Source organism: Lytechinus variegatus, chromosome 7, assembly GCF_018143015.1.
Source record: "Lytechinus variegatus isolate NC3 chromosome 7, Lvar_3.0, whole genome shotgun sequence".
Classification (NCBI taxonomy): domain Eukaryota; kingdom Metazoa; phylum Echinodermata; class Echinoidea; order Temnopleuroida; family Toxopneustidae; genus Lytechinus; species Lytechinus variegatus.
The window spans coordinates 40,949,684-41,093,862 of record NC_054746.1 but is presented as its reverse complement, the minus strand read 5'-3'; the positions used below and the strand labels follow the sequence as shown (position 1 = coordinate 41,093,862).

General features: G+C 35.7%; 4 protein-coding genes across 4 annotated transcripts in view; 2 read left to right on the top strand and 2 right to left on the bottom strand.

Moving 5' to 3' along the window:
• LOC121419447 (lactoylglutathione lyase-like) overlaps positions 1-5,519 on the top strand; it is a 5,979-nt gene extending 460 nt beyond the window's left edge. The window contains exons 2-5 of the mRNA XM_041613926.1: positions 543-683; positions 1,246-1,316; positions 2,627-2,716; positions 5,431-5,519. Coding sequence (XP_041469860.1) covers positions 543-683; positions 1,246-1,316; positions 2,627-2,716; positions 5,431-5,519 — 391 coding nt within the window. The remainder of the gene's footprint in view (positions 1-542; positions 684-1,245; positions 1,317-2,626; positions 2,717-5,430) is intronic.
• Positions 5,520-25,845: 20,326 nt separating this feature from the next.
• LOC121419313 (lactoylglutathione lyase-like) lies at positions 25,846-36,976 on the top strand. Its single transcript, XM_041613719.1, has 6 exons — positions 25,846-27,421; positions 30,184-30,266; positions 30,746-30,886; positions 34,097-34,167; positions 34,732-34,821; positions 36,218-36,976. The coding sequence occupies exons 1-6, from the start codon at positions 27,347-27,349 to the stop codon at positions 36,334-36,336; spliced, it is 579 nt and encodes a 192-aa protein (XP_041469653.1). The 5' UTR covers positions 25,846-27,346; the 3' UTR covers positions 36,337-36,976.
• Positions 36,977-39,204: 2,228 nt separating this feature from the next.
• On the bottom strand, positions 39,205-46,829 carry LOC121419312. The gene is made up of 9 exons (XM_041613717.1): positions 46,415-46,829; positions 45,523-45,640; positions 44,424-44,524; positions 43,063-43,164; positions 42,632-42,671; positions 41,948-42,042; positions 41,221-41,411; positions 40,593-40,770; positions 39,205-40,305 (listed from the first exon to the last, which is right to left on the bottom strand). Exons 1-9 carry the CDS (start codon positions 46,526-46,528, stop codon positions 40,138-40,140), a joined length of 1,107 nt encoding a protein of 368 aa, XP_041469651.1. The 5' UTR covers positions 46,529-46,829; the 3' UTR covers positions 39,205-40,137.
• An 8,042-nt stretch (positions 46,830-54,871) lies between these two features.
• On the bottom strand, positions 54,872-118,360 carry LOC121419311 (neuronal acetylcholine receptor subunit alpha-10-like). Its single transcript, XM_041613716.1, has 9 exons — positions 117,974-118,360; positions 109,833-109,981; positions 105,831-105,875; positions 78,966-79,075; positions 72,414-72,594; positions 70,482-70,644; positions 68,887-69,084; positions 56,285-56,492; positions 54,872-55,779 (listed from the first exon to the last, which is right to left on the bottom strand). Exons 1-9 carry the CDS (start codon positions 118,047-118,049, stop codon positions 55,350-55,352), a joined length of 1,560 nt encoding a protein of 519 aa, XP_041469650.1. The 5' UTR covers positions 118,050-118,360; the 3' UTR covers positions 54,872-55,349.
• Between the last annotated feature and the right edge of the window lie 25,819 nt (positions 118,361-144,179).

Below are 144,179 nucleotides of genomic sequence, written 5' to 3'. Positions count from 1 at the left end.
TGACTTGGTTCGAACTTGGCAGCAGTGTTTCCACACTTCCCAAAATCCAGGAAATTTTGACTTTATCCATGAAAAGGTTCGGGAAATGAAAATAATTCCAGGAAATCCGAAAAAAATTCAATTAAACAACAATTAAATGTGGCAACTTTTGATATTCATATTATATTTAAAGAATTATTTACCTTGATTTGTAGCTCAAAATTTTCCGCTCATCCTCTATGCTCAAATTTTGTAATTTTGTTTCTATTTTAAAAGAGGGTGTGAACAATAATGTGCTAAATTCCTTGATTTGGGACACATGGACTAAATTTAGATCACCTGATTTTTTTTAAATCATACTTACAAATTCCAGGAAATGTCTAAAATTTCGGGAAATTTTGGATTCAGTTTCAGGAAATTTATTTTGGATATGTGGAAACATTGCTTGACAGTCTGCTCTATGTGACTCTTTAGAGTCGAACAAAGTGGGCAAAGAATTAATGTTTTGAAATACTTTTCATGAAATCAGTTGCTTTTTCTTGTTTCTTCGTTTATTTTCTCAGGTTGTTGACAAGGCTTGACTTCCCTTCAATGTCATTTACCCTCTTTTTTATGGGCTTTGCTGATGAAGCTGATATCCCTAAAGATGAGAAAGAAAGGATTAAATGGACATTCATGCAACCAGGAACCATAGAACTTACTTAGTAAGAACTTGCATTGTCATCTCTATTGGTGCTGTAAATATCTTTGAATAGATGAGAGAGATGATTCACATTCATTTGGCAGTGGGACAGTAATATCATTCATGTTGGCTATCTAAAGTTGAATGTTAATCCCTCTACAGTAAATAGGTAAATTTTGATTATATGCTAAAAGTGAAAAACTCATTTCAATGCAAAGAACTTGAGTATTTGGTGCATCGCACTTCATATATTATTACAACCAATTCAACTCATATTCTGCAATTATTTTATTCATTTTAAATACTGATGGTGTAACTTCAACTACCCACACCCTAGCACACAGTCTAAATTTGAAATACAAGTAGATTGCAAATTAAAATTGTTAGAAAAAGTTTAGATGTCCCCCAAAAGTGACAGGTAGCAAGGTCTCGTTGTGGCTACGTGCAGTTGAGATTTGATCTAGTTTATTTTTATCATGTTTGTAATATGATAAAGGAAACTTTTTAAATGATTGATTATTTACAATGTGTCATTTTGGTGTATCTACCTATCTCATATGTTTAGGGTTTTTTACTCCTTTTAGTAACTATGGAACAGACTCTGATGATAGTTTTGAAGGGTACCATAATGGTAACAAGGAACCTAAAGGATTTGGTAAGTATTCTGTTTCATTTATTAAGTGATAAAGAATGAAAACTATTATTATGGTGTTTATTAACTGAACTAAACTGAAACTCGTTTATTAAGGAAGCTTGGAAAACACAGTTTGTAGGTAGCAACCACAAGATCTTAATATGCCACATTAATTTGCATTGAAAAAAGGGTAAATTGTCTTTTTAAGATTTGAAAATATGACAAATTCTTGCTCAGTGTGAATGAGTAGAAATTAAATAATTAATCCACAGACACAATGCATATTGTTGTTTTCCAAAGCCTGTATTGCTAATAAAAGAAAATTTATTATTATGACTGTATATTGATATAATACGTACAATTGCATGAAACATGTCCGTTGCACAATAACATTTTTGAAATTTGCCTATAAGCATTTCACTCATTGAATAGTCCTACATTTTGTCATGTAGTCGAAACGTGCAAGTATGATCAAAGCTGGAGAATTCCCCTAACATCTTTCATTTGCCATTTTGCAAAGAAATTTCTATCTTACATAGAGTTAATAGTCAATAACTAGACTGGTTCTTTGTCTACTATCTACATGTTTCATTCCTTGTAATAACTTCAAGTAGTTGCTCATTGATAACAGTTATCTGAAGGGATTACTTAAACACGTTCTTATGTAGAAATTGATGTGCTTTTATGAGGCTTATACCCCTTTCATAAACCCAATTATGCGGCTAATAGCAGCATAATTTGGTCGTAAAATTGGAGGACCAGACACCAGAGTTATCCGCATTATTTTGATGCTGCTATTATCCGCATAATAGCAGCATCGGGACAAGATTTTGAGTTTATGAACGCATTTCAAAATAATGCAGATAATTGCCATGGTGCGGTCACAAGGTCACCCTTTTCCAACACAACCGCATCGGAGGGGGCGTGTCCAGTTGTCATGATGATTATCCGCCTTTTTCAGGACGGGCGCTCGTAAAAATAATGCGGCTTATTTTCGTAGTTTGTGAACGCAACTTTTATTGAATTATCTGCATTACTCTTAGGCGGCTAATTGGAGGATGGGTTTATGAAAAGGGTATTGAATTTGATGTTGCATATGTTCACCCTCTATTCATTGAGATACAATGCTCAAGTACAGTGGCTGATCGTGACCCGGAGGAGACAAAGCAATGGAGGGGCACTGTATTGTTTATAAACAATGCTGTGCCCCTCTTTTGTTGAGGAAGGGGGGGGGGACTCTAAGATGAAATAGGGAAAGTGTGACTGGTGAACATTTATACTGTCTTTCTGAGAATAAAGACATAAATTAATTTCATGTTGCTTTATGACAGGTCATATTGGATTGTCTGTACCTGATGTATATGCTGCCTGTGAAAGATTTGAGAAGCTAGGTGTGAAGTTTATCAAGAAGCCTGATGGTGGTGAGTGTGTTTTTGAAATCGGTAGTATACAGTATTCTACAGTGTGTCATTTGTTATAAGCTACCAAAATCGTAGATCTGACAAGTTGAGAGTGATTTGTAAAAGGAAATTATTCAAAAGAACCTGTTTAGTAGTATCTTGGGGTGGTATTCTGAAAATTGTCTTAACTTTTCATGTAACTTTTCTTGTAAGTCAGCAAGATAACAGCGCACTATAATTCTCTTAAATTGATATTCTGAAAATTTTCTTATTTCTGTAAGGACGTCCCCTATTTCATCTCTGACACGCCTAATATTCTAACATCAACCAATCATTAAGCTTGTTATAAACTTAGGTCAAACAATAGAAGCGATTCTTCTGAAAAACTATGAAGCGCAATGTCGACATGAGGCGTAATCAAGGCGTAATTTCCTTGTGCGTCCCCAACGCTTATACTTGTGCGCTTCTGTGTTAAAAATACTCGCGGCTCTTTTCAAGATATATTTTCTCTGAAAAGATTCATCGTCTCGAACACCAATTTTTAATTGCTGAAAAGTCTACTAATCCGTCGTCATAATGACTTTGGAATGTCTCCTTTTGTAAAACATGATGTTTTGCGGGATGCAGCAAGAAATAATTGTTGCAGACGGACAAATATTGCATGCAACAATAAGTTACAATAGCCCCTTCCTCTTGTAAATTTTATTGTATTTTCCAAGGAAGTTAAGAGAATGCAAAGATAAGAGAATTTTCAGAATACCTTGTAACTCGATATTTTATCTTGCGCACAGACATAATATGCGCCGAATAAACATTTACGCATCATTATGTCTCTGACATCGTACGCGCTCAGTGAAAGTTACAAGAAAAGTTAAGACAATTGTCGGAATAAAGATTTTATTGTAACTCTAAAGATCAGAGTTGCTAATTTTCCGGATTTTTCCGGAATTCCGGATTTTTTCCTTTGCTGAAAAATATTCCGGGAAAAAAAATCGATTGTCAAAGTGAAATCCGTAAAAATTTCCCCTCCAAATCTTGTCACGGAGTTCGCTACGGAGAGCGCAATTTCAATTTTGGATGGCCAATTTGCGCAGACGGAAAATTATTAGCGTTTTGCGCAGCATGAAGTTTAGCTGGTACGGTACGCGCGAGCAATACATTGTAGCAGTTGCAAACGCCGCTGTATACCCTGCAGGGATACGGGTGTCAGCGCTATCCCAGTCGGGCGATCGCCCGGTAGAACCGCTCGAAGCACGGCCCGGTGTGGCTGCAATTGCCTGCTGCTGCGTGAGTGATAGGTTGTCTGCCGCGGGATTTCAGCTGAAAACCTATTTGCTACCATGAAATATGTGTTCTCTGGTGCGTATTCATCAATTCATATGTGTGAACTATCCATCATTTTGATAGAAATTGTGATATATGGATTTTCAATAGTATAGGATTGTCTTGTTGATGAGTACAGTGAGTGAAAAAGGGCACCCCAGCTGCTACATACACCCGTCCCGAGTCGCACCCATTGGCCGCAGCATATTAACCCGCAGCAGGTTAACCCGTACCGTAATGAGTAGGCCCTACGGGTTACATGATTTTTTTTTTGAGCACCTTTCTTGCCTATGATATGAAGTTTATTATGTCATTAATTATTTGTTATGTACTACTGTAGATTAATGATTTCAGCCCTCTAAAGAATAAGAAAACGTTCCAGCTTCAGGGGGCTTCGCCCTTGACCCCGCCAGGGGCCCTGGGCGGGCCCCTGGACCCCGGCCTGGGTTTTCAGGATTTTTTTGAGCTATCAGTTAGCATCTCTGAAAGATACAAGAATATTTATATTTTATCTCAATATTCAGAATACGGCCCCAAGTCTACAAGTATATGGTCCAGATTGTCCTATACCATACATTGGCTAAACCTAATACATGTAGTCTTATATCATTTTGGTCTAATTGCCCTTTGGTCCAACTGTCACTTGATTTGATACTCATGTGGTATACAGTGTAAATATCATTTTGACTAATGCACAGAATGATGGTCACTTCGTCTACTAATTATTTTGCAGTCTTTTAATGAAAATTTGGTTTATAAACAGTTCATATTATGTAAGCTTTGAAGGTTTGCATGGTAGTAAGACTGAATGGAGAGTTTTGTGGTAACACCATGTATGTTAATCCTGACAAATACTGTTGGTTTATCTTTCTGATAGTAGCTCTGAAAAGAACTGTTATTTTCGATGTTTGCTCTTGGACAGAGTGATAAACCAACAGTCCTCTCCAGGACTAACCTACATTCAGTTCATATTATCATAGACTAAGTGGATATGAGACAAAATGGTTGTAGCCTAACTTGGAATCATACAAAGTAGTAAATGGTCTAAGTGGCAATTAGATGAAAATAAATGGGCAACAGATAATGGGTAGACTAGGATTAATCAGAGCAATATTGGATTAGATCAAACAGAAAGGAGTGGATGTATAAGATGCTCCATGGAATGTTGACCTTACCCTATTAATTAGTGTGATTTTTCATTGGGTAAAATGGAAAAAGCTCATAAGAGGATTACAGTGAGGAAGAAAACATCCAGAATCTGTTTATTGTAGAATATTTTTATGTTGGTATGGACATATCACCAATGCAGATAGGTTACATGTATATCAATTTTGATTGTTTCTCAGACAAATATATCTTTTTCCCTCTCTCTTCTTTCTCTTCTCTTTCCTCTTCTCTGTTATCTTTCACAGGTTCTATGAAAGGACTAGCTTTTATTCAAGATCCTGACGGATACTGGATTGAGATACTTAGTGCTAATAGGATGGCTGGACGAGATTGATTGAAACTATTGGAACAGGATAGACACAGCTTTCTCTATTATCTAATATTTGTGTAATGATCACTGAAATACCCTTCATTCAATCATAAAGGGCCCACGGGTAGAACAGTTTCTAAATGAAGTGACTAACATGGGTAAATAAAACAGTATTATTGTTTATTGAAGGTATAATTTTGATTTTATTTATCTAATCCATGAAATTTCACAGATGTCGTATCATGGTAGGTATGCCTTGACCTATTTGATCCAGGAAGTAAACAGCTCCCATATCCCACCACGGTTATACTGAATTGCTTGATATATCTTGTGATAAAGCAATATCAAAGGATAAACAGCTGATTTCTACCTTTTATTTTGTGGATTTCCTCTTGAAAATGACTAAAAAAACAACAAGGAAATGCAAGGTAGTTCCCACATTTTTAATAGTGCAATGCATGGCTACAGTATAGCTTTAAAACAACTTAAAACTGCAATTTTCAAATAGATTTAGTTCCCTGAGGTAGGAATTACTGATCTCATTCAACAATGAATTATGAATATTTTGATTAATTATTTAAAGTTATGCTTGTTGAAAAAAAAAATGTACATGTATATTCTTTCAAATTCAGCACTGCTGATATATTTACTCATGTAATGCTGATGAGACTGCCAGAACTGTTCTACTTGTGCGGAGGCAGATTTTTTTTACATACTTTCTTATCAAGATTACAATGACACAATAGTGTAAAAATATGTTTCCTCACAATCCAAGTTGTACTATCAAGAGATCTCCACACTTTCTAAAATTGAACAAAACGGATTATGCACTGTGGTTAATTTCCCTTAATATAGCTAAAAAGTTATTGTTATGCAACCAATTCTCCACAAGGCATTAATAGAATATTAGCATTGCTGTATGCAGGATTTTTTCAAAATTGACAAACATATGTTCAATGTGAAGAACAAAGGGGACACAAGGCAATCGAGTTGAAAATGGGGAATTATACTTTTTGGGGAATTTGATATTAAAATCAAATGATCTGTTACATACTTTTCATTGATTTAATGAAAATTTGTAATTAAAAAAATAGTTACAGCAATGATGATCTCGTCCAAAATTTTTAAACAATAAAAATAGGTAACTTGACACTTTATTTTGTATGTTTCAGATTAAGGTATATATTGCTTCCAATGCCTTATAAGTACACATAATTTAGTTTTCTTTCTTTTTGTTTGTCTCCTTCAGTATTAAATAGACACAGATATTTTAATTATATTAATTATATTTCAGTAAATGTAATCTCCATTCTCAGGTTAAACAGGATAATTTTTCTGGTTGAATATGCCATAAATATCTGTTCCATATATTATATCACTTTTTGTGTAAAAATGATCTGATGTATACATATATTTGTACTAATAAATCATCTACTATGATTTTAAAAAGTCATTTGTTTTTTTTTCCATGGCTATTTGCAATTTATAGTATTTTGAAATAAAAGAAAATTTTGGATAAAAAATGACTGATTTATACTAAGAAATGGATATGATATGGGGTGAACTCATAATTAAATTCTTATAAAGAGAGATAGGGAGATAGTGAAGAAAGATGGAGAGAGGAGGGGGGGGGGGAGATGAAGAAAGGAACAGGTGTGGGTGCATGAAATGCATACAGTATGAAGCAATTTTTTTGTGTTTATTTTTGTGTCACTTGCAAAGCAAAGTCAGACTTAAGTGCGTATAAAAAAAGGGGGACAGATATGAAAAGTTTAAATTTTTGTTTCAAATTGTTATATCTATATTTTGGTTTTAATGGGTGCTGTGAAGTGTTATCTTTCAAATGCAATTAAAAAATAGTTTTGATCATGCTTGAGTGAACACGGAATGTTTTTGTATGGGTTAAAAAGAAGGCTTGCGCCAAAATGGCATAAAATGATAAATATGATCGGACTTCTTGCTAATCAGCAAACTTCCTCTTAACCTTTTTCATTATCTTGGCCAGTAAAAACATTTTTCTTCAACCAAAGTATTGCAGAGTGTACATGTATTTATTTCAAATCCTTTCATTGTGTGCTACAAAGACTATGGTGCCTTTGAACAGTGGCGTACAGATGGGCGGGGTTCGGGGTGCTCCTCCCAATAAAAAAAATCATGACCTAGAAAAAAGTGGAAATGAAATAAAAGGAAAGATAGAAAGTGAAATATGATTTATTTTCTGACTATGTCAAGATCCATCACAAAATTGGATATTTTAATTAAAAAAGTGGAAAATTTTGCTTGCTCGCTCACAACTTTTAAATACATAATATATGATCTGCCATATTTAGCTCCTTCAAAATTGACCTAATACACCACTGCCATTGAAATACATTAATATTTTCCTGTTTGTCCTGTCAAGCACATAATTTGGTCAAGGAATCAAACCCTTTAAAATTATAAAAGGTATACCATAACATAATTCGTTCACATGATATAAGGATTTGAACAATTACAAGTTCTCCCAATTAATAATGCAAATCTTCTTGCTCAGGTTGACAAAAAGTATTCTTTTCTTACTCATAAAGGAAAATTCAAAGATAAGAGAAGTGTAAATGAAATTTGACAGCATAATTCAAAATAAAAAAAACGTTCCATGTTCACTCAAGCATGAACAAAATTTTGGAGGTAATTATAAGATTGCTCTCATACCTTTTAAAGTTTATAGATATAGTTTATAAAATGTGGATGTAGGGGTAACCAGGTTTCACTGACAAGTCTTGGGTCACATGATCAAGGTCAAATGTCATTTATTTTCAATGAACGTAATAATGTATCATATGAATGGTGTTTTTGTCTCGCCCACCAGAGGTGAAGGCGAGACTTTGGGATCCAAATGTCGTCCGTCCGTCACCTGTAATGACACATAACTCCACAACCTTAAGTCGCTTTTCAACCAAACTTGGATGGTAGATGAATTTTGGGGACCTGCATGTTATGCTGCAGTCGGAGGTCACATGGTAAGGTCAAAGGTCATTTTCAGGTCAACTTTAAAGTTTACATGCAAGACTCTCGATCATATGACACCTAACTCCGCAACCGTAAGTCGCATTTCAACCAAACTTGGATGGTAGATGGACTTGGGGGACCTGCATGTTATGCTGCAGTCGGAGGTCACACGGTAAGTTCAAAGGTCATTATCAGGTCAATGTTAAAGTTTACATGCAAGACTCTTATGACACCTAAATCCGCAACCATAAGTTGTATTTCAACCAAACTTGGATGGTGGATTGGGGGACCTGCATGTTATGCTGAAGTCGGAGGTCACATGGTAATGTCAAAGGTCATTTTCAGGTCAACGTTAAAGTTTACATGCAAGACTCTCTTATGACACCTAACTCCGCAACCGTAAGTCACTTTTCAACCAAACTTGGATGTTAGATAGACTTGGGGGGACGTGCATGTTATGCTGCAGTCGGAGGTCACATGGTAAGGTCAAAGGTCATTTTGAGGTCAACGTTAAAGTTTACGTGCAGGGCTCTTATGACAAGTGTTATTCCATCCCAGTCATTTCACAATGAAGTTTCGATATAATTTTCTTGCGTGTGCTCGCGAATCACGATATTTCTGGTTATTTTCATAAGTGGTCGAGACACAAAATTGCTTTTGCCTTGTTTGTGAATATTTATTTTATAGGAGTTTTTAAAGTCGGCACTGCTGCTATATTAAATCGTGCGATGCAAGTGAGACTGCAAGAGGCGCTCCACTTGTTGAATGCCCCGGTTATACATGATATAAGTGATAATGTTACAGCATTGTAAGATTGTACATTGTTTACCAATCCAGTTTAGAAACCAATTTAAGATCTTGTTACTTGTAATCAATGTTTCTATTGATTAGCTCCTTCATACTTCAATGAATTAGTCAGCCAAACACCATCTTGTATTCATACAATAAGAATGTATCAATTGTTCAAGTAATATCAAATTACTCACGATGTCCCAGTTTTATCGAACAAACTTCTCAATTTGCTTGAAACAGAAGAAACATTCAAAATGGCTCATAAAACTTGCCTTAATTCATCAAAGTGAAACTCAGTAACGCATCTTTTCCTTTTTCTTTCTATTCTATTGAGACAGTTATATTTGTGTGATATGAGTGTGCTATATGAGAAAAAAAACTATTACTACTATTATTACTTTCATTACCATTATTATTTACAGCAGTAGTAGAAGAAGTAGTAGAAGTAGTAGTAGTAGTAGTAGTAGTAGTAGTAGTAGTAGTAGTAGTAGTAGTAGTAGTAGTAGTAGTAGTAGTAGTAGTAGTAGTAGTAGTAGTAGTAGTAGTAGTAGTAGTAGTAGTAGTAGAAGTAGTAGTATTATATTATTATTGTTGTTATTATTATCATCAATATGAAAAAGATATAATGATATGTCAACGAATGAAATGTAAGAGAGCTATGGTGTGCACAGCAAAAATGTTTGCAAAAATCAATCGATGCTGCCAATCACTGTTTTCTTGTATGTCATGATAAGAAGAGTTATATACAATATTTCAAGTTCGCTAGTACTGGATTTGATTTTAAAGAAGTCATTGTTAAATTGATTTTGAACTACTAGAATGGCAAATCAACATTTTCAAGTGAAGTCAAACCATTTTTGCATTACAGAAGGAAGTATCAAGTGTTTCAACAGGAACGAGTTTGCTTCATCATCAGCTCTCCAATATAGGCTTACCAGGCGCGGATCCATGGGGGCCGTGGGGGCATTGCCCCCTCCCCCACTCAAAAAAGGGAGGGAGGAAAGGAAGAGAAAAAAAGAAAAAAAGGAAAAAAGAGAAGGAAAAGGAGAGGAAGAGGAGGAAAAGAAGAAAAAAGAGAGAGGAAGAGGGGGAGAAAAAAGAGAGAGTAAGAGGGGGAAAGGTATAGGAAAAAAATGGGAAAGAAAAGACACAAAAAAAAGAGGAAGATGGGGAGATAAAACAAAGAAGAAAATAGAGGGGAAGAAAAGAACAAAATAGAGAGGAAGGTAGGGGAGAGAAAAGTTTTTGAAAAGGAATAGGGGGAAGTAAAAGAGAGTAAAGGGGGAATTGAAAAGAAGAAAATAAAAGCAACATTTTCTGATCATCGGGAAGGGATAGGAACATTGTATTTTCCTCTGTCTCAATGCGCTTATTGGCTAGCATGCAGGCGTAGACGCCGCAAAATGATAATAATAATAATAATAGGCATTTATATAGCGCCATCTATCTAGAAATATTCTATTCCGAGGCGCACAAGAAAAGAAAGAAAGGGAAAGTTTGGATGAGTGTCAAAGTGCCAATAATACTGTTAGAAAAGATAAGATTTCAGTTTGGATTTAAAGGTCTCCAGTGATTGTATAATTCTTAAATTTAATGGCAAATTATTCCAGAGAAAAGGTGCTGAGGCAGAGAAAGCTTGTGCACCATATGCTACACGTGTCTTGGGAGTCTTAAGAAGTTGCTGGTGTGATGATCTCAGGCTTCTAGCTGGTGCATAAGGCGTGACAAGCTCTTGTAGATATTTTGGTGCCAAACCATTATACACTTTCCAAGTGAGAAGAAGTATTTTAAATTCTATACGCTTCCGGATTGGCAACCAATGTAACTTTTGGAGAATTGGTGAGATGTGTTGATATTTTGATGTACCAGTTAAAACCCTGGCAGCTGTATTCTGAGCATACTGAAGTTTATTAACATTGCGTGAGGTTATATTAAAAAGAGCATTTCCAATATCTAATCGAGATAGTACAAATGAGTGTATAAGCATAGCAGCAGACTTATGGTCAAGGACTTTCCTCATGCTGTTAACATTATGAATATTATAGTATACTGATTGACATATTTTCTTTACTTGTGCATCCATAGACATATGTTCGTCAAATACGACACCGAGATTTCGAACTGATGACAAGGCTTTAATCAAGGAGTCCCCAACCTGTATAGTCCGGTCCTTAATCAAATGACTTTGTGATTTAGAACTAATAATCAACAAGTCTGTTTTACTTTCATTTAATTTCAACTTATTGTTTAGCATCCATGACCGCATATCATCTATTGTATTTTGTAAACGAAGCCTGGCAGACAACTCACAAGCAGGGTCAGTTGGATCAAATGACACATACAACTGTGTATCATCCGCATACACATGAATGTCTATGCCATGTTTATGCGCAATTTTTGCAAGAGGACTGGAATAGATGGCAAAAAACAACGGCCCGAGAACTGAACCTTGGGGCACTCCTAAAGGAAGTTTAACAGGAGATAATTTTGTTTTTTTTCCCTGGTCTCACCTCCGGGCCTTTGAGGATACGTATGAAGAGATACGCTTCAAAATGATCCTCGGATTTGTAAATTGCAGAGCCTAGACCCTGATATTAACATGACAAAATTGAACACTATTCTTAAAACAAATATCACCATTATCATGACTTTTGCTCTAGATATCTGATTTGGATGATAATAAAAATATTGACTGGCTCTTTTTTCAGGAAACATCAAATATATTGCCCTCGTCTAAAGACTCGGGCCAATATGCTGATTCTTTTGCTGGCAATATATTTGATGTTCCCTTTAAGGCCAGTCAATGTTGTTTTTAGTTTACAGCATACCGAAATTCCATCTAAAAGTGCCAAAAATGAATCGAAAACTTTTCAAAATCGTCATTTGCTTTTCTTTGATTTATTCCAAACGAATCCGGCATATGTTAAAATGTATAGTGTACAACCATATATAATACAGACTTACGGGATACTTTAGGCTGAATGATGTGATTTGATCAGACAGATGAGTGATGTAGACTCCTCAATGACATTAACGAGCAAAGAAAAGGAGGATCACCTTAACTTTGCATTATATCACAATGTGCTTAAAAGCACAAACCTGCTATAGCAAATTGCAATTCAAAGAGTATACGTATAAGAAAACATGTTGCCTTACAATGTAAATAATGTCAAACGTCCATTAAAATGAAGCGATTTGAACAGAGTAAAATCAGACTAAACACTGAAAATTTCATCAAAATCGGATTAGTATAAAAGAAGAGGATCACCTTAACTTTGCATTAGATCACAATGTACTTACAAGCACAAACCTGCTATAGTTGTAAGCATATTGTAATTCAAAGAGTATACGTATAAGAAAACATGGTACCATACAATATAAATCATGTCAAACGTACGTTAAAATGAAGCGATTTGAACAGAATAAAATCAGACAAAACACTGAAAATGATTGCCACAATGGCAAAGTTACAATTATTGTAACTCCTAATAAAGCGGGTCCCTGAATTTGGTCTCCAAATAAAGTAAAAAATATGTCTCATTGCTGATTTACTGTGTAAGATAATCATTGTTGGAAGCTGGATAAAAATTTGACGGTTAAATATAATAAAAAGGATTGTGAGACCTGGCATCATGCATGTAACTAGTTTCACAAATTATTTCTAAAATTTGAATTTCAGTAACTTCCTTATTCGTTGATGAATTTTCAGCATTTTGTTCGTTGAATTTAACTATCTACATGTAAGCTGTTATACGATCCCTTTACAGGGGAAAAAACACTAAAGTTTTAAAAATCCCTTTCACCATAAAACATCAAACACGTCGAAATAAACACATACGTCACTAAGTTACTTTGACATAATATGGTACAATATGATACATTATCACCCTTATCAGACATCTGGGGCCCGTTGCAGAAAGAGTTGCGTTTCAACCGGTTTCAACCCAAGTAAAAAAATCAGTGTAAGTCCCAAATGCGCGCTGTTGCTTGGTTGAAAATCAAGTTGCGCATGATTTTTAGAGTTGTGATTGATTGCGACTCTTTCTGCAACGGGCCCCAGAGCTGGTAATTTCCAAACCGTATTGCCCTATTTTCTGAAGAAGAGATCGGTATATTATTTGTATTTTGTTCGGTCTCTGTGCGCGTATTGACTTTGCATGCAGAGACGACCCAAAATATATTTTCCCTGGGGCCCGGCTCATAAAGGACTTTCGAATGTTGTAACTTTGTCTTAATGGCAACAGGACTCAGCAGCCAATCATAATCAAGGTTTCCATGGTAGTTGGCCATAATGGCAAAGTTGCAAGTCCATTATGAAACGGGCACCAGTCTCGCATCCGGGCTTTTGAGGATGCGTAGGCAAACACTGGAACAGGGCACTGCCTGCATATGCGTCCCTAGGAACGCGGCCTTATAAATAAGAGCATCATGATAAGTGCAGAGCTTGATATACCAGCAAACATGACAAAGTACAACTATATCCTTGGAAAAAAATATTTCCATTTTCATGATTTTTTACTCTTCATGGCTGATTTGATGACATTAGAAATATTGGCTGGCTATTCTTTTGCCCTCGTCTAAAGGCTTGGGCCAATATGATTTTTTTGTACGCAATAATGATGTTCCCCTCAAGGCCAGTCAATATTGTACAATAAGATAATGTTCAATTCGAAAGAAAAAAAATCAGCACAAATCGATTACGTACTGGACTTTAGATCACAGTCATGTTATGATTTCTTGAATTCAATGGTAAAATCATTAAGATGGTAAAAATCATACTATAATATCTCGGAAGTAATGTTAGCAATAATTGGCAAAAAAGCAGTTATAAATTTTTACATCAAGCGTATGTACAATGGTAGTAAAAGGATTTATTTCAAAACATTATCAAGAACACGAAAATCGTATATATATATGTATCAAAGTTAGTGCATAATTAATTACCATATCGTTGTCTAAACCTAGCACTGTTTTTTATTTGATTACTGTACAAACCAGTAGAATGTTCTATGAACAGCAGGCCCAGGCGAAGTTAAACGTGATTTTACTGAACCCAAACTGACATCTCATTTTCCCCATATGCATACATAACATTTAAATTTTTGGCGGGGTGTGGGTACATAATATTCTTGCCGATTGATATATACTTTTCATCAGTCCGTGAGTAGCGCGAATCGTCTATTGGTAGAAAATACAATTCAGTCACGGCGCAACAGGGTCTACCAATGCCTCTTCCATTCGGAAATGTAATCTAAAGGTTGGTTGGTCGGTGTTGGCGCTCTTCAATCTATGTGGATTATATCCTCTAGGTCTTTCAGATTTATAAACTTAGACTAGTCTGCCCTGTCAAATATCGAAGTGCAATCATTACGATTAGTTATACCTCCCCCATTGTTGTGCATCTTTGGAATAATGAAATAAGCTTATTTTGTATACCTCGATCGGGTAGACGTTTCACATTCTTGTGTAGAGCTAGAGGGCGCTCTCCCTTTCATCAGGGGATGATGATTCTTTCAATGGCTTCCTGTACATAAAGCTAACTTCGTCATTCGTCGGGGAATATATTACACCCGTTACCTGTCCTCCTTTTATCAACATCTTGATGACTTTAATCAGCAGTTTAATGATTTTTATCAGCAGATTCAGACCAGAATATACGAGTTTAATCAAAATGATCAAATTATCCGACTGCAACAGGACTTTAAGATCCTTCACATATGTGTATGTGACATACGTATTAATGATCGTTTGTGGGGCAGCTTCCAGAAGGGATTCCCAAGTGCTTATGAATTTGGCCATGTCCGTTATCGACATTCTCCTGTATTCAAGCAATGAGGTACGATGCTCAATAGTCACCATCTCTTTTGGGTTCTTACCGCGACAGAATAAGTACCTTATCCAAAGCACCCAGCTGTGACACGCCAACACGAGCACCAATATGGGCCCGATAAAGAAAAAAATAGAAGAAACACAATCAATCAGGACCATGGCCAAGACTGCCATGGGATTGACGCCATCTGAGGGAGAGGCGGTTTGATTCGTGAGGGATGCAAGAGTGCAGCCTATCAGTGGAATGTACGACACAAGAGTTTGCAAAACGGTGATTTTACCGAAAATTCCTTCATCTGAAGTAGTCCGGTCAAAATATAACGCCGCTATCCACATTGCCTGGAATCGGAACGATAGAATCAGAACAGCTATCAGTATCCACGCAAAGTAATTCGGAATTGTGTCATCTCTGAAATATCGATCGATCAGTAGAATGTCAGTAATGATATCAACGACGATTGACCATTGCGTATAAATCCTCATGAAATCAGTTATTGCCGTTATTATTGGTGAGATGCAATTGGAACAAGACTTGCAACACGATATAAAAGGCGAACAACATTTTTTGCACGAGTTGCAACATTTCTGACAACATTTGCAACATCCTGCATTTTTCCCATCTTTACCTTCCGGAACCTTGGTAGATTCACCCTGGGCCATGGCGGTCATATACAATCATACAACGGATCCCCTTCAAAACTTGACTAAGTTTTTAGGTAATATGGAAGTCGCGTATAAGTGCACAAGATGATTATAGTGAATTCACCCTCTCCGCGGCTCTATTTCGGAATCTCTTCAGGCAAGTTTATAAGCGAAATGAAATACAGATATTGCAGGAGCACGTATTGATCACTCGTCTGGACAGCGTAGTCTTTTTACTCAGCTTTTGGTTAGACCATGCAGCTTTCCTGTAACTTGGTTTTTATACCATGTGGAACGAACTCCAGTCCGTTTCCGCGAATTTATCAACCAATCGCGAAGAGCGTGCAAACTACTGATGCAGATCAGCAAGCACGAAGGGAGTTGTCCTCACACATGCGCGATACGATCCGACGCAAGAATTAATGAGCTCTCATTTTTGTCAAACTTACAATAGATATTTCAAAGTGATTACGTAATCGTATTGAACTCGTGATTTACTCCACCATTTCCCGCCAAATTGGCCTACGCAGCATCACCGGAGGTGATGTTTTTGTCCTGTGGTTTTGGACTGGTGACCGCCCGAAAAATTGGAAAGCACTCGTCTCGACTGATCACGTCTTTCATTCGTGATTTTCGAGGGAATACGCAGAACGCTTTCGAGAACATAATAGAAAGTATATTGGAAAATGACCGAATTCATTACACCGTGAAACTAAAAAGTCTTTTGTCGAAAATTGGTGAATCAAGCCAGCAGTTTCGTCCTGCATGGATTCTGGAAAAGGACACGTTTGCAATTTTTTCATCAGCTCCAAAACGAAACTGCTGTTGCGGTTCAATAATTATTATGATAATTATTATTTACATAGACATCCCAGCAAGTGGTTTGCATTTTGAATTGTTGCTCAATCTCAGCCGGGTCTGATATTTTGATGAATTTATTCAATTGAGAAAGCTAATATGAACTTGAAAATAATGTAAGTTGTCTCTCGACTCGGTAATTATCCCAGGTGGTATAATTTGAGGGCGTTAATTAAAGTTCATATATTTATATTTTCCAGTGCATATTTTCAATCGACTAATGTCTTTTACAACCAGTACTGTGCTCATTGAATGATGGAAAGAGCATGGAGTTAATACTTCTCTCCCTCTCTCTCTCTCTCGCTTTACACACATTCTCTTTTTATCTCTCATTCTTTCTATCCTGCATGCTTATCCCTCTGTTCTATTATGCATGCCATGAAATATTTACTGAAAGTAGACTTTAGGTGTAATTAAATACTGTTATTTTAGTTTATTTCTAATGTTCCACAAATCGTTTATTCCTTTTACACTACTTTCTATTTATGTATCAAACAAGAATATTGGCAAATGCCAATGATGTTTAAATGAATTCATCCATCCATTCACTTTTTTTTCAATGCATTCACTTAAATTCTTCTATTCGCTCTGCATCGCGTTGCGAACACTCCTTATTGCCCTCAATCTCAAAATGCTGAAAAGAATCTCTCTTCAAAGAAACTGATGACAATTGTTACAATGAAATGATTACGTAATCGCTTTGAGCTGGAGGTTGCAGATCGATCGTATAAACTATACGCACAGCCGTCACGCACCAACGTACGCACTGTGAGCTTGACGTAAAACACTGAAAAGGGCCAGAGCCTGCATGGAACTTGTTACATAATGCTTTTGTCATAAAAACACTAACAAACAATAATAAAAAAATCCTGGCAACCAAAATGCCTTTAGCAGTGGCGTAACTACCCCCCCCCATTTTATGTTTGGTGTTATAATCGTGTAAAAATTGACTTGACACCAACACCAAAAGGTCAACACTTCGAGTGATTATTGTTTTATGTAGTGATATATGTTTTTTATGACCACTTACAGTGAATGCCCCATTTAAAAGTGTTAATATAAAACATTTCCAGTAGGTGCTTACGCTCGCATTAGTGCATAGGCTGATCCAAGGGGCAGAGGGGGCCAGGCTCTCTGTTGGTGGTGCAAAAAAGGGGGGGGGGGAAGAAGAGCTGAAATTTTTGTATATATTGACCCCAAACAGGGAATATATTTTAGAAAATCCTTTAAGACTCTACATATCTCAGCCTAATCAGCTAATACCATCCTTTGCTGATTTTGTTAGAATTTTATCTAAACAAATTTAGCACTTTTTGTAGACATGATAATCATGATTACCATACGCATCTCACTAATCAAATACTTCTAGCGCGAAGTGCGAGCTGAAAATTTAGAAAATTCAGACCTGAAGAGGGGCATTCTAAGGTTTGTTTGCAGGAATTCACTAAGACCGTCCGTTTTTCACTAACCAAATGATGCGAGCGCGACGCGCGAGCTGAAATTTTTTTATATTGAGATCAGAAAAGATTGACATTTTAAGGACTAATTTTAGGAATTCATGAAGAGCAGACATCTCACCAATCAACTAATGCGACCGTTAGCACGGACAGGAAATGTTTTATATTAAATAAGGCAATCACTTTAAGTAGTCATGAAAATGAAGCAAATGTCACTACATGTAATAATAATAACTAGAATTTGGCGTATAGTATGTTGATATGAAAACGGGAGGTTTTAGTACAGCAGGATTATATATCTCGTTAAACAGTCTATGCGAGCACCAGGAACAATAAAGACATACACTGTAGGCCCTGAGCAAAAATTGTTTCATAAAGCTGATACGTTTTGACAATCAGGCCTGAAAAGGGATATTTTGAAAACTATATGGCATACTTGAAAATAATAAGTACCTGATAAATCAAAATTTGCGAGCACGTAGAGCGAGCAGATAATGTTGATATTCAGACCATAAAACTGACATTTGTACAGAGCACAAACTAATGAAAGTTTGATTTCTGAGGTGAAATATGTTTTGAATATTGACTTCCAAACTTGATATTTTAAGCTCAATATTGAACAAGTTATGTAAACCACCTAACAGTGCGAGCGCAGAGCGTGAGCGAAACTTTCATAGAGGCATGAAAAATTATTTTTATTTTCCAAGTCTTCCCCTCATTTTATTTTTTTTTTATTAGTCACTCGTCTTCCTCATTTTATTTGTTTCCTCTCTTTTCCTTTTTTTTCTTTCTTTCCTTTTTTCCTATTTTTGCTCCGCCAATAGATCCCCCTGGATGAGCTTATGTTATACATGTACAAATAGTAGGGGGGGACATTTGATATTGTGTCCCCCTAATATTTTGAGTAGGGGGGACACGCCCAGCCTGGACACGCCCCCCCCCCCCTCACCCTGTCCCCCTGGGACTAAGTTTTTAGGTAATATGGAAGTCGCGTATAAGTGCACAAGATGATTATAGTGAATTCACCCTCTCCGCGGCTCTATTTCGGAATCTCTTCAGGCAAGTTTATAAGCGAAATGAAATACAGATATTGCAGGAGCACGTATTGATCACTCGTCTGGACAGCGTAGTCTTTTTACTCAGCTTTTGGTTAGACCATGCAGCTTTCCTGTAACTTGGTTTTTATACCATGTGGAACGAACTCCAGTCCGTTTCCGCGAATTTATCAACCAATCGCGAAGAGCGTGCAAACTACTGATGCAGATCAGCAAGCACGAAGGGAGTTGTCCTCACACATGCGCGATACAATCCGACGCAAGAATTAATGAGCTCTCATTTTTGTCAAACTTACAATAGATATTTCAAAGTGATTACGTAATCGTATTGAACTCGTGATTTACTCCACCATTTCCCGCCAAATTGGCCTACGCAGCATCACCGGAGGTGATGTTTTTGTCCTGTGGTTTTGGACTGGTGACCGCCCGAAAAATTGGAAAGCACTCGTCTCGACTGATCACGTCTTTCATTCGTGATTTTCGAGGGAATACGCAGAACGCTTTCGAGAACATAATAGAAAGTATATTGGAAAATGACCGAATTCATTACACCGTGAAACTAAAAAGTCTTTTGTCGAAAATTGGTGAATCAAGCCAGCAGTTTCGTCCTGCATGGATTCTGGAAAAGGACACGTTTGCAATTTTTTCATCAGCTCCAAAACGAAACTGCTGTTGCGGTTCAATAATTATTATGATAATTATTATTTACATAGACATCCCAGCAAGTGGTTTGCATTTTGAATTGTTGCTCAATCTCAGCCGGGTCTGATATTTTGATGAATTTATTCAATTGAGAAAGCTAATATGAACTTGAAAATAATGTAAGTTGTCTCTCGACTCGGTAATTATCCCAGGTGGTATAATTTGAGGGCGTTAATTAAAGTTCATATATTTATATTTTCCAGTGCATATTTTCAATCGACTAATGTCTTTTACAACCAGTACTGTGCTCATTGAATGATGGAAAGAGCATGGAGTTAATACTTCTCTCCCTCTCTCTCTCTCTCGCTTTACACACATTCTCTTTTTATCTCTCATTCTTTCTATCCTGCATGCTTATCCCTCTGTTCTATTATGCATGCCATGAAATATTTACTGAAAGTAGACTTTAGGTGTAATTAAATACTGTTATTTTAGTTTATTTCTAATGTTCCACAAATCGTTTATTCCTTTTACACTACTTTCTATTTATGTATCAAACAAGAATATTGGCAAATGCCAATGATGTTTAAATGAATTCATCCATCCATTCACTTTTTTTTCAATGCATTCACTTAAATTCTTCTATTCGCTCTGCATCGCGTTGCGAACACTCCTTATTGCCCTCAATCTCAAAATGCTGAAAAGAATCTCTCTTCAAAGAAACTGATGACAATTGTTACAATGAAATGATTACGTAATCGCTTTGAGCTGGAGGTTGCAGATCGATCGTATAAACTATACGCACAGCCGTCACGCACCAACGTACGCACTGTGAGCTTGACGTAAAACACTGAAAAGGGCCAGAGCCTGCATGGAACTTGTTACATAATGCTTTTGTCATAAAAACACTAACAAACAATAATAAAAAAATCCTGGCAACCAAAATGCCTTTAGCAGTGGCGTAACTACCCCCCCCCCCCATCGCCTGCCCCCCCAAAAAAAAAATGTAAAAAAAGAAAGAAAGAGAAACGTAGTGAGGGGTTGAGAAAAAATTATTGTATATCATTATTTTAGTAAGAAATATTTTTTCACAACTTTATGAGACATTATTTGTTTAGGGCCTTTGCGTTCATCATTCCTGATGCTCGCATTGTCTGTTGACTAATGTATATAATCATGTTGTACCAAAATATCTCGTTCTCAAGTCAATGGGTGATTCCAGTATTGGTGTTGGTGCTGAAATTAGGATTGCTTCCCCTTGCTCCAAAACTTATCCGGAGTTTGTAAAACTGATCCAGATCACATTATTGACATCTCAACAACTAGTGAGTGACTTTTCCGGACCATCTTCATTTTATGTTTGGTGTTATAATCGTGTAAAAATTGACTTGACACCAACACCAAAAGGTCAACACTTCGAGTGATTATTGTTTTATGTAGTGATATATGTTTTTTATGACCACTTACAGTGAATGCCCCATTTAAAAGTGTTAATATAAAACATTTCCAGTAGGTGCTTACGCTCGCATTAGTGCATAGGCTGATCCAAGGGGCAGAGGGGGCCAGGCTCTCTGTTGGTGGTGCAAAAAAGGGGGGGGGAAGAAGAGCTGAAATTTTTGTATATATTGACCCCAAACAGGGAATATATTTTAGAAAATCCTTTAAGACTCTACATATCTCAGCCTAATCAGCTAATACCATCCTTTGCTGATTTTGTTAGAATTTTATCTAAACAAATTTAGCACTTTTTGTAGACATGATAATCATGATTACCATACGCATCTCACTAATCAAATACTTCTAGCGCGAAGTGCGAGCTGAAAATTTAGAAAATTCAGACCTGAAGAGGGGCATTCTAAGGTTTGTTTGCAGGAATTCACTAAGACCGTCCGTTTTTCACTAACCAAATGATGCGAGCGCGACGCGCGAGCTGAAATTTTTTTATATTGAGATCAGAAAAGATTGACATTTTAAGGACTAATTTTAGGAATTCATGAAGAGCAGACATCTCACCAATCAACTAATGCGACCGTTAGCACGGACAGGAAATGTTTTATATTAAATAAGGCAATCACTTTAAGTAGTCATGAAAATGAAGCAAATGTCACTACATGTAATAATAATAACTAGAATTTGGCGTATAGTATGTTGATATGAAAACGGGAGGTTTTAGTACAGCAGGATTATATATCTCGTTAAACAGTCTATGCGAGCACCAGGAACAATAAAGACATACACTGTAGGCCCTGAGCAAAAATTGTTTCATAAAGCTGATACGTTTTGACAATCAGGCCTGAAAAGGGATATTTTGAAAACTATATGGCATACTTGAAAATAATAAGTACCTGATAAATCAAAATTTGCGAGCACGTAGAGCGAGCAGATAATGTTGATATTCAGACCATAAAACTGACATTTGTACAGAGCACAAACTAATGAAAGTTTGATTTCTGAGGTGAAATATGTTTTGAATATTGACTTCCAAACTTGATATTTTAAGCTCAATATTGAACAAGTTATGTAAACCACCTAACAGTGCGAGCGCAGAGCGTGAGCGAAACTTTCATAGAGGCATGAAAAATTATTTTTATTTTCCAAGTCTTCCCCTCATTTTATTTTTTTTTTATTAGTCACTCGTCTTCCTCATTTTATTTGTTTCCTCTCTTTTCCTTTTTTTTCTTTCTTTCCTTTTTTCCTATTTTTGCTCCGCCAATAGATCCCCCTGGATGAGCTTATGTTATACATGTACAAATAGTAGGGGGGGACATTTGATATTGTGTCCCCCTAATATTTTGAGTAGGGGGGACACGCCCAGCCTGGACACGCCCCCCCCCCCCTCACCCTGTCCCCCTGGGATTTCCGCCCATGGTTCTATCATGCATTCCATGAAATATTTACTGAAAGTAGACTTTACGTGTAATTGGATACTGTTGTTTTGGTTTATTTGCTTATGATTTCAGAAATTGTATATTTGTTTTGTACTTCTTTGTAATTTTGTTTTAAACAAGAATATTGGCAAATGCCAATGATGTAATAATAAACACATTCATTCACGTAATGGATTTTTTTTTAAATACAAAAATTCTTCAATTCGCTCTGCATCGCGTTGCGAACACTCTTATTGCCCTCAATCTCAAAATGCTGAAAAGAATCTCTCTTCAAAGAAACTGATGACAATTGTTACGATGAAATGATTACGTAATCGCTTTGAGCTGGAGGTTGCAGATCGATCGTATAAACTATACGCACAGCCGTCACGCAACAACATAGCTGTGAGCTTGACGTAAAACACTGAAAAGGGCCAGATCCTGCATGGAACTTGTTACATAACGCTTTTGTCATAAAAACACTAACAAACAATAATTAAAAAAAATCCTGGCAACCAAAATGCCTTTAGCAGTGGCGTAACTACCTCCCCATCGCCTGCCCCCCCAAAAAAATGTAAAAAAGAAAGAATGAAAGAAAGAAAGAAAGAGAAACGCAGTGAGGGGTTGAGAAGAAATTATTGTATATCATTATTTTAGTAAGAAATATTTTTTTCAGAACTTTATGAGACATTATTTGTTTAGGGCCTTTGCGTTCATCATTCCTGATGCTCGCATTGTCTGTTGACTAATGTATAAAATCATGTTGTACCAAAATATGATTTCAAAGAAACTGATGACAGTTGTTACAATGAAATGATTACATAATCGCTTTGAGCTGGAGGTTGCAGATCGATAGAGTCCGTAAAACACTGAAAAGGGTCAAAGAACCTAGGACTTGTTACACAACGCTTTTGCCATAAAACACCAACAGACAACAAAAATTCTGGCAACCAAATAATGCCTTTAGGAGTGGCGTATTAACTAGTCCCCCCCCGCCCCCATCGACTGGCCAAACAAAAAAAAATCGGAAAATGAGAAAAAACAGGGAGAAAGAAAGAGAAACGTAGCGGGGAATGAGAAGAAATTATTGTATAATATTTGATGTTATCTGGTATTAAGAAATATATTTTCATAACTTTAATTAAATAATACACAGCATTTATTATGCGCCATCAATCTAGTAAAGTATACAACTCCCAAGAATGTTCTGTAATCTGACTGGTTCTGATCGGATCACATGAAATCAGCGAATTGCACTATTGCATCCAAAACGCACTATCCTGCAATCAGGTGGTTTCAGACCGCCTCGAAGTTCGCCAGTTCCAGGTATTCTCTGATCGGGAAATTTACCCCGATCAGAAAATACCAGGTATTTTGGTAATGTGAAAGCAAACTACGCGTAATTTCCCCGAAAGAAAATACCCGCTAAATAGTGGGTACTTGGCGAAATTACGAGAACTTTCGTGGGGATTTTTCCAAGGTCGCAGGTATTTTGGCGATGTGAAAGCAAATTACGGGAACTTTTAGCCCAGCGTGTCGTTGGGCGCGGCGGCGTGGGTGGCTGCTGGGCTAGTGATTTTGAATCTCGCGCCTTGCCTGCTTATCAGACCATACTGCGCATGCTCGTAACTTCGGGAAGTTATCCCGAAGGATGTGTTTCGGGGCGGTGTGAATGCAGGAATAATTAACGGGTATTTTTTAGCCTTAGAAAGTTCTCGTAATTTAACGGGGATTCTTGTGATCGAGGCGGTTTGAAACCATCATACCAAAAGTACTATGCAAGGTCTGGAATTATCTAGAATTATCTAGAATTTAGATACAGCATTTGGGGCTACTCAGTAACATGGGGGGGGGGTGTATAAAACAACCCTAACGGTTTCAAACCGCCTCGATCACAAGAATCCCCGTTAAATTACGAGAACCTTTTTTGGCTAAAAAATACCATTAATTATTCCTGCATTCACACCGCCCAGAAACGTATCCTTCGGGATAAGTTCCTGAAGTTACGAGCATGCGCAGTATGGTCTGATAAACAGGCAAGGCGCGAGATTCAAATTCACTAGCCCAGCAGCCACCCACGCCGCCGCGCCCAACGTAACGCTGGGCTAAAAGTTCCCGTAATTCCAAAATACCTGCGACCTTGGAAAAATCCCCACGAAAGTTCTCGTAATTTCGCCAAGTACCTACTATTTAGCGGGTATTTTCTTTCGGGGAAATTACGCGTAGTTTGCTTTCACATTACCAAAATACCTGGTATTTTCTGATCGGGGTAAATTTCCCAATCAGAGAATACCTGGAACTGGCGAACTTCGAGGCAGTCTGAAACGGACCTGAGAAGCGGGGGTTCAGGGGATTTTCCCAGGGGGTACTGAAGCACCCCAAGATTTTCCCAGGGCCTAGGGGTGCTGCGTGTATTATTTTCCATAGGCAGCACCTCCTGGAATTCTGGTTGGTAATGAAAAATGACCAACATCTTTTGTTGAGAACCCTTTTTTGGCTTATCAAATTTTTGGCACCAAAACGACCTTCGTTTAGTAGTGGAACCTTGTTTTGCTTGTTGAATTTACATAGGCGGATCCAGGGGGCCCAAGGGGGCCGGGACTCCCTATTGCCGAAGCAAAAAAGGGGGCATTTAAAAAAAAAGACATATCAGAGAAAAGGAGAGGAGAAAATAAGATGAAGAAGAGTGAATAAAATGAGGTGAAGGGAAGACTTGGAAAATGAAATAAAAAACTTTCATGTCACTATAATAAGTTTTCGCTCGCGCTTCGCGTTTGCATTGCATTGATGAGATAGGCCAACATGAGATTCTTCCTCAATGGGCTCATATGGAGCTTAAAAAATCAAGTTTTGAAGTCATTATACAAAACACATTTCAACTCCGACATCGAGCTTTAATTGATTTGTGTGGTTTATAGATTGATTTTCAAAAAGTGCTGTGTAAAATGTCCGTTTTATTGTCTCAGTATCAACATTTTCATCTCGCGCTGCGCGCTTGCGTTATTGATTTGTCAGGTACCTATTCTCTTCGTGTATTCCATAAAATTCTCAAAATATCCCTTAATTGTCAGGTTTGATTGTCAAAACCTATCAGCCAACGCTGCGCGCTCGCACTTTGAGTGGTGCACTAATGTAAACCTCAATAGTTTCCTTAATAATAAAAAGCAGTTTTAAAACAAACTACTTTAAATCCTCTTTTCATTAAATCGCGATTTGCGCATTCATTAATTTGTTAAAAATATATTAACCCATGCATCCTATTCATAATTACAAAAGTGCATAAAATATCCAGTTTTCAGGAATTACTATCAATAAATTTCGAAGTGTCATTAGGCTTATTAGATTGATAAATACAAAAATAACATTTTCATGATTTCTTAATAATTAAATTGTCCTTTTTATCGGAATGGAATATCTCGCGCTTATAGGAAGAGGAATGGTAGAAAGTCGTCTTTTTACATGATAAAAAAATGTCCTTAGAATGTCCAGGTCCTAGGTCAAAATAAAAAGAAATGATAAAAATATCAGCTTGTGCTTTGCGCTCACATCGTTTATTAAGAGCGATCAATAATATCCACTTCAGTGCTTGAATTACTGCTTAAATTAACCCTTTTTCAGATAGAAATATCAAATACTTTTCAGCTCGCGCTTCGCGGTCACATTATTGATATTCATGATAAAAGATATTTAAAAAATGCCCAGATACTAGGTATAAATCTTAAACACACGCACGTATGTTTATTGACATACATAGCTTGTTCTTTATTTAAAACATGCTTAAATTATCAAATTTCAGACTAAATTTTTTAGCTCGCGTTTCGCACTCGCATTATTAATTTAGGATACCCAATTACCCATTCTTTTCATGATTTACAAAACATGAATAGAGTGACCCGTTTTTATGTCTAAAATTTTCCCCCACTCACGCTTCGCGCTCGCATTATTCAGATATATCCCTGTATCCTGCCCATGATTACAAAATTTGCTTAGAATTTTCATTTTTTAGGTTGGCATGTCAAAAGTTTTCAGCTTGCGCTTCGCACTAACATTATTTGATTATCATTGAAGATGTATTGTTTCATGGCTAACTACAAACAGTCCTCATAAGGTCACTTTCCTATCAGTTATATCCGGATTTTATTCAGGATCACAAACATTGACCAGAGTGTTCGATTTTCAGGACAAGATACATGAAATTTCCACACAAAAAATAAGTCGCGCGTCGCGCTCGCAATATTTAAATATGGCTTATGAGATTACTATGTTTTACAAGAATAAAGCAAAGAAGTGACTGTCACGAAGAAACAAACACAAAATCATCTTTGAATTGCCAATCAGGGAAAATGTGGGTGATTTTTTTTTCGCCCCTCCCCCATTGTTGGCGAATGCTGGATCTGCCCCTGCTTTCTGTCTTTATATTGGGCATATTTTTTTTTTACTCATATGCCTACCCCTTTTATGACGCAGTGACATCATGCACGGTTGAATTTATTTTGAGTTTCACATTATTTTATGAACAAAAAGGCACAATGGATAGAGCTTGAAATGACATTGGAGGTCTGAGTCAACAACAGTGTCTATGCATTGATCCATGAAATTCAACCTCGTGCAATAGAAGAATTGAGCCTTTAAAAGTGGCTCGATAGTCGATACATAAACCTGACAACCACTGTATGAACTATCCAAGGAATATAAATATCATCTAAATATATATTGGAGACATGACAGAACGAGTGAATACCTTGCCAGAAGACCAGGTCGGTCGGTATTGTGCTACGCCTGATCCAGCTACAAAGGTACATGTATATTACATATACAAATTTCGTGGAACGCAACAGCTTTATGACACTAATTGCTGTTCATGTATATAATTTCATTAACGGAAATGAAATTCTTCCTCAGGGTAATTCGCATGCTGCATTATTTTATGAAAATAGCGGATCCAACGCCAGTGTTTTGTTATCATGTCCTAACTTGTAGATATGCCATATATAGGCTTACACCCAAGGTTTTCTGATATAAGTATTTTGTGTACAAACCGTCGTCGGCGTTCACCCGAACCGTCGTATCAGTAAATTCCGTTTTACACCCTGGCGAAGGCATTTTCCGGAAAAGTAGCCAAAAAGCGACTAGTGAAGAGTCTACGTCTACGTTTGTTTACATTATCAGCTGGGCGCGCGATCCAAAGTCCGCACCGAAGTTATCCGCAGCTGAGCTTATACTTTCCAGGTTCAATACTGCAGTATCTATCTATAAATAGTCTCTCTCATTCTTTATCTAACATCTATCTATCTCAAATTCTCTATCTCTATCTATCCATCCATCTGTCTGTCTTTCTGTATTTCTCTCTCTCTACCTACCTATGTAACTACAGTATCTATCTGTTAATTTGTCGCTCTACTCTCTCATTCTTGATCTATCTGACATATAGTATCTCTCAAATTCTCTATCTCTCTATCCATCTATCTATCCATCTGTCTGTCTTTCTCTATTTCTCTCTATTTATCTATTTTTTAACTAGAGTATCTATCTATCTGTTAATTTGTTAATAATCTTCTCTGTCTCTCATTCTTTAATTATCTATTTAATATCTCTATCTATCCATCTGTCTGTCTTTCTCTTATTCTCTCTATCTATTTATTTATCTATTTTTTAACTTATCTATCTGTTAATATTCTTTGTCTCTCTCCCTCTTTATCTATCTAACATCTATCTATCTCTCATCTATCTATCTCTATCTATCCATCTGTCTGTCTTTCTCTATTTCTCTCTATCTATATATCTATCTATGTATCTATCTATCTGTTAATTTGTCTATATTCTCTGTCTCTCTCATTCTTTATCTTTCTATCTATCTAACATCTATCTATCTGTCTCTCAAATTCTCTATCTCTCTCCTTCTCTAGCATCTGTCTGTCTTTTTTCTCTCTTTCTCTTTGTCCGTCCATATTTCTATCTAACAACATCTCTCCTTCTCTCTATCTATCTATCCTTCTCTCTCTCATTCTCTCTCTCCCCCTCTATATATCGACCTCTCTGTCTCTCCCCCTCTCTCCCTCTATCCATCCATCTCTCTCTCTCTCTTTCTCTATTTCTATCTATCTATCTGTCTATCTTGTCTCTATCTATTTCAGTCTTCTATATCTATCTTTCGGCAGCTGCTATAGTGTATCAATCCATCAAACTTAAATTTGTCTTTCCATTATAAGTATCTGTTTATTTTGATTTTGTCTGTCATTCTATTCATTTAGTTAATAATTCATTTTTAGAAAAAAAAACTATCATAAACAACGCGACTGCAAAAGCATGTTCGGATTTCACTCCTGACTGCCGCTCTCTCTGTACATGAAGTGGATGCCGAGGAAATCTGTGCTCTGATCAGTAACTGTGCAAATTGCATGCGGTGGTGGACTCGCCTGTGTCGCACGCTGCATGCAACCAGCGACGTGTGTAGACTCTTCACTAGTCGCTTTTGGGCTACTTTTCCGGAAAATGCCTTCGCCAGGGTGTAAAACGGAAACGCGCGAACCGTCGTATCAGTAAATTCTGGTCAACACCAAAAAAAAAAAAATCGATTTTGAGTGTTTTTTTTTTTTTTTACAGAATATGAAAACACCAGACCTATTCTACTTAAAACTAAACTTCTAGGCAGCAATTTATTTTAGTTTCTGAGATATGAGGGGATTTGTATGGCGATGCCATACAAATTTTTAATGAAATTCGAAAATCTCATTGGAAACGTGTACTGTATCAGAGCGTTACGACGTTTTCACTGACCGCGATGTCAATGCGCGCGACAGGGAAAATCTAACCACTCAAACCGAAATTGCAAGCAATTGCCTTGGTTTTTCCAATCATGTATTTTGCTAGCAATGAATATGTTTATGTTGTAAGGCTCGTCATTTTCATAAACATGATTATCATTTAAAAAGTGATATAAATATATATATGTATATATTTCTTCAATTTTTAAGTTTATTTCTTTAATGATATTTTATGACTGAGCCACCTGTAATGAAATCATATCCATTTTTTAAATGATATTGACGAATGTTATTTCATAACATTTGTCATGTTATGGACAGTGTTTTGGCTTCTATGTTCTCCATGTCACCCTCCTCTTCTTGACATTGACATACTTGACATACCCCCTCTTTCCCTCTCCTTCTTCCCATCACTCTCATTTCTCTCTCTCCTCTTCGTCTTCTCTCTTTCCCTCTTCCCCTTTGCTTATTTCTCTCTTTCTCAAACTTCTATTTATGAGATACATCTTTTAGTTGGAGATAAGTTTTGACGCAGAATACTGTAATTATGTTTTATGCATTTGCTTTGTTATATCTGTATATTGTACTTCATGAATTTTTGTAAATTGATCCTTTCAGCTTGTGCTGCTGGTCAATTTTTATGTGCATATTTACCAATAAATAAATAATTACCACCATCGTTACCAATTAATTATCTTTGTTATTTCATATTGTTTTAATGTTGTTATTGTGGTTTGATTTGATCTTTAGTTTATAAATTCTAATATATACAATATATATTATTATACGTGTAGGGTTTTATCATGCAGCAGACTATGTTTCGCATCAAAGATCCTCGTAAATCCTTGGATTTCTACACTCGAGTGCTGGGTATGAGGTATGTAGGCTTAATGGTAAATAGGGAAAATATAAAAGAACCGTATGCTACAGTAGTACAAACACGGAGCTATAATATATATAGCTCAAAGCTCACATTTGCATGAAAATTGTGCATCATTTTAAATCAAATTCCTCTCTGATAAATGTGTTTTTAACCCCCACCCTCCCATATCATTTCTACTTTCCTTTGTTTTTTTTCTATATTGTGGTACGTGAATGTATGGGCAGCGCCAAGGTATTTAAATGGGGGGGGGGCAAGAGTGTATATTTTTTTCTAAATTTAATTAGGAGGGTAATTGAGCTATACACGACCCATACCTCTCTTTTTTTCTCTTCTGTCTTCTCTCTTTCCTTTCTTCCTCTTTCCCCTCCCCCTCTTTTTCGCTACTTGAATGATCATTGGGGGCATTGACCCCTGCCCCCATCCCCTGTGACGCAGCGTCTTTCATGTACATGTATGTATCTTTGTTTCTTCAGATTATTCACTAGATTAGATTTCCCTGATAGGAAGTTTTCTTTATTCTTCCTTGGTTACGCCGACGAGTCTGCTATCCCACAAGACGAGACAAAAAGAATTAGATGGACCTTTATGCAACCAGCCACCATAGAACTCAGATAGTAAGAGATTCCAGAGATTTTTGTATTTCCTCAGTGGTGGTGGCGGTGGTGTTGATTATATGATGATGAAAATGATTATGATAATGACTATAATTGTGATGACGAAGATGACTGATGGTGATAATGATGACTGAGATGATGGTGATGATAGTTGTGGTGATGATGATGGTGATGGTGGTGGTGGTGGTATTAGCGTTTATAGGCTGGTTTGAGCATGGGGAGGTGCATATCTTGGGGAGCTGGAACTAAAGTGGTATGGGGGTGCACATTTTGGGGCGGTGGAACTACAGTTTGGAAAATCAGCCGTCAAGAACAGAGGAAGGGGTACAAATTCAGTTTTGATTGCCAGTGTCGGAACTCCTCTGCCTCAGCGGGAGGATGCACGTGCACCCCAAGTATACACCCTTGCGATGGTGGTGGTGGTAGGCTCAGGGTGACCAGATTTCACAAAATGAAATACGGGACAATTGACAAACGAAGATCAACAAAGAAGCCCACACAAAGTGTTAGACTTGTGAAAAAAAATATAAAGAATTGGAAGGGAGAAGGTGAACGAAAGAATGAAGGAGAGAAAGAAGAGATGATCGAGAAGGAAAGAAAATAAAGGAAAACAGAAAAAATAACAGAAAGTTAGAATAAAAGAAGGATGAAAGAAATAAAAGAGATAAAAAAAAGGTTTCCGTCATTCTTTGAAATGAATATAGAAAGAAAGAAAGAAAGAAAGAAAGAAAGAAAAAAAGGAAGGGGTGAAGGATGAAAGAAATAAAAGAGATAAAAATAAGGTTTCCGTCATTCTTTGAAATGAATATAGAAAGAAAGAAAGAAAGATAGAAAAGAAAGGAAGGGGAGATGAGTAAATGTCTGAAAGACAAAATAAAGGAGAGAATTAAATGGGGAAAAGGATAAGCAAAAGAAGGAGGAAAGAAATAATGAAGGAAATAAACACGTTTCCTTCTTTCTTTGAAAGAAAGAAAAAAGAAAACTGGAAGGAAGGAAGGGAAAGATAGAAACAAAAGAAAGAAAGAAAGAAAGAAAGAATAAGGGAAAAGAATAAGAAGGGAAAAAATAAAGAAAGGAAGAAAGAGTGGAAGGAAAGAATGAAGCGAGGAGAGAACGAAAAAAAGAAAAAATAATGAAAGGAGAGAAAGAACGAAAAGAAACAGAAGACGAAGAGAGAAGGAAACCAAGGTAATTATATGGAAAGAAAAATGAAGGAAATAAAAAAGGATATTTGATAAAGAAGGAAAGTAAGAGAAAGAAGGAAAGAAATATAAATGAACAGAGAGAGAAAAGAAAATGTCTAGGAAAGAAAGATAGGAAACTAATATATAGATAAATGGTTTATTAATAAGAATCAAGACATCATCGCGGCTAAGGCCGAAGTGCGATGTATTCATAATTAATAAAGACACAAAAAATATTCAAACAATAACACAGATAATTACAAAATAAATAATACGGATAAAGTATGGTATTGGAAATAAAGATAGATGAAACAAAAAAGGGCAAGCAGAAAGGATGGGGTTTGATTGTAATCATTACTTTATTTCAAAGAAAAGCAGAATACAAATAAACAAATTGAAACAAGGAAGAGTAACAATCGAAACCAGGTCCATGAACCTATACTGGTTCAAGGCAGGTTAACAAAAAAGTAAATAAGCCAGTTCGTAGTTCCTTTCTGCGCATGATCAAAAGTTTCTACGCATGATCAGAGGAAGGTCATTTGTACTAAAGTGACATGGTGGTTTAAAATCTAATGAGATAAGCACCAACTTTGATGACTTGATTATTCATATATTCTTTTGAAACGTGGTTTTCATTCACATCCACAAAAAACAACAATGCGTCCACGAACGACTGGTATTTCACAGTTTGCCAAGTACATTGTGCAACTTGCTATGATATGCATTCAAAGTAGGAATGCAACAAATACCTTCATAAAGTGTTCATTGGTGTGCTATTCTAGTCACCTGGTCTATTCAATTTCTTCATCCTGCTATGTAGGGCAAGCTTACGTAATATCTTGCTTTGAAATCTGCCTATCATAATGAAAGAAATGAAAGGTCATTTGACCAAAATTGTCCATGAAGTAACTACGAAATGGTCTATTACAAAGGCATAACATATTGATTGCGAACAAAAAGCAATCATAGATATAAAAGAAAGAAAAAGGGAAAAGTTCAAACTTCAAGTAAACAAAAAAATCAAATCATCTAATAAAAATCATAATTTCATTTGGTGTTTTTTAAATGTATTTTTAAAATTTAAAAAATAAATGTTTTAGAAATGAATAAAATTTCAAAGTGAAACATTATTGTTAAACTTAAAACTACATCGCGGCATCGCGTGCACACCGAGACTCAAAACGAAAGCTGTAACAACTAGATCTATAAAAACTCAATAACTTGTTCCTCCGATTACATCTCCAAATCATCAATCTTAGAATCCATTGCATAATAATTATAAGAATTTCCCGCCGATTTTGTGATTATTTTGGTGGAAAAACTGTTTATCATGTGAGATTCACTTTTCACCATTGAGAATTTGCTTCGATCCTACATGTCTTGCTAGTAGCCTGCCACACACAGGCAGGATGCCAGTTCGTTTGCAATGTATTGGGTTAGCAAGAAATCACCGCAGAACTTGCAAAAGTTTACAGTAAATATCGATTTAATTGTTGTCCCTGCTTCGTCAGCTGTTGGTTATTTAATGAAAGTTCGTCACTTTTAAATGTATTAACTCCATTTTGTTCAATATTCTGAAATACGGGACAAATAGGCGTCCCGGGAAGGGTTTGTCGGGACGCCGGGACACAGGAGCAAAATACGGGACAATCCCGGGAAATACGGGACGTCTGGTCACCCTGCGTAGGCTAATGACAAAAAAGATGATTATGATTATGATACCACTAACCACATACGTCCATTTGTTTGTGCATGTTAGATGAAGTCGATTGGGAAAGGGAGAACTATTAAGAATACAACCACGTGTGTTCACGCACACATGATATACATATATATATAGCGATATTACATTCCGCACGTGGCCATGGATGAGATAAAAGAGCAAAGTGGTAATGCATTGTACTTAGTTCTATAACAGAGTTTATTTTGAAGTACAAATTTTCGACGTTAAACACACGTCTTCTTCATATATATATATATATGTATATTTATGTATGTATTTATTTATTTATATCATATTTTGTAGCATCTATGGCACTGATACAGACGAAAAGTTTACCGGTTACCATCATGGAAATACGACGCCTCTTGGATTTGGTAAATATTGTTATCATATCATTGTTGTTGATATTATTATTCTATTAATATCATTATTATTAGAATTTATACCATCATCATTATTATTATCATTATAATCATCACCATCAGAATTATTATTGATGATGTTAGTAGTAGTAGTAGTAGTAGTAGTAGAGAGAGTATAGATTCTATACTATCACTACAACTACAACTACTACTATTACTACTACTACTGCAACTACTAACATTATCAACAATATAAATAATAATGATGGTGAGAAGAAGAAGAAGAAGAAGGAGGAGGAGGAGGGAGGAAGGAGGAAGAAGAAAGGATGGAAGGACGGAAGGAAGGAAGGAAGGAAGAGAGGGAGGAGGAGGGGGAGGAAGAAATCATAAACAATTTAGAAATTTTGAATTCAATTTTAAACTTTTAACATCATGAAAAGTGCCTCCCCCTTTCTGCAGATGATACTGATTGTTTATAATGACGTCTTTTTCTTCAAAAAGTGACATTGAATTTGGACGACTTGATTGGTTATTTACAAATTGATTGACATCAATTGTTTTGTTGTCTTTGCATAGGTCACATAGGATTGTCTGTACCAGATGTTTATATTGCTTGTGAACGTTTCCAAAAATTAGGAGTAAAGTTTGTCATGAAGCCAGATGAAGGTAATTCTTGTATTCACTTTCACCTTTATTTCTTTCATAATTTTGCTTTTTTTTTCAAACTAGAGAGTGGATTCATGTTTGTACTTGTTTTTTTTACTCACGCCAGTGGCGTACCGTGGGTCACGGCATTGGGGGGGGGGCACCAGCAAAAATTTTGAGTCACTTAGTGAGCGCGCTCAATTGTCAGGAATACTGACCTAATAGAGGACATTATAATCGATTTTGTAATCATGATACGTACCTGTCTGGCTAAACAATGCGAGCGCGAAGCGCGAGCCGAAATTTTTGTATATATTGACCCCAAACAGGGAGATCTTGACGACTATATTTTAGGAATTACTTACTAGTATACATATCTCACCAGTGCCAAGCGCTGGCTGATTTTGTTAGAATTACATCTGAACACATGAAGCACGTTGTGTAGTCATTGTAATCATGATTACCATACGCATCTCACTTATCAAATATTGCGAGCGCGAAGCGCGAGCTGAAAATTTAGATAATTCAGACCTGAAGCGGGGCATTCTAAGGCTTGCTTGTAGGAATTTACTAAGACCATACGTATTTCACTAACCAAATGGTGCGAGCGCGAAGCGCGAGCTGAAAATTTTTGATATTCAGATCAGAAAAAGGGACTTTTTATGGACTGATTTTAGGAATTCACTTATCTCACCAATCCACTGATATGAACGTAATCACGGACAGGAAATGTTTTATATTAAGACCTTAACATGGGGCAATCATAAAATTTTTAAGTAGTCATTAAAAAAGAAGCATATGCCACTACATAAAACAATAATATATTTGGTGTATATTGACTTGAAACGGGAGTTTTTCGTACAACAGGTTTATACATCTCTCTAAACAGACAATGCGAGCACCAGGAACAATGAAAACATAGGCCCTGAGCAAATTATGTTTCATAAAGTTATGATAAAAAATGTTTCCTATGTAATATAACATAACATGATTATAATGTAATATACCATTATAATGAATAATAATTTCTTCTCTCCCACTACGTTCCTCTTCCTTTCTCCCTCTTTTTTTCCTTTTCCCCGTTTTTTTTTTTTTTGGGGGGGTCAGCCGATTGGGGGGGCACGTGCCCCCCATGCCCCCCCCCCCCGTAGTTACGCCACTGACTCACGCCATATTTTCTTTCGTTCTATAAACATCAAATATGGTTCCGTTCCGACTTTTACCCGGAACTGAATGTGACACCGACATTGCCCGGTCCACGAGTCATTCTGGGTCAATCCGTGTCATTCTGGAAACCGGATTATTATAGTGTGGTCGGTTGCAATTATGAGCATCTTATATTCTCACCATCTTATCTTTATATATTCTTATACTTATTTATTATTTTATTCTTTACCCCTGTATTGTTTCATGTCAGGTCCAATGAAAGGCCTGGCTTTTATCCAGGATCCAGACGGGTATTGGATAGAGTTACTATCCGCGGATAGTATGGCTAAATCCTGTGGTAAACCGGTATCAACTCATGTCTACTATTGACAACACTAAATTTGCCGCCATGGCGATAAAACAAGGCCCATAAAACTTTCCCCAAATAACTTCGTATAATATTAATTGTTATAGAGAGATCATGGAGCTAGGAAAGTGTGGGGGTGAGAAAGGGAGGGAAAGACAATCATTTAAACTAAAAATTCCCTTTTTATACACATTAGGCAATATATCTTAAGAATTGCACTGTTATAACAAAAATAATATTCTCAACATATTAAGCTGAATTCAATCTTGGAATAAATTATGATATATTTCAGTCGAAGAATTCATGCAAAAACATTCTGATAAATCAAATTTGAAGAATTGCAGCCGATGTTCATTTCGCTTTTCTATAAGTGAAAATATAGGATATTCATAAATATCATATAGGTGCTGAATGGTTCAAAATGAACGAAGCATGTCACGTGATGTAATCCAAACCATTAACGCAGCATTTATCATTATGGTTATAGGATTTACTGCGTGATCTTTCCACTGAAATATGGTTTGCCATGTATCTTAAGTAAGTTTATATAGTTTCTTTAGTTTACTCTCCATTTGCATCTAGAGTTGTATCTTAATTATTTTAAGTCTCGTAATCATTTTTGTCTTGCCTGCATAGCAGAGCGAGACTATAGGCGCCGTTTTTCTGACGGCGACGGCGGCGTCGTCAACATCGAAATCTTAAGCAAGGTTAAGTTTTAGAAATGTCATAATAATTTAGAAAGTATATAGACCTAATTCATGAAACTCTAAGCATCCTGCCATGTTTCAGGTCACATGATCAAGGTCAAAGGCCATTTAGGGTCATTGAACTGAGACCACGTTGGAGGACTCGATATCGATTTTTTTTTATGTCATCATAACTTAAAAAGTATATGGACCTAGTTCTTAACACTCAGACATGAGGGTAATAGTGTATCACTTAAGACTCTGCCAGGGTTTTAGGTCACATGATTAAGGTCAAAGGTCAGTTATGGTCAACAAACTTTGGCCATGTTGGGTTTATTTGAGAAATTTTCATCATAACCTTAAAAATTTATGGATCTAGTTCATAAAACTTGGACATAAAAGCAAACATGTATGTCAAAATATTATGTGCGATTTTCAGGTTACATGACAAAGGTCAATTAGGGTCAATGAACTTTGGCCATGTTGGGGGTATTTGAGAAAATGTCATCATAACTTTAAAATTTTATGGATCTAGTTCATGAAACTTGATCTAGCTCATGAAACATCGATATAAGTGCAATCAGATATGAATGATTGTTTTGCACATGTCTTAGGTCACATGATCATGGTCGAAGGTCTTTTCTTGGTCATTGGACCTAATATTTCATTATCATATTAGTGTTTTTTCTGTGAATGATTATTCATTAGCTGTTTTCGAAGGCAGCACTGCTGGTATATCGAATTGAAAATGCATGCAAGACTGTCAGAGGCGTTCCACTTGTTGAATTTAGCAATTTTTGTTATCACTATTTCTTCCTAGGTTAGTTGTATTCCAATGACAAGATAGATTTTTTTTCAAGATCTTACGATTGACTCTTAATACGATTCTATAAGTTTGAATAGCATTTACAAATTAATTTTATGCTACATGTACATCGCGATCAAATTGGATTCCCCGGTAAGACACCTTAGACATGGACAAAATACTACCTCTGTGTAACAAAATTCTTTTGGATAAAAGTGTGTCTTTAAGTTTCAAAAGAAATGCTCTTAATGTACTAACGTTTTACATCTTTGTAATCAATTTTACTCTGGTAAAGTAATATCGTAAATTAAAATATGACGGTGATCTGGGCAGCAGTGGGGATAACTAAATTAGAATCTTTATTTAAACTGCAAAAGAAAGCTCTAAGAATATGTAAAAATTATCTTTTTCAAGCTCACTCTCGTCCTTTTTTTTGTATCGAACACTTACGATATATATATATATATATATATATATATATATATATATATATATATATATATATACATTCCAATCACCATAATGATGTTTAATGTTTTAATGTTAATAAGAGTATTGCACCTAAAATAATTTGTCAATCCATTCCCATAATAAATGCATAAATACCATTACCCAACGGTCTCATCTCAGTCCTTACTCAATTCTTTTTAGACACAACGGTCCCCGTATTTGGAACAATTTACCTAATAATTCAATGTCATGCACTACTTTGTCATCTTTTAAGGTCTTATTGAAGAGACAGCTCGTCTCTTCCAATTCTGCTCTTAAGTTCCTATCATCAAGGAGCTTCCAGCTTCTTCATATCATGCGTGTCATGGTGTTTGTGGGTGTGTGTGTGTGTGTGTGTGCATGTTTATATTATATTGTAAACCGGTGTGTTGGCTCAGTTGGTAGAGCGTCCGTCTCACAACCGGGAGGTCAGGGGTTCAACCCCTGCTGCGTCAGACCAAAAGACGTTAAAAGATGTTAGTTGCTGCTACCCTGTTTGATGTTCAACGATTAAAGGGATAGAGCCTCGTCGATTTGGCGCTGCACAGTGGCTGCCGGGCCCACGATCAATTGGGCAAAGCAAAATTTCGGAGTATTTCATTTCATGTCTATTTCGAACAATAAATTATGGATTTAAAAAAAAAAAAAACATGTTTCACCATGTGTTTCTTTTCCCTATTTTGGGAGACTACGCCTTACAAGTTTTTTTTTAACTTTCATATCAGTATCCAATTTCATTCATTAGATTAAATCTCGATTGTTTCATGTTACTTTGTATATATATATATTATGATTTTATGATTGAAATAAATTGAATTGAACTTGAAAATCTACGTTTCGAATGCCTACTGTTATTATGTTAAAGGATTGAATGTTTAAAATCAAAGTCATAGACTCTTTGTATCTAGTACAAATTATTGTTTATAATCTTCACATTTTGAAACGCAGTTATATATCAAAATATTATTTTAGAATGATGGAGACGGGTCGATAACATCCAATATGGTAATAGTTAATCAATGTTTATCATTTTTTTGCGTGAAGGGGCTAAACTAGTGTATCACGAATAGAAGAGGGGCACAGAAAGTTATGACATATTTGTAACATTTTAAAATGAAAATTTCCTGACAGGCAAATGCAAAGTTTCTCATTCAGCAAAAAGACATAATTGAATATCCCATAAATATGACAAGTAAATATATGTGATCATAATATACATCATCATCAGTTCTTAAATTGTAAAATTGTCAGACCCCACGAATATCGTGAGTTTAATCGAAAGGTAACCTCTTTGTAACCTCACGTGGTGTTCATCTCTGGTAACTTTGACCACTGATAACCAAAATAGATGGTAAGATGAAATATATATATATATATATATATATATATATATATATATATAAACTTTTGCTATACAAGGATCTTATCGATTAATTTCTGTTCTTATATATAGGAAATCAAGTCAGTATATTTCATATTTTATGGAACATGGTTTGTTAAAAATCCATCTTTCCTCCGAATCTCAACTCAGTTTGCTGTGAAAATGTAGATTGAGTTGGCGAGTAGTATCATGTATGACGTGCATAATAGTACAAGAGGTAATGATATCGAAAACTTAAACGCAAGAATAAGGAAAATGTATTATTAGTTAGCGATACAATGGATCCCTTGTTACTATTGTTGTAAAGAGACTTTAATCAATTTCATACTTTTATTGACCTATACTTTTCTTTTTTAAGGGACCCTAACTTTGAATCTTTACAATAAGAATACAAAAATAACAAAAATGAACGTAAAAGTGGAAAAGGGGGTAGATTATTGCTGGTCGAGGAAGGAGGGATTAACTAAGCCTTCACCCAGTTGAATTTATCATCTGGCTTAAAGTTTTGAGTGTGTCTGTTATGAAAGACTAGATCCCATCTCTGCATCCATGGTCCCGTAATCGTCGTATCGAAGTCGATGTCGTCACTCTCAATCTCCAAATCAGGATTCTTGTTTCGACTGAATACCTCCTATGAAAGAAAACAATTAGCAGGAATTATGATTGATTCGCTGTGATTCATGGCTCAATCGGTAGACCTATACGCCTCAAGCAGGAGCCTTGGACCCGCACTGCACAAAATCGTAAAAAGTGTGATTTGATGCATGTTGGCCACCCCTCCCACCACACTTTCAAAATCGTTCCGCGGCCCCTGTCACGAACAGAATTCAGCCAAATTCATTTTCACTATAATGTACAATCTAATTTTCTTCTATATATATATATATATTTCTTGAAGATCTTCGTTTTAAAACCAACCTTAGCAAGATTATGACGATCTGAAGATTCATACTCGGCCCAATTCGGTTTGTAGTTCGGATCGTCTTCTTTTCTCATCAAGACACAATCCTTGATCCCATAGAAACCGTTCGGTTTATCCGGTCGTTGCCAGCGGAGATCCAGGCTCCATCGGATATTGTTTGATAGGTTTGTGAGACTGGATATTCAAAGTATTTTAAAGAATCGGTCAATGATGTCAGTTTGGTAGGATTAGAATTCCTCCCTTGTTCAGTATAAATCAAAAGTCAAATACTGTAAAATATGCCAAATCAAAATTTGATTTATAAAACCCTCATTGATTTGTATCATTAACGGGCACCCTGGTATCTAGGTAAATTGATTAATGCAGAAGATTTCTTTATGAATGTGAAATAGTATTTTCAAGATTAAGCTCTCTTTCTAATTTCATATATTGATTACATAAATGAATATGTTTGTAAACAGAATGATTTAAGCTAGGTTACATAATCATTGTAAAAAATGGCTTACAAAAATATAAGTAGGAAAAACTTTAGGTAACTAAACAACCGAATATCTTAAAAGAATATCAAAATTATAATAGGAGAAACTAAACAAGTAATACATGCAAGATCAACTTCTTACATACCTGCGATGTGGAACGCAGTTGTTCATGAATAGGACGCCCCCATACGACATATCACAGGTCACCAAATCTTTGTCCATATCTACACCCAGTGTCTCTATCATATCTTCTTCAAGTACCTCAACGTACCACGTCCCTCCCACACAGCATCTGTGTTTGGCTGTTACCCCTTTCCGATGACCTTTGCGAGCAACCTGAAATTATTTCAAAACGATACAATGTACTATTATTTCTTTCGCTGGTATGTTTTTTTTTTGGCATACTTCGAAATACACATCGAATTATTTAATAAAATGAAATGAAATAATATCACATAAAACCAAAATAAAAATAAGATTAAAAAGAAATTAAACACAGAGAAAATTTATATATACCTCCATGAATTTTTTCTTCAAAATAACCTTTTAAACTCCCTCTAAAAAATGCACTTCAGGCTTTAATATAACTGAATTTTAGTGAAAGTTTTTCCAGCCTAACATTGCTTTTCTGATAATTATGTTAAAAATTCTGACAAGTCGAGAATGCCAAATAGGCCTCCATCTCAATTAACAATCTATTTGATATTCAAGAACCATTGAAATTATCAGATCGACAGACAGACCTGATGTTCGCGCCTTGTAGATCATCACCAGCACCTCACTTGGAAGTGTATATAGAGGGACGTGCATAAACACTGTGAAGCTTTGAGCATTCACAGGCAATGATATAAAAGTGATTCTTATTATTATACCTGCATGCATCCATTCTTCGCATTAACATCTAGTAAAGGAATCCACGCAGTGACTTGGAGAACGTTCAAAGCATTGGGATCAAGGTAGGCATTATCTGAGTAAAAATAAATAAATTATAATCGTCATTATGCTAAACGGCAGTGTGATGACACTGTGTATTGTAACGAAATCCATATTAATATACCTATTTCAAAGTGAAGAAGCTATGCGTATTTACTTCGAATCATAAACCGATCGACAGAATACAAGAGAGAAATACTTAAGGAACCGAAATGAGAAGAGTCAACAATGACATAAATAACGTGGAGATGTAGACCTATTGACATTTCAGCCACACAGCAAAAATTGTGGTGTTAACCGGTGTACATAGAGGACCACACCAGTTGTTTTACACCGGTGTTAAATTGGTGGTGTTAGTTTTACACCCATAGGTGTTATTACAACACCTTTGGTTGTTACATTTACACTCTTGTGTTATGTTCAATCTCTAGGGTGTAATTTTCACACCTCAGGGTGTGGTCCTCTATTAACACCAACTGGTGTCAGTTTTAACACCACAGTTTTTACAGTGCAATAATTCTATTTTCAGACGATTATTGTCCGTTCTATTTAGAATAATAGATATGTAATTCAATCTATCGGGGTTTTATCTCTTCTGAAAAGTAGAATTAAATTGATATTACCTTGATGCCATGGGACTACTGCTTCTTCATTTTGTGGTGTCTGTTGATGAATACAAAATAGCGAATTAGCCTTTGTAACCGGAATAAGGAAAATACCATAACTTATAGTGGCGATAATTCAAGTTATATAAAACAAAAAGAGTTTCTGATAATGCTGTATGAGACATTGATAGAGATATCAAATCTTGTGAAAGATAGATGAGGACGAGATCGACAGTATTCCTTATTGCCTTCTGCGTTGTTCTTTTTTTTTCAAAGAATACCAGGCTCAGTGGTCTGTCAAAGATGTTGTGGCACTTTTCAGCTTACGCAGGTAGATTGAAAAAGGTTGAGCATTTTATGTCCAGTTGTCCACTCTTTAATACTTTCATTTCACCTCAAGCATTATTCCTTATAATAATCAATTCTGTAATATTATATTTGGCCATTACCTTGACGCGAAGATTCCAGACCGGGTGTCCCGCAATATTTGGTCCAATCAGTTGTTCCATAACATTTAGTAACCTATCATCTGACCAAAGATCTTTAAAACTCTGTCAAGATAGTAAAGCATATATAGCAAACCCATTCGGAAAAAACTTATTGTTGATTTTATCCTCAGCCCAAATTAGATAATTAAGAAATTATGGAGTAAATTCTTCCAGTGACATATACTAAAGGTGCTAATTTGAACTTTTTGCTGCATACTGTAGTGGGTCAGATTCATCAAAAGTAGCAATTGCTAGGCTTTTGCTCGAATGCATAACAATGAGCGAGCAAATGATTTTGCTGGTAAGTACAAGCAATCGCTGACGATTAAGCTATTGCTAAAAAGAGTATGCATAAAACGAACATTTTGCTTGTGCGTTTGAGCACTAGCTTGCTTGTTTTTTTTTTAAAAGCTCCGTCAGAGCAGCTTGAGCGTTTGCTTGATCAGGACTTTCACGGTTTTTAATCATGTATATGAACCTGAGACAGAACCCCAAGGTGTACTATATTTACATGTTTTCTTCCTAGTAAGTGCACAAGTGCCCGGGACAAGTGCCAAATATATAAACTTATTGAAATGAAACAAGTTAGTTTGACACCACAACTAGCATGTCTACTTGTCTAGGGAAAAGATGTAATATGCACTGCCACACCTTTGCTTTCTAGTCTTGTATTCTGTGAGTGATGTTCGCACCAGCACGTTGTCCAGCACAGCGTGACGTCGCTGTTGTTCAAACCGCTTGCAGTTGCTTTCTGAAGGCATGCAGGGAAAGGGTTAAAGCACAAGCAAATGGTTCTGCATATGAAATAAAGTAATTGCTGAGGCATGATGTTTTGCTTGGCTAGCATTTGCTTGTGCTTGAATTAAGCAATTGCTACTTTCTATGCATCTGACCCACTACCTTAATTTTTAAACACTATTATTATCATACCCTTATAATATTGTCACTCACTGACAGAATGCGAGTTACTACATGTAGAACTGAGCTTCTCATTCAATCAAAACAAAGAGTTTCTCCAATATTGACGTTGACGCAACGATATTGTGCAGTTGATGTCCCTAGTTGAGTAATAGTTGATTATAACTTAGAAATTACTTTGAAATTTTGATACAGTGATTTTGTTTTGTTTTCTTTTTGCTATAAATCCAATCCACGGGAGACAGGAAAATTTGACTTATAAACGAGCAGATGGTATTTATTGTCTTCTTGTTTCAGTTGGGTACACTATTATAGGGAAACCGGACTTATGGTGTTGTCAAGTGACCCTTCTATACGAGTGTTTGCTAAAAGCAGGTCTAATAATCATTGACTCGGTGACTAACCTGTGGAAGCCTACCAGCTTTGTGAAGTAGCACGGCGGCACCAGGAAACTCTTTCTCCACACATGTCATCCTTTGAAACAAGTCGTCATTTTCGTATTTGTCTGATATGATTTTTTTACGAAGCGGAATTGGAAGTAAAGAAGAATTATGTTATTTAAAAAAGAATTGGAAAAGGAGGAGATCAGTATAGATAGTCTTTATAATTTTCCTGTTTTTTATCGTTATTTTCACATATAAATTCATTGATATTATGAAGCCTTAATCCTTTGACGGATCCAGGAGGGGGGGGGGGTGGCGGGGGACTAGAAAACATGGAGGACTATAGTTCTTTTGGAAGGGTCACTATATCTGTCTTGTTGTATTTTTCTAATAACTTCTGTAAAACTTGAAGAGGTAAAATAAGTCAAATTAAAAATGATCATGTGCGAAGATAAACAAATTTTATTTGTTTAATTTCCTTATCATTAGCGTCAATGATACACCCACTACTTAATAGCAAGGTAAACATAATATTATTCGACTTTAGTCAGTGGTGATGGTTTTTGGCAACTGATCTCTGACTTCGAAGTAAACTGTTATGCTTGACATTATAATGAATATATAATCTGAATACAACAACGTTGTAATACAACGAACGGCTTTCATTATTTTGCTTATCCACCTCCACAACTGACCCTGTTTAATATGCGTTATATGATTGGAGCTTCTTAAGAACGAAGTCTATTGACTGTATCCGATGAGTGTTGAATACAGCCAGTCAGAAATGACTCTAAACAAATAAATTGGTGACATAAATTCTGACAATAATAGCTAAATAAATGAAGTAAAAATCAACTGGCAATAGGCTGGAAATTTTCTTCACAATCGGATAAAAAGATAGTTACTTAATTATAAATTTCATTAATAATTTATGAAAAGAAGTGAATGGACGCCAACATGAATATGTAATTGCTAAGCTGATGACGATGTATCCACACTTTCCTCATCTTTTATCGTACATGTGTGTAGAGCATGTTTCTCTTGTAACAAAATTTTTTTTCAGCAACGACAACAATAGTAATAACAATAGCGTCATTTTTTATGTATTTTCACTTGCTACCTTTGATTTTGCCCGCATCATACAGCTGGTTTATAATCCTATCTACTTCGGATTTCACCCCTTCACGAACTGGCTCAAGTTCTTCCGGTTTGAAGAAATCTGGTACTATAACATAACCCTGAGGGAAAGATAAAAACTGATGAATATAACTGATCTTTATTGAAAATGAATTATAACATAAATGACGAAAGTTGGAGACCATGCCATTGAAATCATTCAAAAGATAAAATTTACTTTTATCATGGAATATTATGAACATTACTAGAAAATACCATTGGATCTACACCTAACATGCCTTAGCGTCTATTGGCCTATCAATTTCAACATTTGTATTCTTTATAATGTGATAATACTGATTCATCAATGCGGTTAACAGACAATTTGTCATTTAATTTAATTGAATCAGACTTAGGGCACACAATATAGGCCATGGAGGCGTATACACTACCCACTCTTTGGTGAGTATTTTTACCAGTTGCAGTGTTGGTCGCTCATGTAGAGTTTTTTTGTTGGTACATTTTAAAATATACATAATTGGCACCTTGGTTGAGACTATGTAGATTAAATCTTGCCAAAGGATGCCATCGAGAAGCTGACATTCGGACCTCCAGCCTCGAAAGTCACTGAACCAACTGATAAAACACACCACTGATATAGTTGCATTTTAAGCACCATCGTGATCATAACCTATAGAGTGAAAAGAACATGATTCATCAAGAAGTTGCAACATCCACGATCCCGTCTACGAGAACATCAACGATTGCGCATCAACTCAAAATAGTTCAGCAATGCTATTCACTTAGTACCATGTCTTATAAGCTTACAAGTGATGGAAAATGTATGCCTATATTATGGTAAGGTTTTTCATGCTTAAGATTGATGAACTACAAACCTCTTCAAAATACTGATGAATCTGTGCATGATTCAGTTGACCAGGCTTCTTCTCTTCTTTCTGGGGAGGGATCTTCATGTAAACATCAGGGTTTACATCCTGGATAGGAGCCATTCTTGACTACGTCTACAAAGATGTAAGAAAGAGATGATTAATCCGGACGTCACTCGGAGGCAGATGATATAGAGTGAGGAATGAATTAAGAGTATATGCATTTACGATCCATAACGATCCATTCACATGATTGTGTAGAAAATTACATTGCGTATTATCACAAACTTATGAACTTTGGAATTGCATCCCAGGGCTGATTGACTGTTGTTGTTCATAAACAATAACACATGTATATAGAAGGCCTATAGTCCTATTGCTTTATTAGTATAGTACGGTTTATTCTGCACTCGGTCGGTCTAGTCATATGACCCAAATCTTCTAGGCTATTATGGTAAACGTAGATAATAACGAACTTTGGAATTACATCCCTGGCTTGATAGATTGTTGTTAAATCCCGGAGGGGCCACTTACATTGACGAGTGGATACCATGCGCGACCAAAAAAACACGTAAAAAGGATGTCTTTTTCACGATAGGGCACGTTACGTAAGTAACGTGATAAGGGTGTCAAAAACACAAAAATAATGAAAAAAGGGTATCTATTTCGCTAGGAATATTACGTGTTTAGGGTCTAATTTGCGGGGATGATAAAACAAAATTTAAATGTTTTATAAAGGATCATTTTTGCCCCAACACTTCGTGTTTAGAGTCCGATTTGCGCGAGGTGTAGAAGTGGGGTCGTACTAAACCAAATAAGGTAAAGCCGACGACCGAAGGAACCGTAACAATAAAACATTCCTGTACTTGTTTAGGGGTTCATTTCAGGGAATATTTGCCAAGAGTATCGTTTTGTTTCCAATACTTGTTAAGGGTAGGGTTTCACACGCCAATACTTGTTAAGGGGTTCATTTTCAGAATATGGATATTACGTGTTTAGGGTGCTTTTCGAGACCCCTTGGTCGCGCATGGTATCCACTCGTGAATGGAAGTGGCCCCCGGGTGTTAAATAGTAACAACACTGTAAGAGACCAAGGAGCTTTTCCTTGAAGAGACCTATAGCTTTATTGGTATGGTACGGTTTATTCTGCACGTAATGTCTAGTCATGTGACTGCAATGCAATGACTGCAATGACAATTCTTCGGCTATTATGTCAATCGTAATATTCGATAGACCAGCTTTTATAATCAACCCAACAAGTAACAGAGGAAAATCATTTGTTTTTTTACGGCCCTGTCCATATATACAGCCTTATTATAAAACTTTATGTAACGGTTCAACCACCCCTCCTACCCATTCCTTTTCCTACACCCCAGATCTCTGCCATTTTATACTTGACCATTCTTCACATCTTGCAATCTGGTACACGCTGCAATTTTGGATGAGGGTAGTGAACAAATTTACCTTACATTAAGATTTGTTTATAGGGAGGGGAACACACGTTTTAAAGCATAAAATTGTTCGGGGTAAAATGTTTGAATATTTGCAGAATCAGCAGGAACAGTTTCGGAACATTGCATGAAATCTTCTTCGATCCGCCCACTCTATACACCAAAAGGCTTGTTTCAGCTTGCATATTGATTCATTCTGCTGAGTTCACCTTGTTTTTCCAGAATAAAGTGTGTTAAACATGTTTTACTATACTCCCATCACAATCTGCAGCGTTAACACATTTCCATTGTTGAAGAATCCCCCAAAGCTATAATAAAGAATGAACAAATGGGTAGGCCTATATAAGGAGTACTGGCGAGGGAAACGGAAGGATGTGGGTAATGCATGTTATAAGTGTATTGATTTGACTTATTTCACTTGCTAATTGACTAATGTATACATAAGAGAGTGAAAACAGTAGGCTTGAACAAGAGAAGCCTCGATGTCTCGAAAGCTAGTTGTTGTTATGAGTCAATAATATACTAGTAATCAAATAGGGCCTACAGCTGTTTTTTGTATATTGTACGAGATTGAATACTATCAAAACACATAATAAAAAATAGTCAGTTACTATTAATCTACTCTGAATCATTTGACACATCGCACACCCAGCACACACACCCCTCTCACCCACATACACATAACCTACCATACGCTGGCCCGTTCCACCCCACCCCCCCATGAAATAAAATAAATAAACAAATCGTTCAAGCCCCCCGTCCCCCATATTCTACTTGCGTATGTACATGTATGTATTGGATAATGTAATAGGCCTATACTTGAGTTGACTTGGTACATCTTTGCTCCTGTTTGGAAGGTCAAACTTAAATTCTAAAAAGATATAGAATCATATAACATTACAGCAGCACCAGTTTTGCTTGATAAACTTCTTGACTAATAATGAGGGCGACACATCCGAAAATGAGATAAGAGATCGAAATTCATGACATGGCATAACAATAAATTTATTTGAAACTTCACCGACATGCTAATAGAAATAAAGCATTCGATATCAATAAATACAAAATAAATGGTAAACATGGTAAAAGCAGATAAATGAAATATGAAAAGGTGACATAATGGTAGAACGAAAGAAACGTGGTTTTGACAAGGAATAATACATTGCGTCCCAGGAAAAAAGGAAACTGAGATTCCGATGTTTTTTTTTTTCAAATTAATGCAAATCAACGTTTAGTGACGAGCCGTGATTGACTGTCAAGTTAAACAATTCAGGCTTAGTACCAGCCGTAAATGGAAGGGAAGCAAACTTGCGAACTCCTATAGCATTGTATTAATTCAGACGATACTCCAAAGAGTGCATGTCCATTTTTAAGGCTATTTTACGATTGTGCGGTACCAAACACTTATTTAAAGGCAAATTAATTATGATATTTCGTTTACATGATCATATAATTCAATTATTCCTCTTTAATTTAATACATGATATGATACGAACACTTTCACATTAACGAGCAAGACGAGTTTGTATTTTTTTTTGGTCAAAATCAAGTTACGCAGAAAATTTGGACGTGATTGGTTCGTGATATTACGAACTGGCTGGCTCATTAGCATTTATTTTATATTCTTTGTCTGGATTCTCTCACTGATCCCTGAAATGAGAAATGATTCGGATTCACACGTGATTCTCTGCGCAAATCGTTTTATTGTTCTAATCTGCCATGCGTGAATGATTTGCCAAATTTTTGGTTTCAAATTAGAGATGAGATTCCACTCTTGCGATGAGTATCACATTTATAATAAAAACATATTCAATTATTGTGAAATCTAACTCTGGAAACGAGTATCCTTTTTTTGTGGGACGCACTGTATAGTAACATTGAGTCGCATCAACCATGTTAACGCAACTGAAAATATCTTATGTGTAAATTATTGGTATACTGATACATAAAACCACAAATTGAGTATCTAAACAACAATTTGCATGGAATCCATGGCAAACAATATTGATCAATTCCATGAAAATAATATTTAAGTTGATTATGAGAAGAAAAGCAATTAGTACAAAAGCTCCGTGCATGATCATAAGTGTACTTTACAACATATTCATGTCATTAATGTGTGTCTGTGGCCAACCTGCATGTTACTCCTTATATTTTGGAAATATTTCCATCAGTATTTATGTTTCGACAATGATACATTATTCAACAGCCGATCAAAATTGTTTATCATAGCAACATCATGGCCTTGAATTGTTGAGATACATATCTTGACCATGTTGAGCCAAGTCAATACTATACACTTGAAATTAATACTGAACTAAAACATGAAATATGAAAATGAACACGTTTATATATGACGCAATTGAACGATTTATTTTGACAGAAGTAGACGAATACTGCCACAAACTATGTGAATATTTATTATTATCATGAAGGATCCAAATATGCATAACACATTTCTGTTATAATAATGGTAGTCTTAATCGTCTTTTTTCTGCACTCTGTTTTATTTATAAATGATAATGATACATATATTTTATTCGAATATATAACGGTTAGAGAAGAAATTCGGATTGTAAACTGAAGCGACAGACAGACTAAACAAAAATACTGCAAAGTGAAATGGTATACACCATATATATTAAGCATATTCCATGCATTATAAAACTATATACAACTTTTGTTTTTCAAATTTACAATTTATACATTTCATACAAGTTATGTCTTATTTGCAAGTCATTTATACTTTTCAATGATATTCACATTGGATTTTTTTCTTCATGCGTCTATAACAATATCACAAAAACTTCCTGATAGCGTACAAAGTACATTGGTTAATACGAGGCAATGACTTTTTATTCACCAACATGTATTTATACAATTAACCTGCTAGTTCAGACTCGGTGGTAACATAATTTTGGAAGTGAAAATTGCGAAACAAGAATTCTTCTCTACAATGTGATTTTTTTCCTACGCAATTTTCTTCGATTTTGGTCTATGGTAATTTCTCGTTCCATGTTAGCATAACATTCTCCACTCTGCATACTCCTGTTATTATTTACTAGATTTGTAATAGCAGACTCGTAGTAATCTGAGGTTTAAAATTTTGAATGATGATTTCTATGATAAAAATGTTTTATCAAACATGCCCCAGATCGATAGAGAAGCACTATTTCGTAACACATTCGTGTAACGTGTAAAAGTATTTCTCAGCAGGTTAACACCGATGTGTGTTTCATTCGGCCAGAAACGCCACTGACATCAAGGAAGGGGGGGGGGTCGTGTTGTTATCCCCTAATATCTCCATTGGTAAAAATGCATTTGCTGTGAAGATTGGTTTATTTTTATTTTGTCAGGAAAAAAACTGCGTAGGAATGAAATCGGAGTCGAACAGATTCCATATTGCTTACATGAAAACGTATAAAATATCTTCAGTGTATGTTTACAAACACTTTTCTATTAACGTCAAACAGTTGTATATTTATGTGGAGCGTGGTAGCCCATGCAGTGAATTAGTCTTATGACTTTGAAACAGAGGGTCGTTGGTTCAAATCCCAGCCATGACAAAATAAATCTTCATGCATTTACATGCAAAGAAGTTTGTCCCCATGTAGCATCATTATCGATCATTACACAATCAAACGGAAAGAATCAAATCTTATTAAGAAGTTATCAATTGATCTAGTAATCATGGCATGGAAATTCTAAACAACATGAGGCGAAATTCGTTGTATTTTGGTAAAATATTCAACATTCATGTATCTAGGTCATTGGAGTTACAAAATAAAAACAGGTTGGAACATGTTAACTGTAATATGTTCAGTCTATACATCTTTTTTTAAAACAATAAAAACCAATTATGTAAACATTCTCCTTACCCATTAATCTGCTGGAATTAAACAGTTTGGTAAATGTTAAATAATTATAGACATGTTACCATATCATTACACGAGTACAAACATGGAGTCGACAAATCACACACAACTATTTTTTATATTTCATTTCAAATAATACTTGTATTAGATTAACTATTTTGTCACACGTTTTTTTTAAAGTAAATCAAGAGAGATTGTGTAATTTTGCTTCATGTTTTAATCCGATTCGATCGGGATCAGTCTATCGCAAACCAATGGTGTTGCAGGTGGCCTGTTTGCATGCACTGGCCTTTTTGGTGCTCGTATACCAATATTGGAATTGCGAAAAATAAAAATTCAGATATTATTTTCAGAATCACAGCTATAGACCGCAGGGGCCTATATGCTAATGAGCAAATAAGCAAAATTTATCTAGCCCTCTCGTGGCTCAATTTATATCCCTGCAAAGTTTCATTAATTGTGAGACTTTCTTAAAGATATTGTTCACTTTTCTTCAAGTATAAGTGAAATGAGTAAAAGTTACGCTTTTATAGTAGTAATTATTTTTTAATAAAAAAAATTGATAATAAGTTCATTTTAGACCTGACAAGATGTCTCTAAAAAGATGTTTTGTTCTTCTGTTTTCTCTTTTAAAAATGTGCAAAACTTTTTATTTTGAGCTAAAATAATATCGATATCATCATGAAGCTCATTCTTTGTACTTTCTCTGAATGTCACTCTAGATATGTGGCACCTTTGAAATTGGGCAGAATCCAGATATTCCAATCAAGATACAAAACAAGATTTCTGAAATTTCTGAGTAACATGAGTTCTGATTGGCTGGATAATGTTTCAAAACAACATGCTCGGGTAATTCAAAGAGATTGCCACATGCTGAGTGTGACCATTGGCAGGCCACAGCGTGAAAACCGTTTGAATTTGGATGGGTGTGTAGTCTCTTTGACCGATCAGAGTGCAGTATTCTTGCTTTAAAGCTGCAAACTGTACTTGGCCTATTCATAGGGGGATTCTGACCCATTTACGACATTTCTTCTTATACAACATATTTCATATTAAAGCTTAGATCTTCAGCTTTATCATGATCTAAAAATCATTGGAGCTCAAAAAGAAATAAGGTGTAAAAATAACTTTTATTAATTGTATCGCAGCATCAAAAGTTTCGCCAACATTACAAAATTTTGAATAAATTCAAACACATTGCCTGAAAGAATTATTCTTCTTCTTTATAATGATACCAAACTATAAAATTGTATATGTTTAGAGCAGCAATGACAGAATTATTTGGCCCGCACCCAGCTCAATAAACATGCAAAACCTTTCTAGTCTCGAATATCTCTGGGATAAATGAAGCTACTTTTTGAGGACCTGCCGACTGACTGATTAATTTAACTAGCACGATTGTTGCACTCGTCTATGATTTGTGCAATATTTTGTGAACTTGATGCATTGGACCTGATACTGTATAGCACCAGCGGCGTACCTAGGATTTTCCAAAAGGGGGGCAATTTTTTAAAGGATATTTCGTCCGCGTAAAAATTTGACAAGCGAAAAAAATGGTCTTCAACCACAAATAAAAGATTTCGTACCAGAAAAAAAATTGACAAGCAAACTCCTGCTCCCCCCCCCTTATAGGTACGCCAGTGACACTCAAAGACAGTCAGAATATAAGAATTTCTTTATTAACTAGATCGATTTGTCGGGTTCAACCGATAACTTGAGATAGTAGTTGCTTTCTGCTGGTTTAAGGCCCCATTACACCTAACCGAATAGCCTGAAATATGCCTTGCGATGGCTGGCGAAAGGCATTTTTAAGCAAATCGTTTTCAATGGTAACGATCAAGGGTAAATCATATTCACCCTTTGTGTTTGGGTTCGTACCTCTTCTGAACTTACAGCTGCGATTATTCAAATTCGCGGAGAAATTTGAAAAATCGTTGGTCATCTGTTTGAAATAGCATATCTTATTTAGTCGACGGAAATCTTTCGTTTATCGTTCGTGTGTTTTTGTCGCGCATAGTCCCTCTTCGCGCTTTACAAAAGTGGACCGATCTCGAAAGAACCCGTAAAGAAGCAACACGATGACACAACGAACAAGATTGCCTGATCTATTCCCTCGTCTTCGTTTCTAATCGCACGCCATATATATCAAACCATTGCTCACTGTTCCTTCGTCTTATTGGGTTATATCAACCCTTCGGCAGCAATTTTCTCAAAGAGGTGAACTGAAAAATCGATATTCTTTGCATGTCCTATTTATCATTCGCTAACCGTTCGTTGATAAAATTTGAAAATAGTTAATGATCGCATGATTTGACGGAAATTTTCGTTGAATTCACGTGCATTTCGTTCATTTTCCCATTCGTCACCCTTCGTCCGTCTTCATTCGGTCAGGTGTGAGGGGGCTTTTATCTACCATTATCATTAGCTACATGTATTACAGACATTCATTTTTGTTGACTGATATCGTGTAGACTATACAAGAAAATTTACAGGCCCATGATTAGATATCTAAGGACAGACATGTCTTATTTTAGTCAATAATATATTTTTGAACGATATAAACAATATTTCGAATATGACAAAAACATATTTTTGTGCTATTTCTTTTTTTTTGTACTTGGCTCTTCGAATGACTATATGACGGAATAAGATCGCTACTCTCATCTGACAAAGCATTGACCTACATCATGTACATAATTACAATTAATAATGTAAAAAAAATACCTAAAAGCCTATATCACTAAACACTCCAAAAAGAGTATTGGGCTAAAGGAGACACATTCCACTTCCAAACAAAGAAAATGTTTCGCTGCGTCCTGCGCAAGTTCGTACGAACAAAAGTAATTAACCAAGAGTTTACAATAAAAATGTTCTACATAATCGCAAAACATATCGTATGAAAAAAAAATGTTCTGAGTTGTATATTCTTTTTTTTTTCACGTTGAAATAGCGTCAAAAGAAAAAAAAATCAATGACGCCTTTTGGAGGGAGTGATGGAGTGACATGCTTTGAAGGGGTTGTTTTATAACACACACACATAATAATCAGATTGTACTTTGAGAACATTTTGAGAGCAATGAAAATTTTAAAAAAAAATCAAATTTTGATGAAAAAAAAAATCTTTAAAAAATTCTCTTTAGATTTTTTAAAGCTGCAACAAAAACACCAAAGTGAATTCATTGAGGTGAGAATGACGCATCACTTCTTAATCCCTACACCTGCTTTAAGCGACATAACTAATTTAGGGGTGCCTGACACCACATATTAATCAGTTATTATACGATATGGATGATCAGATAATTTTGGCTGGAGCACAAAGAAAATATGCTATCGATGGCTATAGCCAGTCAAAGTAAAAAAGCGCCATCTACAATAATAAAACATCCAATTTCCATGAGACGCAATGAGCTCTCGCAATTGAATAGTTTGGGGGAAGTTTTTTTTTTCAAATGAAGTCTATACTCAGTCTTTCGACAAATGCATATTTCATGATCCTACATTCTGCAATCATGCAATAGACCTTCATCCTCAATCTATTGGCATGTTTTCGTCTGCTCAACTTGTATCGATCGACCCGCGTAGTCGTCATCATACCATCGTCGTCGTTATCCAACAGTTTCATTCTTCCATGGTGTTTTTAACGAGGTTCGGCATAGCGATGAAGATGATCATGACATAGAGACATTCACCGATGATGATCATTGCTACAAAGATACCCAATCCCTTGTCGAGAGCGAGGGCGAACTCCCTCCACAACATTGCATTCAGTTCCTTACTTTTACTGTCTCGTCGATGGAAGCGTGACTTCATCTGTAGCTTGTGGTCGATGAGTTGGGGTTCGTACAGCTGGCTGTTCTCGTTGTCGTGTATCTCCTCGCTACCGCTGTCGTTGCCGTGATTATGACCATGGCTCAGACCATGATTGTGACCATGGGTGTGACCGTGGTTATGATGGTTATGACCGTGTGAATGAGAGTGAGAGTTGGTCTGCCGCATGACCAGGGGTCCTTTCCCATTTGGATTGTCCAAGTTTATTGAATTGTAAGACCTGTGTATGTTAAACATGATAAATGAGAAAATAGTGGATTTTATTCAATAACACGAAAGTATCTTGATCAACTCACAATGCCATCATTGTCTGCATTGAAATCAAACAGATTTATCCATTTATAAAGTCGTATGTTCGCATATTGCAGTGCCGCGGAACAACTTTGAAAATGTTGGCTGAACATGCTTACAATGCCAAAGTGGTGGTCATAATCATATGTACACCGGGATGTACACCGTCTATGAAAAAAAGGTGGGGTCTAAATACCTCTAGCCTATTAGCTCATTCAGCGGCCCCTGCATTTTCCACGTAATTACTTTGACAGATAATATAAAAAGATGAGGAAAACAGGAAATGTTATGGTGAAAAGATTTCTTTCTAGTTAATGCAATTAGAAGAGAATCGAAGAAAATTTCTCTTCAAAAATTAACAATTTAAATATAAGGGGAAATCTGATGCGATAGGATCATTAGAGAAATTACTCCCAAATCATGTCAAATCTTACTTTGATTCCCTGGGTTGTTTTTCTGCGACTGTTACTACTTCCGGTAGACTATGTCTTCTCTTGCGCATGCGTTGTAATCGTTTTATGATGAGATATCTTAGCCACGATGGCATATGTCGTTCACCTCCGCTGTGGTAGATACGTAATACGATGACGGCACACACCACAGCTCCACATCCAAGTGCAATCATTATGAAGAAAAATGTAACTGTAAGAAAAAAATAACAAATTTTAATCATTGATTCATGTCAATTACTTTTTTACGTTTGTGTGTAATTCAACACCACGACAGGACACAAAATAACAACAATCCATTAGCCCTTTAAAAATCCATCTAAAGTCCTTTAGAATAATGTAATCATAAGAAAATAGAAAATTGTTGATATCAAGATAGAGAAAATAATAAGGAAGAGATTATTCATTGTGTATATTCATGCACTGTTAAAAAACCCTGAATTTACAGAAAAAACAAGATTTTGTAGAAAGCAATAACAGAATCCTTCTATAAATTCATAAAGCAGGAATTTTTCTCCAATATAGCAGAACAGGTCTGTTCTAAAAGAGAAAAATGGTGTTTTATTTAAGGAAATTTGTAAGGTTCCATAGATTAAATACCAATTTCCTGTAATTTTACATGATATAATGTAAGATTACGCAATCTAGTAAGCCTATACATGTGTTCTCGAGACTCTGCTGCAGGAACTTCTTTTATTTTTAATAATCATGAACCTCATTCGAAGCTATATATACATTATGATCATTGAATGCTTTGACACTTTTTTTTTAAATTGGTGCCTGCATGTAGCTACACTTTTTAAGTTCAATTAAATTCAATGGCTTGTTTGTTTGTATTTATTTCCATATAAAAAATAAAATAAATACATGATCAGATTTAACAAATAGTCAAATAATGAGGATGGCTCATTACAGCGTTATTAACAGAATACCACTGTTCTTCAATGGGGTCCTATTTGATTAATACACACTTTCAAGAACGGAAGAGCCTTTGCAAGTTAACTGATTATAAATGCTCAATATTTATCTGGTCATGAAAATTGACAAAATGTAGCAGGGGAATTGCTATCCAGGAAAACCCCCAAAATCCTTTTCTCCAATAAACAACAAGGAGCTAAACCCACTTTTGGTACTTTTCTGTAAATCATTTTTTTATATTCACCACTTTCCCTATTTTATTTTGATATATAATGATAGTACTATCACCATAGATTAATTAAATCATGTTTTCAAATTTTAGCATTCATTACAAATTTTTAAAGATTTTTAAAAACTTTATTTTTCATAGATTTAACTCCTTTTAGAACAAAACCTTTGTAAAACGTAATTTCTTTGCCAATTTAAACAAGTTTTATATTGGAAATTGAACACGTATCACATAAATATGGCTAGCATAGGACATTTCACATCTTTTCTGGTGTCTATCCATTGAAATTTTCAAAAAGAAAAAAAAGTGATATTTTGTCTTCTTTTCGAAGGACGGTGAGCTTTCGATATCTACCTCGAAAAGGAGCTAAATCCAAAAAAAATTCATAGAAATTTCAAACTTCTGTTATTTTTTTCCCAATGATGGTGTAAACCTGTATCTACAACATGTACTTTAGAAATTCAATGAATAACTTTATGTGTAATATGAAAAATATCTATTTTAGATAACCGTGTAGTGGATTTAACTCCTTTGGGAACAAAATTTGCAATCAGTTTTTCCCCCAAATCAAATGCGATACATGTATTTTAAAAAAAATCAACTTTTGATCAAAATTGGATTTAGCCCCTTTTGGGATTAAGCTCTTTCGAGATATTTTAGAACTCCTTACAATGTAGCGATATACTCTGATGGATAAACCATGATATAATCATTATGTGACGGGAATGGAGTATCAAACTCCAATCTCATTCACCGACTAGCCCATTACAGTTCGCAATTGGCGCCTTCTTGTACCGACATTCAATTAAATACCAAGCGACGTGGTTCTTAAGTTACGACATAATGTGACCGTTACTGTATTGCCGTCGACAATCCGCCTGATGCGGGTATTTTGATTTAATTAAAGACCATGCTATACATATTAAACATATTTCAAGCACTGGTGGAAGATGCAGACCCAAGCATTATCAGGGCATCCCTCTTTGCTTATCATTCCATTATCTTATACCCATGTCTCCATTCATCCTACTCCCTTCGTCATATATTGCATGTAAGTTTTTGCGCTATCTCGTCTTTACTCAAGCATATAAATATGTACTTTTATATTAGCTAGCAATTATATATGATTAATGTTATTCAAAATATTTCAGCATTTATTTTACAAATATTTTTTTGTTTAATGGTTTTATCGCTTTTCGTTACATTGACGTACTGTTTGTACAATTTAAACGCCTCTCGTTAATCGGTATTTTGGTAACCATTTATCCTTGCCATATCCACGTCATGCGAATTAGATAACATCCGATGATGCGATCGAAAATATTCTTATATAGAATCTCGTTATTATTAAAATGCTCAAACGCATTGCTTGTCCATATGGAACATTATAGCTTTAAGATGCTGCTCCATTATAGTGTCTAGGAATCATTTACACCTTCGTGTTATGACGTAACATTCTTACTCTTCACTACTCAAATCTTTGCTTCATTATTCTGAGATTCTAAGAAAATTACATAAACTTACGATCATTAAAATACAATGACGTCGCTTCTGATTATAAGAAAACGAAGTTATGGATTTGACATTGTGACGTTATCAATAGAATACTATGATTAATCAAAGAATAGTTTAAAACTTATGTAATTATCAGCACAAATCATTCTTAATTATTATAGTTTAAATAGATTCTATCTAAAGAGGTAAGAAAATATGAACTTTTATCCAAGTTTACTAAAAATATAATGCAGGCGTCACAAAAGCATTTTAGGACGCAATTAGTTGTCTCTTTGGTCGAGTTTGGGAGGTAGTTGTACACTTCTAATAAACTACTACGTTTGAAATTTGTTTATGCAACCAAAGCATACAGACATGTATATCTATATACCGACCAACATGTCTGTGGGAAAAGGAATGTTGAAGATCTTGAGTACACAAATCGTAAAGGTCTAGGCTGGTATCATGGATTGGAAACCTAGATTTGAATATTGGATTTCTATTTTTATCGTCTCTTGTTTTTTCATGAGTAACCTTGCCATTTGTAATCGGTTTTCAACTTCATTTACATTGATGGACTGATTTACCATGCATCAATAGCATCTATACACAACTACAGTTACAGCTCTGTCAATGCCTGCAGTTTTCTATCTCATAATTTAATCGTTTCTCCTTCTATGTTTTGATTGTTCAAATGAGTGTTAAAACGATAATCGTCTAAGAATGGGGTTTGCGCTTCAGATGGGTGCAAGAGCGACCGCTCATAATTATGGTTTATTAAGTAAAATATAAAAAAGGTAAGAAGGCTCGTTCTTTCTTTCTCTTAATGCTCTCTGTCTCTCTTCTCTGTCATCATTAATTCCAATTCACCTTTTTCCGATCCTATACTTGCGTAGTTCATCATACAAACACCTTCGTCCAAATTTATACATTTCAGATTCTTTATTGTTTTCTTCCTATATTAAGAATGATAACAGGATACCGATTTCTCATCTTTTTATAGAATTAGAGCGTACTCTATCCAAATATTAACTTATTTTATTGTTATTTTTTTTTTACATTCAGACACTGCCTATTTCAAAGAAATATCTCCCTCTACGTTACGTGTGCCCATATTTCTTTCGTGACCCCCTCCCATAATTCCCACTTCCCCCACAATCTCAGTCTATCATCTTCTCCTTTCGTCTCTCTTCCCGTTTTTAAAAGACACAGTCCACTGACGAGATAAAAACACTGGATGTTTTCTCTGACAATAATCCTCGGAATATTTCTTATGTCTATTGCTTGCGGCATCTCCAATATTTACAACTCTTGCCCGGCGGTCGCGTTCCATGATGCAACCCTCCATCACTGCAATTTTATTCTCCAACGCCATACCTCATCTACGTCCTTAACGTATATTTTGCATAATGTACTTGCCATGGTGCGATGTGAGGCCGTATTAGGTTGTGTCATGATAAGCAGACAAAGTTTACCCTCTTTCTACAATAAACTGAATGCAATTTTAACCCAATTTCACGGCACAGATTACATCTAATGATGGAATCTAATCGTGTTATTTGTTCAGTTTTATCATGAAAATAAGTCGGCCACGAATGCAACGCAACACGAAGGCTCGGTCGTTATGGTTCCCTCGTTAATGAAAAAGCTATTTGTTGGGCTAAACTGGTTTACCAAGCAGAAAAAAGTGCTCAAGTCATTCCACCTTAAGACTGGTACAATTTTATAGAAACCCAACAAATTATTCAGCGATTGATTCCCTAAAAGAGGTGTGCATTAAATGGATAAAAGACAGCATTTTTTAGTTCTAGTTACTAGTCGGTATATCAGTGAATTACTGTCTTGAGAAAGGAGGGACGAGGCGTGGGAGAGAGAGAGAGAAAGAGAGAGGGGGGGGGGTGGTTGAGAGGTTTCGTGGCAGGGGCTCAAATAAATGAGGTATGGAATATTTTGGATACATACTGTGAACGAGGGAGAGAGGGGGCGGGGTAAAGTGAAGAGAGAGAGAGGGAGAGAGAAATGGGTTATGGGGGAGACTGATAGTAAATCTCATATTCTTGTTAGGTATCCCATTTATCCTTTACTAAGATCTCTCCATAGCCTGGCGCAAATCATCGGAGATATCGATGGGGTAGCGCCATCAACACAAAAACCAACCAACCAACCGACTTACCACAATCTCCTTTATTCCAAGTTAAAAACTGATATTCAAATCAACATTCTGGAAGGGGAATACTTTTTTATCATCATTTACTATCTAACTAAAATATGAATTAAGGCTCCATTAAATAGCTGCCTCCTTTCATGTAACAACGCATATGCCTGTCGCCGCCATATTAAAATGCTGTAAAAATGTTCACATTTAGTGCATTTCCTTCATCATGAAAGCATCTATAGGGACATGAAGGAAGGGGGGGGGGCAGGTAGAAGGGGGGGGGGGCTTATTATCCCCATGACCTGCTTCGGATCTGCATCCAGAAAAAAAAGTGTCGAGAAGTTTCCTTATCTCTGACAAATGGTATCGTCTATGTCGCCACTTTTAGAGTTGCCTTTCCCTCCCAAATCATACCATTTATGGTATTTTTTAAATAATAGATTACGCCATTTTAGGTACATTTCCGACGTGATCAGACATGGGTGGGTAGTACTTGTGTATGATACCCCTCCCAAAAAAAATGAAATAAAATCTGTTAACAACTCAGTTTATAAAATAATCATTATCCTTATCATTTCGATAAGTTGAGAGTCGTTATGAAATTGCCGATAGCTATTGATATCATTAATTCAGGGGTCCCGGACTATTTCACTTCTAGGCTCGAAAAATTATATTTCATCGTGATTACTCGGATATTGTATGCCGAGAATATGCTCTTTTGCAATTTACTCTGTGCGAGAGATTCAATAACATACTTCCTCCATACTCACACACACACACACAATAAAACATGATATGAATGGACAAACAATCATGCAATCATAGGTTGTCGATATGTACCAAAGTAGAGAGGTCGGTTGTAACAAGAAGGATGTCATGGCATTAATGATGACATGCTGGAATGATTTTATTTTTAAGTTTAACGCTCTAAAAAACACACACACGCCAAATAATTGCAGACATGATAAAGATGTTAGCTTCGAACCTTGATCTGTGCGATGAAATGGATATTATGTTATCAGACTGATTAGGCAGTATTTAATAACTTTAATCATTAGGATCAACTTATTTCCATCCAAGATGCCTGGACAAATTGCGATGACTCTTTAGGTTAAGGGCGCGTAGAGAACTCCTGTCTGTTGGCGGCATATCATTGTTGATTATGTCTTCATTCTAACTAACTCCCTGAGGTAAATATTGTCGTGGCTGCAAGCTGACAGGACAGTTTTAGGTCTCGGAGGGTGATCACGTGGTCATAATATCATTTCTCGTAATATGATATTTCATATTTCTAAGCTCACGGCAACGTTCTATGTATATTGCCGATATCCCAAAGCGCCCCCATATATTGTCCCTCAACTTTCGAATTACTCTACAGAAAGCTACTCCAAGGAATGAAACTAATGATTCATGTTATCAAAATAATATCCAAGGGATTTCTATTATTTCGCCCTAGGTTTGACACATAATTTAAAGAGTTATATTCTTAGCACGGTCACTGACTGATAAGAAAGATTCCAACCATCATTTCTAATTTCGGCACATCGACACACGGTGTCTAACATTGATACCCGTAATTGAAGTGAAGTGAAGGGGTGCAATCAATCCTTCCTAGTAGCAAAAGAGAAAATGAAATTAAGGGATTGCCCAAGAATGTTACCGAGACATTTCTCAACACAGTTACCAAGGCGAATTCGTTGAGAAAACTGAGAAATGGGGTGGATGTATCGCGTGACTGCGCTAAACATGAATTTGCTAAACACTGTTCTTAATTGGATACTATGTCCTAGAGTGTTTTGGACGAGAGACTAGAATTTGTTTCATTCTGATTGAATATCTCCCTCTGTAAATATCGTTTAGGGGAAGATCAGAGAGGGACTGAAAGACTTACAGCTCCTCGAGCTGGATAAATAAAGCCGCCGTTCGTCAGCCAACCAGAGGCTCGAGGTTTAAACTCCAGTGACATTTTCACCGTGTTTTCAAACGCCGCCAGGGTTGGACGAATGGCAGACGTTTACGACGGATGGTGAAGGAGGATATGGGAGGGAAAGAATGACGAAGAGAGAAGGTATAGGGGGGGGATAGAGAGATGCTTGGGGTGATGGGGGAAATAAGGTAATAGAGAATGTGGGTCACAGTGATAATGAACGATTCATAAAAATCGGATTAATGAAAGAGCATAGCCCGACAATATATTGGAACAGCATGTTACAGAAACTACGCAAATGAGACAAAGGTGAGGAAATAATTATATAGATTGGAAGTTGGAAAGCATTATGACTCGGGGTAAATAGTGAAAGAAAACTTTCGTCTAGGATTGGTCTTAAAAGTATATATTTCTGAATAGTTTGATATGATTAATTTGTGGTTTGTGTATGTTTAATCTTAATACATTAATTAAGAAAGGGATTATGAAAAAGATTGGCAAAGGATTCGATGCTTAATATAATATAGTAACCCCCCAAATCCACTAAACGACAATATTTCTTTCAATTTCGAGAAAATCCATACAAATGAAGTAATTTGCAGTCACAAATCTATACATTCGAATGGCTAAATACATTCTTTTGTATGAAGATAATTTTGTGATGACTATTTGATCCATATGTCTTGTTTTCAAAACAATTTAAATTATTTCAATCTGAGAGGAATAAAAGAAAACAGAAAAAGAAACCCTCTCTCGACAATGTGATTAATGCATACAATATTGCCTCAAGTGTTCAAACAAGCCTCATGATATGAAATGAATCGGATCTACTTCTGCTAATCAATAATTGTCTTTCTACGGGGTACTCCGATATTTTTTGTCATTACGTTCCTCTGCAAGAGAGCCTGTCATTGGAGAAGACGAGAAAAATATTCCATTAAAAATCTTTGCTCTCGTGTCGAGGAATATCTAGAGGCTGAAAGAATCGCCTGGAGGGACACAGAGTCGATTCGGTTTGATTGAATTTTTGGCGGTAAATGTATTCCTAAAATCCGAATTCATCGATATTCTTCGATCACATTTTGATGCAAGATTAGACTCGCGTGTGTGTTATTCGATATCGATAAAAACGAATGATGAAACGCATAATATACGTGTCCGAGAGGAAAGCTTTATGTCGTGTTTAAAACACATACAAAACTGAACATATGTGGTCCATTCAGTCAATTTGATTGCTAGTAACTTCATTAAAGTCATTTATTTCTAAGATTATAAACTTACTCATGATAATTAATGAAATTCTTTCTTCATACGTGACTTTAACCATTGTCTCAACTATACGTTTGTGTTCACCAAGAAGCATTTGCCCCTATATCCCCCTCTCTCATTCTCTCCCTTTTCCCTGTCTCTCCCTCCACAGTAAAATATTTTTCTTTGGAAATTTTTACTTCTCCATCTCAAAATTACAATCCAGATACTCATCTTCCACTGCTCCAAAGTAGAAATACCGAAAGGATTATGAACTATTTCTTCAGCATTTTATTGATCAAATATAAACATCGACACTCAATAGCCCAATGGTATCGCCCCCGTTAAACGATGGAAGGGAAATCGCGACTTATATGTGGTATGACTATGTTGTCTTCTCTTTTTTAGTTGGGGAATATTTTATTTTAGTGAATCTCTTTCCTCGAAAACGATTACTGTTCTTTTCTTTTAAGTAAGGAAATGAAGTTGAAACACCGTTGTTTTTAACTGTAATTTAAATAAATCAATTGATTCAATAGATACACAGCTTTTTCACATATAAGTCCGTTTGTAAGGTTCATCTTGCACCTTTCCATCCTTTTTCTTCTTACATCACGAGTTTTCTTCAAATAAATTCAAGATCGAAAATTGGTATATGCAAGAATGGTGTTGGTTTACCACAAAAGGTAAGCATGTCAACGTTTGACGGATATGTCGTTTTACCGGATCTCGAGCAAGTGATTCGCGTGTATAGACGATTGAAGGTAGATAAATAAAGAGTACAGTCCAGCTGAAATATCGGATTCATTTGTTAAACCCAGTGATCTTAAAAGTGCGTCAGTATGGCCTGTTACATCCAATTTGTCTGCAGTTATTACCGTCTGATTACGTCTATTCGATACAGACCGTCTCAAAAACTATTCAACAGCAAAACCAAGAACTTCTAGAGAAAAGTGCTCTTTTGAATGGTTACAATGCATTTAGATTACATTTTTTACAATAAAAAGCCAAGAACTATCTTCTATTCAACTTATAGAATATCCTCAATAAATTATATTTACGAACATTATTTTGTAAGCATTACAATGACGTTTTTGTCAGACAAACTTACTTCTTAAATTTGAATAACAACGATGCCCGTGACTTGTATAACGAGTTTTCACACACTATAATAGCACTATTACCAGACTATAACAAAGCGAATGATGGAAATCCTTAACATTTGAAATCATTATAAACTCAACGCTTCCTATATATATCTTGATTTTATCAAAATTATTATTGATGAATTACTAGAAAGTATTTCAAATGTTTTTAATACATTTTAACGTTTTCGTTTCTTTAGACATCCTCAGCTCGACATGTTGACATTGTTAGTTATGGGGTCTAACCTCAGTATATCCTCACTCTCTTTTTTCTTGAACGGGGTGAAGTAGAAAAGTACTTTTATTCTTGGTTATATTTCACTAGTCAGTAAACAACCCATTTTCTACTCACTCGGGGACGTGCTGGTCTTTTTAATATAATGTCTTGACATTTCTTGGAATCAGAACACACACATCTACTTGTTTTCTGTTAATACTAGACTTGCCAATACGTTGAACGTCGTTTTACCAAAGCCTACTCTCGAATGTTTTAAGAGTTGTTTTAAATATGCTGGTGGCTTGGTTTGGAATAGCCTCCCATCTGATATTCAAAATGCAAATTTTCTTGAAGTTTTTAAACGTATGTATAAATGCCAATATTTTAAAGCTGTCGTTTAATGAAATGATATGTATTGTTTTCTAATTGACCGACCTTCTTTTATTTCCTTCTCCCACCTCCCCCGCCTCTTTCTCTTACCTTCCTCTCTCGTCTCTCTTCTTTCTTTTATCCTGTTCTTCGTCTAGGTCATACCACTTAAAAAATTTTTATATTGTGAGCCATTGTAGTTTACTATATACTTTTTAAAAATAATTTTTATGCATTGTATATATTCTGTGTGTGTTGTCAGGACCATGATGTAAAACAGCCTCGGCTGATCATGTTTTATCTTTATCCTGATTAAATATGTTACAATAAAATAAATAAAATAAAAAATAGATTTTTATATGACAATATTTACCAATAGAATATTAAATTATTTGAAATTCACGGCATAATACTTTTTGCTAATGAATAAAGATGCTAAATTCATGCGAAGGCATGTATAATTTAAAAATTTTGACAGTATGTATTAAACTTTCGACTAGAATTTTATCAAATTAATCAGGGAGTCCTATAAGTGTTTAAGCAAATACTATCATGCATTACATAACAAACCATGATTATAATGACGTATTTGTATATACGTCAATTTGTCGTAATATAATGCTTAAAGATAGAAGGATGGGTGATAGAAATATACATTAATATAGAGAAAGATAGGGGGAGATGAGTATAGGATGCTGAGAGAGAGAAGCAGGTCGAGGTTCAATCTTGTCTTCTTCCTATTGGCATATTCAAACCAATCTTTGTTTATTCGTTCAAGCATTTGATTGTGTACATTGATTGATCAATGGCATGCCAATAGTCATAACATATATCCTACGAATGTCAAACTAATCATATGTTGATAGCTGTAGCTAGAAATACGTAAACATAATTCCATTTCAAAGACTTAAGACCATTCTGCCTTTAACATGAGTTTCACAAAAGATTGGTTTGTAATAATTCACTCACTGCATTAGATCCATTATTGTGTCCTGCTCATTGCTTTCATATATAATAGACAAAAGCGTACAAGAGAGATCTCATGCACCGATATAATGGTGTCTATCATGGGGATTGTAAAGGCGATAATCTAAAAAAAAAAACATTGTGCATAGAGAAGGAAAATTTATACATCCCTTATCCAACAGGTAAAGACTCTAGATGTGGGTTGATCATCACATATTTAGCGAAAAATGCATGAAATTCAAGATGTCAATATCATTCTCTCCTATTTCCTTTATAAGTCCTTTATTTTTCTTGTTTGATATGAGCATGTTCTCCTTAGCATTAGTGTAGCTTATTATATACAATGGATTTCATTGAAATTATAAGAGTGTGTGGATGCCTGGGCTGGGGATGAAATTAAGGGCTGGAGAATACTGGACAAGATGATTTTCACTGCAGTCTGATACAATGCAATAGTTTGTCGAAATAAGCAGATAAGAGAAACGAATAGCCAATAAACTATTGTGCTTTTCGTTGATAAGTCTTTCAATCTTCTGTTACCCGTAAAGCAATAACTTTGTATAAGTTTCCGAGTCGATATATTGAGGATAATGTAACTGTATGGAGGATTTGATGGGTATATAATTTCACATTACTTCAACGGTAAGTAATCATCGAGACTTTGATTACACGTAAAGATTTCCAAATTATCTTACATAACAGGTAAACGATAGTTTGATGAGACCAAGCTTTATGTTACTAAGAGTAACATATTCCTAGTTACACCAAAACGGGTTGCATTTTAATTCGATACGACTTGTTGTTCTCATTGTATAGAGATAGCGATGGGAAGAGGGCATAACGTAAAAAAAGACAGAGTTGAATTGATGATTTAAATCTCCAAAAGCAGTACATCATCGATCACTATGAAGTTAGAAAAAATAACTATAAAAAAAGAAAACCCCTGCAGACATTAAAAGAAATAGATAAATTTCATAAATATAAGTAGTTTGATGTAAACATTAAAATAGGGTAAAACATGTGTATTGAAATGTTATTTAGAGAAACTGCAAATTTGGTAGAAGTAAGGCATGATAAAAAGTTCTGAGAGCCGGTCAATGGAACATTTCAAAGAAGAAAGGGGAAATGAAATAAAGAATAGTGAAAGGTTGGAGGAAAAATGATATAAATAAAAAAAAGAGACAAAACGAAAGAGTAGGCCCCAAGGGAGGAAATTTGTGTGTGTGTGAGAGAAGGGTGAGATCACATGGAAAGTAGGTTTTATGCATAATGAATAAATTTGCACTGAAACGAGAATATGTTTGAGAGAACTGAATAGATTGATAGTAATCAATAAGAAGCAATATGAATTCTAGAACAAGGTAACAGGTTCATCATCGATAATGGTAAATTCTGGACGAGTATGCGTGGTCCGCAAAAATCAATCCAACCTTTCCTTTTTAAGGCATGAAATCATCAGACCAGAACGATTGAATCGATGAAATAGCTTTTTTCTTGCACGTGAATAAGTTGATAACACTTTGGAATGAATTAATTTCAAAGAATGCGAGGCCATCAAAAGATGAACAGAATATGATAATAGTGCAAATTCAAAACAATATCTTGTGGAAAAATACACAATACTTCTACACGTAGGGCTACTTTTGATTAAAAGTTTTTAAAATGTCTGCAAGGATCAATAAAATAAATTTGTCTTCAGGATTCAAACCTTTGCTTTATTTCATATCAGATGGTGAAATGCATATTTAAAAAAAATTGGTAGATGAAAATTCCCTGACCATTGAATATCAGTCCCCCGTCGCCCATTAAAAAAAGAAAAACCCCAAAACACATAAGTTTACGCCATGGCAATGACCTGTCGTCTGCTCAACTCGACCCGTGACATGTTATCGCACAAATCATGCTCCTTGCATACTCACCAAGCACCGACGTGGTATCCCCGATGGGCGGCATGCTATCGGCGACGAGTTGCTGGAAGAGTATCATGGCGAGGAGGTTGCTAATTGCCAAGGTCACCTTCTCACCCGAGTCTGGATGAGACCAGAATGTAAGAGCCATCAGCATAGTAAGAAGAACCGATGGAACAACCACAACCTTGGTGAAAAATGCAGACTCTCCTGAAAAATACAAGAATCAGATTATGAAACGCTAACTACGGATTGCAAGATGCCTTTAGGCAATAACTTCCGGTATTCTCAGTTTTTCAATAATGATAAAACATACGTTCCAAGAAACCACAAAATGTGCAGATATAAACGAAAAATGCATAAAATAGGAAAAAGGGCCTATGGATAGCATTTGGCTGAAAGAAAGAAAAACACTTGTATAGGAAAGAGGACAATAAATGCTACGTTTTTTGTACGTGAGAGGAAGTTTGTGGTCATGTGGTAAGTTCACATCTAATGAAGATCTGCGGTGGCTTTAGCGTATTTCGTTAGGAGGCGAGGCTAAATAAAGGTGAATCTATGTCTCTTTTCCATTCTCTCATTGTCTTTTTTATTCTTTCGATTGCTATTTACCCATTTTCTTGTATTTTAAAAATTTCTTTTATCTGTTGTATGATCACAGGGGGCAATCGAATCGTTCCACCTTCAGCAGTGCTTAAGCTTGAGATAGAGATTTGAATTAAAACAAAATCAGCAAATCAACGAAACACAAAAAAAATCACATAAGAATAAAATATAATCAAAATTAATAATACCATGTCCTTATGATTCATTTTAATACTTCACTTATCTTGTAATAGAAATCCTTAATTCTATGAAAGCCTGTTTCAATGACCCCCTATGATCAATTAGTCACAAGTTTTTCTATCGGCTTAATGACGTCCTACACGATCGTAGAGGGAATATAACTCGAGTACGAAAGTTTAGATAAATATCACCAAAGGAGGAACACTTCGCTGGGGGGAAAGGGAAAGCGTGTTTGAAAATAATAGATCAATATCTTACTTAAATAGCTTGAATCAATTGCAATTGCGCAAAGGGATCCAAACAAAGAGTCTGTTTTTCATATTTTTGTTAGTGCATAACCATATACTATATTGAGGAGAAAAGGAATGTATTGTGAATATGATCGGGGACCATAACTCATGCAATTGTAAGAATCACAAAAGAAATCAGGGAAATATTTAAAACTATGAATTAAATATGATCTTATATAATGCACATAAAATTCAGTTCCTCAAATCTTTATATGAACATTAGGTTATTTGTAACAACTTAAGATGAACACTATTTTGGAAGTTGCCTCATCTTATGAAAAAATGCTCATTCAGATATGACTTTCATCATCAAAGATGTTAAAATTTCGTCCATTTTACTTTATCAAAATGAGATGTTAGCTAAAATGGTTTATTTCCTCATATGCCAACCATGTACGTGATATCACTATATTTCTTCATATCAGTGGCACACGCAATAACCATACTTGGCCTTTACCATAAAGTGAGGAAGAAAACGAACAACATTCCAAAAGATTTGTGTTTGCATTTTTTTTCTACTTGACGACTTACTTCTGAGTCGGAGCGTGTATTTAATTTCCGTGAAGTTGTGCGGGCAGCAGACGTAGAACGGGCGAAGGTTTTTAGCGACGAACGATTCAAGCGTCCAAACTCCGTTTTTGGCAAATATATCGTCTGAGGTGTCGTCGGGTACTTCAAAGGTATGTAATTCAACCTATACGACAACAGTAGAGAAGAGTCAATTGAATTTGAGTGGAAGAGGGGTAGGGGTGATAGAGAGAACGATCTGGCACTGAACATTTTGCAAATAAACCGAGAAAAAAACCGAAATGTGAATGAGAGTTTTCGTGAATCGCGAGGAATAGGACTTTATTGGATGTAATCTATCGGGCTTATGTCGAGAACAACATGAGTATGTTGTACTCTTGAAAAAAAAAGAGAGTTGCAGCTGCAGAAATTTTCTTATTTAATCTTTTCTATAAGTTTCGCTAAGATGGACAAAATGAATAGGGATTTAATTGAAGTAAAAAAAAAACCACAACGATATTAAAAGCTCACTTCACTTGTAGGTCAAGTGTGAATATCATTTTCATGAAATGGAGCTGAATTGACCAAAATACAATGTTTTCTTTTATGTCTTGGATCACCACTTTCTTCCTGTTTTCGATCCGTCAAGAAACATTGAGAGAAGACTAAATGAAGCTTTACCGATTCTCCATCATCAACCCAAATCCATCTGGTCTGTCTTTCTTAACGATTTTTTTGTCTCCTCCCTCCCACCTGTATCTCCCTAATTCCCGATCTCGTCCCCCTCTCCACACATTATTCAATCTCTTTCTCAATATCTCCTGATGGATCTCTAAACTCCCCAAGAATGTCTAATGAGATCCTGCCAACCAGTCCCCCTCTTCAAATCAGAGAGATCGTCACCCATCACCCCTAGTCAATAAACGGTCAGTATAGAGCCTTAAAAAAGACACTAAGAGCACCATGACCTGACTCCCAGACTACCCCAATACACAACCCATTACATTAATGCTTTCAAGTTATGCTCAGACGCGAACCTTTCATGGCTACAACACTCCAACTAAGCTTCGGATTACCTCACGCCTTCAACGTTTGAATCATTCATGTAGGGGTTCTATCTTAACCCTATATCCTACCACCCTCTCGACAGTCTAACCCGTTTGTACATTTAGGGTCATATTCTTTGGTCTTTGATTAAGTTTCACTCTATCACTTCATTTAGTTCCTTCTTATGCCGATACTCTTAACAAGCTCTAGGACCTTTATACTGTTATTAACGAAACCCAATCAACGATGAAGCTGCAGAATAATGGAGTAGAGTTTCGTCAAGATGAAAACCGATGCTGGAAATTTTCTTCCTTTTTTTCCTAGCACCCAAATTGCTCAAGTGTTAAATACTTAAAAGCTTTGGGATACTATTTCCGGTAATAAAATCTTTAGTTAAGACATGGATTTGAACTTGGCAACTTTTTAGAATCGATCTAATCATGGAGGCGTGGGGAGGGGGGCTCGTCTAAAGAGTTTCTTTCAATGAAAGAATATCTTTGCAAAGTGAAGACTGGATGAAAATAAGATGAATCTTATACAAGGTATAAGATAGAACAGTCATAAAGTTTGCTCTCAAGAAAAAGGAGGGGATGGGATCGTATAGGCTGATGCAGATTGCCCGTCTCAGTCCATTTTATCGTGTTTTACAGGTGGGGTCGTAAACCTAATCTTGATACAGTCAAAACCTATATTTTGGCATGGAACATGATTATGCTACGATCTCTGAAATGAAAAGAATACATGATTTAACAACTTTCAAATATTATCTTTCATTATAAATGAATGTTCAAGTAATACCCTATCCTATTCGAAGGGTCAGAAATTCTGTGTAGAACTGTGTGACTGAACAAGGAAAAACAAAATAGAAATATATATGTAATACTTGATTCGCCTCCGTTTAAAACTTACCATTGTGACGTCAGCACTCCATGGTCCGAAGGTAAGATCACAAAGTTGTATATCAAATGGAAAATAACGAACATCTACTTTACAGGTACTGGTCATGATGGCGGGAAAATGCCAATCACACGTTCCATTGTACAGACAGATGACATACGTCTCTTGGTAACTGATAAACTCTTTGCTACAACTGTAAGTATAATGATTAATACAAAAATAAAGAAATATCATGACTTGGGGATCACATATCTTAAATGGTATTTTGTCAGCGATTCTACATTGAATAATGTAATTTAGTTTTAGTTTCAAAACGCTCTTTGAAAATAATCGGTATATTGTTTTCATCATCTACGGCGGCATATTTCAGATGTACCTAACAACAATGGGATATTTTTTTGGGGGGGATGCTTTTTATCTTAAATAAGACCGAAATTTACACCAGTCTGTCAATATGTCCAAACTAAAGCAAGTGAGACAACAAATTGTTTATGAAAACGAGTGATGTATTGCTGAAGAGTAAGTTGTCCAACCCACTTTACTGAAATCTAGGTTAAATCCACTCAATTGGCACTCAACGAGAAGTAACAAATCATTGGAATAGAGCCTATTTCTGTCCAAGGAGAGAAGAAATCATGTCAGCAAAAAAATTACCATCTTTTGTTTGGGAAGCAAACACAATAAGGTGTTTCATTTCTCGACAGGCAATTTGGAATGTTGGAGATGTGTGGTGTGAGCATAAAAGGTGGGTAGCGACAGCATTGCAGGTACCTTAACACGAACGTATATATATTTTGTTGATAGACATCTCAAAGTGAAAAATAGAAAATGGTGATTTTTAACGTATGAGTTGTCATAAAATGCATGTTTTGGAGCTACATTTAACAGCGCTTGAGCGATTTGCTCTTAATAAGAAGTGCTCCAAGCGTTCGGCAGTATTAAGTGAAGGTTCGACATATTGCTCGAAAACGACTGTTGAATTGAGCCATGTTTCATATAATTCATTAAATGGTCATGTAAAGGACGATGATGGATTGAATCCTAGATAGAAATGACAGGAATGCTATAGGTTCAATGACATATATTTATCCTGGGAGAAGAAACTGTTCTACCGCAGGAACAAGGTATCACGTGAGTCGGCTTTGTGTTGTAATGATCTCACCTCCGCGCGCTAGGTTCCAGGTAACTTTACCAGAAATAGAAGGGGAACTTGATAACATTCTATCACATTTTCACACTGTACAGCTCTTATTTTGGGGGTTCACTGGCTGCTTCGATGATGTTCTTAACCTCTTGATGGCATGAATATTTATAAGTCTGCACCATTTAGTACTTTAAAATTTGTGTAGATACAAAATAATTTGGAATAAAAAAATCCTCTTTATAACTAGCATCGCTAACCGTGTGTGTGAGTAGCCCGCTTCATTTCTAGCATTGTTTACATTCATTTACTTAAATCTCAAGAAATACAACGAATCAACGTCCAATGCCATACATTTGAAACGTTCATTAATCTACATCTACACTCTTAATAATATTGGGTAAAAATGCTCCATGAGGGTAATTAGGTGTCCAACCAACATTTGGCATTTTTATTTATCCAGTGTGATGAAAATTTTTGCCAATCATAAAGTAATTGCTGCTTATCTTTTAACCTTACTGGACAATATGCTTCCCGCATTGGGTAATATACTGCCCCAAATTGGTTGGACACATAATTACCCTCGAGGTGGTAAAAACTCAATACTTGTACTCAATATTTGTTTACAGTGTATTTGATACTGATCTGCTAATGTCATTTATGGTGTTTCGTTCGACATCTAAGTTCAATATATATCTTTTTGCCTAATTAGAGTAAAGGAAATGACAAACTTAATCAATAACATAATTATTCGATTTATATTTTTTTGTTGCAGGGTCTGCGAAGATTGATGGTACGACTATGACCTTTCATTAAAAGCTGTATGTGGGTCAGAGAGAGTAAAAAAAAATAGTGATAATGATGCTACTAAAATTACTACTACTACTACTACTACTACTACTACTACTACTACTACTACTACTACTACTACTACTACTACTACTACTACTACTACTGCTTCTTCTACTATTACTACTAGTCCTACTACTACTACTAATCAGTGGCGCAACTAGGGGGGGGGGCATCGGCTCGCCAAAAAAAAAACAGGAGAAAAAGAGGAGAAAGAAAGAGAAACGCAGTGGGGAAGAAGAAATTTTATTACATTACATTACACATATTGTAGCATGTTCCATAAGAAATATTTTTCATAACTTTAAGAAACGTAATTGGCTTAGGGCCTATATGTTCATCATTCCTAGTGCTCGCATTACCGGTTTAATGAGACATATATAATCCTGTTCTGGCAAGACATCCCGTTTTCAAGTCAAAATACACTAAACATAAATATATTTACTCGCACTTTTTGTTTTATGTAGTGACATATGCTTCTTTTTCATTACTACTTACAGTGATTGCACCCCTTTTAAGGTATGACTATAAAACATTTCCAGTCCGTTCTTATGTTTGCGTTAGTGGATTTGTGAAATATGTCTGCTCTTCGTGAAAGCAGTCCTTGAAATGTCCCATTTTCTGGTCTGAGTATAAAAAAAATTCAGCTTGCTCTTCGCGCTCGCATTATATTTCTTAGTGAAATACGTTTGGTCTTGGTGAATTCCTACAAACAAGCCTTAGAATGCCCCTAATCAAGACTGAATTTCATTTTCTTGCTCTCGCTTTGCGTTTGCAATATTTGATTAGTGAGATACGTATCATGTTTATCATTACAATGACTACAAAAAGTGCTTCGTGTAATTCTAACAAACTCAGCTACCGCTTGGCGCTCGCACTAGATCTGAATATCATTTCAAGTCCGTGCTTACATTCGCATAAGTGGATTCGATTATTTTTTATAAAATAAATTGAAAAGGTCACTAACCACCCTTCACACGGTAAAAATCGTAATTTATATGATGATTCCAGTGACAAATAAGCCTAATGACGAATATTTAGCATGTGTGAAACCAAACTAGAAACGCTAATCACAATAACAATCATCATTATGATGGCTGATTCAAGATTCACGAGTGAAAATGCCCTAAATGTTGGTGGATATTATCTAGGGGAATGTGAGCGGGATATTTAAAGAAGGGAGATGAAAAAAGGATACTGCTGAAAAGTCAAGGAAGCTACGAATACAGGAAGAAAAATGATAGTAATTTACAGAAGCCTTACCTTCCACAAGACATATTAGGATCGGTGACGCCTTTCTATCTTATTCAAATTGGACATGCGCACTTTTCCTCCTTTCACTATATCTTCCAGTCATGCGAACGGCTAAATGTATCACAACACGATATTGAATATCAAACCCCGGGACTTGTGTGGAGCAAATTGTCACCCGGGGAATCTTCTTGGTTTTTTTTGTCTATACATGGAATAAAAGAATAGGCTGATTTTTCTCCTTTTCATCTTAGGGTCTCGATGGATCAGTTAACAGGATTTGGGCCAACTTGAAAGAAGGATGCCGTAATCTATTCCATACAGGTAGAAAGAGGGGATAAAATGATGTTGATGCAGGACTGGAATCAAGCAATGGTGATGATGGATAGATCAGAGGGAGAGAGGGGGAGAGGGAAGGGGGATAAGACCTAATCGAGATACAATCTTGTAAATCGTAAAGACTTGCTACATCAATTCTTTACTTTTACATTCACGACTCACATGAAGATAGATATTGTTTTAGAATGCTTACATGATCTGTGTCAAATATTGATCTAATACTTTGTACAAATGGGGAGCTCCTGACACTGCCCCCCCCCCCAAAAAAAAAAAAATCTTCACGGCTAAAAAAAGGAGAAAATGAAAGAAAAAAATATTGTTTTCTGAATATTAAGGCAAAATCTATCACAAAATTAGATTTTTTGTAACAGAAATGTCGTTTTTAATATAAATGTTGCCCAATACGCCATATCGAGCCCCCTCAAAATTTCTGGCTCATTATGCCACTGATCGTATAAATGAGCCTTTCATTTTTTTTTCTCAGTCTACTTATTTTCCTACTGTAATTCGTGTTGACACGTATTCATATTTTGGTTTACTCATCTAAAAATTGTAAGATTTTAAGTTTATGATTCAAATAATTTTTATTTTAGTACTTTCATAATTCTGTACTGTGCATGTATGTTGTAATTTAGTTTCTATATGACGCTATTGTTGTCCGACATGCACTCCCCATCATTCTGTGAGTGATGATATGAATTCTAAAGGGAATATAAGTGGATCATTACCCAATTTCAGTTATGTCGATACGTACTTTGCAGAAAGCATATTTTTTTTTAATAAAGTGATTGCCTGATATTGCAATTTGAATGCTATTTATTCCCTGGAGACCGATAGTGGTTACGACATTCAAAGTCAACTGGTTATTGATATAAGAATTCATATAAATGGTTTATAAATGTTAAGGAATCTAGGGAGCGTTTCATCAACATCTTTGTCCGACAAGTTGTCAGATCTGACAACTTTCCTTGATTCTGATTGGCTGAGAAGCACCATTACTATGGTAACTGTCGGATAAAACGTCCGACAAGTCCTTTCATGAAACGCTCCCCAGATCCTCTTGTTAAATTGCTCAATCTAGAACATTTATTTCTCGACTGTGTTTATTTAATAGAACATAGAATTAGAAATGGGGTAATGAACGACAGAAACGTTGAGCAATATATATCAGATTTTAATAAGATATGAAGAGAAGAGCAATTTAAGGCCGATTCTAAGATACTTCGATGATGGCCTTAATAAAGTCAGGTTCATAAACTTGGAATTGTCCTTTTTGCTTCTTTAAGACATGATCATTCCGCCAATCGAGATTCGATATTGAAATCTGTTTAACTGATTGGATTCATTGAGTAGCCCCGAGTGAACTTTTGAACGATGATATACAGTCTCTCAAGAAAAAATTGAAAAATAGTAAATCATGATTAGGTAATAAGAAGACGAAAAATTGGTTCGTTAGTGACTTATAACTATGCACGGGCTGCTATTCCGGGAGGAGGGGGGAAGGCAGAGACGGGGGTGTTCTCTCCTTGATTCCCACCCCCCCTTAATTGTTAAAACCTCACGGATTCGACGAATGTGCATGATTACAACTAAATCATTGAGCCTTTGGTGATGATAAACATACAGAGTCAAAATTTGTCCCGGTATTTAAACATTTTTTTTCCCTTTCGAATTATTTACATATCAGTCAAATACATGACACGGACGGTGGATGAAGTTGAATGGCAAAAGGCATAAATAATATGATTTAGAACAAGTCAACAGCTGTTAAAAAAGGGGGAAACAGTTTGGAATGTTAATAAAAAGATAAGTCGCAACACCCCAACAATCCAAGCTTCTAAATTTTCGGGATACATATTGATTGTGAAGAAGTCGTTTCATAAACCTAACTGGTTTTAAATTCACATCATACCCAGAATGCTCCTTTCTTCTAGGACACTCTATACAGTGCGCTGCATTAGTATAATCCGCAAGCAATGTCAATCGAAACGAAATATGTTTTAATCCTATTCACAAGCTTCTGCTATTGTGCCTGTGGCGTTCCTTCTCGTCACCGATAATGCCAAAGGTTACTCCTCAAAAGGCCTCACTCATATTGGTATAGCAAATGCATTTCATCTAATGAGGAACTACTAGCCCATCATGGTTGATAAGAGTGGTCTACTAGAGGGGTAAGAAAGTCGGCGTACACAGCAAAAACTGTGGTGTTAACCGGTGTACATAGAGGACCACACCAGTTATTTTACACCGGTGTTAAATTGGTGGTGTTAGTTTTACACCTATAGGTGTTATTACAACACCTTTTGTTGTTACATTTACACTATTTGGTGTTACGTTTAATCTCTAGGGTGTAATTTTAACACCTCAGGGTGTGGTCCTCTATTAACACCAATTGGTGTCAGTTTTAACACCGCAGTTTTTACAGTGTGCCTCATTATTCCCATAATCAATTAAAGTTAACACGCATTGTCTGCTTGTGGTTGTCCTTACTTTATCAATTTATTCCTTTCAAAGAAATTTCAAGACAGTGTCACAATTTGTAACGTTGCTCAAGAATCGACTTGAGAGGGTATATTTAGAAAGTTTACCACCTTGATATAATTATGAACCTATCTTGGTCCACGTGTACGAGGAAATTTCGCTTTTATTTGATGCTTTTATTTGTTTTAACGTACAATTATTAGTTGTATAAATGATTAAATGGCAAGCATCGTGAATTGTGTATTGTTGAACACCTCAACAATTCTCCATGAAATATATTTAGTTAACTTGCATGGTATACTTTCTGTCGTGTAGGAGGGGGATCAAAGCTCCTTTAATGTTAAGAGACATGTTCCGTGAAGGATGATGAATGTGACAGCTTCAGAAGTTACATTTTAGTCAGGCGCAACGTAAGAAATTGTAGAAAGTGTCAAGGCGATGAAATATCCCCTGTGATACAACACCGCCATGACGAGAGTGTGTAGCTAGGAGCAAGAGCTTACCTTTGGTAAAGTGCAATGTCGGGTAACCACAGATCGGATGGGCGGAGACTAAGAAGCTCAATACCAGCATGGTCATCCGGATTCCAGGTGATGAACTCATCTCTCCAACTCTAAGAAAGTTGGATGGAAGGGGGAGAATATACACAGAATTAAGATGGTTGTCTAAGATATGAAGATGTTCGTGTTTGGATCATATGATTTAAGACAGGAAGAGGATGAGAATACATTTGGCATGAATTGAGATGAAGACCCTTAAGGCGCTGAACGATATAGGGGCACAGTGTGATTATGTATAGGGTGTGGGGAAAACAGTGTAAATGAAAAGAAGGTGAAATAAGTACAATGCAAGTGAATATTTTTTTAGAGAATATGCTGAAAAACTTATCTGTGGTCTTCACATCTTGAAATGTAATATAGAAGATAATGAGATGCATGAAAGAAAATAACCAACATGACCAAGGAATACAAAGTCAACTGACAAAAATAAAAATAACAATAAGAGAATATTGTAAATTAATATCGGGACTAATAAGATTAACAATTTTGTTACAAACTGGTACCAACACCTTTATCTTATTAAAACTGCACACAACATTGTTGAATGATAACTTAAACTTAATTTATTGTGACGGAGAGTTGTGGTGGATGTGGATAAACTCTCTTTAAAAATTGCTGTTGACTGCTAACCCTCTGTAAGATATCACATGTCACACATTTCGCCTTTCTGAATAGTTCATTTCGAATGTTATAGACTACTCAGAATTCGCGAATGTACTTTACCGAAGCGACGTAAGGATGTACCCTTGTAAACACGAAGAAAGTACAGCATGAGAATAAACATGGGGATACAATGAAATGTTGCAATTAAGAAAGAAATTTGCAAGGGTTGGTTAGTAGCATTTGGGTTTAAGGAATAAATCTAATGAATGAGAAATTGATACTTTACGCTAAATACCGCCAAATGTGTAATAATGTGCATCACGTGATGCAAATAACAAAATTGGCATGATTACATGCAGCTCTTTGGAATATTCAATGTGGAAAAGGTGCCAGCATTACGTGAATTAGAATGCAATGAATTCCATGGAGTTTTTTTAAACCACACAATTGAAAAATCTTATGTACTTTGAGATATGATGCACTATATCATATTTGATGACTTGGTTTTTTTTCCAAATAATCAAAATCACGAATAAATGATTGGCATTATAGGAATAGCTTTTCATCTTTATTTTCAGATATACATGCTTGAAAGTATAAAGACAAAATCATAATCAAACTCACATTACCTGCATTAGGCATTAATACAGACAAAGATTCCGCTCCTCCTTTAAAACATCTAAATCAAGTTACTCATAACACACATGCTGCATAACGTGACACAGAGTATGTGTTGCACCCAGGACATGGCCCAAATATATATCTCACGCTCCCGAAAGGAAAGTTCAATTGCTGTATTTTGGCAGTAGGTTAACTCATATTGGTGATTCATACCAAAGGTGATGACTATATCAAAGTCATATATCACTCCACATGAATTAGTTTCACAAACATGCAGAAATTCTGAGAGAAATATTGAATTTCGTTCGAACAAAATCAAATTCCAAGCAGAGAAGGATATCCTTTGAGGTATGCTGACAAACATTCCTGATATAGTTTATATTCATTTATGATGACGAAAATAATGATCTGAAAGAAGGCTAAAGACGAAAGGACTCTAAATGTATCGATACAGACGATAGACTAGCTTATTATATTCAAGCTTATGATCCTTTATAAATATCTTTGATATTCTATATGCATAATGCCCCTGATCAACATTATGTAAGTAGGGTCTATAGATTATTAATAATTATAATAATATGTAGCATTTATGAGGCGCTGATCTATCTAGTTGACTATTCAGTGGCGCACTATTATCCCGGCTGTAGCTCCAGTTGCTAAAGGCGCTTGGTACATTCAAGGAATTAATCCTGCCGGGTACCCATTCACCTCACCTGGGTCGAGTGCAGCAAAGTGTGGATACATTTTTTGCTGAAGGAAAACAAGCCATGGCTAGGATTCGAACCTACGACCATCTGTTTGAAAGGCGAGAGTCTGAACCACTGGACCACGACGCGCCCACGTCGATTAAACATTACTTAGTTCATATCTAATGAAGATTGAAATGACCAAAAGTAAGGCACATTTATTCTGAATTTTATTTTCGACATGAAACTCCCGAGATTAAAAAATATGTTTCAATGAGCAAGACAAGGGATATGACGAAAACAATTTGGCTCTTTTTTATGCTGGTGTATCTGGGTATGTTTAGTCCCAGTTGTGTGAGAATGTTTTTGTTATGGCGGAAAGCAATTAAGTGAAGGACGAATAGATAAAAGAAGATACACAAGTACTTAAACACACCGCCTCACTGCCTTCTTCTCTCTCATTATTTCTCCCCTTTCACCCCCCCCCCTTATCCCCACCTCTCTTCTCTTTCCCCATTCCAATAAAATGTCTCTTTATACCCCCTTAGCCTTTATGGATTAATGTTTTCTTCTTCGGTCAAACCTTTGTCTTTATCTGTACCATGGTAACAGGTTCGCACACCAAACCGGAAATAACTTTAAAGGGAAAGACTAATCATAGTCAATATAAAACAATCCATCATTTTCCACTCCTCAATCTTGGTACGCCCCCCCCCCTTGTTATTGACAGAGGCCGATGATGTGCAAACCATGCCAACGTATTGGTCATTCTAGATCCCCAGTGAGTGTATTCCTACTAAAACCGTATAGCCAGTGCCTACAATCAACTCACACCCTACATCTAATCTGCCATCGAGTGGGCTAAAAGTGTTTGCTATTGTGTTCCTTGCGGGCTCAATGCATACAGTCATTACGTGACATACCTGGTAGAGATCGTCTTTACCTTACGTTAATCGCTACGCGTGGGACCATTATTAGACATCGGAAAGTAGTACAGAGTATAATGTGGAACTGTTTTATGCAGTAAAATTAGAGATATTGGTGCATTTCAAACTAAAGAATTGTAGGCATTCGTATTATCATTATGATTCACAAACACATCAAAACACAGTTTAGTAATTGATGGATAGGAAGAATAGTTTTTAAGTCTTTTATTCCCTGATTCTTTTTTTAGACTTGAAATGAGTACAAAATATTCAAAATGAACGAACAATAAATTGTGCGCTTGCTTTATAAATTCTATTTGAATTTACAAAACGGATGACATGATACAAATTTCGTCTCATTTACATGAACCCCACACAGACAAATAAAAACAAATGGGGGAAAACTCTATCTTATTTTAACATGTGATAATCATAATTTTAAGATAACTAGGACCTGCAAAGTATTTCTTCGGAATCCAACTCAAAATCATCCTCTTCAATTACTAGTAATAATTTGAGCAATGGCCAAAAAAATCACAATCTTTTTGATAGAGCATTTCTTGGCTGGTTTTGTTTACAAGTCATGCGATCATAAAATTCATGTTATTTCCGATAATAAAAGATGTAAACATTTTCGTCATCAAATCATATAGCCTATGAATTCTCATCTCTAACAATTTTGTCTCACTCGTTTTGAACGTGAGGGTATCTGTACTGGAATCTATGAAATCGTTGTTTGTTTTCATCGGATTTGTGTACATCTTTCTCAAACAGTAATCGAGATTTGGATGATGATGGATGTATATCTAGGAGTAATCATAATCTAAGCTCAGATTGAAATACAAGACTCTCATGGCTTACAGAAGTGTCTTTAGTGTCTTTTACAGCACATGAAACTGTTGAGTGTTTGGTGCATGCAGGTATTCACTAATGGAACCGTTCTTGTACCATTTATTAAACAAAATATACAGTCTTTTGAATGTTAGATACGCGAAAATGATTGAAAAGGAGCAATAATGACGCTTGGGCTAGAAATCATGAACTAAGAAAAGAGGAGGAGGGAGATGACAAATATAATGAACAAAGGAAATAAAAAAATGATTGAGGGGAAAAATAGAAATCTGTGGTATGAGTAAAAACAGGAGAAGTGTTGATAATAGGTTTAAAGAGACATTATAGTGCAAGATGTCAAATATAGTCGAAGTAAAGTTGTGGAGGCAGTGTAAAAAGGGAACATGTACAGACTAGGAGAGACAAAGAGAAATAAAGAATGTATGAGAGTTGAGATTGTGGTCGTATTGACCGGTGACCAGAATACACCAGAAGTACTGCATTAAACCGCCTTGCTGACGTCACATATAAGGACTTAAGATGAGTCTCCATTTATATCTTGTGAGAATTGTTTTCAGACCTGCTTTTCTTATATTCCACTCACATCAAATAACCGACAAAAAATCATTAAAACCATGGTCTCTTGAAATCGAAGTGTATTCGATATGGTAGTGTGACTGGGTCAATACATCTTGAACATATTGTATTGAGGACTGTCATTTCCCCATCTTTGATGAGAATATGGGATTGAGAAATGATCGATAAACCTTGCACGAGAATGTGTAGACAAGATCAAACTGATTTCTCTTTTCTACAACCATACTTTGATTTAGGAGAATCAACAAATTTTGTTTCAGTATGCATTATACTACCGTGTCGAAACAAACAGCAGTCAAGTTCGAGTTTCAAGACCGACTGAAATCCCATTTTATCATTCTCCCCAAAATAGATCAGATATTAATTTCTTCATCTCCAAGAAATTGATTCAAATTGTAAATCAAAACCCGTTAAAATCTGTAGCTAAAATGTTATCAAACTGAACTTTGGTTTGATATCATAATTACGTTCTTTTTGGTTTGAAAGTCTTTTATTCGTCTTCTTCGTCTATATTATGGGTTTTTTTTACTTTCCATTTATTAATTAGCTCTTTATTGTCATTTGTATTGATGTATTTATTCGTTCCATTGTTTATAACTGTCTCCTATGTATCGGTAGTATGATGTGACATTGATTTACAAATGATTTGCAAGCAGGATTTTTTTTTAAACAAGTTCACACCTAGTTACCAATAATGCATATAGCATTTCCATTTATTTGAAAGCAGGATAAAAGAGCATTGGAAATTAAATGCCTTGCTCACGGGCATAGCTGCCGCGGCCGGGGATCGAACCCCGAACTTTTTTTCATGTATGCAGGCGCCTTAGACCACTCAGCCGCGGCATCTCATTTACATTTTTAGATGTACGTCTTAGATGGGTTTGTTCAAAGGTATCGACTACAAGAGTCCAGCTAACCATTATTATTCCCTGCAGCAAGTAGAATATGTTAGTGACCTGAGAATTCAATAGGGCAATAAATACCTAAGTGTGAGATTCAACTCCATTGTGGAAAAAAGAACCTAGACCCTCCTCGCCCTTAGTCTTATTGAATTCATGTGGTAAAACTTCGACCCATGGTGATAATAAGAGTGCTCTTTCACGCTATGTTTTAATGCTGTTGTCTTTAGTGGCGAGACGATCGATTTTCTGTCTTGCCTTCATCAACGGAATACTAAGGGAGATATCAACGCACGGTAAAGGGGGAAAACAAGTGGTAAAGGGGGAAAACAAGTGGTAACACCATTCCTCTAATGCCTGTATCATTGCATGAATGTATCGCGCGAAGTAATTCTGTATAAACTCTCTCTGGAAAGGGAATACATGGATAATGGTTTAGTTGTTGAAATAGAAAAAAAACACGAAAATTGATATTAAGGTAAACCGGGGAACGAAAATATAACTATCATGACAACATAAATACGAAATCTCGTTTGTTATGATATAGATGAACAGCTGTTTTTATATTATAGAACTACACTTGATGTTACGTTTACATCTTTACCGCATACCAACTGTTTCAGTTTTCAATACAAACAAAATCTAGAAATATACAACGAATTAGAAGAGCAAACATTTGATTTTCTTTGAGTAGGTTTGTTTGCCTACCTGACAGCTTGTTAACTAGCGTCAGCGGACTGTATAATGTATGAAATGAAAATTGTCATTACATAGAAAATCTTTTCTGAGCAACTGCATTTTTTTTATTCATTATCAAATTGCTCACTCTTAAACTACTCCTGCCCGTGCTTTACATCATTAATACTACATGTATATCAATACGATGTTGTTGATGGTACATGCCATTACAAGTAGTTGGAAAACTTTTTATTTCCGATGCGATTTAATTGTAACTTTTTTTTCATTATATACAAACAATAGGAATGGTAGGCGACAGTATCCGCAAACATGCATTCAATAAGGTGATAATTCTGACATGTTATGTCCTTCGATTATAGTTCAGTATTGAACTTAAATAACATTGTGTTTTAGAGAAGAACAGAGTCAAAGTGGATAATAACGCTTGATAAGTTGCTGTGTTATAGTTATTAGAATCGTTATTTGTCATTGTATTTATCATTATCATAGATTATAAAATTTTGACCATTTCATTGATTTTTTGGTTCAAGTAGCGGAATAGTTTGCTACCTCATTATTAAGATGACTTTCAATATCTTATGTTATCATCCCTTAAAGAAAAGTTCTTGAAATGTTAAAAAATAGACAACCAAAGGTCAATTGAGCAACATTGCTCTTCATGCCGAAATTGATTGACCTTTGTTATTAGTTAACTAGTCAATTTTAATGCTACGCAGCATGTTTTGATATAAATTAAAAAGGATGGAAACGTTAATGTAAAATGAAGATTGGCCATAGTGACAGCTCTGCATTCAGTAATGGTGACAGCAGTCGACTGCTAAATTCCACCAATCCACTTCAATTATTTCTCGCATCCATCCAAATGAAAGTCAATTTGTGAAATCACCGCGTCACAAATTTTGACAATCTCAAGCGTTGTAACCTAAATTAGTAAGAGTAATATTTGATGAGTTCAATCATTCTGGTCGATCAAGATGATTATTTTACCCTTTAGACAATGAATGTAAAGGAACTAATCCTTAGGAGGGAAATGGAGCAATAGTTGGGTTAACGGGATTTCTTTGTCTTCAAGTTTACATACAAAAATATACCTTATGAAGAACGTTTTTGTATCATTTGTAATTAAGATAATATTGAAGATGAGTTCCATTGTTTTATGATTTGTCCTGCCTATGAAATTAACAGATTGTTATTACTCAATACTATTTCACACATTTACCCCGATTTCAAATGATTTAACCACTTACAAACAATTTATCTTTATTATGTCTTCTGATACACTCTGGTGCTCAATAGCCAGATATGCAAATAAAATTCTCACTCTACGTCAAGTAATAATATACTCAAGAAATATTTGACTTCCATCTTTTTAGCACCTTTACATAAATGTGTTAATTATAATGTTAGGTCTCCTTTGTATATACCTTATTTACTTTTGTTGAAATTGTGATTTTTCTATGTAACTTTTTAATGTTATCACTCGTTGGCCTTATAGGCCGGCCGTCGGCTGACGGGTGCGATTTTTAATAAAGAATAAATTACTACTATTACTATCGCCTGATCTGAATTGCATGTCGTCTAAAATAATGAAAGATGTTATATAATTAGTGCCTTTGAGAAAACCATGGTAATAATAGTCCATATCAAAGGACTGTCCAATTTGCAAGATTTTGTGTGTTGCGTATTTAGATAACTCCCTTTTTAGTTTTAACATTTAAAGTACTGTATATGATATTTTTGTGTTATGCTTTACATTGTAACTTTTGTTAAATTTTGGAATGAAAAAGAATAAATGCAATGCAATCAATCAATAAATAAATAAATACTCTAAGAATCAGTTCAGAAAACCGACATAACACGATTACTGATAAAATTCTTATTTTTCTACCTTAATCTTTTTTTCTATTTAATATCGTATTAGGAAACATACTTAACAGAATGGTTTGGTTTATCAGGCTTAAACTCATCTTTTGAAATAAAAACGGGCTTTAACAATTTTTTGTTGTCTAACAGTTGAATAATGCAAATAAAACTACCGCAATCCGATAGATTGCTTGCTACTTCAATCATCATGTGTACTTTATAAGTATTTTTATAACGATAGTACAACTATGCAGTTGTATACCGGTTCCAAGCTATCCTCGCCCTCCCCCCTTGTTCAACTCTGCAACCATTGAATTACCATCCCAAAGTATTTCAGCAGTATGAACGGCCTAGCCCACCTGATTTAACCTTTCTATTCATGGCAACAAAGTACAGTAACCAGGTTTGATTCGGATGTTGAAAAGAGAAAGCTGAGGGCATATAAGATGAAGGGATTTTGTTCCTCTGAAACTACTTTGTATACATATCTTTAACTGCCATAGGCTCCTGCTGCTACTGTGCTCTGAGATACTCCGTTATCAGATTATATCTGTAAATACTAGAAATATGGTTATACCCACGTGTCACTAACAATGTCATTTGGTTGGTTTTCCAAGAAGTTGAACAATTTTTGTATTACCTCGATCATTTTTGGAAGTTATCAATTTTTCGTAATGTTTACAGTCCATGCTATATATTACTTAAAACACAAAATGTAACAAAATATGTGTGATGCATTATGAAACAATTGCAATCTTGTATGTAGGTATTATTAACGGCATTAACATAAGCCCGTTTAAAGTACATTAGTTCATAATCGAATAATAAAATACTATCATTCCAATCGTCATCATCTCCGCCATCGTCATCTCCTATACTCATCCGTTTTATCGACACGCCGAATGCATCTCCGATCTGGACACGTTGATTGCGATAACAAGACAAGATGAAGCACGCACAGGGTTGCCAACATATCCACGATCGATAGATATCGGGCCTCCAGCGATATGTAGCAGGTGAAATGAGAGATTGCCAACGAAATAATACCCTGCACAGTATCGATCTGAGACAAAGATACCGACATTCGATATCGTCACAAACCGGGGGTTAACGTTCGCCTCAAATGAACCAATTACTCTGAAGTTGTATCTACAAGAAAAATAAATACCCCCTTGTAATTACTTTCTCGCTACAATTTCTCTATCAAATACTAAAGACGTGTTATGAAATTGAATATGACTGAGCCCACCGTCTATGTATCAAGGGTCAACTTCGGACGTACGCCTATAGCAGCACTAAAAATACTGGTATCTTTGATGAACAGTTGGAACTAAGTGGCCGGTCACTACATCGAGATACTCTTTGCCTTTGGGGTGTTATAAGAGGTTTCAACTCTGAAATGTACACTTTCAACAAAGTTTTAAGTGACGAAAGACCAGTGTGATATATAGATAGATAGATAGATAGATAAAGGGTTGGGAGCGGATAACAAGATGGAGGGAGGACGAGGATCGGGAGAAGGAATCTTATATAAAAAGCAGGAGAATAAACAAGAATGGAAGCGAGAATATCGAAGTCATTACAGGTAGACAGAGAGTGAAAAAAATAAAGAAAGAATAAATGAGAGAAACTGAAGAGAGATAGATAGATAAATAGATATAACTAAGAGAGAAAAATAAAGAAATACACATTTCAAATTTACTACCGAGACATTGCCGCTATTAGCTTATGGTTTTAAATTCCGAAGTAATTTATGATAGACAAAATAATGATAGTATATGAGAAGAGGCTGGAATAAACAAAGACAGCCAGAGAGAGAGAGAGAGGGGGGGGGGAGAAACAACCTATTCTTTGGAATGACTAGTTTCATATCTACATTAGATAAATAAATTTGATGAACGCAAAGCTCATGATAAAATATCATTGCTCTCAGCATTCTCATCCGATTTGTCATCAATTTTGAATGCACCTCTGGAGGACAATACAAGACAGAGAAGACAGACAATTATTGTTATTGCTTCCCTGAAGCAAGATGCGTTGAAATTAAATATGATACCAATTTGTAGTTTAAATGAAATGTAACAACATTTTGTCTCTTTTTACTCACAACTCAGAGAAAGTGTAAGTCACATTGTCAACAAGTATCGTTAAGCCCCTTGATAAGTAGGTCAAGAAACCCGTCAGGTTTATACGGTAAGCTTTCACTTTTATCTCATGTTCGTAGATGATGTTAACATCTTAGTCAGATTGACATGCAACGGGTCCTTAACACAAGGGGGTATTCGAGTCTCCTATAAAGCCCGGTGGCTCTGGGTCAAGTGGAGTTTAGAGGGTGCATGCAAATAGAGCAATGTGTTTTGTTTAAAGCATGACGTAATCAGACGAATCCATTTGATTCGTTGTTATTCGCAATTTTGTAAAGTATGTTGGCAAAGACAAAGTGTTGGAAGCAATGTTAAGTATCATAAAAAATTATCGAATGTGAATCCCTTCTCCCCCATCCCAATCCACTTTATTTGCTCTGCTTCTTCAGTAATTTAATTGAATTAAATGAATTATGCTTTTAAACAAGCTTCCTTGTACAGCGACAAAGAAGAAAATAAATATATGAATAGGGAGTGACGAAACATTTTAGCACAAAACAATTGAGAAAAGTATTCAAACTATACAAATTAAGATCACATTACACTTCTACACTGTAATTAAGTGTCCAACCAATTTGGGGCAGCATTTACCATATGCGGGAATCATAATGATCCTGTAAGGTACAAAAATATGCAGCAATTACTTTAGAATTTTCATCCCACTGGATAGATAAAAATGCCCCAAAGAAATGCCCAATGTTGGTTGGACACATGCATAATTACCCTCATGGAACACTTTTACCCAATATCTTTGTACAGATGTCGGTGGTTGGGATAAATACAAATTCAGAGCCAACGTGTTTAGATCCTGCTGATGTATGTAATGATAAGGATCGTAACGTTGGACATTGCATCTGAAGATGTCAAGAGCTAACGCCAGAGAGACGTAGCTCTGCAAGGGCAGAGCTACAGGCATGGAATCAGAAGTCGGACCAGGGGAGAATCCTTGCACCTTATACTATCCATGATAGTGGACTTTAATCATCACTGGTTGTTGAAAGTGGATCACGAAGGTTAATGTAACTCTTAATCCACTTCATCGTCTTTTTCAATTAATTTAACGAGAACACATCGGACCGAGAGATGGTCGCGTGAAACTCAATTACTCTTCAGCTGTCGTAATATGGGTCGTAGTCCCCACCAGTGTTGTGCTTTCATCCCGCCTATAACATTCCTTTTTTTATGTCGACATAAAACGGATTCATATGGGTAACCTGCTCATCGCTCAGATTTCTTTATCGTGACTTTAATCAAAGTCTATGTAGATCAGTTTATATTTGTGAAGATCTGTAAAGGAATCCTTTATAGATGGCTCTGGTAAAGATTACACTTGATTTCAATTCGACTAAAAGGTATGAAAGGGTCAAGGGTATACTTATGAACTCAATCGAAGTAGATGTCATTAAAATGAACCATAGAACATAAATATTGTCTTGATTGACATGGTTAGGCGCATTTGATACGAAATCGGATTTGAGGCCACTTTACGATTTCAATTGCCAACTCATTCCCCGAATTCAGATTTTTTTTTTTAAGAAACAGATAATTGGCATTAAGATTTGATGAAAGAATACAAAAAGTTAATCTATTCATACAACAATTTTTGCATTGGGTTTGAAATCATGATAACCTGTATTTACGCATAATATAAGATGCAAGCAATTTCAGTAATTGTAATTTTAGTAATATAGATAAGCCCCTTTTTTATATTTCATGATTTGAAATTTAGATTAAATCAGATCATTTTATTGAAGGAAATGTTTCAAAAATTGTATAGTTGATATACGATAAATAAACATTATGTCATCAACCCATGTAGGCCTACAAACATGACAAAACGTGTATACCTTCATGAATATTCGTTCATGCAACAATGCGCATCTTCACATCAGTGGCTTTCATATTTTAAATCCGATTTTGATGACACTTTACTAATTCCGTAACCGTTGGGTTGATTAAATTGCAATTAATTTATCAAAGTAGTGAATGAATATTTGCATTACTTTATATGATTGTTTGTGATCAATATTGATGTATAAAATATTTATTTAAAAATTAAACAGAAAAAAGGTTTTCCAACAAAAACGGGAGTATGTATTTCTGGATGGTGGTTAAGAAGAGAGAGAGAGAGAGAGAGAAGTGGGGGGATAAGGAGGCGATATGTATAAGAAAAGATAAATGACGTAGATCATTGTGACGATATAATATCAACGAAATAACACATGAGAATTCATAAGTTCTTGAAGGTGCTGAACATTGGGAGAAAAGTATAAATGCCACACAACATGAATCATGTAGAATGGTGATATTGAGAGAGATGCAATGCTTGTGGCTCTAACTATAGTTAAACATGTCGCACGTAAAACAGACTAGGGGGCACCGCCTCTAATTCAATTGTATTTTGACATGAGTGGTCACATAAGCATTTTTTTTCAACGCGCAAAGAAATGTCCCCAACCTCCTAAATGCCAAGCATTTTGCTGGAATAAGAAAAAAATCCCATCATACAGTTTGTCTTTACGGAAAGCAATGAGAACAACAAACTTCATGACTGCCCACTATAAACAAGTTCAAAATATGAAAGGAACTATATAAGTAAACGAAACACGTCACGCCAATTAACAAATCTATTTTAGATTGAAATCATAAACACAGAAAACTGCACAAAATAAGGCAATTGAACTTCGGGGATTCGTTTTATCATGATTATTTAAGGTAAAACGCTTGTTTTCCATTTAATTCTTGAGTAGCATACCAACGTTTGTCCACAGATGTTTCTACCCACCTGGCCCAGCCCAATATTAACCCCTCTCTTATACCAATATTTGTTTTCGTACCTTTCTGATTATTTGACACAATTTCCTTGTGGTCCAATCCCTGACATTCGAAAGTCTGTACCACTCACCTTTCAGCAAGTGACGTAAATAAATTATTCAGGAAGAGGTGGAGGTGTACGCCGCAGAACAAATACCAGTGGCTCTCGATGTTAATACCCCCTGCATCCCTCTACCACTCCCATTTCTTACCCTCCTCATGTACCTCCGCTCCTATGTGTCAGTTGGCTTAAGGCTTGTTTCACACTGCTGCCATGGGTTTCATAAACTCTGATCAAAATATTTTTAATGGATTTCATGTAAATGCCAGGCCATCTTTACTTGATATATTGATTTTAACACAACCTAATATTCAAATAATTGATCACCATGTATAGAGAAGACATCTCAATTACATTAATTACTTAAGGCAGTGTTAACAAATCCCGAGGCATGACATCACTTTGTTGTTTGCATAGATGCGCTAGCATGTGACTTTGGCTTATCGTAGCGTTCAAACCGCTAGTCATGTCGACGAGCCATACATGTATGTGACGAGGAATCTTAAGTCGTAATTTCGTGTACCATTGATTTTTGCTAATGTCTTTTAGTCTTGATGTACCGAAACCGTGTCTTGTCAGTTCGCTATCGTATTAATGAACGGGCCTGCGTTGCGTTTTTGGTGTATAAAACATACAATAAAAAAAGACCCTATTCGTAACGTTCTAACGCAATGTGACATATGCACATTTATCGAAACTCTGATACCGAGATATTATTGATGTTTACATGCTGAATTATTTTAATATAATAATAATGATAATAATGACAATTCTTTCTGTGTTGTTTTCTTTGAATCAGTATTTCCATATTTAATACGCCATAGGTACTTATAATTATCTTACACAAATATTATCCAAGAACCATCGGAATTTATTAGTATATCCTATATAAAAATAGGGTAGAAAACTTATTACTAAGAGTGTTGAATTTAATTGTTTGAATGTGCAAAATTGCAACCTCAGCGCTATGTTCATGTATGTCAGAATTACATTGCAGACATACAACATGAAAAAGTAAGTGCCAGAAATTGTTTCATCAGAATAACGAAATATTACTCCAAAGCTTGTTTTCCTGATATTCCAAGAACCAATTTTGTCTTTCCTCCCCTAATTGGACTCTGAAAAGAGCAATTAAAAGCATATGCAAAATAAATTTGGATAAACATGAAATACAAACGTATCACTCTTTCTTCAAGATGTGAATTAATGATGGTATATTTATAAATATAAACGTCTATCCTAATCTAATTAATCATTTTAAGTAGATGGACTCAAAAAGATTTATTGATTTCCTCTCTCCTTTGTGTTAAGGCTTTGGCAATACCGTCAGTGTATCTTATCTTGATTATCATTATGCATCGTCCAACCTTCATACCATGTTAATCATATTTCATCCTCAATCGAATGCACTATCTTTACAATCATCATACATGGCATCGCTCGAGGATATTGAGGGCGGAGATGATATCCTTGGGCATGTTGGGAGGTCTTTTGTAAGAGAACCAAAACTAACATTATATCCAAGACATGAACACCAACAATGACATAGTCATGTTGACAAGGCATACAAGGTTCGTGTTGTGATGGTTGTGATGTTTCTTATACAGGGTAGACACGAATGTCAAAATGCCAATATGAGTTAGTTACCTAGTGCAAGTTCATGCCCAAAGTACGAAGAAACTGGGGATAGATATAGAGGACAACCAGTGACGATAAACTATTATATGAAAAAGCCAAGTCATATTAAACGAACTGTAAATACTTTGGAAGAATAAGTCATCCTTATAGTGTGTCTATGATGGAGCGGATGCTGACCAAGTGAGCCACTGAATTCGAAGACACGGAACCTAAATTCGTATAGAGAATACAACGAACCGACAGGAAAAAAGTTCAAAAAATTATTCCTCAGTGTTTAATAAAAAAAAAAACCCCACACCATCATGTAAAAGACAGAATATGTCATTCTGATCTAGATTAGACAAGATCACATTTTCCAGGACACAATGAGATTTTTACATGATGGATGGCGGGTAATCGTTATACGCGTAACAAAATATGCTTGATATTAAAAGATTTCCAGCTTATCACGGCTTCTAATCTGATTTGTCAGCTAGAACTTTCATTTTCGTTTGATCGAGATGAGAATATAGGTTTAGACCATGTCTGGAGGGTTGTGGTTCAAGCAAGTGCCATGCTGGTTTAAGCATCAATATAAATGTGATGCTTCCATTTAGCATGAGCAAGTATCACATGCATTTCAGTGGTCATAGTAATTAGTTCAGTAAAACTTATCTATGGAAAAAAATCGAAATAATCTCAATGTTTTTTGCTGCGCTATCTGGGCCCCGTCTTACAAAGAGATACGATTGATCCGATCAATCGTAGCTCTATGGAAATCCACTTGTGTCCATAGTGTGCACGGTGTCCTTTGTAAACAAAGAGAAGCGCAATGAATTTTCAAGAAAACAATGAATGAATGCATAAATATACATCATAGTCAGAAAATATTTTGAACAAAAATGCATAGTGGATGTTGACATTGCTGGCCGTCCATAGTTCCCGTTTTCAGTAAGAGTTGTGTTTATAAGCAAGTAAAATATCAAGCGTAGGTCCCGAATACGGGTGCTTCATTGGCTGAAAATCAAGTTGCTCAAGATATTTTGAGTTGCGTTTGATCGCAACTCTTTCTGCAACGGGCTCCAGCAGATCAATCGAAACTCTTTGACGTGACCCCCGGGGGGGGGGGGCACTTCCATTCACGAGTGGATACCATGCGCGACCATGGGGTCTCGAAAAGCACCCTAAACACGTAATTTTCATATTCTGAAAATGCACCCCTTATCAAGTATTGGCGTGTAAAACCCTATACCCTTAACAAGTCTTGGAAACAAAACGATAATCTTGGCAAAATTTCCCTGAAATGAACCCCTAAACAAGTACAGGAATGTTTTATTGTTACGGGTCCTTCGGTCGTCTGCTTTACCTTATTTGGTTTAGTACGACCCCACCTTCTACACCTCGCGCAAATCGGACTCTAAACACGTAGTGTTGGGGCAGAAAGGACATCGTTTATAAAACATTTAATTTTGTTTTATCATCCCCGCAAAGTCGACCCTAAACACGTAATTTTCCTAGCGAAATAGATACCCTTTTTTCATTATTTTTGTGTTTTTGACACCCTTATCACGTTACGTACGTAACGTGCCCTATCGTGAAAAAGACATCCTTTTTACGTGTTTTTTTTGGTCGCGCATGGTATCCACTCGTCAATGTAAGTGCCCCCCCCCCCCGGGGACGTGACCCAGATCGAACTAGGTACACTGTTAGAAAAAATAAAAGAAGTTCCTGCAGCAGAGTCTCGAGAACACCTGTAATCTTACCGAATTGCGTAATCTTACAGGAAATTGGTATTTGATGTATGGAATCTTACAAATTTCCTTGAATAAAACACCCTTTTACCCTTTTTAAACAGACCTGTTCTGTTAAATTGCAGAAAAATTCTTGTTTTATGAATTTACAGAATGATTATTACGCAATTCAGTAAGATTACAGGTGTTCTCGAGACTCTACTGCAGGAACTTCTTTCATTTTTTCTAACAGTGTAACAGCAACTCCCATTCTCTTAACGTCTTTTGGTCTGACGTTTCAGCATTTACGTAAAGTCAGGTACACATGCCATTTTTTTTTGTTGGAAATGATAGTTGGGGGAAGATGATTCGAAATCAGGTTGATGCCACTTTGGTACCTTGAGGTAAAAGAAAAAAATCACCTTTTAAGCCACGCCCACTTTTGAAGGTGATGATTACATGGAGAAACGTATATTTGCAGTAACGTAAATATCGGTAGATCTATAATGGAATAGCATGCTTATTTTCATGGACATTGTGGTGTGCATCTGAAATCCTTGTGCATGTGAAAGTGACAAACTAAATGAAAGATCTGTGGTTCAGTCGGGTCCTGGTTCATCGTCGTTTGGAGGGTGGTGTAAAGTTCAAGACGGCATCATACGCGTCTGAAGAAAGAAACCCTTAACGCACATGACGCACACTCACACACGTTTTATACCAATACATGTTTTATACCAATAACCGGTATCAGTACAAAACGGTGTCCTGTACTGTTACCCTAAGAAGAGAAAGAAGATGAATGTTGGAATGTTGAAATCAGAAACCTATCGGGAACACTATAAAGTGCAGCATGGTATTATATTATACAGAACAAAAAAGAAAAGTAAGTTCATGGAAATGGGAAGTTCTCGGAAATAACAGTTTTTTTATAGCTAGGATGATTCGTGAAAACTCCTTCTATTCATGCATGACCAAGGACTCTCCCATGACGTGACGTAACGAAAATACCGTTTAGGCTAAAATGTGATTCCGATAAATGAGAGGTGGGAGGGGAGGTATGAGGCGGATGGAATTGGCCGACGAACGAAAGATGCGTCGTGTCGACCGAATGAACAGAATTTCTGACTGAAAGACATGTTGAGCTGCGTATTGGAAACATGTCAAGCGCTTTTCAGGAATCAACAGCAGCTGCTAGAATAAGAACCCTGAGGATCATCCAGAAGAAAGAAGGAGTGTGTGTCTCCATTGAATGAGTTCATGATAAGTTTGATTTCATTTCCAGCGGAACACTTACAGTGAATTCGACTGAAATCCAAAATACAAATATGTATGAAAAGAAATGTTTGACTTATATTACACATATGGAAGTGCTTTTTAAAACTAAGTTATACTAGTTTTGCAATTCTCATTCACAAAATTTGTAATCGAATAATCATTTTCAAAACAATTCATTTTTTTCTGAGGCTAATGCTATTACACAATCTATTTCCAGAGTTAAGATTGATTTGGAATAGCATTTGCAAATAAATAGACTTAATATTTGACGCATGTTCACATCTTGCATGCCTGGTACGTATAATCAGAACAGTCAAACTAATAAAAGCATACTGCAAAATAAAGAAAATACCATATATAAGTCATTAAAAACTCACCTCTTCATACTTTGTAGTTTTTTATATATTACATCTTATTAATTCATTATAAGCGCTTTGGGCCTAATAGGAAAGCGCAGTACAAATAATAAGTATTAATGATAATAATAATAATATATAGTTAAATCATAGTTGATTTATTAATTAATTCGTTCATTTCATTATAAATATGATGTGTTTCTTTTAACTTTCATTTCATTTTTTTAATTGCCACAGAAAATTGTGTTTTTTACATCCACCAACACTATTGCTCAACACAAAAGCTGATATCAGTTTGTAACATTAGCATACCATTACAATTTAGAATTCGCGTTTATTAAAATTCTCAACGGAAATACCTGTACTTGAATTATTACGTAACTTCTTGACATTTGCTAAATATAAGGACATAAACGGAAGATGACCTGACGATTGTCAACAAGATAATGTGTTTATATACAGTGCGATCAAACATTTCGAAGAGTATGAGGGGCGTGGATTTTATACGGTCACCTAAGACAATGAGTTGGTGAAAGGGAAATAGACTTGAATAATGATAGAGTAGTAGATGCCTTCATTGCCTTGTAGTATGGATATTTTTATTTGCATTTTGTAAAAGAATGTATTTGAGGGAAAGGCGATTTGGTTGTAATATTTTAAAACATTTTGTGAGAACTCATTCAATTAGAATTCGCAAAGGATTTTGCAATACCGACATTGGTCTGTAGAAACAGACCATTTGTTTTCGCAATTCGCAAAGTGCATGATATAAAGTCTGAAGAAGTGAGACTAGATTCATTTTGTACTGTAGCTGACTCCACTGACACAGACGACAGAGCCCTTGGTATCTAGTCTTCTAGACATGATGGTCTAATAAAGTAACAGTAATGTTAAAGCGAGTGTTTGCAGACTTGATTGAGATCGATTGATGGTCAAGATGAAAGTAAAAGGAAATACTTTGACTTTTAAGATATATCATTCAATTTCAACCCCCCTCCCAAAAAAGAGAGAGAAAAAAGATAAATATATAAATTAAAAATCGGAACAAGGAAACAGAACTCTCAACATAAGAGCATATTATTTATTCGACCCATACACACAGGTGGTATTTATGGAGATAATCATCACATTAATTACCTTTTAATATGATGTATTTTCACTCCAAATTAAAATATCAACGCATTTTGTGTATTTTAATATAAATCTAATAATTAGTTAAAGAATCGACTCTACCCTTAATCACCACCTTTAACTTTTTAACATCACCGATGTCATCTATTATACTAACACACCTCATGCTTCGCATTATGTATTCGTGTGGCGTACAATGTTGTGCACTTCCTGTCTTTTACGGGGGTATTGGATGTCATATATTGCAGTGTTTGTATGCTATAACTAGACCAAGTAGATGCATGCAGAAACTTTCACAGACTTTTCCTTTTTATGTCAGTTGTCCAATAGAATGATAATTATCTTCTGATATACCACAGAGTAATGCAATGGTCATGGACCTGGGAAGCGGGAGTGCAGAGGGTGCTTCGCCTATATTATTTTCCAACACCCCAAGGAATTCTGGTTGGTGTGTCACATAAGAGAAATATATGGAAAATTACCAACATGTTGTGTTGAAACCCCTTTTTTTTGGCTCATCAAATTTCTTAGCACCAATACGACCTTCACTTTGTAGTGAAACCTTGTTTTACTTGTCGAATTTACATAGGCGGATCCAGGGGGACCAAGGGGCCCGGGACTCCCTATTGGTGGAGCAAAAAAAGGGGGAGGCATTATAAAAAGAAAAGAAGGGAAAAGAGAGAAGAAAATAAGAGGATGAAAAAGAGTGAATAAAATGAGGTGAGGAGACGACTTGGAAAATAAAATAAAAAAAAACTTTCATGTCACTATAATAAGTTTTCGCTCGCGCTTCGCGTTTGCATTGCATGTTTGATGAGATAGGCAGACATTCTTCCTCAATAGGCTGATATGGAGCTTAAAATATCAAGTTTTGAAGTCAATATATAAACCCAAAAAAAAATTCAGCTCCGACATCGAGCTTTAATTAGTTTGTGTGATTTATAAATTGATTTTCAAACAAGTGTTCTGTAAAATGTCCGTTTTATTGTCTCAATATCAACGTTTTCAGATCGCGCTGCGCGCTCGCGTTATTTGATTTGTAAGGTATCTATTCTCTTCATGTATTCCATAAAATTCTCAAAATGTCCCTCAATTTCGAGGTTTGATTGTCAAACCTATCAGCCAGCGCTGCGCGCTCGCATTTTGATTGGCCAGTAATGTAAACCTCAATAATAATAAGCAATTCTAAAACAAACTACTTCAAATCCCCTTTTCATAACATCACGATTTGCGCTTTCATTAATTTGTTAAAAATATATTAACCCATGCATCCTATTCATAATAAAAAAAATAGCTTAAAATATCAAATTTTCAGGAATTAATATCAACAAATTTCGAACTGTCATTAGGCTTATTACATTAATAAATACAAATAACATTTTCATGAATTCATAAATATTAAATTGACCTTTTATCAGAATGGAATATTTCGCGCTAAGGAAGAGAAATAGAAGAAAGTCATCATTTTCATATGATGACAAAATTTAGTTAGAATGTCCAGGTCCTAGTTCAAAATAAAAACAATAATTAATATCAACTTGCGCTTTGCTCTAACATCGCTTATTAAGAGCAATCCATAATATCCACTTCATGATTTTCCTACAGAGTGCTTGAATCAGTGCTTGAATTGACCCCTTTTCAGATAGGAATATCAAATATTTTCAGTTCGCGCTTCGCGATCACATTATTGATTTTCATGATAAAAGATATATTAAGAATGCCCAGATACTAGGTATAAATATTAAGCACACGGACGCATATTTATTGAGATACATAGCTTGTTCTTTATTTAAAACATGCTTAAATTATCCAGTTTCCGACTAAAATTTACATGAATAGAGTGACCCATTTTTAATCTCATTTTTTCCGCTCACGCTTCGCGCTCGCATTGTTCAGTTATATCCCTATATCCTGCCCATGATTACAAATATGCTTAGAATTTTCATTTTTTAGGTTGGAATGTCAAAAACTTTCAGCTTGCGCTTCGCGCTCGCTTTATTTGATTATCATTGAATATGTATCGTTTTATTGCTAACTCCAAACAGTCCTCAACAGGTCCCTTTTCGATCAGTAATACGAAGTTTGTTCAGGATCACAAACATTGCCCAGAATGTTCGATTTTCAGGACAAGATACATGAAATTAAAAAAAAATTAGCTCGCGCTTCGCGCTCGTAATATTTAGATATGGCTTATGAGATTAAAGGAATAAAGCAAAGAAGTGACTGTTACGAAGAAACAAACAAAAATCATCTCTGAACTGCCAATCGGGGAAAATATGGGTGATTTTTTTGCCCCCCCCCCCCTTATTGGCGAAAGCTGGATCCGCCCCTGAATTTAGGCCTTCTTCAGCACTCTCAGCCGAAAGATCGCTCCCAGGGCCCTGATAATGGTACTTAAAAACACAACACGATAAATATTCTGAAGAGAGCTGAACATTTTAAGTTGAAAATGTTTCCTCAGTTTAGTTTTGAAGCTCCCAAAATGAAATTTGAGGAATTCAAGTATATGCTAAGTTGGCTTTCATTTCCTCCTTCTTCTACTTTTCTTTTTGCCTACTCTTCTGTATCCAACTCTTTCTTATCGTCCTTTTTTGCGTCCTTTTTCATTTTCTTTTTGTATTCTTTTCTTCAATGTAATCCTTAAAGCGGAGGTTGTTAATGCAAAGTTACTTAACTCATCGATAGATGAAACTTTCACTAACAGGTGCATTCGCTTAAAATAAACTGGTGTGGTTTTATACCCCTTTCATAAACACAATTATGCGGCTAATAGCAGCATAATTTGGTCGTAAAATTGGAGGAGGACAAGAGTTATCCACATTATTTTGATGCTGCTATTATCCGCATAATAGCAGCATCGGGACAAGATTTTAAGTTTATGAACGCATTTTCAAATAATGCGGATAATTGCCATGGTGCGGTCAGAAGGTCACCCTTTTCCAACACAACTGCATCGGAGGGGGCGTGTCCAGTTGTCATGACGGTTATCTGCCTTTTTCAGGACGGGCGCTCGTAAAAATAATGCGGCTTATTTTCGGAGTTTGTGAACGCAATTTTTATTGAATTATCCGCATTACTCTTATTGGAGGATAGGTTTATGAAAAGCGTATTAGTTCGGACGGTTATACGTTCTACTCAATAGGATGATCAATAGCATAATTATGATACAAGAAATTTATTCTATTATTATTCGAATCATTACAAATCTTAAGTGAAAAACACGCATACAGGTTTTTTTTTATTAAATAGTGTACTGTATAAGCAAGTTTACATAGTTATCACATTGTAACGCATAAAACAATGTGTGTAATTCAATCGACTGGCCGACATTTGGCACTCTGATAGTAAAATCTAAGTGGTCTTAAAAGTATTGATCCGAGGAACGGTGAATCACTTTGCATATTTTAAAGACAAACCTGATACAGAATGGTAAGGACGGAGTTCCGGTCAACCACTAAATTTCTCGAGAAACGAAGTGTAGAAAGGCCTTATAAGCGGCGTGATGTTTAAGTTGCCATCCTGTAAGGGACGCCTTTCGAAATATATCTCCCCAGATTTTTTTTTCGAGGGATGAGATCCGCCCTTGCATCGGAAGTGAAAGGGAAAGCAATGCGATCAAATACGTGATTTGACAAGATTGATTTACGACGTAAAATTATGTATTCATCCATTTGTGTGAAAATGTTTTATGTTATTTCAAACTATACAAAGCAACCCCCCAAAAAAAAAAATATTAATGAATTAAAAAAAAATGGAAGTCTGAATTTCGCGGAAGACCGCTTCTTTCTTTTTTTTTAGAGGAAATCTGTTTGATCTTTTTTCCAGTACAGCAATCGGGGTTGATCATGGTCAAAATCACTCTTCGTTAAAAGCCCAGTCACATCGCAATCCATTAAACTACGAAACCGATCGATATTTGGCCTTTGGGAATATTACTGAGCTGTTGCTTTGGTCTGATATCGGTCTTGTATCGGCCTAGTAAATGTAACTGGATGCAATGGATATAAAGAAGCACTGATGAGACAATATTTCACTGTTCTGAGTGAATCTACAATTTGACAAACTCGCCTTTTTCAGAAGGTTGAATCGTCAATCTCCTCACGTCATCTTCCATGTTGTTTCATTTTGTTGCAAATCGCAGGAAATCTTGAATGATCACGAACACGACAAGAAATACAGTACAATGTCCTTAACATCTATGCTCTGTTTGACAACTGAACATTGTATCACACAAAGTCAAATGTATATATTGGGTAGTCCGCTGACTCCTCTTCATTTAAATAGATAATATTAGATATAACAAATTTGATGTGTGATAAAGGATGGCATATGATGATGATACTTGGTCGGGAAAGGGAGAAAAAATAAAAAAAATACTTTTATGTTTTCAAATGAAAATTACATTATTTTCCCCCCAAAAACAACAACCGTACCATGCACCGCGTCAATGCAAATCAGGTGTTATAAGCAAATATTGTAGACATGAGGAGTCCAACTTAATTACAAAAACCAATAAATCGAATACAATCAGAGGAAGACGTCCTATCAGGGTGTCTTACATCTCTAATATCAAGAATAAGTATGTAAATGTCAAGGTTTTATTTTCACCTCCTTATCAAACAATCTCAAATGTCACAGAATAGTAAGAATTGTATAGATGCACCATGTAAAGCCATACAATTGAGAGTAAATAATGAAATGTCAATATCGAATTTACATGATATCTTGTTGCCGTGGAAATTATATCTGGTGATTACTGTGTATGTAAATTGCTGTAGTACTTGTATGTTAGAAATGGTAGGGATGGGTTAATTCAAATTCAAGCATATGTGTGTGATTTCTTCACACGTATGATTAATGCATTGCACAAAATATAGTCATGATATATGCAACAATTTCGTAAAGAAGTTACATGTATGATTTGTATTGTACATTACGAATACAATATGCTCTTAGTTACTATTTTGTAGCTGTAAGTTGATTTTGTATATTGTATGAGTACATTTCGCATGGAAAAGAAACAAAATGAAATATTAGCCGGAAAATACTTTTAAGATATCAAAGTTTAGATTGCTGTGTGAAATAAAATAGTTTTGCCTGCTCGATAGCCCCATTTGAAAATTTGGCTAAAAAACGGCGTGATGGGACTCTTTTAAGGAGTCGAGGTGTCGCTCCACTTCTGTCTCTGAATATTCATCAAGCAACAGGCGAACGACTCAAATCCTTTTTGGGATTGAATCGAATGCTTGATCACGTGATTTACATTGAATGTCCAAGATAACAAGGTTTGATTGTCAAGGGTCGGTGGTTGTCAATGATTGGCATGGCCTACGGTCGTTCCAATCTAATATAGGCCTATATACGTTTAATGCATTTTACGTTAATTCGTAATTCAACACATAGGTATGAAATAATTTAAGAGTAAAAATTGGGACAATTATGAAAATATCGTTTTCATTAGCTAGCTGCTATATATATATTAGTAATTTTTTGACACATCTAATAATCAGATTGAAGATTACGTACTAAAAGTAAAATTTAACAAACTTAAGAACGCCTTTTTGGATTCGGAAGCTTTGCAAGTCGTTCACGGGAGTTGCTTCTCATTCTTGAATATCATAGACCATACACGCGAACATCAAGATACTCACCGGAACGAGAATTTAAATACTACCCCTAAGTAACCCGCTTGAGATGGATGAGAACCAAATATTAAGCATAATTAAGTCACATAATATGTTAAATTTATCTTGTTGTGTCACATAACACTCTAATATGTGACTTACTTACGTAATATGTGATTGGCATAAGAAGTTCGTCTCGTCATGTGTGCTATCTGACCCAATAGTGTAGCAGTCGATATTCATTAATTTTACTGGGATTTGCCTCTAGGACCAGAAGGAGTTGCAATCAATCGCAACTCTAAAAATCAGGCGCAACTTGATTTTCAACCAATCAACAGCGCGCATTTGGGACTTGCGATTGATTTTTTGACTTGCGTTTAAACCCAACTCTTTCTGCAACGGGCCCCAGTAAATATAGGAAGCCATTTGAACCACATACATTTTGTGCAAAATTTAATTTTCCTTCAATTGATCTCTCATCGTTGTAATCAATAAATGCAAATAAATCCATGCAACTGTACTTTTTACATAAAATCACAAAGTTTCCCAGTGGATATGTTTTTTTTTTCAATAAACAGAGGTAATGATTTTTTTAATATTACCGTACGGTTATAAAAATAAAAAAATCCTGCAAAATTCGTTTTTATTCAAACCTTTGAAATTATCAGGAAATAACTATGTATAAGACTACAGCTTCTTTGCCATTTGAAACATTCCCCCCTCCCCGAAGCAAAAACAAAAATAATATATAAAGAGGGAAAGGTGAAGGTAAAATATAGAACAAATTACGAGCCACGATGATGCCCTCCAGAGCATTTTCTACTACATTCCCCGGACATTCTCCCGTAATAGGCAGCACAAGAAACAATGATGACGTCATTCTCCAGATTGCCTGTTGCTGGATAATACCCCAAGACGTGTATTGCTGTTTTTGTATTTAATGTTTTCCATTATCCACAAATTTACCGTCACACAACAATATATCATCTAAAAATAATCTGATAATGCAATGACTAAGAGGGGGAAGAAGGTTGACAGCTTAGGTAGATAGAGATTTACAAGTGGTCAGTATGCTCTTGAATTACAACGCATGTATACTGAAGAAAAACGCTCAAAAAGGATTGATGATGAGAGAGAAAGAAATATAGAGTAAAAGATAGACAGAGACAAACACACACACACATCCACACACACACACACCCACACCCCATTATACAAACTGAAATACGTAGCTGGGGAAAAAAGAGATCGAGAATAGATGAAGGGGATGGGTTAAGATAATAACAAATGGGTAATAAAAACGAAAACAAGATGAAATGAAATACTGTAAAGAGAGCGTGAAATTCTTCTTTTTAAAGGGACGTTTGTACAACTGACAAAGCAAGATTTTGTGAATGTCGCTTTCATTTGATTAAATATCCTCACCCTCATGCACTTTTCTGGCTTATTGATATCGTCTTTTTATTTCCCCATGCCGTTCTTGCGAGAAAACGAATTCCAATATATGTCCCTCGTCACAAAACAGACAGGACAGTGAAAGCTTCATTAATCAGGTTTATCGTGGCTCCTTTTTGCCTCGGACCCATCTACAAAAGTGCATTATGATGTAAGAGAGGTGGATTCATCCTAGGTAATGCTGGCGTATAGCAGTCCCCCTCTCTTTTCCCCTATAAACCGCTATCTTCTTTCTCTCAGGGGCATATCAGTGATTCACTTATCTTCAAAATACCCTTCACGACATATCATTCGATGATAAAAACAAATAAATCTTACCCAGTGTGTTTACTTTGGTCGTATTATATGCTATTCTGAAAAAATCTAATAAAATGAATCGAGAGGATTGCTGTTTTTGTTATTCATAACTATCTAGACGACATAGCCCGCCGTAACCCCCCCCCCCCCTCTAATTTTACAGAAGGCGCAAGCTAAACAGTTACATGGAATATTTTGTATCCGTAGTTAATAGTAAGTTTATAAACATAATTATTTTAGGCGTATTATGATAATTATTTTTGCGATCATTATTATTACTATTGGGGAGGGCATGGCGGCAAAGCCCATCCACCTCCCATTTGTACTCCAGGACTATTGCAGATACAACTCCATAAAGATGTCTGCTTTATTCCTTCAGGCAATATTACCCTAACCAAAATCCATACTCATTTCATTAGTTTATATAAAAGAACAAATAGGAATGCATTTAAATAACGTTCCACTATAACGGCAAGTCTCACTTTGTCGAATAGGTTTGAATGCTTAAAATCATTAGAAATGAAGATACCACTGACATTTGAAAGATACCAAGTGACATTTTGAAAATAGACTCACCATCCTCATGTAAGACATGATGGTCAACTGCTGCTGAGTTTCATCCTGTAAAGGAGAAGATGGGGGAAAATACAGAGAAGGATGCGGAACAAGATATTAGATTACAAATTAATCACGTCTTATATCCACAATTGGTTTCAAGCTAGTGAAGAGAATATCACCCTCAAACTGGGCTAAAATATGATTCAAGCGGCACATCGGGGGCAAACCTGATTATGTTTTCTCTCTTAATATAAGCTTTGCTTTATCCATCTTTCTAGATTATTTCTGATTCAATTTCATCGTCATAATCTTCCCTCCCATCTTTTGGTGAACATATGCCGCCTCTAGCATGTAATTTCCTCCTCGTATACCATGCGAAAGGTCACGTTTGTCCGCACGTAGTGTGAATGCGTGCCTTCCTTTTCTACGATTCGCTTAACTTTGTTTTTGAAATACAATATTTCTCTCCACCTAATTCACTTTCATAAAAGTCGTTTTTAAATATCTTTGTCAGTTTTGAATTAGTTGCATTAAAAAACTTGTTAGCAATTTTCTATGTTCAACCTTGTTTAATGTTTCAAGTGGAGTATCTCGAATGGAAGCTTCAAGATTTTTAAGATCTTATATAAGTTGACAAATTCATCCTTCATTAAAAAAAATCGATTGAGATTGGAGTGGGGGAAATAAATAAAATTACATGTATATAAAGTCAAGTACATCCTTGGAAATGTTGATTTGAATAAATAGAGAAAGATCAAACTGGCATAATGCTGAAAATTTCATCAAAATCAGATGGAAAATAAGAAAGTTACATATGACATTTTAAAGTTTCGCTTATTTTTCACAAAACAGTGATGTGCACAACTCAGTGACATTCAAATGAGACAGTCGATGATGCCCCTCACTCACTATTTTTTTGTAATTTATTGCTTGAATTATACAATATTCAATTTTTTACAGATTTGACAATAAGGACCAACTTGACTAATTCCATATGTTGAGAGAGGAATTAATCATTCTTTCACTTGACAATGAGGAGAAAACTAGAATATTTCATATGATAAAATACAAAAAATACTGATTGGATTACGTCACCAGTCTCCTCATTTGCATACCGACCAGGATGTGCATATAACCGCTTTGTGAAATTAAGCATTAAAGTTAATTTTAAATTAACTTTAAAATGTCATAACCTTCTCATTTTACATCCGATTTTGATGAAATTTTCGGTATTATGCTTGTTGGATGTTTCTCTCTTTATTCAAATCAACTTATCGTTGGTGTGGACTTATCCTTTAAATAAAGCCATTTTCTACATTTATGTACATATTTCTATGTACACCCGTGCCGTTAATATTATAATGCTTCAAGGTGAGTTCCTTTTTGAGGTCGACATTGATTCTTGATTATGTTATCCTTCACTGTTGTACTACTACTACTACCAGTTCAAATATGTACTCAATTCACAAGTCTGTTGTTACAACTGCGCCGCTTAAAACAGGCATTGCGCTTCAATAGGAAATCCCCCAATACAGAAAGTGGGAGAGACTCATTGCTATAATGATTACAATGATGTCAAATAGGAATACGGACAAACATTAAAAAAACACATATTCATGTTTTTAAATGCATTAACAGATGGGTAAACGTAAGTTGTTCTCTATTGTTTTTAATAATTAAATAAATTACATTCCTCACATTTCTTTGTAAAAGTTCTAAATTACGTTTGACTTTTAACCCGACGTTGATTACAATGTTCCAAAATAAATGAATTAACGAAAGTCAACTCGTGTTTTATATTTTACATGCTTGATCGATAACAATTGCTAAATGAATTTCTTGCAAGCAATTACAGTGCTGTAATAATCGTAAAAATATAGAGAGATGTAAGGTTCAACAGACAGATAAAAAGATAGGAAGCGAATAAGAAAATTAGATAACAAGGATGGACTATACCAATGGCAAAAAGTCATAATAAGAGAAGAAGGTAATGTAATGATGTACGACTGAGTTTATGACTCCAGACTGAGGCAGTCAATTAGACTGAGATGCCTCTTAAAACGCAGTACTAACATGTGGACTTGTATGGGAACAGATATCTTCACATGTTTTCTTCCACCAGACAACACAGCACCTCACTGTTTACTGATGAGATCATTCTTTTTCATTTTATAACTTTGTCTACAAAATATGTCCCTTCTTAATTAGGCACGGGCGGAGTAAGGGGGGGGGGGCGTGTACCTATTTATCATCCCATATACACATGATATAGGTCCATGGTCCTCCAAACTAACATTTCCTTACAATGCTGATTTGAGAAAAGGTGCCTCTATTTTTCCCCTTTGCTTCTTGCTTTTTTCATTTGTCTGATGTAATTAAATGACAATTTACAATGACGATTACCAAGGAAAGTATTATAAATAATGTCTAGGCATGAAGACGTGCATACATAGAATCATGTAGTTTTTCAAGATTGAGGATTGGGGTTCTCTTATTACGACGAACATGAAACAAGTATTGACCAAAATAGGCCCACTGCTTCATAAAAATAATTTTCGGTCAAATATTGAAGAGTCTTTGTTCCATCCCATATAGCTAGCTGTTGATCGTGGGCCGAATATTACGATAGATTATTCCAACAACCAATACAATAAATTTATTGTAAGTTTTGTGATACAGTACTCAGATTCTTTCCATTATATTTTGATGAATAGGAATATGACATTTCCAATCAAAATGGAAATGATATGGAAGCCCTTATAATATAAAAATATAACTTTTCAAATTTCATGCATTACAATCATGGGAGATATTTGATTTTGATCATGTAATATTCGAGGCAGGGTAGATTTAAAATCTTGGAATAATGAACGTGATTAATAGGAAGTCTAAAAGGGGTAATGTAATGGTATGTTTTTCACGACCAGAATTTACTAAGTCTGGATATTTTCGCAAGAGAAAAAAAAATACATAATTTCATTTATGTATTCATTCATTTCTTTGGGGGAAATGTGAAAAATTATAATGCAATTTTAATATAAAAGCGCTTGCATCTTTTTGGCACTCTATCATGGGCTCAGCATATAGCCCAGCCGCCGTCCTATATCGAGCATGCCTTTCAAGGAATTACTCCTGTCAGTGAAGACCATTTACTATACACAATCGGGCAAAAGCGTGAATTTTGGCTGAAGGGAATAACGCCTTGGTAACAAATAACGAGCATGAAAACACCTTAATAATTTATTCTTCGTGAAGTTTTTGTGACATAAATTCATTGAACTGTGTTAATGTATATTCCTTGTGTGACGGATTTCAAAATGATTGGCTTAGAGTTGGTATTCCTAAGCCAAGGGTCCATATACAAACAAATACGTGTAACTATTATTGTCTTATTCATATTTCGTGACCTATCAAGAATTCAGCGCTCTATTCATTAATGAATTAAGATGGAGATTAGTGATAAAATCAAATTTAGCATCTAGAAAGACACACGCCATCTAAAGGTGGCTCTTTTATGATCAATACTTAAACAGTATAATATGTTTATTATGATAATATACATGCTGATGACAAATTCAGAATAAAAAATTATAATCATATGATTGATATGATCATAATTATGTGATTTAACATAAATCATATTCGAGATTGAGGTTCTGAAAAAAAGACATGCCAGATTACAAATTTCAATATCAAAGTATTTATAAATGCATCCAAATCAACCCTAAACGGATCAGTCAATGGTTTGGTTACTATACGAATTCAGTCTCCAATTTGTCTCCTATCAAACCAACATGTTAGGTACTGTTCTTCAAATCTTGCGAGCGAATGGGGCGACTGAAAGAAAAAAAAATCTATCTAATAAAAAGAGTACTTGATTTGCTATAGTTTTCGGCGGGTAATAAGATTTTATTTCATTTTTTTAGAACATGATAGACTAGTTGCACAAAAGGTACAATTATATATGGGGATATCCAGTCTTTAAATTAGCCCCAGGACGTTGGTTATTACTGTACTTACAAATTTGATGATCTGTGATGGTAGAAATCTGAAGGAAACCCAGACAGGTCTGGAAGCATCACGTACAGGTCTGGCAGCCTTGTGACCGTATTCATTCATTAGTTTATTCACCAAATCCTTCTCACCTCGCCCATTATACTGACTGTACACTGAAAGACAAAGAAAACAAACAGCTCGTAATATTTCAAAACAATAAATTCAATACATGAATAACAACTATTTATACTAGATATGGAAATGAGTCGTATTTATACTTGAATACGAGTTGTCGTAATGAAAGTTTGTCTGAAGAATTCACTTCGAAATTAATCACGTTTGTGGATGGAACTGGGAGAAAGTATATTATTCATCTCAACATGTCACTAACACAAAAATTTAAATGATTAGAGGAACCAACTAATGCATTTGAGATATACTTTCGACTGATATTCAGTGTATATCATTGTATCCTGTGTATGTTCATCCCTGTTAAATTTCAAATACTGCAGTGTGGTTCAAATCCATCGAATTTTATCTGATAAATATCTTTGTATATCTTTTATGGATATTTGGCCATTAGGTGTTCTATCTTCTTAACATTTTGGACGGACAAACACATTGAAATATAACTTGAGACAGATTTCTACGATGTTGAGCGATGGCACATCTATCGGAAATATTGCTTAATGGTTGCATGAAGCGACCGTCCATGTCAGCTTGAGTTTATCAGTGAATATATCGTTGGTCCGTCCTAAGTACCGTATCTGCTTCCAGATGGGGTTCGAGATTGCAGGCAGAAGATATCAAAGAAACTCCAAGAGAGATCAAAGTTTTCTGTCTCCTATTTATTTCGCACAGCATAAGTAATATTCCAAAATCCATTCCCTATTGGAAATAACCCATACATATAATTTCCTTCAATCAAATTTAATCCGTAACTGTAATCTTTGTGATTAGAATTGTTGGCTGTTATACACTGATGTGTTCAAAATACCCCGATCCAAGCCACAGCAAAGTACACAAACAAAAATCTATTACACTATTTTTTTTCTCTTTAATAAGAAGCATATTTGTACAAATGTTGTAGGAGATATTGTCGTTTTCGTTGTTGTTATTATTGTTATCTAGTTATACCTCTTATACATGGTTAATTACGTCATATTAGTATTCAAGCGAAAGTTCCACATGATTTTGTTTATAACCAATAATCATGAAAATGTCAAAACAGATATGAATTATTGGAAGTATTTCTCCTAAAAACGTTGTAGTTTTGACCTTTCTTTGAGAAAGGATTTATGGAATTTGGCATTTATATTAAAAACCTCAGTGAAAGAGGTTCGAAAAATCAGAGTTCATATGACTGGCGTCAAGGAGTGTAACCATTGTTGAATTGTGCCTATTATTGGGGACCTTCAACAAGGCCAAGCAATCTATACACCAGTACAATTGCTTGATTATCAATCTAGGGCTGTTTTACAGACGAGAACCCATGATAAATTATGAGCATTCTGGGCTGCAAAAAGAAGCGCGCCTATTTTGACCGATTTAGAACTACGCACTCATCAGTCACACAGACATTTGCGCCGGAGATTTCCATTAATTTTGCCCAATCAGTGCACTGTCCCTGCGAAGTGCAATCGACGAAATTGAACCTTGGTTTAAATCAGCGCAGTCAAGAATTGCTCTCTCCAAAACATTTTGGATTCCTTCTCTTACTTTTCTTCAATCGATACAAGCTAAACGTAGAACAATCTATTTTTTCCAATTTTCAAAATTATTGATAAATATGACGATGAGCTGCAGAACCAACCAATCTTTGCAATCTAAGATAGCAAAAATTGCAGCAAGATTTTGTCTTGTAGCAGAACTAACAAATCCAAAATCCTTTCTTTTATGATACCCTTAAACTCCGTTGAAATACGTAGAAGCGTGAATTTAAGTCGATTCGAAAACTTTCAAATAATTTAAAACTACGGAACTGAACGCCCCCTGTCGAATCGCTTTATAAAGATAGAGGGGTTTAGTTTTTGAGAAAAAAAAATAAAATTGGATCTTTAGAAGATATGAAACTACTTTTTTCCATAGGGCCGAATGTGATTATCAAAATAAATCAAATATTGCATAAGGTTTGTACATTCTACTCAAAAGATTTAATGGCTGATTAAGAAGTGTAATAATGTATACTAAATGCAGAAGTTAATATTCAACTTTGGGGTGAATAAAATAATGATTTTAAAAAATTGATCAATACATCTTTCAAAGAAAATCGGAAAAATCTATGTGTTCATTTCATTCACTTTTGCCCTTATTGGTTTGATTATATAAAATAATGTTTAATTGACAAGAAATTCTAGTTGGAAGACAAAGGGGTATGAACATGCGATCGATTTCTCCTGTGTTGACCCAAGTCAAGTGAAGCACAATAATGTCTGCTTCACCAAACGAATAATGTACAGCTTTCAAACAACGGAACAGCTACATGTACCCTCGATGCGTGAGAAAGGTAAAGAGACGAGGATTTAAAGGACCTCCATTGCATACTTAACATTTTAGCCCCCTTCTCATTCTCTGTCTCTGTATCTTCATCGCTTTCTGTGGTTTCTGTCATTCCTTTCCTCTTTCTTTCTCTCTCTCTCCCTCACTTTCTCTCCCCTCCATCTCTTTCTTCATATTTCTCTGTATCTGTGTATAGACACCCCCACCTTTGTCTCTTCCCTTCCTATCTCCGTAATTCCTTTCCCTCTGCAATCCCTTGCCCATTTTACTTTCATATCCCTCCATCTTCCCACCGTCTTATCGCTATCATGTGGAAATAGAGATGGAGATGTCGGTATCTTCATACGGGTTCGGAGGATGAGGGGACAATACACGGTGTAGTGCAAGAAGTCGGATGCTACAAAGAGGGCAGGTGGGATGGAATAAGAGAGGAAGGGGGTGATGGATGATGTTGCTAGGTCAAGATGATTACGTCATACTTTTCAAACAAACAAAACACCCGTTAATAAATCAAATGATGAGAGGAAAAAAATAAGCTAGACATACAAAAGATACTTTTGTAATAAGCACAGAAGAACATCAAAATATAGTTTTCAGCAAATGTAGCATTGAAGGTAGCTAACATGATTGTGGACAACACAAGAAAAGAAAAAATGTTTTAAGCAACGTGATAAACAGTTAGTGAACACCAAAGAAAGAAGAAAGCAATAAAAATATTCTTAACAGCAGCCTGACAAAAGCTTCATAACTATGTACAGTTATTTATGTATGACAACTTAGTTAAGTTCACTTTAAACCTTACTCAACTTCACCCCCCCCCCCAAAAAAAAAGACATTGCTGACCAGAATGTCACTATACAGTTAATATCCTAAATTGATATGACATAATAACGTATTCCAGTTCATTCATTTGTGACTTTTCATGTTCCTGAGCAAATAAATATCTCTTTTTAGAAAATTTGAATGGAATTGTATGAACAATCCAGGATGTAACTTTTATTTGTAGCTTTAGGCAATAACTATTTCGTAATTTGCAAGATCATTTAAATAAAACATCACAGAGAGGTGATACTAGAATATCATTAAAATTAATGTAAAGGCTCGGTCCAACTGCATTTTAGGCCTGGTCCCTCTGGCGAACGGATACAAAAGGTATTCATGGAGGACACATCGGACGAGCAAAATTTCGCGGGTGGCTCCATCCGTTTTCATTCGCGCCAGAAATGGACAAAATTTGCGAAAAATTTGCAAAAAACATAACGGAAAAACGGACGTGGGTAGTTAGTAGCGCGGATGTTAAACGGTTGTTCTTCGGAAACCTTGCGGATGAAAACGGATAGAAGTGGATGACAGCTCCGAAGGGGTATACCGGGGGTTTGAATATTTTATTTTTGAGTTGCATATACGCTTACATCCTTTCTATTTCCGTGCTACTAACGATATATAGACGTCCCATGTACCTTATCTTTCCTCCTTCTTTCGGCTTTTCAGCTTCAGTAGATTTTGAGTTGAGGGGATACAGCGGACGTTTAACGGATGATGACAAACATGAAACGTTTGATGCTCGTATACGTCGGATTTACATCGTACCAGCGGAAAGTTCATCCGTTTTATAAGTTTTGTGCAATTTTTACGCGGATGAAATCACAGTGGACAGATGCTCGATGGATAGAGCGTATGTAACATGTATGCAATGTGTACACAACGGATGCATAGCGTTTTCCAACGGATGGCAAGATTTTTTTTGCGTTTTGAAGCCGCTTTGCATCCGTAAGTGCAGTGGGACCGGGCCTTGTCACTTTTGTGGATAAATATCATTGTTATTATTTTGAATTGACGGAAAATAAATACAATACAATATAATGCAATATAAAATGAGTAACAAAGCGAACGGAATGACGGGTGATGACTTCCGAATTCTTCGAATTGTGACCGTAATTCTATCATTTGCTGAAAAAGTCTGTTTTGGGGGTCCCATCTTCATATTTTGATAATAATTATAAATATCATCGCCCTTTTTTCAATCATGAAGAAGATAGGAATGATATGATATGCTGATATTGAAGAAAGTCTAAAGTTACATTTTTTATTTATATAATGTATTGCAAGCAATTACCCTGTATTTTCACAGAAATTATACAGAAACTGTCTAACGTGAACAAAACCCATACAAGTATTCACAATAGGTGACCATTATTGATTTGGAGGAAAGCTTGCATCGTATTTTTTTATTTAATATTAGACATAATGCATGGATATACGTCTGTTAATGTGACGCTATCCTCTGTTCATATTAATGTTTTTTCAAATGACTTTAGTCTGAGTAACAGCTGTATAATTCATTGCAACACTCGAGCATCGAGCTTGACAGACAGTACTTCGATCTAATTGCCTTTGGTTTGCTTTTGCCATCGTAACAAGAGAAGGAGCTTGATTAGAAAAAAATATATAAAATTAAGTTGTTAGATTCTACAATAAAAATGATAAAGAATTATAGGTCAATGATTAACCTTCAATGTTCTATGAATCGATAATGCTTTGTAAGTAAATCCTTGTAATCCTTTTAAGTAAATTTGATAGCAAGTTTTCTTTTATCAAATATATATGGATAGTAATGAGAAGTAGAACATGAATATAGACCGTGGACCTCATCACCCTCTTAAATCTGGTAGCCCCAATAGTTAAGCACTATAAGTCGAATGAATCGATATGATAAGGAGTCTCCAATAATGACACAGACAGCCAATGCACTTAATCGCCAGACGACTGCCCCAATATAAGAGGAATACATATTGATTAAGTATTCAATAAAAATAGAGGATAATTTATTTATGAGTCATAATTGGAAGATAGAAATGGTTTTACATGTCATTGCGACCATGGATACTGATAATCAAGAAATATTTCTTCGAGAATTAGGCACGGCTGGTTAAAATAAAACATGATATATAGCTGGCGTCAGATAAAATCTTATTCTTATATGCATTTGATTCACAGTGGATATGATTGACATTAATGTGTATCTGTTTACATCATTATTCCCAAGCAGATTTAATAAAGGACAAATAAAAATGAATACGAGAATGGGTTTAATGTCAAGCTTATAAATCAAATCAGTGAGGCTTCGAGAATATGGGGTTCAATTCATTGGTTCTTTCATCAATTTTCATATTCTAACGCTACTTTTATTTATGAAGATCAAAATGATAAAAATAACTGATGTCAATGAAAGTGACGCATTAGATTTGGCGCGTCCGAATATACTGTAAATGTTATGCAGTACACTCTAAAAAATATTGGGTAAAAAGGTTCCATGAGGGTAATTATGTGTCCAACCAACATTCATTATTTCTTATGGGCATTTTTATTTATCCAGTGTTATGAAAATTTTGCCCGTTCTAAAGCAATATGTTTCCCCCATTGGTTAAAATACTGCCCCAATTGATTGGTCACATAATAACCCCCGTGCTGGTTAAAATTTTACCAATGTTTTTTATTGTTTAAAGTATACCCGACCCCGAAAAAACATACGTTAATTCTAATATTCTTTGTTAAAATATCGCAGGAGTCGAGAACGATGTTGACTTTCCAGACAGTGGAAATGTCGCTATCCTCCCTCCAAAGCTTCAAATGAATACTGTAATCAAGTAAGGTTACCCGGACTGCGAATAGAATGATTCAATTCTAGAAATTGAATATTAATATCAAAACAAAATCATTGATTATGTTACAATGCAATCGTATATGTCACATTCTGGACAATAGCTTAGGCCACCTGCACAACCTTTATTTATACACATTATACTGGTCATGATGACAGACCTTGTAGAAAGAGAAGAAAGTGCATGCATCATCATACAGAACAATATCCTAGTCACTGTCCAACCCATCATGATCAAGATAGGTAATAATCCACCTTCTTGTTAAAGCGATATAACTAGGATATGTGAATATTGCCATTCATTTTGACCTCGAGAGCATCGCTGCCAGGGATTTGTGCAATAATCTAGTGAATTTGACATTTTTACTGGGATATGGTGTTTTTATTATTTATCATGATTTAATATGCTTCCGAGATATTTTACAATTATATTTGTCAGTTATTCATCTTAGGAATACAAGCATACGTGTTTCAGTATCAATCTATAACGTTGGTAATGAGATGGATTCATGTATAACAGATTAATGTTAAGATAAGGGCTATCATCAATTACAAAATTCCAAAATATACTGAAATTAATTTATCAAAGTGTTTATGTGTTGGTTTTAAGATAAAATGCGATCGAATTTGGAGCAAGGATTGAACAAAAATAGACAGACTCTTGCTTCACTAGTTAAGGAGTGACTATCCGGCGATTGCTATTAGGAGGGTTATATTAATTTGTTTAATGGATGGCAACTGGAAGTATACAATTTCCCGTATATTGAACCGAATTATATTCAACATAATTTATTGATATAGTAGTTCACTCTTTCACTGCTATAAGAATCCCTTGTAAATGATCAACAAGATGTTCCAAAGAGTTACTGAAGCTAGTTTCAATTCCCTGACTGCGTTGCTTATTATAATCCGTTATTCGCGATAATTTCAAAAGTTCATTGACAAGGCAATTAATATCACATATGGTGTATTTCTCGGAAGCTTTGCCAGTCTTGTTTTACACTACGTTTACTGTCAGTCTCATGAATTTTAGCTCCTGCGACATTACTTATTAGTTCTAGAGCTTAAAAATGTCCTTAATACTTTCTGAAAGCAACATCACATACAGTTGTCACTAAACGGATTGTAACTCCAGCTACCTTATTTTTGTACGAAATGCTAGTTAGCTTTGTAAAAAAGTTTGCCACGGTAGAGAAAACGGTTGGGTTCACACGCTTCTTGTATTGTTGATATGATATTCCACAAATTTGTTTGAAATTCTTAACTATACTGTTAAGATTGGACCGTTTTCTTCGCCCCTAATTGCTTCCAAAAAAGTGCAAGGTATTACAATATACTTTCCACAGAGCACAACATAGAATAAATCTATCCTTAATTTTGATAACTTAATAATAATCTAATAAAACGTGTTTATACTAGTAGCATATTGTAAATCTCTTGATTTCAATTTTTTATTGATTTAAAAAAGAAGTGCAGACATTTTTGTTCATAAACGTAGAACGTATATAGGGATGACTATGCCTATATCTATATAGTTTTCAAACTATTAAACGAGAAAGAAAGCCGACGATTCTGATAAAGACAGCGGGACTGAAACCTATAGCACTCTAGCGAAGCCGAAAAACCTTCTTAATCCTATAGTGTATCGTTATACTCCGTCTCAGTCCACTTTTTTCGTTAATCTCTTAGACTACATTAGAAGTATATCACTAATACCTTTGATTCCCAAACAATGCAATTTCATTCACATCTCAAACGAGTTAACTCATGCAGCTAATCTTGTAATATAGATATATATACATGTGTAAAATACGGATGATAGGATTTTACGGACAGTATTCATCATTGTATCTACCACGAGTTCGAAGCTTTTTTGTAAAGATTAATCTATTCATCCGTATCCACTTGTAACTCTAATTGTGTTTTTGTAAAGTGCCTTACTTGTGACATAATTACTCGCCATGCTCTCACATTATTTGATATTCTGTAGGCTCTCATAACTTACCTGGTTGACCATGTAAAACCAGTATCATCACCAGGAAGACAAAGATAAAGATCTCTTCGTACATTCTGTGTGCCATGATTCTCCAAAATGTGAAAGTCGTCTTACCAAACTTCCTTTCTCACACAATTGAGATAAAAAGGGAGGCGAAAGAAAAAGAAGAAATAGCACCGATCGCGGAAAACATGGAAAAACAAGTTGCTATATCCGTCACTATGTTAGCGTATTCCAAGTTTTGACTATATATATATTTTTCTTTTCAAGAGAGATATTATTCCGAGGAGATATCCTAAATTAAAATCTCAGTTGTTTGCGCTGGGGTTCCAATACTTAACACTGACGTAGAAAATAGCGAGAGAGTGAGAGAGAAAACGGAAATCTCGTTCACCTATCGTCTCAAGATTGACTTGATGTACTGCAGCTATAGGAGTACAACCGCAATTATAATAGTCTTTCAACCAGTCGCAATGTTCAGATGACACCATCACCCTCGGTTATGTTATTTAAGTCATTAGATTTGATTTTCATGTGACTTAAATTATCTCTTTCATATAACATGTATATGAAATAGAATGTGGTTACTAAACTGTCATAAGTTTATGATTAAGAACTATGTTGAACTATGCGGCGGGGATGGAGGGGGGGGGGGGTGGCTGTGGGGCATGTTCCCAGGAACTCTTAGTAAACTTATATCCCCTTTATAGCCCAAGAAATACCTTCCATGTCTTTATTGGATTGTATTATTTTATCGTTGTATGTATTTGTGATTATTATTTTTTCAATTAAAAAGAATACAAATAGAATGAAGTCGGTTTTTTATTTCAACCACTAATGGAACAATTATAATCATCTAAATAACTAAGTTAATTAGCTAATAAGCAAATTAATCCATATGATTTATAAAACCTTACGTAATTTAATACCGTGGTAAAGCAAGGGGGCGATTACTCCCCTTCCCTTCGGCAGGTCCAAAATATAGGATTATAAGAAAACAAAATATAGTGGGGAGAAATGTAGAAGAAAAAAGAAAGTGAGGAAAGCGAAAGCACTAATTAATTTTTACCTGGTCAATGATACGGTTTCTTTCTCTTAACTGTTCCTTGTTTTAAAATGTCAACAAGCTAAAGCGTCTTATTCATTCTTTAATACAATGACTGCAGAACCAGTAAGTCTATTTGGGTGGATTTCAGCACCCCTCCCCTCCTAAAAACACACTCATACACATATTTTCCGCTCAGCCCCCCGTACTTTATTGAGTTCTCATGACAGAAACATTATATCATTTGGCAATTACATGATTACCTTTTTCACAAGTGTTGATCTCTCACATCCACTGCATTTTTTCTTACATCATTATTTTAATATGTATGGACATTAATCTTATTCTTTTTTAGTTCTTATTGAATTTGATTTTTTAAATTGAACGTGAAATCAACATAAAATCTTTTTACCTAATATGTTTACGAAAAGTAGTAGCGAAACATTTTGTCCACTGACTAGGGAAGGGGTAAGGTTTATAGATTTAGCTTCCGTTTACATAATTATTTCCTTTTATAATCCATTAAGGTGGGCTCTATCTGATACAGGTCCATGTTGGTTGTCTCCAATATTCTATATTCAAGATTACTCTATATATATCGCTTGCTCGATGTGCTCGCTCTTTAAGGTGATGGTCAGTGATTACTTGATTCCAGATAGATGATGATGATGATGATCAAGCATTCTGCATGTGAAAGCAACTAAAAAGAAAAACCACAACAGCTGATGTGACAAGGTAAATAATGACAACGAGTAAAATAAGCTGTGATTTATCAATAAAATTAGATAAGCAGGTGAAAATGACAGGATGCCTTTCTTCAATGCAAACAAATTCTGCAAGTTATGTGATCTAATACATTAATATATTTACTGCAGTAGATGCATTGCATTCGCATAATGTATAAGGTATTTTGCCTAAATCAATATTGAAGAACAATTCTACTACGAAAAAGGTGCTTAATCTACCAGCTCGCTATACCCCCTCGTATTTTAAGAAACAGGATGGCTTTAGAGGCAAATAATCTATATGCAGAAAGAAATTATATGCAGAATTTGAGTTGACATGCCTTTTTCTCACTTCCGTTGATCATTCGCTTCTCTGTCGCAATTGTAATCGAGCTACATTGTTCTCTACGGTTGACCCCCAAGGCCCAAAGAATTTTTTATCAAAAACACTTTTCGTTGAAGGCTGACGACCCCCCCAAAAAAAAAAAAAAAAAAAAAAAAAACATGAGACTACCGCGCTTCGCGCGTATGGTGGTAAAAAAATCACCTTTTTTCTCTGTCGCAAAACACGCATCGCTAGTCATGTTCTTTGATTCATACTTTGATGGAACGAGATAGGAATACTACCCCTGCATCCATGCACTACCCCCATTGAGAACGCTTGGTGCCCCCTTCCCTTCATTTTGTGACCAACGATACACCATTTATTCTGCATACAGCAAAAGTAACCGATGGCACAGCCATATTGTTTCGTGTATGTTTTATTTTAATTTTTTTTTGGGGGGGGGCTCAGTTGACCGAATTTTAGCAACTTAGCTAAAATGTACAATCTATCAGAAGGGGGGTTGGCATAGTTGACTCAATTTTAGCAACTTAGGTTACATATACAATCTATCAATGTTCTCTGAGCTTTCAGCATTGATAGAAGTAGACACCTATAAGGCAATAACAAGGGTTAAATTTTTAACGATTTTACAATTAAAATCGACAAAAAACAAGGGAAGGAACCTGCGTAAAGTGTATGGGGGGGGGTGTCCTTCGGATCTTAAATTTGTTTTTATCACTTTCTTATGCAAAATCTAAGACAGTTTAAAGTGTTTACTTATCAACATACACAGAATAATTGTTCTGTTGCTTCGTTCGCTTTAATATTTCCCAAAACAGAGCGTTATTTAAAAAACTTAGTCCCACAGCTTTTCCCTATTTATGTACAGCTCGAAGAAAGTAACAAAACGTCTCCTGTCCACATCATCTAGTTACATTTAGCAGTATATACTAAAGCCATCATGGAGGTAGCTCAGACAGCTGCTACCAAGTAAACTTGCAGAACAAACACAAAATATTCCCTAATAACACGAAGGATCTGGAATTATCTTATTTGACTCTCCTGCTTAGAATTTCGAATGTAAATACCATCGTTCGAGAAATCACAATCATCTTTTTACACAACGTGAATTACTAACATGATGCATTGCTAAATGTCTCCCTTGAACCTACAATAACATGCTTAATTTTCTCTTTTAAATATATATATGATTTACTTGGTTTGTACTTCTGTTATTGGTTTTAAAACGAGTGAATTCGTACAACTCGAGAAGTCTACATTTCATGGAACACGCAGATTGCATCACTCTTAACAGCTTGACTATTGAATTATAGGATGCTTGATCCCCAATTATATATATATAAAACTATACATTGTCAAGGTTGGGCCGATAGCGATCATAAGCTGATCAAATAGTATTTTGTTTTTTATGCTTCGACAAGTTAAGACAAAACAACGCGTTGATATAATTGAAATCCAAGAAACCATGAAAAATCAAAGGTTTACCGCTTAATAAGGCGCCATCAACCATCTGTAAACACCTCTTGCATAATAACGGGTAGGAGAGATTAAAAGAATGTGAAGGTTACAAGAATTAAGAACAAAATTCGGTAAATAACTGCACTCTTACAAACACAAAATGACCACACAAGAAAAGTGAAATGATAAACCATAATCATTGTTACTCGCGCTTGGTTATTGGTTCATTTATTCACAATCATCAGCGTTTTTGCCTCGTATCGCTTATTAGTTTTCAATTAATGTTAACTATCCAGTTATACTAATAGCTCAAATTGATTATCTGCATGGAGATATAATTATGTATACATGTTTGAAAGCACTGAGTCGCACAGCATTCATTAAACATCTTTTTACTGAAATCATCCCTTATTCACAATAAACCACGTGATTTATACCCCCAAAAATAATGAGAAGATAAACATTCATCGTTTTTGCAGCGCACTTGAAAGATATTTTAATGGTTTATTCAGTTCATTTCCTTTGTGACCTTTCCATTAAAAAAAAACAATTGACTGCTCTTATATTTTCAACATCAAAAAATTTAAAGCTAAAGGAACAGCTCCAATTTTCGTAACATTCGCTCATGTCCTGAAAAATAACATGAATTCAGAGGTCATCTTAGTTAATACACCAAAACAAACTGAACAATTAGTATACCACTGCTTGTTCTTTCATTATAGTGTGTCAATAATTTCAGCCTGGGCGCCAGATAGCTATACTCATTAACACCAATTTACGATTAATCGTCGGGATCATTACTCTCAATTTGCTGGTGAGCCAGAAAGTCCTGCAAGAATGAATTATTGTCAATATTATTTTGTTGGAGAAAACTGTTTGTGCATCATCATGTTTAGTTGAGTTGAGTTTAATTGAGAAACTAAAGGCGTGGTACCCATTGCAACGATATGAATAAAAACATTTTTTTTTTTCAAAAAAATGTGACCAAGCGTACTGGAGATTTCGGGTGAACAAAATCAGTCTAAATAAACCGTAAGAAAATAGAAAATTACTGCAAAACAAGAGGAATATTTCATGAAGATGAATGAATGTGATGAAGAGAAGTAGAAGAAGAAAAAGAAGAAGAAGAACAACAATAACAACGACAATAAGAAGAAAGAACAACAGGAACAATAAGAAGAACAGGAAGAAGACGCAAAAACCTACTATATCCAATCTGTTGTATTGCAATATATAGCTCACTTTTTAATTAGAAGAGAGTAAAAATCTGCCCGATTGTGTACATAACACTTTCAATTGACACATGTTACACTTGTTCTAATTACAAGTGACAGATGCTACCGAGTTTATATGATGACATTTATTGATTTGTTGTCTCTCTTAAAATGAATTTATTCACCATCACGATATCATTGAATATCAGATTTGAAATACCAATTCATGAAGTAGTTTATACAGTATGTGTGTTTTTGTCCCATGTATTACCGAGTATTAACTGCTTTTAATACAAGAAGATCCCTCCATTTCCACATCGGGATGATTACATCCAAGCCATGGGGAAGGGGGGGGGGGTAGAGTATGAAAATGGGAAGGGTATCATGAAATATTTCAAGAAAAGTATGCAAATGAAGGAGGAATTATGAAGTATCAGGGGCATGAAGTCGTCGGAGCAATTTTTTTAATCGTATTTTAAACGTAATGGTTGTGTAAGGCGAATATTTCGCTGTTATTGCTACCTCCCTTGTTCATTCCAATTAGATTTGTTAATACCTTTCTCACAAGTCCTAAACCCCCACCCCGGACCAACAAGCAATTTCCGTTAAGATATTTTTTATTACTGAAAACTTTTTAAAATATCTTTCTACACTTTTTCCTGGTTTCTCCAGAAATGCATTGGGAAATGTATGGAATGTCGTTTTCAAACCTTCCCCCGAAATATCTATTTGCATTGTGCCCACTTCCTGAAGCTAAAGCGTGACTAGAGCGTTGGTGAAACTTGGAAAGATCAGTGCGCTGTCCTTTTTGTGTGGTCAGTCCCCCATGGAACAGTTTTAAAAGAAACACAATAATTCACAGAAAGATACACGTTTATATACTAAAGAAAATAGTGGGATTTGTTAGATACTAAACATTCACGTTTATATTGGTGATTGACTCTTTCTGGTTGTTACATTGTATAGTAGTTACCTTTGGGATCAATTTTAATTCACCACTCCACTCCTTGCAAAAGAATGAAAAACAATAATGTCATAAGAAGTAAGAAGAGAATAAATTTATTAATTATTGTTGACATTAATCTTATTTCCTCCTCATCATAATGGATAGACATTACGTCATGGTTAACCGGGAATAAATTTTTGGTTACTTATTTTAACAGCTCTTTGGTTGCAAAGTTGGAAACTTAAATCACTATCGTAAATAGAATACAAATTTCATGCAAAAAGCTATGATATCAGTCTTATGTATTATTAAGATTTATCTAATCGTAGATTTCTATTCAAGCCAACTGCAATTCCAAACGTAAAGTCAAATGTGACCATATCTTGAAGCAGCTGCGGCGCTACAGTAGGATGGGAACGATCGCTCACCGTGATTTTGAATGTAGTATAACAGAATTAAAAGAAAAAAAAAGGGATAAAGGTGAGAAAATTGAAAAAAAATTGCATGAAAGAGAGTTCTTTTCTGTGTAACTCTGTAATAATAATATCATTGTATTGAGAAATAATGGTTACACTTCGTAATTCCGAAACATGTAAATTGCCTATACCTCGATGTTCGTTAATCCGACAACGTTAAAGGGTTCGTTAATCCGAACAATTGTGGCGTTATTCCGAAGGTTCGATTATCCGAAAACGAAATAGGTTCGATGTATCGAAGGTTCGTTAGTCCGAAATCTAAATAAGATTCGTTTTTCCGAAGGTTCGTTAATCCGAAAACGAAATAAGGTTCGTTGTTCCGAAGGTTCGTTAGTCCGAAAACAAAATAAGGTTCGTTAATCATTACGTTTTCGTACTAACGAACCTTCGGAATAACGAACCTTCGGAATATACGAACCTTCGGAATATCCGAACCTTCGGAATAACGGAGCTTCGGAATTACGAATGTATGCGGTTTACAGTGGCGTAACTACGGGGGGGCATGGGGGGCACGTGCCCCCCCAATCGGCTGGCAAAAAAAAAAACGGGGAAAAGGAGAAAAAGAGGGAAAAGGGAAGAGAAACGTAGTGGGGGAAAGAAGAAATTGTTGTTTATCATAGTGTTATATTATATTATATAACATACGAAGCATTTGTTCACAACTTCATGAAACATTATTTGCTTAATTGTGTCTTCATTGTTCCCGGTGCTCGCATAGACTTTTTAACGAGATATATAAACCTGCTGTACTAAAGCCTCCCGTTTTCAAATCAATATACAACAAAATAATATATTTCCTCGCAATTAGAGTTATTATTGTTTTAAGTAGTGATATATTCTTATTTTTCATGACTACTGAAAGGTATTGCCCTATTTTAAGGTCTTGATATAAAACATTTCCTGTCCGTGCTAACGTTCGCATTAGTGGATTGGTGAGATTTTTGCTCTTCATGAACTCCTAAAATCAGTCATTAAAATGTCAATTTTTCTGATCTGAATATCAAAAAATTTTAACTCGCGCTTCGCGCTCGCATCATTTGGTTAGTGATATACGTGGGGTCTTAGTGAATTCCTACAAACAAGCCTTGGAATGCCCCTCTTCACGTCTGAATTTCCTAGATTTTCAGCTCGCGCTTCGCGCTCGCAGTATTTCATTACTGAGATGCGTATATTAATCATGATTACAAAACAATTACAATGACTTCAAAAAGTGTTCCATGTGTTTAGATGTAATTCTAACAAAAGCGCTTGGCACTCGCATTAGATGACTATGGTGAGATATGTATACTCTGACTTAATGGATTCGTAACTATAGTCCTTAAAATATCCATGTTTGTGGTCAATATATACAAAAATTTCAGCTCGCGCTCGCATCATTCGGTTAGTCAAATACGTAGGGTCTTAGAGAATTCCTACAAACAACCCTTAGAATGCCCCTCTTCAGGTCTATATTTCCTAATTTTTCAGCTCGCGCTTTTGCGCTTGCAGTATTTGATTAGTAAGATGCGTATGATAATCATGATTACATGACTACAAAAGGTGCTTCATGACTGTGTTTAGATGTAATTCTAACAAAATCAGCAAAGGATGGCAATAGCATTAGATGACTATGGTGAGATAATTATACTCTTAATGGATTCTAAAATATAATCCTTGAAATTTCCTTGTTTAGGGTCAATATATACAAAAATTTTAGCTCGCGCTTCGCGCTCGCATTGTTTGTTTAGCGAGGCAGTTAAGTATCATGATTACAAAATAATTCGCTTATAATGTCAATATTTAGCCATCAATATCAAAAATTTTCAGCTCGCGCTTCGCGCTCGCATTATTTAATCAGTGAGATACATATCCGTTTGATGGCACTGCATGTCCTTAAAATTTCTCTATTAGGTCAGTATACCTGACAACTGAGCGCGCTTCGCGCGCTCCCTTAAGTGACCCGAAATTTTTGCTGGTGCCCCCCCAATGCCGAGGCCCACGGTACGCCACTGTAATGCGGAAATAATAACTTTTCTTTTAGTGTGACCTGCCCCATTCCCGCCCCCCAACAGTGAGCATTACACCCTTTCTTGAAGTGGATCATCTCAAAATGGTACGGCATATCCGTAATCATATCAAACTTGATTCCATTAAAAAATGAGGATAAGGCGCGATAGCTCAGTCGGTAGATAGAGCGGGGGATTCGTATATTCCGGTGACCCGGGTTCGATTCTCACTTGGTGCGCTATAGTGCCCTTTGGTAAGGCATTAATCCTCAGTACCAGGTCCTTCGGAGAGGACCTTAAGCCGTCGGTTATCTGGTTGCTTGCTTACAAGCATTCATGCTTTCTTAGCAATCAGGAAAAAAACACCACTGATTACCAATCATAATTGATAAAATGGCAGTAAATATATATACTAAATTAAAAAAAGAATGACAGATTGCAACAAACTTGAATTGCAAAGAAAAATATGATGAATTCTAAATTGAAGACCAATGAAAGAAAGCTGAAATGATGACATCATAGTAGAAAAGAGCAGAAGAACACAACCAAACCAGAATATAAAACTATTCCTGTTAAGATCACGTGATCATTCTTTGTACCCTATGGATTGACATATCTCATGACAATGTTCAGGTGACCTGTGAATCACTCTTCACTGCACGATTTTTCTGATTGAAACTTCTTTTGAATTCATGTTCAATTCATCTCATCTCCGCCACACGAATGAAAAGGTGAATATGACAAGGTATCTAGATATTATATTTCCCTCTTCTGAAAAGCGACGAAACTACATGTCTTTTTACAAATTGACAGTAGTATACAAGGTTCTAAAACTATGATCATGCTGATGATCCCCCTTCCATTTATTCATTTTTTTTTGTCATTTGACAATATTATATTGTTAATAATTATATAAAGATTTTTGTTAGCCCTCTAAAAACATATGAGATTAATCTTGCTCACTTAACATTAATTTATTCATGAAAAACCTTATAAGGGATCAGTACATTTTGGAAACGCAACAGAATACATTTATTTTTAGTGTACACATGCGTCAACAGTCATGATTATTGTTGAACATGGATTGGCTGTTTTTGCTTTACAGTGGATGGCGTATGTCGATTTACTCGGGCACCCATTATTTTATCTATGACACTGCCAACAGATATTACAAACAATACAACCTTTAATGTTCCTTTATATGTCGTTATTTTGCACGCTAGTGTTTTGAAATATAAACAATTCACATCAATAAGTAAACAAGGTAAATATATATTGATCTATGCGACATGGTAAAAATGTGCTATTGATTTCTATGATTAAATCCAAATAATAACAACTTTTTTTATTCCTTTTCTTAGATTTTACAGTGTTAATAACATGAACCGTCGCGACGGTTCGTGCTAGCGTCGTGTGTATTTTACAGTACGATGTTGTTTTCTTGATCATTGAAATGTTGTTATTGTGTTTGTTTGCACGCTATAAGATGACGTGATATTTATCATGTTTGTCGTTGTTGTTGGTAATATTACATCGATAATAAACCAGTACCAATCAAATCAGGAGAGTCTTGAGTAGCCTAGAAGAAGGTGATCGTATTTTGGTAATGTGTTTTAGACCCGCAGGTTAAGATTGTCAGTGTGGGTCATGTAGGGCGGAAGACGATACGAGTAAATTGGATTTGGAACCCAATTCTATGAACCATAATAGAGAAAGAAAGAAATATATTTCAATCGTACAGACTACACTGTAAATTTAACGGAAAGCTTGAATGTTGAAATTGCCCCCATATACATCAACAATATATTTTGTCACGTTTGGTTGTCGCTATTTTGAACTTCATTATTTAATTACTTCATTATTTAATTTACATACCCTTTTTTGCTAAAGTTACATGAATTACAGTTAATGAAGACTTTATGACTGCACTGTATTTATAATCAGTTTCATTCCCTTTTTTATACTATCAATTAACGCACCATTTCAAAAGAGATTTTTATAGGTAACATAAGTGAAATGAAATGCATGCACGATTTTGATACCTTTTAGGACGATTAAAAAAACAATAATAAACAAGAAAGATTGGAAGAGGTTGATAAATGATACGAGAAGATTGGATATTGTATTTCAGCAAGAGAGAATGGCGTATGAACACTTAAAAAAATGTACTTTTAACTTACATTATTAATATTTTTCTCACCATTTATTATTTTTTGCTGAGTTTATCGAACATTAATAACATCATTAATATAAATTACAAAGAATATTAAATTATATGTACTTCAATGAAAAAAATGTGCGATAACCTCAGCAATGACTGTATGTTTAGTTTACATTTTAAAGTGTGATGCTTTGGAACTATAGTTATGAATTTCCAATACGTGGCATTTTAACGAATCTCTCTTCCTCTCATGTATATACAAGGCTGCGATGATAAACTTGAAAACAAAATTACCTTGATCACCCTGCCATTCCATTAGAGCATATTTTTGTCCGATAGTGGTATTCTGAGACATGACAAGTAACGATTTTACTTCAGGCTAAAATTTTCTTTTCTATCGAAGCTAAAAAGGCAAACATCAATATTTTCTATCAAAGTTAACAAGGACAGCCCCGGGAATATGGCTTGAAATAATTGCAATTATCTGAGTCAGATCCGGAGAAATTCTCCAGTTCACCCCTCCCCCCCCCCATTTACCGATTATTAATGAACATGTATTATTAGATATTGCTCATATATTACTACATTCTCCAAATGGATACCTCTGACGAATTCTTAAATCATTTCGGTTGGAATATATTGGGGGAAAAATCTATGAGGAACAGTAGAGGGCGCCAATGTGCTTTTACCTCAGGCTTGATCAAATCATGCTTTTGATGTCTAAGTGTCCATAGTTTGAAATCATTATTGTTAGTGCTCCTAACATGTATAAATTGAAAACAAAAGGAGCTAAACTTTCCGCTGTATCGACATATTTTGATTTTACATCCGTATTTCAAATAGGGAACAGAAGAGGATAAAGTCTCATATGCATGTATATCTGTGATAATAAAGAGATGGAACTTTTAAACATGAAGGCCCTAATATTCATATCTTGATGAAAAGTATTGTCGAAAGTAAGTGTATATTTTTAACAATTTATTAATTTCTTTCTTCTATTCATTTATTTGTTTGTTTTTATATTTCCACTTGTCATTTTCCAATTTGATATAGCTTGTGAATGATTAAATTTACTTTGTGTTATGTATGATTTTTAATCGAGAGTGAAATAAGTGCAAATTGAACTAAATTGAAAGAAATGACTAATGTAGAGAGATAAAGTATGCGAGCCCTAACATACAAAAGTGAAAGAAAATCTATATTTTCTAAAGACGGACTAGTCATTGAGAAGAGAATGCCGGAACTACCTTTAAAAATATCATTACTTAGCAAAGTAGGCTACAACAACAAAAAGGAAAATGTTCAATTTATGAATCTCATAATATATAGATTATGCATTTTGTTGATGCATCACAGTTTAAACATTTAATTATGACTTCATTTCAGAGAGAGAGAGCAAATATTATAAACAAGCACACCCGCTTTCCCAGGTCCATGCATAGGGTCTATTATTTCAGCGGCGGAGTATCGTAGACCAAGAGCTTAGTTTGCCGTTACATGTACTTTGTTCTCCATATTTAGAGAAAGCTTCAGGCCTGGTCACACCGCCCGAGCGTTGTTGGAGCGGTCGTGAAGCGGTATGGAGGGAGGGTCGAATTTCGCTCACAAAATTGGGGGGAAAATAGAAAACAAAACGAAAAAACAATCGAAATCGAAAATGGTGAACGGTAGCGAACGGTGATGATTTTTTTCTCTCCGCTCCACGACCGCTCCAACAACACTCGGGCGGTGTGACCAGGCCTTTAAGAACCACTTTTGTGAGAAATGATGGAACAAAATTTAACTGAAAAGGAACTGCTTTTAGGATAGGACCATTGATATTTTGATATGTAAAGGATGACCAAAGTCAAAGTGAAATTATAATTATAAAGCTAACCCTTCACACAAGACCGTTATTTTTTTAATTTTAAGATTAGTAGTTGAAAGTGGTTGAATTAAACAACTCTGACAAAACATTTTGTTTCTTTATTTGGTGTACGAGAAAATGAAATTTTCCTTCAAATAACTGTTCATTCGATTTAATACGCAAACACACTCGAATATGTGCATTATCCCTTCAATGATAGCGGGTATTGAATAGTGAACAGAATCTCATCATTCAAAGTGAAAACACAGCCCGCTTCTTATTAATGTATTAGATGGTCCCTAAAGATTCTTGCCTGGATCAAACCACGTAATTAGACTTGAGGTTGATTTTACCATGGAGATATCAGCGAAATCTTACCTCCATGATTAATCTCGTAATGACATAAACTGATAAACATCATGGGTTCACGTACTTGAAGATTTCCCTTCCTACGCAGAATGTACTACTGTATCGAACCTTCTATTTTAATGGGTGAACCTACTTCTTTTTTTATCCCATGTTTTACAAATTTGTCATAATAAACTAATAAACATTATGAAAAATGGGTTCCCGTACTTGAAGATTTTCTCTTCCTACGCAGAATTGTACTATTGAACCTTGTTATACTGGATGAACCTACATTTTTTTTATTTCATATTTTACAAAGCTGTCCGTAATCTGCGCATGGCTTGGTTTCATGACATTATTTTGGTCCCGCCAATAAAAATCCGCATGTTAATCCAAACATAAACACTATCCTCTCACACTTATACCTTGGTCACATTTGCTCTACGGCGGCCGTACGGCGAGTCGAAAATGGCCGTTTTAACGTTTTTGTACCAGCTACATATAGGTGGTTTGAATAAAAATGAATAAAACGACTGTTTTCGACTCGCCGTTCGGCCGCCGTAGAACAAATGTGACCAAGGTATAAATAAACCCTAATCCATATCTTACATTATTCTGAACCAAAAACTATTTTTTACAACCTTAACTCGAACCCTTTACCTTTACGACATTTTGATCCGCTCCTGTAATATCTCAGAGGCTCTAAGATATTATAGGACCGGAGCAAAATGTCGTGTCACTGCATGGGTTTATACACGAATAATAGCCCAGTCTTGTGTGATCTTTCAAATTCTAAGACTTCCTAAACTTGAGCAAATTCTTTTCATTTTACAGAAGAAACCATGCAAAAAAATAGAAGCAGAAGCATCATTATATGCTCTGCAATGAGTCAAATTTTATTATCATCTATATAGGGTGTTGTAGCTACCGTGTTTACACGTGATCGGCTTTTGCATCGGCCCGCGTTTCGGAACCGCGAGCCGATGCAGAATTTTATGCAGTGTGTAAACACGGTAAATGAAGCAATTATATGCGCAGAATGCTATACATCACAATTACTCTCAATGACGTCATAATGAATTTCATGTAAGTCGCATGGTCATCGACCAAAATTTATCCGATGAAGTGAGAATGCCGTAATGTGATAAGTGATACGTCTTGTACCCCTTTCATAGTGAGAGCCGAAGTGGAGTTAGTCTGGAGTCCAGGAGGAGTTACTCCACTTTGGAGGGTAATATGAAAATTCTGAGATTAGTTCGATCCGGATTCAAAGCGGAGTACTCAACCCACTTCGAGAAGAGGGTTATAAACGGAGTTACTCCGCACCGGAAATGCGGTATGCATTTATCGCTGTGATCTCGCCACACGTATGGCGCGAACTCGCTTGGAAACAATGGCAACGACTGCGGATACACCGCTGCGGTGCTTGCCAATATGAAAGGGGGTACAAGCGAAAAACTCAATCCGGAGTTATTCCGGAGTAACTCCACTTCGCCTTCAGTATGAAAACGGTATTGTTGAATCAAATTTCTCTCTTTTTTGGAGGGGGGGGGGTGAAATGCCTTATTGACATAACATATATATTCCACTCGTTAGTGACACTGTTGAACTCATCTACGATTCGTGGAATATTTTTTCAAACTCTTTGAATGTTTCTGGTATAATATTCCATTCTGACCCAACCAATGTATATTTCCCTCCATGGCGTATAGTGTCTTGAATAATCAGTGCAGTAATTCTTAATTCCGATTAGCTTTAAAACCTCTTTATGTGTCATTCCTGACACATAAAGGCTTGCAATTATGATTACGGAGATTTTTTGCTAGATCCTGAATGAATGTAAACAATCCTTTAACTGAACCGTTATTTTTTTCTGAGAAAAAAATAATGGTTATGTGTGTGATGCGGTTCTAAACTTCTTTTATCCAAGATTAAACAGCGGACTGATAACTACGCCTTGAGGGACCATTCAACATTTGACAAGGAAATAAGCGGCAAACCGCTGTTATAGTATACAAAATTCGTTTAAAATGATATTCTATTTTTTCACTGCCCATCATCATTTGGAACTGAAGCTTGTTTGTAAATATTGATTGTGACATTAATTTGTCACTTACATTTTCCCCAGGAACGTTTACTTTGCGCGAGTATAAACACACGGTTTATAAAATGTTGATAAGCACCATATCAAATGGATTTTTTTGCAATGTCAGAATATTGAACGTATATGGATGTAGTGCATGAAACTTGGAGTAATCAAGTATTATAGTGAACATCCTGCATGAGTATGAGGTCACATGACCAAGGTCATGACCACGTTGGGGTGTGCAAACTTTAATTGGGATGAACAAAAGAAAATACAACCGTTGTTATCGTACTTAACTAAAAAACAAAAATAATTACAATGGTTATGAACATTATTGATCAAATAACATGAATAACAATGATTGTTATTGCTGATAAATAAGGAACAAAATAGCATGAGATAGCATAACAGATGAAGATGGGGTGAGGATGAGCGGAGTTGTAACAATAAATAATAAGGAATAACTTTTAAAGTAGCTGAAAGACGAAGCGGTTTGTCACACCCCCCCCCCCCCCCGGCATAATACATAATATCTATGCTGATAATATAGTCACAACAATAAACAATCGTCAATTTTTGCTGTTGTTTGATGAGCTCCCTTTTGGTGTTAACAGTAGCACTGTAGACTAATCGTCTTATTTTACGCTCTATTCATCCTAATTAGTCCCAGGTGGGCCCTAAAATGACCGAACACGTACATCAAAAGTCATAGCGCTGCTCTTGCCCAATTAACCACCTTTTTTGATGTATAATTGCTGCAAGTATTAAAACAAAGGAGATTTCAACTAAAATAAAGGGTAATTATAATTGGGGTCATCTACAAGGCAAAAATATGCCGTAAATGTAGACCAGAAACCGTGCCCTGGTAAAGATTTTTTTTCCACTAGGGGGTGCTGGTTTGGAAAAAATGACAAGCAAGCCAAAACAAAAAAAAAGATAAAAGAAAATAAAAAGGATATTCACAATATTTAATCAATATGGTTTTGGTTCTTAATCCCTATATTTTAGTATACCTACATGATTTCCATGGGGTGCTACCTGTGATGTATCACACTCGCAACACCCCCCCCCCCCCTGTTACGGCACATTTGGGTAAATTTACCAAAATGTGTTAGACATTGGCGGCACATTTTGGTAACTTCTGGGATCATATTCGCTCAGTTGTCTGTACTCATTCATTGCATTACAACATAAAAAAACTACACATGGAAGTCATGCGAATTGGTCTCTATTTTCTAAAACCACATCGGCTAATCCTGTTTGGTTCACCATTGATTTTGTCTAATAAGTTGGTCTAATACCCACTTTGTCGGTTTATGTCCACTACGTCAAATGACATTTTGTCCAATGACCATGTCGTCTAATGCCGTCTGTTCCAATATGCATTTCGTCCAATGGCCAGTTGGGCCAAAAGCCACTTCATTCAATAGCCATTTGGTCTAATGTCGTTATCCATTTTGTCCTGGGTCCCATGTAAAACTGACAATTGATCTAATACCTACGTGTCATATACCCATTTGGTCCAATTCCTGTTGGTCTAATGTGTATAAATCTATGCGATCGCGTGGTCATAACAGGCGTGCACACCTCTCGGCTCTTGCCTCAAATACACCCTTCCCACACACACACACGCGCACACATTCCCTCCTTTTCTGAACACCATTGACTTTCCCAATATCAGATGTACAATGTACAATAATTTTCTCTTCAATCTCAAAGTTGAAAAAATTGTGTTTTCATGAATTATTTCTCTCTTGCCATTTGTTTCAAATGCAAAAACAAAACACAAAACAAAATAACAGGGGGAAAATGGTTATGATTGATGGATTACAAACACATAAAAACTAATTATTAACAGACACTTTGTGCAAGAAAACCGTAGCTGTAATCTAGATCAAAGTGGTACAGTCACATTTACCTGACCAACCTCAAAGTCAAACTGTTTCAAAAATTTGCTTGGTCAGGAATCGACAAAAGATCGGTTTGACTTTGAGGTATTTCTTGTCCCTCCTCTTCTTTGAACATATCAATTACGCATTATTATGAACGAAGTAATTAGCATTACTAGAATCTAAATATCGTGCTTGTGCATGTATTCTCACATATCCACATCTTATGTAATTTTGAGAAGAATTAGAACAAAAAGAACCCCGGCCAAATCATGCAAATTCACCCCTTGGTCCAATTTAATAACGTGACACTAGAACGCTCACATGGCTGTGGAAGAAGGACAAATGAAGCGGCGGAGATATTATATAGTGCGTATCAAAAAAAAGTTTACACTTTGAAAAAATCCTGTAAAATTATACATTTGTAATATCCAGAAGATTTTTCCACATTTTAACATTGGTACAGATCCATTTAAGCAAATGACGATATAACTATCGAAAAATATTTCCGCTTGAGTGAGCACCACCTACTTTTGAAAAGTTAGTGAAAAATGATTTGCGCAGAACTTTGAAATAGCTATGCGAATAAAAGTAAACCTTTATCATTAAGAACACGTAGAATTTAGCAAGTAAAATTTATTTGAAGATATCTTTGACCTCTTTTAACATATTTCTTTGCCCAATACATTTCGAAGAGTGCATTGCGCCCCGCCCCACTCCCCCACACACCAAGGCCATCAAGACGATATTTGATTTACACTGACCTGTGATTTACATAAAATGAATTAGGCTTGATTTTCATTTTGTTTATTATTGTCAAGCTTGGGAAAAGTGTGGAGAAACAAGTATTAAATGAAAAATTAGAAAAAAAACTTAGTGCTGGAGATGTCTGATGTAAACTTTTGTTCAGATTCAGTTATGTCCTCAGATCCAGCTGGCACAAAAAGATAAAAGTTGTGCTTACTAAGTGCTGAAATTTTAATTTGGGTTGTAAATTTGATTAAAAATGCCTGAATGTATCTGTTTTATCTTAACTGACTAAAAGTGCAAGGGAAATGTAGGAAAATGTATCGCAGGGTAAGTTTGATTTCGTCCTTTCCCCTTGACACTGCGTGAAAACGAGCATTTCTGCGCAAACAGATTTCTGCGAGCTTTACAAAAATGGACAGTGCTCACTCAAGTGTAACATTCTGTCAAAACTTTTACTTTCATTGGATAGATGAGACCCAAACCCAAGATTATATGTGAAAAAAATACCCACATGTTGTATATTTTTTAATTCCCAGAGCTTTTTCAAAGTGTAAACTTTTTTTTGATACGCACTGTATACGACTTGAATGTTTATAGTTTAAGAAAAACTCTAGTTATACACAACAAGGAGGAATATTCTATTTGATCACGTTCTTGGTAAACTCCCTGACTAATCTCTAATTCAGATATATTCCCGTTGGGAATGTTTTGCACCACTACGGGGGGCATGGGGGGCACGTGCCCCCCCCCATCGGCAGACCAAAAAAAAACGGAGAAAAGGGGGGAAAAAAGAGGAAGAAAGGAAGAGAAACGTAGTGGGAAAGAAGACATTATTGTTCACAATAATGTTATATTATAATTGTGTTATGTTATATTACATAAGAAACATTTTTTTGAATAACTTAATAAAACATAATTTGCTCTTCATTGTTCCTGGTGCTTGCATTGTCTGTTAACCGAGATATATAATCCTGTTATACTAAGACCTCCCGTTTTCAAGTCAATATACACCAAACTGCCAAATACATTTCCTCGCACTTCGAGTTATTATTGTTTTATGTACAATAGTGGGCTTCTTTTTCATGACTGCTTAAAGTGATTGCCCTGTTTCAAGGTCTTAATGTAAAACATTTTCTGTCCGTGATTACGTTCGCAGTAGTGGATTGGTGAAATATGTCTGCTCTCCAAGAATTCCTAGAATCAGTCCTTAAAATTTCCCTTTTCTGATCTGAATATCAAAAATTTTCAGCTCGCGCTTTGCGCTCGCATCATTTGGTTAGTGAACTACGTATGGTCTTCGTGAATTCCTACAAAGAAGCCTTTAAATGCCCCTCTTCAGGTCTGAATTTCCTAAATTTTCAGCTCGAGCTTCGCGCATGCATTATTTGGTTAGTGAATTACGTATGGTCTTCTTGAATTCCTACAAACAAGACTTAAAATGCCCCTCTTCAGGTCTGAATTTCCTAAATTTTCAGCTCGCGCTTCGCGCTCACAAGATTTGATAGTGAGATGGGCATGTTAATCACGATTACAAGTGCTTTATGTGCATTTTTAGATATAATTCTAACAAAATCAGCAAGTGCTTATTGGCAATCGCATTGGATGACTATGGTCAGATGTGTATACTCTTATTGGATTCCTAAAGTAATTGTGCTGCATATGTAGAGCGCCTAGTTAAGCGCTATATGAGCAAGTATAATTAAAATATAGTCCTTAAAATCTTCCTGTTTGGGGGTCAATATTTACAAAAATTTCAGCTCGCGCTTCGCGCTCGCATTATTTAGCAAGACAGGTACGTATCATGATTACAAAAGATTGATTATAATGTCCCTTTTTATGTCTGAATATCAGAAATTTTAGGCTCGCGCTTCGCGCTCGCATTATTTGACAAGTGAGATACATATCGGTTTAACGGCACTGTCCTTAAAATGTCTCTATTAGGTCAGTAGGGGAAGGCGGGGTAAGTTGAGCATAGGGGCAAGTTGAGCCACCAGCCCCAGGCCAATAATGAATGAGTCAGACATTGTGGTGGTGTCATGTTTTGATGACCCATAACATAACCCCTAACCCCACCACATTGTTTCCAACTTTGAAACAAAAACTAGTTTTTTTAGAGGGAAAAATATGAATTTCAGCCAAAAAAGTAAAAAAAAAGTGTGAAATAGATAAGTGTTTTATAAACACACACGTCTTTAAATATAATAAAGACATGATAACAACATTATTAGTCCAGGTATGGATCTTCATTCTTGTCATAGTCTTTTATATGATGGATGCATAATAAATGTGTGGATACAAAATTATCGCACTAAGTTCGGACTGGGGTAAATTGAGCCAAACAGCATGGGGCGAGTTGGGCCATGGCAATTCCTATGGTAATGTATGTTAAAAAACAAACAAACCATAAAAATCGATTGAAATGCAGGCTGAAAGGAGCAAATTTACATGACTGCTCTTTTCCTTTTACAGGATGTTAGTATTTATAGAGAATTAGCAAGTGAAAAGACTTTAAACAAAAAATTGACATGCTGGTTCTCCCCCCATACATTTTGTACATAGTTTTTGTGGCTCAACTTACCCCAGAAGGTGGCCAAACTTACCCCATATATGGGGCAAGTTGAGCCATTTGACATCGTTTTTTTCAAAGGTCACGATGACTTTTAGTGTGGGGATAGAAAGTTATATATAGGTGGAAAATATTTCAGAAGAATTAAATTTCAAGGCAAGGTACTTATTTCGACAAGATTATTAATCATATCAATTCTAACATGCAAAAAGCAAAAACTGTCACAACTTACCCCGCCTTCCCCTATACATGGCAACTGGGCGCGCTTCGCGCGCTCACTAAGTGACTCAAAATTTTTGCTGGTGTCCCCTCCCCAATGCCATGACCCACGGTACGCCACTGTTTCAGTCTATAGTCACACTATGGCAAATACTATGGTAGCAGCCATATACTTGCCATGATATTTACTTGGGGAACAATAAATTTACTAACATTTCGGTTTAACAATTTTTCAGATCGGACAGCTTTCCTATATTTTGATCGACCGACAGGCACTGTTCTTTATCCGATAAAACAGGACTTGTCGAATAAAACGTCCGACTAGACTTTTCGTTAACGCATTCAGGTCCATCAAAATCTCATTTGTCTCTCACATCAACATGCAGTGAACAGATGGTGGCTTGGGACACTTGCACCCCCATTTCCCCCCCCCTCCCCCATCTCCTTTTTTTTCTTTTCCCCTTCTTTTTCGCCGCCAGAGGAAGAGCCACAGCCGAATCAGCCCCCTCCTCTGGACCCGCCATCTTTATCATAGTTTCTGGCCTTGGGTTGGAAAGGAAGGTAAATGCGTTAAAACTGCCCTAGGTTTTGTACAGAGTCAACATGGCTGCCGATGGCAAATTTGAAGGATGCTTTTGGAAGGTCAATGTTTAATTTAATGATTTCAAAATACGCATAATACACTTGTATGACTGGCTAAAGCGCTGTTTTATTCATATCCTCATGCATTAAACATTTTCTCCGTCCCACAATGCTCTACGATATCTGTGTAGAGTGTCGTTCTTTTTTAACTTTCTGAAATAAAATAGCAAGACTAATTATCAGTTTATAGAATTAGTGTTTGAAATCATTATTGCTGAGTGATCTTCAATTGAGCAGATAATATTTGAGGGAACATCGACATCAAATTATTGACATTCCATACATTAAAAAAGTTCAATTTCGTGCTTTGATCTCACTTTCAATTTATGTTTGCTAAGGTCGGCGTCGCAGTCAGGGTCTTATATGTAGATTTCGATGTAAACCTCGATTTCTATATATCCATATATTTTACCGATCTCAAATAAATCTGAATAAATGAAAGTACATTTGTTCTCAACGATAAAAGCATCAATACATGTTAAGAACGTGAAGAAAACAAAAGAGGCAGCAACTTAGAAAGCGCAGCTTGTGATGAGTGCACCGAGACATAAACAATAAATACACAATATAGTATACATGAAAAAAAATATCTAAACAGAGTGCAATACAAAACAAGGGGAAAATAAATGGGGGGGGGGCAAAAAAAAACAGGGCAACTTTAGATCGATATCAAATTTGAGATCTGACTGACCTATTTTCTCAAAAATAATACAGCTTTTCGTATATACCTCAATTGGTTAATTTTAATGTTTCATGTACGTCCTCATTAAATCTGTATAGGGTTACACTTCGTAATTCCGAAGGTACGTAATTCCGAAACATGTAAATTGCCTATACCTCGATGTTCGTTAATCCGAAAACGTAAAAGGGTTCGTTAATCCGAACATTTGTGGCGTTATTCCAAAGGTTCGATAATCCGAAAACGAAATAATGAGGTTCGATGTTCCGAAGGTTCGTTAATCCGAAAACGAAATAAGGTTTGTTAATCATTTCGATTTCGGACTAACGAACCTTCGGAATTACGAACCTCATTTCGTTTTCGGATTAACGAACCTTCGAAATTACGAACCTCATTTCGTTTTCGGACTAACGAACCTCCGGAAATATGAACCTTTGAAATAACGAACGTTCGGAACAACGAAGCTTCGGAATTACGAATGTATGCGAATCTGTAGACCCTATTTCAGTTTTATAGTCAAATATCATGGGTAGATGTGGACTTGTTAAAGGACAAGTCCGCGCGGAAAGAGTTCCCTCTCTGGCTTTCGTGTACGTAAGATCGTATCTCTGCAGGCAAATTAACAACACTCCCCAAGCGGCTGAAATCCAATTTATTATATCGCCGCAGCTTCTGAAGTTTTTAATGGGCAAAAACAAACAACAATCATTATCAAAGATGAATAAATCATTTTTAAAAATGAAGCCTATTCATGACAGGACTTATATGGGACGTATCCAGCTTTCCCCAAACGGGCAAACGGGGGGGGGGGGGTAATGTTTCGAACAAAGAACTTTTGAAGGGGTCGTCATAACTAAAGATTAAAGTTTTAAGCATATCTTGATTATTCTTACAAACAAGATAAGAACCTAATTATGCGAGCGCAACAAGTCCCTGTATGGGAACGATTTTTTTCAGAATTGATCGAAATATTATTGTCTACTGCCCTGAAAAGAGGGCATTACACGGACTGTTGGTGGGAATTCCAAAAATACTATAAGTGCTCATTCATTATCTCCTCAATATCAATTTTTGATTCCTTACCCCTTCATTTGAAAACCCTAATTTCCCTCTCTAGTTAAAAAAACAAACACAAATTGTGTCCGGCAAATGTTATACTGTCAATGGTTCTTTTGTTTCAATTTTTTATGATTCCGACTTTGTATGCCTTTTTAATTCTAACATGGATTATTATGCAGTGTATTTAAAATCATTAATTTGTATAAAACTTGTTTTGTTTTCGTGCTTTGGGGCCCCTTTTAATACCAGCATTTGCTGAAAGGGCATCCTATTAAGATATTTTTAAAAATAAATAAATACAAATTCATGAAGAGGATACGTATCGTGTATAATGCAAGCGCAAGCTAATTTTGTTTACATTCATCATTTTTAAAATGATAAGCAGGATGAGAATCTTGCTGAAACAAAAACAAATATTGGAAAATCGAATTGCGAACGCAATAATTTAATATTCTCTTGATCAGATTATATCTCACTCAAGCCAACGAGAGCGCGAGCGAAATTTGTATCATATATACTTTTAACAAAAATCCCACTTATTCCCCTCAATTTTTTTCGTTCACTTTTCTTCCTACTCTTACTTCTTTTTTTGCTTCCTTTTTTCCTGCCCTTTTTTTCTTACTTTTCTTTTTTGCCCCGCCAATAGGTGGGGGCGGACGCTTCAGCCCCCGGATCTAAGGGCTAAGGGCTTGAGAACGGCCCGTCATGCATGTCTTTGCACGCACGTACATCGCAGCCTGCAACCCAGTTTGAGGGTTTTTTTTCGTTTTTTTTCGTTTTTTTTTTTTTTTTGGGGGGGGGGCAACTTGTCATGGTCATATCCAGCGGTAAACCTGTTAGCATCTTCTCTTGGGCTGCTTGCTGTCATGGATAATTTTGAATTTGAGAATTCTTGAATCAAACGTACAGTGCCGCACATGCAAGGCACAATCAACGTGCGACCGACTTGATACTTGTCACGGTTTTTACCACGATTCTCAGATTACCTACTTTTGAACGTGCGTTTAAGGTCAACGCACACCGTACATAGGTCTGCGATCTGATTTTGGAATAAAACGTAATAATTCAATGCGAAAATCGAGATATTGAACATCTTCCTGTTTAAAGTTCTAAATCATCGTACGAATACTTATATTCAAATCTTTAACTATACTGACATCCTCACTTGAATGAAAGCGTATTGAATATCTAGTCGTAATGACATCATAGAAATCGTGCAATTGGCTACGATTTGAAACCAATGTCCGTCACCCAAAATAATAATTAAATAAAAGCAGTCATCTTATTTTTAGTATTCTTACAGCTAATGTGAACCTTCGAAAAGGAAAATCTCATTCACATTTCAGAAAATAGGCAAAATGCGATTTGTTCCAAAATCAGATCGTGGACAGGTCGGAAGGTGTACAAAGGCCTTCAGGCATAGGCGGCGGAAGCGGGGGGGGGGGGGACAGGTCCCCCCAAATTTGAGGTGGGGGGGACGGTCCCCCTAATTTTTTTTGGTTGAGAACTCTTTTTTTTTTGCTTGTCATTTTTTTTCCTGCGTCCCCCCAAAATTCATGTGGACCCCCGTGAATTTGTTGTGGTCCCTCTAAAATTTAGCTTAATATCCTTTTTTTTTTCTTGTCAACAAATTTTGGTGATTCATCATAAAATTTTGGTTGATAATTATTTTTTTTTGGTAGTCAAATTTTCACTTTTCAATTTTCACCTGTCTCCATCCCAAAATTTCAGGTGGACCCCCCCCCCCCATTTTTTTTTTTTTTTGCCTTCCGCCGCCAATGCCTTTAGGTAGTTCGGGTTGTAGGGTGTGGACGTGTCGATAAGCCGCCGTGCGTGTTCTATACTGCATTACAGAACTACATGCATGACGGGATGTGATCTAGGCTTGAGAAAACAACCTTGGGTTATTTTAATCCAGACGTTATGATTTCTTATAATCTTCCCAGTAAGTATTAAACATTGACTTTAAACAAAAAAAGAGTAAAAAGTTTACCCAACATTGGGTAGAAAGGGAACATGCATGTTTGTGGCGTAATTTTGTCCTCAATATTGGGCAAAATGCAAGTTTATATATATATATATATTATATACGCAACGTTGCGTAAAGTCTGCGAAGTATTTGGTATCATTTTGCCAAGCAGACATACATGTTCCCAATTTATCCAATATTGGGCGAACTTTTTAGTGTTCAGAGTTTGAATGTCAAGAAAAGATGCAAAATGTTTCGTTCACCATTTTCATTTTATTTGACTTTCGATGGATGAAGCGTGGGCGAATTTTTAATTTATTATATACGTATATGACATGACATGTTTTTTTTTCCTTTCCAAGAATTTCCCTCCCTTGTTTCATTCTCTATTTTTATCATCTTATCTTTTTCTTCCTTTTCTCAATAAAGAAAACTCGTTTCATTTTGACAAACGGGGTAATATCCAAAAATGATGGAATGGTAAAGCCAATAGCTTTCTTACCTTTAATTTAAATGGTCTGTGAGACATGTTTTCTCATTGACAAATATACCGTTATCACAAACAAACCATAAAAAACTAATTAAAATAATTTTTAGGGAAATAGTACTTAATGGTTTTAATTTGAAAGGCTACAAGTTGTAGGTAACATGGGTAATTGAATATTCAATATAAAAAGGGTGTTTATGGCTGTCAAATGGAACAAGGTATAACCACCGAGGAATAGGTCAACGGGACATACTGGATTATGATATCAGTGTTTATTCAAATAAGAATATGTTATTCTAAGGTTGGGCCGAGGTTAATTCGATCTTTGAGTGTTTAGTGTGTTTCGCCTATGCGCCTACATTCCTCAATATTATCAAACCTTTGGCTACCAAATCCTCTTTTCAAATTTTAGCAAAATATTGTAAAAATATTCCAGTCCTAAAAATCGATGAACTCTCGACAATATCAGTGAGAATTAAGCTTGATAATTGGTTTTTGGCAGCTGAAAGTGAAATGCTAATTTTTTCACTGATCGCTATTCGCGAGGGAATCGGCCATCTGCCGGAAGTATATCACCATAATGTCTAAAGGTGTTGAGGAAAATTATTACCGCAAGCATCCCCTAACATTTGATATTGATGTTCTTTATATATATAATTATTTCAAAACATTCAGAAATATGTATAGTTTGGTGGTATGCGAGTTAGAGTATGGTTAGAATGTAAGCTTCGGGTAGAGTATCCAACGTACCTCAGGATGTAACCTAATCAGACGCGGAAACCACTCTATTCCTTATCTTTCTTGCGTTGGTTATTTAAATATTACCGATATCCATTCATTTTTAGATAATTAATGATTAAAAGAAGGTATCAATCAACCGTTTGAATTTGACCTTGAAGCTAGCATTATTACTGTAAAAAATATTGGGTAAAACTTTTTATACCACGAGGGTAATTATGTTTCCAACCAATTGTGGGCAGTATTTTACCCAATGCTGGAAGCAGTTAGGTTAAAAAACAAGCAGCAATAACTTTAGAATTGACAACATATTTATCACATTGGATAAATAGAAATGCCCAAAAGAAATGCCCATTGTTGGTTGGACACATAATTACCCTCATGGAGCACTTTTATCCAATATTTTTCAGAGTGAAGTATTAATTATTTCTGTATAGTCATATTTTGTCTCAGAGTGGAATCAAATGAGAGTCGACTCGAAATGAAAGTGATTCGGAAAACGAGTTACTTTAACACCAATGAAGTTTAATTCCAACTGACATAATTTCTGAGTTAAAAATTGGCCCTGAAAAAAAATAATG

Excerpts from the sequence above, each read along its gene's own strand:
- LOC121419313 (XM_041613719.1), top strand. The coding sequence starts at position 27,347 with ATGACAGAACGAGTGAATACCTTGCCAGAAGACCAGGTCGGTCGGTAT. Across the intron at positions 34,168-34,731 it reads TACGACGCCTCTTGGATTTG|GTCACATAGGATTGTCTGTA; the intron begins GTAAATATTGTT and ends GTCTTTGCATAG. Across the intron at positions 34,822-36,217 it reads TGTCATGAAGCCAGATGAAG|GTCCAATGAAAGGCCTGGCT; the intron begins GTAATTCTTGTA and ends GTTTCATGTCAG.
- LOC121419312 (XM_041613717.1), bottom strand. The coding sequence starts at position 46,528 with ATGGCTCCTATCCAGGATGTAAACCCTGATGTTTACATGAAGATCCCT. Across the intron at positions 45,641-46,414 it reads TTCATCAGTATTTTGAAGAG|GGTTATGTTATAGTACCAGA; the intron begins GTTTGTAGTTCA and ends TCTTTCCCTCAG. Across the intron at positions 41,412-41,947 it reads CGAAGAATGGATGCATGCAG|GTTGCTCGCAAAGGTCATCG; the intron begins GTATAATAATAA and ends AAATAATTTCAG.
- LOC121419311 (XM_041613716.1), bottom strand. The coding sequence starts at position 118,049 with ATGGCACACAGAATGTACGAAGAGATCTTTATCTTTGTCTTCCTGGTG. Across the intron at positions 79,076-105,830 it reads TCATGTCTTACATGAGGATG|AGTTGGAGAGATGAGTTCAT; the intron begins GTGAGTCTATTT and ends CAACTTTCTTAG. Across the intron at positions 55,780-56,284 it reads AAACAACCCAGGGAATCAAA|GTCTTACAATTCAATAAACT; the intron begins GTAAGATTTGAC and ends TAACATACACAG.